Source organism: Serinus canaria, chromosome 1A (assembly GCF_022539315.1).
Source record: "Serinus canaria isolate serCan28SL12 chromosome 1A, serCan2020, whole genome shotgun sequence".
In the NCBI taxonomy this organism is placed as follows: Eukaryota; Metazoa; Chordata; class Aves; order Passeriformes; family Fringillidae; genus Serinus; species Serinus canaria.
This window is the reverse complement of record NC_066314.1, coordinates 62,610,828-62,753,879: the sequence shown is the minus strand read 5'-3', so window position 1 is coordinate 62,753,879 and position 143,052 is coordinate 62,610,828. Positions and strand designations below refer to the sequence as shown.

At 42.4% G+C, this 143,052-nt stretch overlaps 2 protein-coding genes across 2 annotated transcripts; one reads left to right on the top strand and one right to left on the bottom strand.

Annotated features, from left to right (window-relative positions):
* The first annotated feature begins 32,622 nt into the window (after positions 1-32,622).
* On the top strand, positions 32,623-51,679 carry NT5DC3 (5'-nucleotidase domain containing 3). Its single transcript, XM_050987525.1, has 14 exons — positions 32,623-32,872; positions 35,757-35,941; positions 37,753-37,827; positions 38,300-38,355; positions 40,531-40,621; positions 42,258-42,395; positions 43,696-43,756; positions 43,999-44,101; positions 44,242-44,343; positions 45,343-45,424; positions 45,763-45,849; positions 47,048-47,188; positions 47,547-47,611; positions 48,707-51,679. The coding sequence occupies exons 1-14, from the start codon at positions 32,680-32,682 to the stop codon at positions 48,966-48,968; spliced, it is 1,641 nt and encodes a 546-aa protein (XP_050843482.1). The 5' UTR covers positions 32,623-32,679; the 3' UTR covers positions 48,969-51,679.
* A 1,395-nt stretch (positions 51,680-53,074) lies between these two features.
* On the bottom strand, positions 53,075-134,277 carry STAB2 (stabilin 2). The gene is made up of 67 exons (XM_018918733.3): positions 133,944-134,277; positions 131,642-131,775; positions 130,602-130,717; positions 125,955-126,040; positions 125,093-125,162; positions 123,229-123,324; positions 122,369-122,494; positions 120,719-120,915; positions 119,846-119,979; positions 115,046-115,179; positions 113,382-113,464; positions 112,594-112,743; positions 111,179-111,322; positions 110,344-110,406; positions 110,132-110,251; positions 109,456-109,509; positions 108,550-108,630; positions 107,434-107,583; positions 102,185-102,271; positions 101,546-101,657; positions 100,023-100,203; positions 98,934-99,027; positions 98,580-98,738; positions 98,104-98,199; positions 97,284-97,379; positions 96,226-96,273; positions 93,272-93,408; positions 92,794-92,908; positions 91,818-91,895; positions 91,579-91,671; positions 91,362-91,469; positions 88,773-88,904; positions 87,694-87,819; positions 87,070-87,126; positions 85,814-85,909; positions 84,492-84,687; positions 83,028-83,123; positions 81,617-81,662; positions 80,460-80,536; positions 78,242-78,367; positions 77,204-77,277; positions 75,806-75,877; positions 73,839-73,958; positions 73,380-73,427; positions 71,948-72,031; positions 71,716-71,862; positions 71,188-71,313; positions 70,842-70,901; positions 70,240-70,416; positions 70,066-70,155; positions 68,689-68,835; positions 67,480-67,536; positions 66,911-67,034; positions 65,743-65,892; positions 63,826-63,930; positions 63,364-63,471; positions 62,533-62,726; positions 61,424-61,565; positions 60,012-60,145; positions 59,126-59,291; positions 58,795-58,901; positions 57,705-57,824; positions 56,787-56,945; positions 55,826-55,933; positions 55,018-55,146; positions 53,838-53,957; positions 53,075-53,245 (listed from the first exon to the last, which is right to left on the bottom strand). Exons 1-67 carry the CDS (start codon positions 134,025-134,027, stop codon positions 53,195-53,197), a joined length of 7,497 nt encoding a protein of 2,498 aa, XP_018774278.3. The 5' UTR covers positions 134,028-134,277; the 3' UTR covers positions 53,075-53,194.
* Between the last annotated feature and the right edge of the window lie 8,775 nt (positions 134,278-143,052).

Below are 143,052 nucleotides of genomic sequence, written 5' to 3'. Positions count from 1 at the left end.
GGTGTGAATATCCCAAGAAATGGCAAAGATGGGCAGGCCTTGGGATCATGCTGTACCTGAACACTTTAAAGAGGAACTGGGGGACCATACACGTAGGTCTGTGGTCATTTGGGAGAAGCCCAGCCAAGAACCTTCTGTGTGATTAAAAACAAACTCCCATGAGCTGCAAGCAATCTGAAGGAAGCAGGTAATACTGTCCTTCAGCAGGAACATAGTTAGCAAGATTGGAAAAATAGTGCATAATGAGTTTTTTGTGTCTGGGTGGGTAATGAATGCTTTTTTAATGTCTACAGGGCTTTTACAGGTGAAATTTGAGCCAGCATTGTGCCAAACCCAGATCAGCTACCCTCTAAAATTGGCTGCAAGGCACAATCATATTCTATGTTCCTTCTCTCCCCTTTATCTCTTAAAAGGATAATTCCTGACAATTTACATTAACAGGCAGATGTGGGTAGGGGGGCTTGCTTGCTTGCTTGGAAAGTGCTTAAGGTGAGATCTTCTGTCTCCTCTAAGGAGACATTTACTTGCACAAAGGGAGGTGGGATACAAAAGATCCTAATATTCCGTACTCTTTAATCTTCCTCAACAGGCTTAGTGCAGAGCTCAGAGCTCAGCCCTTGCTGTGAGAGGCAGAGCTCTGTTTTGCAGACTCACTGCTGAGCAGATGACACCATGGGCAGAGCCAGGGGTGGAAGTGGTGATGTGGAGAAAGAGGTACAGTTCTTTCCAGTGTCCCAGTTCCAGCCAGGGACATTGTCAGTGCTCCTGGCTGATGTCACACAGGAGTGTGTGTTGGACATGAAGCCAGGAGAAGTTCCTCCCTGGGACAGCCTCAGAAGAGGCTGCAGGCACAGTCTAGGTGGGAGGACTGCACACCCATTAGTTAATGCATCCTTTCGGATATGTATGGCATTCTAGGCAGTACTCCTGGTGCTCCCAGGGACTTGCAGGCCCCTTAAAGAGCAGACTTGGCAAGTACATGTCTGGAGAAGGCACTGCTCTGTTCTTGGTTCCTCTGGGAGAGCATGTGTGAGGGTGTGAAGGAGGTATTTTCTCTTTGCCAGTGAGCAAAGAAGCCTCCTAGAAAACGACCCACTCACTGCCAGTGTTTCACAGTGAATGTTACCCACATTACACCTGGCACAGAGGCACAGCCAGCTTGGAAACAGACATTATGAAAGAAAAATAATGGCTCAGCATTTCAGCCCCAGTGGTACAATGGGTTTATTTTCACTGCGCCATGGAATGAGCAGCAGAGCTGAGGCTGCTGAGCTGTGCTTCTGGACCTGACCTAGTATCACAGAAAGGCTTTGTGCCATGTGGATATGCCAGCTTGACTGGAGCAACTTGGAACCTTCTGCCCTCTGCTGCTTTACCTGCTGCCGACATTAGCATTCACATTCAGTTTTACTCAGAGTGTCCTCTATACCCCTGCCCTTCCACTGTTTCATCAGAGCAGTAGCCTTTCATGGCATAACAGCAGATAAAAAAGGGGTGTCTAGGTCTGGATTCTTTCTTTTCTACTGGTAGTTTTTACTTTTGGAAGTCTCTGTCCCAAAATTCCACATTGATTCCTGTCTCATCTTTTACCAGAAGGTTTAAGAGCCTCGAAGACACATTTTATGTGATGGGTGGGTTCTTTTGTCTTTTTCTGGTTTGGGAATATCATTCTAAATGGGACACAGAAAATGGCTGCTTTGAGACTGTTTTATTACCAGGAAAATGAGCTAAACTTCTCCCTCATATCAAAGTGAATATAATTAGGTTACTTTCCTCTTAGCTCCTTGTAGGTTTCTGTTTGTCAAAGAAATTAAACACTTGGTAACCTCTGTGTAGGAAAGCTTCAGGCTTAAAAAAACAGGAGTTTTCTTATGCATTGGCAATATTGAGTGCATCTCCGCACACAAACTATCCCAGGACTTTAACTAACTGTTACTCCAACCACTAATCCTTCACTTTCCTGTCCTGACTCATAAAAATCAAGCAATCCTCATGCATGTCCACCTCTGGGAAGGATGCTGCCTTTGTGGTCTGAAAGACAGTCAATTTTCTGTCAATATGGAAGGCATTTTACATGGATGAAAACTCTATTTCTGATTTAATGTGCCTGGTTCAGGAAGATTTTTGAACCAGGTCCCCGAGACAACTTGAAGCACAGCTCAGAATTAATTACCTTCTGAAGTGTGTTATAAGAAATTTTTATTTAACCTCATTTGTCTTGGATCTCTGTGTCTCCCTACTTGCATAATATGTTTTGGGGGTTTCTTTTATTCTCAGGGTAACCAGGAGATACAGAGCAAGTAAAGGAGCCAGCAAAACAGACAAACAGAAGTGTCTGCTAACCTGTTGACTCACCATTTCCTGAATCCTACGGTGACTTTAGAGACCAGAGATGGAAAAGCTCCATCATATTATCTTATCCATCCCACTGCCAAAGAAGGTTCAAGCATGGGATGTTATTTGCCAAGCTACTTTTCAGTTTCCACTTCTAAGTGAGTTGACCATATCTACATCAGATGGTCTAATGCTGCAAAGCTAAAGCATTTGCTTGGTTCTGCAGAGCATTGTTTACTAAGTTCTGGGCAGAACTGAGCAGATGGTTGTGAATGATGAGCACTGCTCTTATAAATAGGTGGTGCCCTGGACAGTGATCATAAAATCATAGAATGGTTTGGATGAGATGGAAAATTTAAAGGTCAGCTACTCCTCCCTTCCCTGCAATGAGCAGGGACATCTTCAACCACATCAGGTTGCTTAGAGCTCCATCCAACCTGACCTTGAATTTTTCCAGGGATGAGGCATGGTCAACTTACTCCAGTGTTACCACCGTCATTGTAAAACATTTCGTTCTCGAATCTAATCTAAATTAACCTTCCTTCAGTTTAAAAACATCCTCCCTTGTCCTGTCACAAAACACCTTAATAAAAACTTTGCCTCTATCTTTGTTATAGGCCCTCTTTAAGTACTGAAAGGTACCCTGGAGCCTCTCCTTCTCCAGGCACAACAATCCCAATTTTCCCAGCCTTTCCTCACAGCAGAGCTGCTCCATCCCTCTGATCATCTTGGTGTCACTCCTCTGGACTTGCTCCACATCCTTCCTGTGCTGGGCTCTGAGGCTGGAGGCAGCTCTGTAGGATGCGGGGTTGTCTCACCTGAGCAGGGCAGAGGGGCAGAATCCCCCCCTCCCTTCTCCTCACATGCTGCCCACGCTGGGGGCTCAGTCCAGCACAGGGGGGCTCTGGCTTATAGTGCATGTGGCCGGGGCAGGGCCAGCTCTCAGCTAGCAGCAACCCTAGGTCCTTCTGCCTGGATTGCTCCATCTGCTCATACCCAGCCTGGACTGATCCCAGGGGTTGTCCTCACCCAGGTGCAGCACCTGTCCTTGTCCTTGTTAGACCTCATGGGATTCCCATGAGCCACTTCTCGAGCTTGTCCAGGTCCCTCCGGATGTCCTTCAGGCATGCCACTGCCCCCTCAGTTGGTGTCATCTGCAAACCTGCTGGGGGTGCACTTGATCCCTTTGTCTGTGCCATTAAGGAAGACATCAAACTGGTGCCAGTGTGACAGCTGCTACTGGTGAGTTTTACAGATAGCTGGCTGAGTATGAAAGCTGGAAATATTTTGAGAGAAGAAGTGAATAAGACACAAATACAATTTGATGATTGAGCAGAAGCCAAATATGATGCTATGAGGATGTGTTTATATTTCACCAACTAACCTTTGGGTTAAACCTGTCAGCAATACCATTCCCAGAAGCTTCAAGGCAGGGAAGATCACACTGAGAAAACAATTCTGACTCCAAGGTCTAGAGATATTCAACATAGCAGCTTTGTCTACATCATTCTCATCAGTTTAGTTCCACTTCTGGTGTTTGCCAGCAGGATTCAGTCTTTTCTGCTTGACATCATTTTATTTCACATGAATTTAGAGCTGTTGAAAAGTGCAGGCCTTTCTGTCTTAGATGCTGGCTTCTCTGTACACCTGTGAACTAGGCAGCAGCTTGGCAAGCTTTCCCTGGTTGTTCTGCCAGGACATCCTAGTCCTGAGAACAGAATTCATTGCCAATCTCATTCATACTCAAGCCTCCAAGTCAAAGATATTGTTTCACAGATCCTAGATGTAAGGCCCTGAAACAATCATCTGAACACTTATTTTTGCCACTTTCCACGCAGTGTTGTAGTGAAATTATAAATGGGATATGACAACTTCTACACTGGTAGGCAGTGTAGGCAGGATTTTTCTATCCCTTCCTCAACTCTCCTTTCCAGGCAGCAACAACAACAATTACAGTATAGTGCAGTGGTATAATATAAACACTACTTAGAAACTGGATATAAAATTGATTGGCCATTAAAGGAGATCACCACCAACTGTAGCCCAGTTTCATTCCAAGAGTGACAATAAGGCCATCATCAGGTGCACCAGGGATAGAGACCCGACCAGGTTTTAGTCCACTTAACACCTCCACGATGTGGAAAGCCTGTTGGGCATAGTCTGACAGCAAATGTACAGAGAATGTGTGAGAAGCCTTTGCAAGACCTGGTGCCTTTGCAATTCAGAGGCACCTCAGGGACACCTTTCCTCTGCACTGGCACTTCCAGAGGAGGATGGATGGTCCCCAAGAGAAACCTTAAAGGCTTAACTGATTACAGCAGATCATAATAAGGCAAAGCAAATGAGAAATAGGCACTCTTTGAACATCAGAGGTCATTCATAAACAGATCCTCATAAGCCTATTCAAGTCTTCTAAGCATCCCTGGGACGAAGTGTAGAAAGCTCTACACTCTCCCTATCTGAGTTTAAAAGGGTGGCCTTTTAAACTCAGATAGGGAGAGTAATTAACATAAGAAGGTCCCTTGGCAAAAAATAGAACCTTTAACCATCATGGGAACACCAGAAGGGTTGCTCTATAATTAGTTGCTTACCTGCCTGTATAGAGGTGCATGAATGTTCTGTGTTTCTTTCAAGACTTGTGTGATTTGCCATTCTAGCTTTTCTTACAGGCTTCACATGTACCTCTACTAACTTAAACAAAAAATTATTCCAGAACATTTCGATGTAGACATTAGAGCAGACATCCCAAGTCAGAAGCAGGCCTGGTTCTGATGGACACCCAGATGAGGCTGTAGCACAGAGTGTTAACACCTCTCTGAAATGAAAAAAAGTAGTCTTAATTCTAAGTGGCAAGGCAAAAACCCCCAAATATTATGAACTGACTCTGTAAATCCCAAAGACTTGTCTTGTTTATGGCAAGAAAAACTTATATCATCTACAGTGTTTCTTTGCCATTCATCTCAGTTCTTTTCACCCCTAGCCAGATATTACTTACATTTTTTTTCTTCCTCCTGTTGCATTTTTTCTTCTAGCAAGAAATAGTTGCCACCTGAAAATATAACAAGGCTTAAAATAAAAGTGCACTTAAATGAACAAACCCTTTAAATTCACAAATTTGAGTCAAAATATGTTGTGTTCACTAACTGTTGTCACAACCCAGGAATAAGAGAGTATCTGGGATGTAAGTGCCTCTCATGCACTGTTTCAAATTTTGCACCAAAGTGAGAAGCTATTTTCACTTCTTTGTTTCTGAGCCTGGTCCTGGGCAACAAACTCTGTATGATTTAGGCTTTTGTGTGATGTACTGTACACTTTGAATATGGCAAATTGCAGAGGACATCAGTCCCCCAATAGAAGCAGGTATATTAAACCCTAAGGAAGGATCTCCTAGTGAGCGAAGCATCTTCTGCATAGAATTACAGACTGATACTCTGCTGAGTGGATTTTATTATTAAAAGTACATGGTAAATCATAGGCCACATATGCTCCTGATTTCACTGATTTTAAAAATAGAAAGTGAAAGCTCCCAGCTGGGGACACAGCTGCTGCTGAACACTGGTAGAAATCATAGCCAGGAGTGTCACTTGCAAATGCAGCTTGAAACTGAAGCAGTGGGAGAGTTTGGTTTCTCCTCAGCCTGCAGCTGAATCTTGGAGGTGGGGTGGGCTTCCACAATGCTTGAAGGGTCAACTGCCTCTTCTCTAAGGCAGATGCAGACAAGTTTAGTTGTAAGATTCCCAAATTGTGACAGTGCTTAGCCAACACTGTACTTCCAAGAACCCAATGACATTGTTGTGATCAGTTTTTAAATATCATTTAAGTTTCAGCACTTAAAAAATGCATCCATATGGATTGTCAGGATAGAGCTGGGATACAGGCTTCATGACACCAGGTACTGGTGAGGAAGAAGGAGGACACCTATTGAGGACAGTTGATGGCAAATTTCATCATCTACAGAAACACTGAAGGGAAGAGAGGAACAGAAAGTGGCTGTGTTGTGCCTTTTGTGCGAGCACCTCCCTCAAGTAATATCCTGTTGCCTTTTAGATGGAAGGGTCTGCAGGAAGGAGGATATCATGTGCTGGTTGTTGGGCTGGACAGCTGCAGAAATCAAGAATCTCCTCTTCCAGCACTGAGTCATTGCTGCCCACGTGACAATAGAAAAACCTATCCAGTGCTTGATTGTACTTTATTTGGTTTGTTTAAAATGCACCTAGTTGTAAAGTCTTATAGATATCAGATGCAGCTTCTTTCCCATATTCAGTACAAAGTGGAAGGTTTTTTGTATAAACGGACTTTAAAATGCAAATGTAAACAGTCCTTTGGCTTCTTCCCTTTTAAAAGAAAGAAAGAATGAAACTGTGAAAAGTGGTTTTAGCCTGTTGGTGAGGCTCTGTGCAGGGTCTGTGTAATGAGAGACTCCAAGGAGAGCAGCTGCTGCCTCCTGATCTTTAATGTCTGCAGTGCTCTTGCCTCGTACAGCAGGGAAAATAAGTAATGCTATCTTGTTTAATCATGCTGTCTTCTACCTTGCTTAGCATTTACTAACTGGACTGGACCACCTAACTTGAAGACCTGATTTAAAGGCAACCCTTTGATGGAAGAAACCCCAGACTGGAAATTTTTGAAACAAGGGCACCCTCTAATGGAAATGGGAATGACAAAGCAACACAAGCATTTAGGGTAGGGAACATACATTTTCTCTTCTCTGGGTATTTATGCTAAACTTATGCAAGAATCAATCCCTCTCCTACTCTCAGAGGAATGGCTATATATTCTGCCTTTTAAATGTAAAATGAAAAAGTTTTGTTTTCTTTTCACTGCAGATCAAAGCTTACAAAAAAATAACCACCTTTTGCACAGAACCCAAAACCTCTTCACCAACCTGAAGACTAGAAAGCATCTTTGCAACTGGTAGTCCAAGCTGTAAATTAACACAGGAGCCAAAGACCACTTTGTTTAGATTGCTTCTGTTTGTGTTAACTATTTTTCCTGTTTCAAACTGCATCAGCAGCAAATGGGTTTTCCCTGAGCTGCTGCTGATATTATGAGAGAGCAATAATTGTTCCACAGCATGGAAGAACACAGCAATTGCTATTCTGTGAGCACTTGTGTCCTGGGGTGACTTTATGATGCTTGTATCCCCATTTGTTTGTTTAGCCCAGTAATAAGTTTTGCACCTTTTAGACTGGTTCTGAGAGGGAAGTGGGGAGAAGCGCACAGTTTGTTTTCAGGAATGCACTTGTTCCTCTGCATCCTTCTCCTGGACTGTGTGGTCTGCAGCACGGACAGACAGCAGGACAGGGCTCTCCTTTGATTTTTAGTTAGTTTTTAGCTATCTTAGGCAGAGAAGTTCCCTGGACTGTGTTTTTTCTTTTTCTTGGACCTGTTTAACCCTGCTCTGGACGGAACACCCAGCAGAGCACTGGCAGATCCACCTGTGGGCACTGGAGGGACTGATCAGAGACTGGATGAGCTGAGCTACAGCCCACCAAGGGACTTTCTGAGTTTGTCTTCTCTTCAGACTGGCAAGAGGTTTTATTGTTTAATATTGTTCAATTTTTTTGTGCTGGTGAATGCTTTGCCTGTTAAATAAACAGGTTTTTCCACTTTTCTCGAAGGAAAAAGAAATCTTTTCCTGAACCAGTTGGAAAGGGACCTCTTGAATCTGCTTTCTAGAGGAAGTCCTTTGGAGGTTTCCTCCCAGGTTTGCCCTAAATCAGGACAACTTGTCCTTGCACAATTAGGCTTCAGAGTTCTTCCATATGAAGCAGTGTGAACTGCAATCCAATGAAGAGGGCTGTGTTAGCAAACCCTCTCTTACCTATCAGCAGAGGTTTTTCACAGAGGGTGAAAAGCAAAATGGAAAGGCTACATCACATATCCAGGATGATTCCAAATGAATTTGCTGCCTGCCCCTACAAGCAAGTCCTCTCCTGATTCCCATACAGAAGATGAATGACAGTGTCCCTGGAGAGGATTAAATTCCATGAGTGCTTACCAAATTTCTTGCCTTAGATTTGCTCCTTCTCATCCTCTGCACCATCATGTAGTTTCAGGGAGTGAACTGAGAGATTAGTTTGTCACAAAGGCTCTGATTTGTATGTTCCAATAGTATCAGAGGATTTCTGAAGGGTGCCACTGTATTTTCTTGCCATTTAATCATCAGCCAGTTTCATTTTGCCCTGAGCACCCATGAGCCTGTGTAACACAAAGGACGTGCAAGCCCTAGGAAATACATCAAACAGGAGAGGGGTGCTCTGTCCAGGCTTGCCAGCTGTACCTACTGAATGAAACACGCTCAAGCATTTCCTAAGAAAGTCTGGTGAGTCAAATCAGGCCAGCAGCACAACCCAGCTGTGTGCATCTTCTGTTTTTCTTGTGTTACTGGTCCATAAAATAACTAACACTGATTGCCTCAGCTTCAAAACCTGTGTGTGTAAATCAATGCTATGTCTGTACCATGGCACCCACATGGCTGTTGACGTAGTATTGTACTAAAGGCTTCAAAACAGTTTTTATTCCAAGTGCAGTGTTTTCCCTTGCTCCTGAGTTTCTGAAAGGTTCTACTTTCTAGGCTGAAATTTTCCATCACTATGTTCAGCCAATGGCTTCTGGGAGAAAGTCTGAGGAAAATCCGTTTGACCATTCTGTGAAACTGGAAAATAAACCAAAACTTCTCTGGAAAATTATTCAGGAATATATTAACTTAAACATCCAGTGAGAAAAACATGAGCAGAAAAAACAGCTGGGCTTTGACAAGGAAGCTGATTAGAATTTTTTAAAGTTGTGATTCCCTGTAGATTTACTCTGATGCATCTCTCCTGATTTCACCCTTTGCTTGTACTGAGTTAGGTGACAATTTAGTTAGATAGCATTTTACCTCAGCACTAGAGTTATCTCTTGGAATGTGCTGAGAATGTGAGTGTGTTGTTACTCAGAGGAATGTGAGTGTCACCACTGCGTAAGCAACACGTACATTCCCTACCCTGTGGCCTGTGCCATGAGGGGCAGGAGCTGCCCCATGTCAGGACAGACACCACAGCTCTACTGAACAAACTGTCCTCTTGCAAATGACATTGAAAACCTGGAAATCCAGACACAAGGGGTCTGATTCAAGGGGAAAGAAAAAAATTAATTCACTTTGGGTGAATTATATTCACTGCAGTGTTCTCATACATGATTAAGTAAATCTCATTTGGTATGTACTCCCTCTGTTGACATTTCTTGTATGTGCTTTTATTATTTCTAGTAGTGTGGGATCTAAAATACAAAGAGATATTCCTACAGGATAATACTATTATCAACACATTTCTACAAATCTCAATAACAGGCATAGACACATCTCCCCTCCTTTTCATCTGTATCTGACTCCAAGCAAAAATTTAATCTTCACATGACCCTAAGCATGCAGAATGAGTTTCTCACACTTTTGTTTTGCACAAAGTGCCTCTCTGGTTACCCACAAAACAAGGCCAGCAAGTGGCCATGGATCAGGTCCTCAGTGAAACTTGTCAGGGTAATGCTGATGAATTGCATCAGCTGGAAGTCTGGCTTGCTGGTGTTTGGGAACTGTGGTGAGGGAGGTGACTAATGTGTTGCAGTGTTTCTTAAGCTTTGAGGCTGAACATCCTGAGGAAACTCTGATCTCAGAGCAAACCTTAAGGAAGTGCCTTGTGTATGTTGTGGGAGAGGAAGGCTAGGAGGATGGATGAGAAGGAAAGGATTTTTAGGGGATTTCTAATGCTCAAGACTTGGCAAAACCAGACTGTGGGACAAGCTCACATGAATAAATGGAGTTTGTTTTGCTGTGTCTAGAGAAAAACTGACTCAGTGAGAAAGAAATGGAAAAGATCTTGTGTTAGAAGTTTTAAGATGCGCTAGAAAATTTCATATAGAAAAAGAAGGAAAAAGAAAAGGTAGAAGTTCATATTTCCATATCTCTTTTTTTCTGCTCTTAATCTTCTAGCCATTTCCAAAGAAGGCATTTAGTGTTTGCATCTTTGGACAGGAAATTGTTTCATTAAACCAGTCTGGGGAGCTAAACCTTTCTGTGAGGATCCTGGGTCAGAGCCTTTGTCACAGCTGAGCTCTCTTACCCCATGGGCAAACTGAACAGACCAGTGGGTTTTAGCATTCCTGGAACTCCTTCCTGATTCATTCAGCTGCTTCAGAGAGATTCAGATATGTTAGTCCTATCTGATAAGAAGACCAGGAAGATAAAGCAATTGCATTTGGTTAAGCTGGAGCAAAGAAATTGCTTCAGCCAGTGAAAGTGAATTAGGCAAATTCATTTTACAGGCCTCCATCATGTGGTTCTTTAAAAATATCATCCAATTTACCACTCCAGGAGTTTAAGTTTGGAAATATAGGGAAATTATGAAGGCCGGGGGAACAGTGATATAATGGGACAGATATCGAGGGTGGCCTTCAGTGTAACATAACCTGGTCATAGCAGCCACTGTGAGTGGCTCAAAGTACAACTGTTTGTTCCCTGGGATGTGTGAGCCAGACCTCCCTAGTGCTGAAAGGAGGAGTGAAGGGAAATAATGCCCTTTGCATGCACTGCCAGTGTGCTCCTCTCTGGAAACTTTAAACACGGGAGCCCTCCTATGGCAGCTCTTCAGAAGTGTGGTTTTTGTCAGAATGAAAGTATCACCAGAAAAGTGCTGAAGTACAAGCAGAGAGAAACACTGCTGGAAGAGAAACCTGTACCCATGCATGGGGGTGGGTGTGACTGTGGGTGTACACAGCTACCAAATGTTAGTGGGCAAGCCAACCACATGCTACTTGTGTCAGGCAGATCACAAAACTTAACCTGACCAGCCCAATGACAGCCCAGAAAATTAAGCCCAGCCTTGAACACTGAAACTGCACCTGTGAGAGCCTGACAGGCTGCCTGCAAGCACAAAGCCCCTGCTCCTGTTGATTTGGGAGCTTTGATGGTAAGGGGTATCCTCTGTGCACCCAGAGTGCCAAGGTGAGCCAGCCTGCAGAAGAAGGCTGAATGCTTTACACAAAAATCCCTTCTCACAGCAGTGAGGCCTGGAGGTGATGGGTGACTTACAGGACTTATTTAAAGCCTCTAAGAGATACAGATGGCCTGGCTGGGCCTGAAGCCATCCCCCACTGCTTAAGATGAGGCTGTGCACCCAGGTCAAGATCCACCAGCAGTGCTCATCTGTCCAGCAGGTCCCTTCCACGGGGTGTCCATGAAGGGAGGCTCATGTGGTAACACATGACAAAGGATGGCAGAAGTCTCTCTGGGGTTCAGGGATCATCACCCACCCACACCCAGTTCACTCGGCATCCACCAGATTTACAGCTGGGATGAGCACCCAGCGGGTGCTCGTGGGAGTTTCATTCTCTGCTGACCCCACAGTGGCTGTTCCTGTCACAGGCCTTGGTGTTCTGAGCTGCCTTGGGGACTTACAGGCCAGTCCCAGTAGATTACATTTGTCCACAGAGGATGAGGAAAGAAATTCCAAAATAAGGACTCTTTTCTCAGTATTTGTGAGTAAAGGGAGGGCAGGGCTAACCCTTTTTGGAGCATCACGCCCTTAAAACCACATCAGCTGGTCACAAATTCTCTCTTAAAGGATGGTGGTTTCATGCCTGCCTTGGTATGCACTAATAGCTATAGTGGCTGTACCCTGTTAACAGAAATGCCCAAACTGAAAAAGACATTTATTAATTATTTGCTAAGAGGAAGACTTCACAAGCATTTCCCTGATGTAAGAAGACAGTAAATTTGCATAATTTTGTTCAAAAGTAAAAAACAATTGAGCCTTAATTGACAGAAAAAAAGCCTTTTGAACAGAAGTAACACATGTTGCCACATACTGCAAATTGTACCCCCTGGTTAACCAGCACCTACTCTTATGCAGGCTCCAGACCATGTTCTGAACCTCACTTGGTTAAACTAGCACTTGAACAAACTTCAGTTTGCTTATTCAAAGCAGCAGCATCCAAAGACTAAACCTCAGTGTAATTATTGTGTAAGAGGTGGTGTCCAGGAATTTTAATGCAAAGCACCTGCTTTTATCTTATGTGCTAGAATGTAATGCTGGTGTGTAGCACTAAAAGGTAATTAGGTTGAACAATTTCTCTCATCTTAGGAGCTGTTTTAAAGACTATACATTTTAATTCAGCCATAAAGAAATGTTTTTAGGATATACATTAATCTCTCTGCATTAATGAATTTTCATATTTGGTAATTGTGGAAGTCAGTGAAGTTAAGTAGGTAAGCTGTTGTTGGGGATGAACACATGCACAGATACGTTTGTACAGATACAGAAATAAAAATCTCTCTAAAAATCTTTTTTAAATTATATTTTAATTTCATTTCTTTACATGTCTCTTTGCTAACCGGTCTGGAAGAGAAGAACACATGGAAAAGGCCCAGGGATCGCCGGTGTCAGAGGCTCAGTGAGACCTAACTAACACTTGAGTGCCCACTGCTGGGGAATGACTGCCCCATACTGAACTAATATGGTAACTCTTGGTATTTTGAGACTGGCAAGTTAACAGCAACCTACTGTGCAAGCCCAGGACATTTTTTTTCCCAAGCAAAGTTTCACAGGGCTTCCTATTCTGAATTCACACATGCTAATAATGCAATCACTCGTCTTGTTTGTTGCTCCTGCCTAATTATCAAATATATTTTTTCCTCTCCTAACAGAAGAGGAAGTATAAATATTTTTATAAACATAAATCTTAATTATGGAGGTGGATATTTATAAAATTAAAGCTCATGCTGCCCTTGTGGAAGGACAATTTTCCATCACAAAACAAGCAGCAAACTAAAGTGGAAGATTGGGATGTGCTGTAACATTATAAAAGTTAAGGAAATCCTTTGAGGACACCACTGATTCTGAAAGGGTTTGGCACAAGTCTAACCAGGAATGGTCCTGATCCTCTGGTCCAGACAATTTTTTTTTTTTTTTTTGGGAAAGGATTTTTGTTGCACATGCTGGTTTTAAAATTCTTCTTAAACTGATCTTGGGTTCGGGGGGGTTTGTTTTGGTCAAGTTTTTTTTGTTTCAAAATTAAATCAAATTTAAAAATGAAAAGCACAGGTCTTTAAAAAGAGTCTAAGCCAGTTTTCCCTTTCACACTCTATGTTGTAGTAACTGACATTTGACAAATGCTCTTTCTTTGATGTTTATACAGCATCACCTTCTTCATTCTGTTCATGGATAATTGCAAAATGAAGTCTTGCCTTAAAATTTCATCAGGGAATAATTACTTTATTGCTCTGCTGTAACCAGGTGTGATCTTGTCAACTGCAGAATAAAACCAGAAAAAGTCATCTGGCTTCCAGAAGAAGAAGTTGTGTTACTCATGCAAGTATCTTTAATAATATTTACTCAGAAATGTACATACTGGCAAAGAAAAATGTAAAATGTTTTCCTTTCTGCATGTTTGTCCCAGCATGAAAATCCCTCTTTAATTTCTTGCTACAGCTGCCAGTAAATGGTGGGGACGGCAGGGGAGCAGGCACACAGGGAAGAGCTATTTTAAGAAGCAAGGAAAGGTGTTCAAGGCTCTTTCCCTATTATTGTTCTGCTGTGATTTTGCTCCTTGAGAGATTTTTAGGTTGAATGGGCTCTTTGCTGCTCTGTGTGAGTTTGGTTTGTACAGCAAGGAAGTCTCAGCCCAGCTTTAGCCCTCTGTTTCCTTCTCTTTCCTTGCTCCTGGAGACTTCAGAAACCTCTCTAGATCTTGCCAGGTCTTTCTCCTACAGCCTGTGCTAAATTACCAAGGCTGGGCAGATCCTGCAAAGTCCCTCAGTGCCACCAAAATTGCAGGATTGTGGGGCTCCTTGGATCTTTCAGAGTTTCAGTAACACTCTGTTCCTTTTAACGTGCCTTTGACAGGCTGTCACTTCTTTTTGCACAACCTGTACTTTTAGAAGTAGTTAGGTATTTGTGGGTGTCTGGTGAAGGGATCTCAAAATTCCAGCCAGAATGTAAACAAAATACAGCTCTTCCATAAAATTCAATAAATATTGGCCAAAATAAGCCTGCAAAAAAAAAAATCAGACTGTGCCACGCAACATTAAACCTTGCGAGCTGCTGAAATCCCTCACCATGAGCCTTTTTTCAAAAGCACCAGAAAAATTACAGTCTAATATACATAAATACACAGGGACCATGTTAGGATGGTATGTAGAGGCCAGTTTGTGCATTTACTCCATATTTTGGGAAGAAGCTTTTGAATGTCTCAGTGCATTCAGAAGATCCAGTCTGTAAACTCCAATTCTATTGTCAACAGTATTTTCTTTGGAAAATAAATTGCCTTGGCTAAATTTGGACCTGCTCCCAAATCCAGCTTAGTGCTCACTTCCTGATGAATGGCAGAGGAAAATTTAGACCAGCTAACATAAGCATTAGCATGTGTGTCCATAGAGAGGAGGTATGTATAATAATAGTGGGTGGGTGGACATCACTCAGTAATTCTGTAGGCCACTTAAATACTAGAATCCACTGTTCTTTATTTATACAGCTCTGAAATATGGCTCATATGAAAAATCCAGCTCGGCTATAGAGCTGTGCTGCTCCAGTGGTACTTGCCTAATTCCAAGCGTATTTTTTCCCATGGAAGCCTTACAAATGTGGTCCATCCAAAATTCCTGTGGGAAGGCCTGCACTTCTGGTGATTTTTTTTTTTTTTTTTTTTTTAAGGAGCAGCTTGTGGTGCACAGGTGGAGTCTCAGGCTGGGGGGAAGGTACAAAGATTCAGATAGAGGCACCAAGAAAGCTTTACCAGCAGCTACTGGATACTGAAAGGATTACCTACTAGATAGTGCTCCTCTGATGCTGAGAAGTTTGCTAGAGTAAAATATAGGCCAGAAAATCAGAGCTGGAGTTCAAGTCCCCAAACCAAATATAGCCATTCAATTCACATTGACTTCAAAATGGAATAATGAGGTGACTAAGTACCGCAGACCCATATCTGGGCTCTAATTTTTATTATTTGCATTTCTTAACCATTGTATCTTTTTTATACAGTTGAATTCTAAAAGAATGAAAAGAAAAAAGCAATTTCTTCTCTATTTCTTTTTCCTTTAAAATTTCCTGTTTATAACTAGGCAGACATTTTGTCTGTTTTGTTTTCTTAAGGAAGGGTCCGCACATAAAAATTACTTGGGCAGATATTCTTTTTATTTCTCTGCAGCCAGATTTTTCTTCCATTTCCCACAGCCTTCTCTACATTTAAAACAGCAGCTGTGATACAATGCAGGACTCTGCTAAACAAAGGTGAAAATAAAATACTGGTGTCTCTGCTCACTGTTCTCCCTCAATGGTGTTTGGATGTGCAAATCAAAGATGGCTTCATGCAAGTGTCTTGGAGATGGCTTCATTCCCTTGAAGTTTTATCATGGCCAACAGGAATTGGGTAAGTTGTGACATTTCCACACATCCTAGAAGTCAGTCAAAATTGTTCTAGGCAAACTAACAGCCATCAGGCATGTCCCATGTGTCAGGCAGATCATGCACACACAGAATTGGGGTCACCCTCACCAAGGCCAGCTGTGATACACCTTTTTATTTCCAGGGCACAAATGCCTTGAATGCCTTTTAGTGCCTCCAGAATGGAATAAAGGGCAAGGGGCCAGAGGAATGAGTGGACTCCCCATGGGAGCGATCGGCTGGCTCCAGTCTGAGGCAGTAAGTGAAATCAGGAGTCACCATCCACACCTTGTCCCCACTCAAATTTCTCCACACTGCACACTTGTGGGATTCCTTGAGCCTGCTGGCTGTTGTTGCCACAGTTTTAGTTTCTGGGGGAGGGAATGGCTGTTAGTTTGCTCTGTTCATTGTCTGGTTGATGTTCCTCTTTAGGACAGCAAACCTTTCCCAAGCCATCTTCCAGGCAGTGCACAAAGCACTGCTTCATGTTCGGAAAGGCCTTTAGAGATATAAGAAGCGAGTATCATATGTCAACATTTAGCTCTTCCTGCTTTGCACTCCAAAAACTCCAGGGATTTTACAAGTGAACAAGAATAAATGCAGTCTGGGAAAGGATTAAATGAGACTGAAACAAGCCAAAGCCTATTTCAGAGATCAAGGAAAATACTATACTGAAAAATTCCTGACCCTTCTTAACACAGCAAACACCAGCTTTCACAAGTTGTGATGAGGGGTCCAAAGTGTTACAGATGGATAAGGAGATGATTGGCTCTCACAATTAAAAGATAACTAATGTGTGAATATTAGGAAAAGCTTTAGTGATGTATAGTTATGTTATTGTAGTTTAGATGTCCTCTGTTCTCCCCACAGTTCCCTTTCTCCCCCTGTATGGCTGCTGGGCTGATACAGCCCAGGCTGTATCAGACAGCCTGGGCTGTCTAGGACAGGTAAAAAGAAGGCTGCACATGTGTACCTTCCATGGGGCAGTTGGGAATGGAAAAGCTTGGTGCTTAGGGGGTGCAGCATGGCAACACCTGATCTGCAATCCAGTCATAAGAAAGCAGTCTCCACTGAAAAACGGCAAAGAGCTGACTGACAGACTTTGGGAGGAGCCAGAGCTGGCTGATGCAACCCCCCAGGGGTATAAAAGACTGAGCACCCATCTTGAAAAGGTACTGGCCATGTGGTATTCATGAGGGCATGATATATTTGTCCTTATATTGTCCTTTTGTTATATTTTTGTTAAGGTTTAGTAAAACTATTTAAATTTTCAAAGGGAGCAATTATTTCTCACAAAAGCCACAGGCTGAATGCATCCTTTGGTGAGGTGGGACTGAGCTCTTGGATGGAATTGATGGAGGTGCAGCTGATCCCTGGCCCACCACTGAATGCGTCAAGGAAATCAAGTGACAAAGTAAGTTTCAGCAATACCTCACTAGCCAACATGCCAGTGATGAAAATTTTCAATCACAGAGCTCTTCCCTCATCAATCTAAACTGCTGTTATGTATTTTCCCCTTAAACTGCTCTGCACTGACATGACTGTGAGATGATTAAAGCTTTTTCTTTCACACAGAATCAAAAAAATTCCTTGAACCAACACTGCTCATGAAATGGACACAGACATTGTATTTATAATCCGTCAGAAGTTTTTCCAAAACTAATGGGTCTGGAAGTCTGAGGAAGTTACAGAGTTGCAAGACTTGGGGCAAACAACTCGGGATTAAATGTATCATTTTTGAGTAGGCTTCCTCATCTGTGGTAAAAGAAGCAGCAAGAGCAGTGGCTGAAGAAAACAAGGAAAAATCTTTCACCTTGCCATGAGAGCTGTGAGTGATCTAGTATGTGGTGGTTCTCTGCTGAGGAGCAGAAACTCACTAAAAATATTTTGTTAAGAAGAAGGAAAGCTGACTCCTCTTTCTGGAGAAAATTGCTGTTTGGAGGGGGATTGCAATCCAGGTGGAATTGCAGTTGGCAAAAGTCTTTCCTGTGTGGGCATCTTGTGGTAAATAACTGAGCCTCAGAAACTTATGGCGATGGTCTTTGAGGAAGTTTTGGTGGTTTTGGTTTAAAGGACCCCTTCAAACCAAACCATTCTACAGTTCCTTACTTCTAAGATTCCTGCTATCGTGGAAGGGGCTTGGCAACCAGCTGCCCACATGGCTTTGCTTCCAAGAAATCAGGGGGGAGTTTTAATAAGGCCCTGCTCAGTGAGATACATTTATTTATTATTTTTGCCACCTAGTTCTGGTTTTATTTGCTTTGCTTCCAAGGGTGTTTTTATTTTTTTAATTCTTTGTTTCAAAGTGAAGACAGACGAGCTGCTGAGTTTCAGCTAATTTACTAAAATGTTGAGTGGAGCTAAGAAGCTGTTTGGTGATGATTGCTACAATGAGCTCTTGATGGTACCACATAAGAATAGCTATAAATAAACTCCATCCTTGTTTATCTTACATAAACTTTGCTACCAGCAAGTAAACCTAAATAACATAATGAGAATACTATAATAAGGCTGAGTACCTCTGGAGATTGCCCAGTCCAAAGTCTTGCACAAAGTAGGGTCAGCCAGTCCAGGTTGCCAGGAAGATGTTGAATCCTGTTTCAAATATCCCCAAGGAAAGACACTCTATGACCTCTCTGGGAAAACTGTGCCTGTGCTCAATCATTCTTGGAGTAAAAGCACTTTTGTCTTCTGTTGAAATGCATTTTCTTTTTTTCTTGCAGTTTCTGCTGATTGTCTCCTGCCCATCACTGGACAGCCCTGAGAAGAGCCTGGTTCTCAGCTGCAAAACTCCCTGCTGACAAAACTCCTCCTAACACAGGCCAGGGAATCTTTGCCCTGCCTGGCTGCAAATGCCCATTGCTCTCATGCAAGTATCCTTCCAGGGATTTGTAGAGAGAGAGAAGGTCCTCCCTGAGTCTCCTTTCCTAGAGGCTGAGCCCCCATCTCCCTCAGCTGCTTCTCATCTGACTTGTGCTCCAGAGCCTGCCCCAGCTCAGTTCCTATCTCTAGACACATTCCAGCACCTCAAAGTCTTTCTTGTAGTGAGGAATCCAAAACTGACTTCAGGATTCAAGGTGGGGCCTCAGCCCAGAACAGGGGACTGGTCACTGCCCTGGCTGTGCTGGCCACATTATTGCTGATGCAGGCCAAGATGCCATTGGCCTTCTTGGCCACCGGGGCTCATGCTCGGCAGCTCTTGGCCAGCACCCCTAGGTCTTTTTCTGTGGGGCCATTGGAAATTGTACAGAATGGTCAGAGGAATGTACAGAGTTTAGTAATAGCCCCAGCGGTCCCAGTCTGACTGTGGGACTCTGGCCACTTTGGTAACAAGACAAGTTGGCCCAGTTCTGACTTGCCTTAAACAGGAGTTGAAGCCTTTGATCAGGACTGTCTGCACCCTCAGATCAGTGGACATCTATCAGGTAGGAAGGATCCCCGGTCCCTAATCCAGCAACTGCTCATTCTCGAGCACAGTCAGCTGTGTATGCTCTTGCTTCTTGAAAATGTAACCTGCAGCCGTGGGAGCTCATCTCTAACTTTCTTAAACGTTCATTGTGACAGGTTACTGCAGAACACAAAGTGTTCTTTCTCCAAACAGCTTTGGAAGAACACACAACACTCTGCTGCCTGGCACTGCCCTTCTCAGACAGAGGGACCATCCCATTTTTCACTCTCACCACTCTCCTGACATCTTTCAGCAGCTGCTCCCATAGCCAGAGGCTGTAGAAGTAAAAGCCAGCCATGGGCTGCACCTTTCCCCACGTAAACCACACCAAACTCACTGGTGCTCTCTCTACCACCCTTCTCTTCCGCAGCTGCCACAGAGTTCTCTGGATCTCGGAGCCTGAAGGGAAGCCCAAGAATTTCCACGGAGGGCTGAAGGAGGACTAGGTAGAAGCACAGGGAGGTTGTCCATGAACTTTTCCATACAAATGCTAATGTCAATTGAAGAGGCAGGCGAGTGGCAGCCACCCTCCCCTAGCAGTCTGAGCGCTGCACACACAGCCCGGTGCTTTGCGGCTTCGTTCTGCGCCTCTCGGAGCTGCCGCGCTCTCTCTCCCGGAGGCGAGGAAGCGGCTCCTTCTCTGCAGATCTGTGCGGCGGCAGCGCTGCGCTCCGGGGCGCTGCGTCTGCCCAAAGACGCCCGGGACCGACATTCACCTTCGGAGAACTCCGCAGCCCCGTGTTCTGCGTCTCTTATTACCTGCATCTTAGCAAAAAGTTTTTTGACTACGTCTCACAAGGAGAAACTGTGCCAGAACAGTATACTTGCCCGGAGCTCGCCCCTGAAACTTATGTTTGCTGCGCATTTAAGGGGCACTCCTCTTTCCTAGGCAACCTGCAAAATCGCCGTGCTCTCTGTCCGCTCCTCCCCAGCTGAAATACCAGCGGGCACATCACAGCCTCGCAAAGGCAAGAGATCCCGAGAGATGTCACAGATGCACAGTGTAGTACAGCTGCTGAAAAGCGGCAAAGCCGAATGTCTTCATTGAGCTTCAGTTCTGGGCATATCTGAGAGTCATCTCTGGTGTGCACTACGTCAAACCTCCCTGGTGAGGGACGACTTTAAGGACACCTTGTGTTCAGCAGAAATCTGCAGCAGTGAAGCTGTAATAAAAAGCTTCTCTCCATGTTTTGTGATGATGTCCCACAGCTGCAAGCATATTCACAGATGACTTGTGAACGAGCTGTTGCTGGATTTCTGCAATTGGGTACACTGCTCACTCAAGCTCTGTGCTCTCCTGCTGCATTCTTTGCCCTCTGTGATTCGGACAGCTGTGATGCCCAGCAAAGGAATTCAGATTTGCTGTTTTTAGTGCATGTACTGCATGCTTCAAGGTTTTTTCTCAGCTCGAAGTACAGTTGAGCCTTTTTCATTTTCCAGAGTCCAAACTGTCCTTGTAGCTCTGTTGGAGGGAAAGAAGCCAGAAAAGAAGCACTTTTGCTGGATTAGTCATTCTCTATTCAAGAGAGTTAGAGCACAACACTGCACCACAAGCTGGGTGATGAGAAGGGGACATTAGAACGTCTTTTGTATTGATGTGTGCTTTTCAGTTATCTATAGCTGCACAGCCTTTGCAGCAGTGAAGGTGTAAGAAAGTGCTTATCCCCACATTTTGTGAAGTTCCATGGCTACAAGTGTATTCTCACCTGACTCTGTGAATGAGCTCTTTCTCGACTTCTGCAATGAGGTACACTGCGCACAACATCCCGGTCCTCTGCCACTTCATTCTGTGATCTGCGCAGAACTGAAGCTCAGCAAAGGCATTCAGCTTTGCTGGTTTTCAGAGCCTGTGCTGCACCAATGCACTGTGACATCCCTCCAGATCTTCTGTCCTTGCAAGGCTGTAATGTGCTCACTGGTACTTCACGTTAAGAAGGAGTGGGCAGAGAGCACTGCGATCTGACGGCAGTTTGCAGGTTGTACAGGAAGGAGGACTGCCCCTTTGAATGTGGTGCAAATCCAAATTTCCACCAGTTTCAGGGGTACACTCCAGCCAAGCTTGTTTTCCTGGCACATTTTCTCTCTGTGAAATGCTTTCCAGTATGACTGAGATGATAAGAGATGCAGAATATGGGTCTGCATAGTGCTGAGAATGTAAGTGCCTGGCCTGAGTGTCTTTTTTCAGAAGCAGTGTGCTAGAGCCCTTTGCTGCTGCCACAATGATCTGTGTGAGGAGCAGATGCCTATTCCCCTCCCTGAGACTAAAAGCAGGACTGGTTACAAGAGTCAAAGAACGAAGCCACAGAGCACTGGGCTGGTGGCTGCAGCATACCGGCTGTAAAAGGAGCCTGGCTGTTACTGGCCTACCAACCGAACTCACAGTGGCAGTGGTAAGGATTAAAGTTCAGTGAGAGCTACTTGTGCTGCTACCTATGCCTCTTCCAACCCTTCTGTGGAAACAACTGTGCCTCCCTTTAGGCTCTGAGATCCAGAGAACACAATGGTAGGTGCAGCGGAAAAGGGAAGGACAGAGTGCACTGGTGAGTTTGTGGGGCACACAGAAGGTGCAGCCCAAGGCTTTCTTTTATTTCTAGAGCCTTTTTCCATGCAAACAGCTGCTGGACATTTGCAACAAAGATGTGAGAGGGAAAAAGTGACGGCAGGTCTATCTGGGAAAGAAGATACAGAGCATTGTGTGCAGTTTAAAAGCTGTTAAGAAAAGGAGGTAGTTTGAGAACATCTTCTGTCTTGACACTTCCACCTGCATGACCTCTAGCTGCTTGGACACTGAACAATGAAAGAATGTGAAAATATTTGCACTGCGAATGTCAGTGTGCACAGGAAAGATGGTAAGTTGGCAAATGCCTTCTGTCCTGGCACATCTGTCAGTGAGAACTGCAGCTGAAAACGTTTTGCTGTAACAATAGTCTCTGCCACTTTGAGAGAATGTGCTGATGTCATATATATATAATTGAGAAGGAACATGCAAATCACTGTGTGTTTCATTTAGTTTACAGATTGCAAAGGGACTATTATGGCCAGCACAGACTTTTTGTAGCACTTTTTCTTTGAGAGCAGCTGCTGGACATTTTGAAGCAGTTTGGGGTCTTCTAGAGTTAGACTGCAAGATGGTACACAGATCTTGGGGAAAAGTGCATATCTCCAGGGAGCTGGATGCGAGTTACCTGTTGAGCAGCTGATGGCACAGAAAATGTTCTAGAAGGAAGAGGCCGTGCTGCAATTGTTTTTTATTTTGAAGCTATAAACTGCACAGCCAACAATTAAATTATTCCTCTTCTACAGGATCACATTCTGTCAGTTCTCAAGAGCCAGAATCCACAGCGGAGCTCTTGCCCCCACGCTGCTTCCACCCACACGAACGGGGCTGGGCTAGAAAAGCCCTTGTCTTTTTTCTGGGCACTGTCAGCGCTCATCGAAATAACCACACCAGGGCGCTGTCGACTCACAAAACAAGGACACGCACCGAAGTTTCGAGCCGCATCGAGTCCGGCTCGAAACCACCCCCAGGACACAGCCTAGTCAGAAATGTCCCTGCCCTACAACAACTGTGTCAGGACAAAAAGATTTCGCCCATCCAAGTGGGTACTCTTCTTTGCACCACACTCAAAGGTCAACACGACCTCCTCTGCCCTAACAAACTTTTTCACTCTTGTAGAGTCTGGTAACAAACTTGAAAACAGGGCTTGCAAAACTGTAGGAGAAAGCTCTCTGCTGCCTACAGTTTCAGTTGCACCCATCAAACTACAAACACACACCCTGCTATCGCCACTTTCCTTCTCAGCTCTAAGTAACACCATAAGCCTTCTGTCTCACAGAGTCAGGATGCAAATGGGATGGCACCAGGGACTGCTCACACATTAAAGCTACAAGGGACAAAAACCTGTCCTGCAGAGGCCTGGCCTCTGCATTCCCACTGGCAGTTCAACAACTCTAACCCAAAGAACTGCCTATTGGGAAAAGCCTTTAAATTCACTGAGACCACCCTAAGTGCCCATCCAAACTTGCCTTTGCCAAAGAGAGGAACAAGAAGCCCATCTCAAAAGAAATGGCATCCCCTCCTCCAAAATCCAAAATATCCAGGGACTGATCCTACACAAAAGTGTCAGAACACTAGTACTGGGCATTACCTGCACGGGGCACTAGATCTGCTGCACACCAAGACCCAGCACAGCTGCTTACCTTATTATCCCAAAGAAGTGTGCTGGCAGAATTTCAAAAAGGCTGCCTTGAGGTAGTGGAAAGCACATGCCAAATTGATTTTTTCAGGAGGGAGACTGCCGTCCAAAGATGGATACCGACTCCATGATTGTACAAATTGAGTCAGTGCTTCCAAACCAAATATGCCAGGATAGAAAGTTGCTGTCACCCTTAAGCTGCACAACACAGCTTCTTATCTGCACCTCCACCCCTGGGGCTAAGTTCTTTCCTTCCCATGAGAAAGCATTGCTGTTCTCCTTCAGGAACTTACCAAGCAAATGTTGCAAACCACATCCGGTACTGACTATGTCCAACAATGGCTCCTAAAAAGATACAAAAAGAAAAGAATGCCTCCAAAGAAATAATAAAAGATTGTTGATTAGAAAAGAAAATTCTAATTATTTTCGTGAAATTCATTTTTATATCAATGAAAAACCCGAGTGCTTGTTGTATGTCCAAATTTATTTAAAAAGAAGGACAAACCTTATTTTGGGGTTGTGAAATTAATATTAAGGATAACACCACCATTTTTTTCCTTACTAGACTAGTCTATATTGACCAGGTGCAGATGAGTCTAGCCAGGATGTCACCTTGACCAAGCCAGGTATACCTAGAGCAGAGCCTAGAAGGAAACTAAGGCCCAATCCTGAGCTTAACTGCAGCTCAGGAGCCAAAGAGTGGGAGGTGTATGGGTGAAGCACAGACAAGCCTCTCCCAGCTTTTCTCTGCTCCAGGTTACACAGCTGTGCTGCACCAGAGCATGGCTTGAGCACTGGCAGCTGAGACCTCAGAGGAAGGAGGGTGGATAATGACAAAGGTTTTGTAGGGAATAAAAGGTTGCAGGCTCCCCAAAGTAGTTACAGCCTTTTTGTGGGCCTGGGATTTTGGTTCTGAAATATTTCCTTTTTTAAGTTAGGGGATAGTGAGTTACACTGGCTGAGGTGCTCCAGCTATGCAGACAAGTATGAAATCTCTCTTCTTACTGCTACTATGGGGTGAGTTCAGAAAACTCCAGTGAATCCATGTACTTTTTATCATATAAGCACCAGGTAAGTGAGTTACTGATTAATATATTGAACAAGAAAGGAAATATTTATTGATCAGGACAAAACTATTTTTTCTCTAGGATGTATTACTCTTCTCCAGTGGTCTTGGTTTCCTGGTTCTAGAGTACACTAGCTGCAAAACTCCTTTTCAGGTCTTCTCTGTGTCATTAGACCATCCTTTCTGTTCCTGGACCAAATGATTTTGTGAAATCACATGAATATTCACTATTGCACCTGAAGTGGAGCAGCTTTAATGGGGATGAGTGACAATATCTGTTTTAGAACACTCAGGACTTCCTGCCCAGCTACTTTTCTCATGTGCTTTTAGCTTGGCATTTCTTAGTCATTGTAAGAGCTGATTGGTCTGACTCTGTTCTATCTCTTGGAGTACCAGTGTTTAATCCATATCTGCTTTGCTATCCTCATGTATTGGGTGTTTTCTCATCTATGTTGTGTATTCTGAATTACAATATGGATTTGGAGGGTTGAATATAAAAAAGTAGTTTTGAGAATTTTTTTGAGAATTCATTTTGTTTTCAGCGAAAAGGTTATGAAAATGCCTGTAGGAATGATTATATAATAAAAGCAGCCAATAATAAAATTTAAGATAGAGAAATAGACTTTGGATGTGACAAGATGCTGTGTCACATGAAATGCTGTCATGCCTGGCTCATTAAATCTACAGGGGAAGGAGGGGGAGAAAATCTCCTGCATTCTCCCAAAAGACAGAAACGAGCAAAAGAGACAGGCTGAAATCTGCTGTAATAGTTTTGTAACAAGTGAATCACAAGTTCTTCAGCTGCAAGACCTAGACACTTTTAAGGAAACAAATGCTTCTTGCTGTGAGTTTTTATTAATACTATGCTAATGTACATTCTTTTAAAGAAGCAGCAGAATGCAGTGGATGGTGTGGTGAAAATATCAATCTGAAGAAACTAATGAAGTCTTTCAAAGGATTTGCAAAAGATTTTTAAGAAAAGCATCTATGGTTTCAGATTTTCTGAGTAAATTGTTTTTTCAGAATGATGTGTTACTAGGTTTTATTATCTGAATTTAGATCTATCACTAGGTATCCATACTTTTAAAATATATAAGAGCTCAATAGGACATCAGAGTCAAATCTTAATCAAGACTTCAAACTCAGTCTGTACCCAACAATTCCTTGTTATTGGTATTACATGAGAGCTGCTTAGCACTTAACAGTTCTGGAAACATTGCCTGTAGTAATTAATTCTTGGTTCAGTCCCAAGGAAACAGAGGCAAAGCTTCTGTTGGATTCAGATGTGCATGATCAAGTCTTATTTGATAATGCAGCCACTTAACCATGTGTGTTACACTGCAATGAGGGATATCTCATAATTTAATGTGCTATTGTGTTATCATATTGATACTGAGTTTTTCTGAACTCTCAAGTGCATGACAAATTTTCTTTATCTTCCAATTTTTTTAAGGTTGAGCTAGAGAATACACGAAGATTATTTGCCAGTTATTTGCCAAAAATGGATTTCTGTAAGAACTTCTTGAATTGTATACACTAGAAATGGAGGGTGGATTAGAAAGTAAGGTTCTTCATGCGGGATGAATTATCACTGATTTAAGAATGATGATGTTTCCTTAGAGGCTAATTAAAAATGTTTGTAGTGTTTAATTCATGCAAGATAGACACCAGGAACTTGCCAGTTGGCATAGTGCCACACTGGATGGCTACAATGTTATATTTCTTCTGTGTACAATTCTTATCAGTCAGAAGTTTCCAGAATAAACAGGATGATTAGCTTTATGGTGCTCAGTTCTTTAGGATGTTGATACTTCTTGGATGGGTATCTGCTGCTTAAAATACCAAAAATAAAGGACAAAAGCAAACACATATTTAATTTTATATCAAAATGTAGAGAACATGAAAACCACTATAAGTTATCTGTCTATTTATTCTGTATGAAATGAAATAGTCTGAGCTTTTCTTCTGATAAAACTAATTACAGGGTTCAGAAATTACTCAAGACTGCAGACTGAAGCTGTACCAATTTTATCTGAGACATCACTGTAATTGCAGCAGTCAAGTGCCTGCAAATTCGTGTTGCTTAGTAACATTATGGACAAAGTTATGGGGATGGAGTCATCCTTTTACTGGCTTCTCTGTTGGAATGTCATTCACAACTTACTTATCACTATTTTAGCATTATGCCCTGGCAAGACACAGTTTGTGAGTCCTGTGTTTTTGGAGCTTGTGCCCATGAAGACCCCCCTCAGGGAATGACTTTGTGCAGTGAGGAGTTAAAACTTCAAAGAGATTCCTAAGTCAAGTGCATCCATAAATATTTACAGGCTCCAGACATGGTATAATTATGCTAAACTTGGTTACAACCATGGTGCAATAGAATGGAATGGATTTTTAGTAATTTTCTAGTAATTAATTTCTTGCCATATTTGTATTTTTTTAATTACTTCATTTTATCTTCAGCTTTTTGGGTGAAGGTTATTCCCCTTTTTGCTTTTATGCAAGCTACATTTTGCATAGCAGGATGAATCCTTGATTTGGAGGTCAAGTACAGCTGGCAGACTTTTCAAGTCATCTCAAGAAAAGTCAGGGCTATATATAAAATGTTGAGTAATAAGTGACATATTATATGATCAGGTCACCTAAATTTGTCTGTAAAGAAAATGATGGGTTTTGATGCATTTGACACCCTGATCTGTGACCTGGTGTAAGTGCTGAATTCCATAAGTTTTTTGGTTTTTTTTTCCATTCTGCCACATTGGGGATGAATTGCTGGACACATACTGAATCTGGGGATAGAAAACCCTCTGTTCTGGTGTGAGGCATGATGAAATTGTGTCCTGACTCCTATGAATGTGCTACCTACATTTGGAGACTGCCTTGGCTAAGTCAGGGGTATACCTACATTTTTTTGGCCTGGTGCTTGATGTGTTAACACAAATTTAAATTACATGTAGTTAACAGTGCCTGGTGGACTTGGTTTAATCCAGAATATTTTTGGGAGGGTTCAACAAGCTTGTCCAAGAGCTAATGGGAGTGGCTGAGGATGGTGACAGGTGTTTAGGATACGCTCCATCTTCCAGACAGTGTGATGGTCTCTGTAGTCTGCTTCTTTGCATTTCCTGTCCACTGTGACTTTAAGTAAAGACACACTTGGCTGTGCCTGCTTTGCCAGCATTTTGTTTTGAGATTTGGTATAAAATAATTCAGAGTTGCTTATTTTTTTACCTTGCAGACTCAGACTCTCCTTTGATGCTAGGTAAGTGCTCACCTGTCACATAACAGGTAGCCTGTGCTGTAATTCTCTGTATTAACAGAGAATAATGATGGGCTTCTAACTCCTTTGCTAAGTTTGCTTCTGAGTGAATCTATAGTTTAAAGTATATCTCATGTGAAAAGAAAAGTGGTGTGTTGTTGTTTTTTGGTTTTCTTTTTTTTTAATTGCCATTTAATCTTCTCAATACACTCTCAGACTGCAAAGCTGGGAAGTTGGGCAAAAGCAGTTACAAAACTTGCATCCCTGTTTAGGATTGCTTGATATTGGTGCCTGGATGTGCTGGATTTGATGATCCTTTTTAGTACCTTTCAATTCTTTAAAGTCTGTACAAACTGTGTGCTATTTGAAATTGTGTTAAAACATATTGAGAGTTTTGGCAAGTTTTTAGGATGTGTGATGTAGTGGATAGAATAATGTACAAGAATTCACACTCTAGGGTGCCTGGCTAGTAAAATTGTGCCACTTCAGTTACCAGGAAACCTCATAACTTGTTTGGATTATGCATTTTCTTCTGGGAGGAGGGACAGCTGACAAATGCTCAGCAGGCAGAACTAAATAGTCAGAATCTTCTCTACCCAGCTGTGTTGTGGAATTGTAACACTGAAAGTATTCAGAGCTGCTTTATATTGAAGTTTGTGAGGAACAGTGCAGGCACTAATATTTCTGATTTCAGTTGCTTTATTTCTCTGCTCTCATTTTAACCATGTATTAAAATGCTTGGCTGGTGTGCACTTACAGTCTCTCTTTTCCACATCAGATGTGGCAAATTAATTTCAAATGATGTCTTATTATTATTGGAATAGAAGCAAAGAAAACAAGTAAGTAGCTCAGGCAAAAAAGAGTTAGATACTTTTACCAAATAAATGTGCATGAACACAATTCCACTTATTTTTAAGTGTCAATATCGAAAGGAAAAGCATCTCAGGATAAAAACAGAGGCAAAATTTTTCATATGAAAACATTTGTTAATGGGAGAGGTACTCTGGCTATAAAAGGGTATGGTTTCCAAGAAGACTTGGGTCAATAGCATCTGATGGTCCTGTAAAATAATTTTTGGAAACACATTGAGGAAAGTTTACATTAGCAGAAAATATAATAAAGATAAGGAAAATAACATTCCTCAGATTCTTTTAAGGTGGTAAGAGACTGTTCTTTCTTTCTTTCTTCTTTCACAGGAGGTTGTTTCTGTGCTGCCTTTGCCCATTCTCTGTCAGTCCAAGGTCATTCACCTCTGTGATAAACAACTGTCTGACAGAATCTGACAAATGGTTCCATTGCTTACGAAACTGTTCTGTTTGGATAGCTGCACACAGGAGCTGCAGTAAGACATTGTCAGCTTTCCTAGCACTGCATTTTAATTTCATTTAATGGTGCTTTAATGAATTGCAATATCTCTTAGCCTAGTCAGAAGCTTTAGTTGAAGGCTGTACAAGCTGATTAGAAATACATCCCTCAGTGACTTAAGTGCAGGAGTGTCTTTATTGGCCAAGCGGTTTGAGGTGTTGAGTGCTCTTAGTGATCTCAGATGTGGGAAGGAGATGGCAGGGCTGAGCAGGCTGCAGGGAGGTTTGTGTGTTTTCCCTGTGTCAACAAAACTTTCAAACCCAAGAAATTAGATGTGGTGTCTGAGCTGTCATCTGAAATACACATGAAACACTTAACAGGTTCTTAGAGGTGTTTTATGTATGTGGGTGCAGAGATCGATCACATGACATCTGCGCCCTGAGCCTTCACAAGTGCTACAAGAGCTGGTGTTGGTGAATGAGGATACTGTCTAGCCTCTCTCTGAATTACTCCTGGCCACAAAATTCAGTCAAAAGTGAAACAGTTCCAAAGTATTCTTTTTAGCCTGAAAGAAATAACGTTAATTATCCCACCGAAGTCCTAATTCCACAGGCTATGAACAGTAGTGGGATGCCAGATATAAATCAGCTTATGTGGTATGTACATAACAAAACTCATGCCACTTTCATTTTAGGCCTATGCTCTTTCTTGTTCTGTAAGACAGCCCTCTGAGGTTCTTCTTTGGGGGTAATTCTTCTGTGAAACTCTTTGTGCTGGGTATGAGGTTTTCTTTCTTTCTTTTTATTTTTTTAATTGTCAGACATACCTAAACACTTTTCAGTTTGCACCAAGTATCACAGGTGTGGTCAATGCTGGCAATAAAAGGAAGGAAAGTCTGGGTTCTCTTGTGCATTGTGTCATCACAATCACCTCTAGGATCACTCAGGCGGATCTGATTAAGAGGTATTTAATGTAATATTAGCCTGCAGGATCGTATTTCATGTCAAGTGCCATTTTAGAAAAGTTCTTGAAGTTGACATCCTTTACTTCTGCATGTTCTCTACTGGTTAAATAAAAGCTGATTGAAGTATTGGAAGAAGTGATGTGGACCCCAAATAAAGACAAATTAATTTCCACGTGTGCTCCTTCATACCAGTTTACATTATCACATATTTTCCAGTACTTGAGTCATTACTTGGAGACCAGCAGACACAGGAAAGAACAGAGTTGTCTGAAGTTGAGTTGTTTAACAACTTATTTTTAAACACCATTACTTCATGTTTTAGTTCTGTCTCTAGTCTCACTGCTAACACACAGAGATTAGTTTGATTTGTGAGAATACCTTGCTGGCAAAACATCCCATGGAAGTTGTCTAAGCTAACAGAATCACATATAGAAAACAACTTTTCTTTCTATTTGCATTGCATACATCAAGCCTTAGAAAATACATCTTGTCTGATATTTGGGAGAACGATTTTTTAATTGGTTAGTCCTGGTTATCTGGGGACCTTAACCTGCAGCCAAGATGGGATTTCTACCACCAATAACAGTTTGCACATCTAAGGTTCTGTCTTGCACGTGCTTGCAGATGAAACAGAAGTATTACATTCTAGTCTGATAATATAAAAAAGAAATTAATGTGAAGATTTAAAGCCTTGAGGTTTCGAGGGATGACTGAGTGCTACAGAACACTGTACTGTCTTTTTCCAGATTTCTATTAGACTTTTCTAACCTTAATGCTGGTATCACAGTGAGGGAACATAAATCCCTCTCTCTGCAGTATCCTCTTGCTGCTTATGGCACAACAACCAACACCTGTGTCAACATATTGATTTCTGGAAATATCTTCTTCATTACTACTCCTTCTTGTATTATTCAGAGGAGTTCTTGTAATTCTTCCTTGAGAATGCCTCACCTACCAAAGTGGTTATTGTTCACAGTGTTTATAATCTTGGGACTTAGAGAACAGGCTAAGCTGTGCTCAGGAGAAGAACAATGAGACTTTTTCTATTTATTTCAACTGAATTGCATGTGGGATGAATTAACGCATAGACTGGATTTAAAAAGCTGTTATATACACCAGTAATAAAAAGCAGTTATTATCCATTTTTGTTTTGTTGAAGGTGATGAAGAGTTGGGCTGACAAGAATACCTACAATACTCTAGAACTATGCTGTATATTCATAATTCTTTACTAAGTCTTGTAATTTCATGGACAACTTAATTTTTTTTTTGTAGTTGCACATGGAAAATCTGATGCTGAAAGTTAAATGGGAGTTTTCATTTTGTTTGCTACAAAAATATTCTCACACTAGGAACATCAAAGAAGGTAAGTACCAGATTAGTAATTCTCTAGGACGTTGTTTTTCATTTCACCTTCTCTGTTCTCTAAATATTGATGATCTTGTTCTCTCTTTGTTACCAGATTTTATTGGGATGGATTTGTAGTGATGCTTACCAGAATCACATAGTGAAATGACAATGCAATTAACATAAAGGATAATGGAGGAACTTTGAAAGCTGTGTCTGGTCTCCACCAATAACCAAGCCTGGGAAGTCCTAATAAGACTTTTGGCAATCTCCATTGTAATAATTTTACTGTCAGTCAAGAACTCAGCCATGGTTGGAAGTACAGAATACATAGCTACTGACAGACACTTTCAAATCCAAAGTTGATTATTTTTTCTTTTAGTTTGTTGTGGTTATGCCTGTAAAAACAAGATAACAGTCATTCTTTGTGAAAAAAAAAAAAAAAAGTAGGATTTTGTCTGAAATCCTTCAGTTTTGTATAGGATTGTTTTTTGGGTTTTTTTTTGAGATGGATGGAGAAGAACGGCTGAGTAACTTCCAGACATAAGTGACAATGGGCTATCTAGATCTTCTTGAAATAAGAACAACTTGTATTCAATGTCTACTGTACTGGAAAAAGAATATGTTCCTTTTGTTGTAAAAAGTTTCTGAGCACACCAGGAATTCTGCATGTGGAGTTGTAACCAGTTCACTGTGGCAGTGGACTGGTCTGGTTCTTCTTCATCCATGCATCATCTAATTTTTATTTTTTCTCCAAGTATAGTAGATATGGCTCAAATTCTTAGACTGCCAGGGTCTACAGCGATGAGTGGCCAGTGCTTCACAGGGACATGAGGGCCTCAAAACAGCAACAGAACGTCTGTATTTTACTTGCAGCTTGTGTTATGAGCTTGTTATGTTCAGATGTAAGAAGGTGTACATAGTACTTCGGAAGTGCAAGCGGGCTGGAGAAGTAAACACTTGCTGTTGATGCGGGGCTTGTGGTGAAAGAATCCCAGACAGCTCCGAGCACAGCAGAGCCACGAGGTCGGGGTTTGCTCCCCTTGGCCTGGCTCAGCAGCACAGATTAAACGCTGCCCATGCCGGTGGGGGGGGGGGACGCTGCTTTCCCTCTTCGGGACGGCAGATGGGAGACGCGGGGCCCAGCCACCCTGGCTGAGCCCGCGGGGCCGCACCGGCCGCGCTCCGCTCTTCAGACACCGCTTCTGGGCACCGAGGCCCGGCTAAGCCCAGCCTCCCGCCGCTACCTGAGGGGCCGGGCCCGCCTCCAGCCCGGGGCGGGGCCCAAGGAAGTGACTTCAGCCGGCGGCGGCGGTGGCGGAGCGGCTCGGTGAGGCTGAGCGCGGAGCATGGCAGCGGTGGCGGCGCGGGCACTGCTGGCGGCGGGCAGGGCGGGCGCGGGCGGGCGGCGGGGCCGCGTCCTGCCCGCCGCGGGCGCCGCTCCCCTCTGCACCGTGGCCCCGCAGCAGCAGCAGCAGCCGTCGCCCGACATGAAGAGCTACCTGTGGTCGCGCTACAAGGAGGCCAAGAGGGTCACCAAGGGTGAGCAGCGCCCGCGGGCGGCAGCGGCGCGGCTCCCCCTCCGCGGGCCGGAGCGGAGCTGTGGTGGCGGCTGGGAGCGGAGCAAGGGCGAAGCCTGTGGGGGAGTGGGAAGGGTCCGGGGGCCGAGGCGCGGGTCCGTCCCGCTGCGGCTCCGCTGCCGTGCTGTGCCCAGGGCCGGAGCGGCAGCGCGGGGAGAGCCTTCGCCGGTGGGTCCTGGGGGCCGGCCAGCGGGGACCCGGGCTGTGGAGGCGGCAGCCCCTTCGTCCTCCCCTCGGAGGGAGCGCTCAGCCCCTCACGCCATCGGCCGTGCGGGGCCGCGGCTCTCGCAGCGCCGTTGGGACAGCGCGTCTTGGGCCGGGAATAGCGGCAGGTTTGGAGGTGTGTGGAGTGTAGGAAACCAAACGTAGAAGGAAATTCAAGAAGCTGGTCATCTCATTGATGGCTGTTATATATATACACAAAGTAACTATTCTTAAATAGACTGCTTTTCCAAAAAGTTAAAATTCTCTGAAGTTTTGGATGAGTCTTATTTTTGCATATGTTTCCATTCTAACGCTGTGTGAGGCATTGTGAAATGTACAGAAAACTTACAAGACTGGGAAGCCCTGGTCTGCAGCCCATCCAGGCAAAAAGCTAAGGGAAAAAGCAACCAAAATAGTTGCTTCTGCCCTTTCTCCGATGGGAAGAGAATTACCAAGATAATACTTGCTTGAAAGTGTGGTCTTTTCTGAGAGCTGGAAGAAAAAGAGGCCAAGTGTCTTCTATAATGCCATGGGGAAGAGCGTGTCCTGTAGTGGCATTGGATAATGCTTTAGCTTGCTTCTTTTGCCTATAAAGAAAGAAATTATTGTGTTTTCGTGCACTTAGGAGTCTTGAATGTGAACTGGGACTTCACAGCACTGGGTGCAAGCAAAGCATTTATGAATGTAGAATAGCGTCAGCATTTCAGAAGTGAAATTAAAAGCTATGTTAGCGATCTCAAGAGAGGTCTGTGGGCTTTGGAGGGTGAGATAAGGGATATGAAGAAGGGACGTCCATTTTATTTTGAATCTATTTTTTATTTTCCTGTTTTTGGAATTAACTTTCTCTTGTTCTAAACCACACCCAAATAATACTTAGGAGCTGAGGTAGGGTAATGTTGTGAGAAAATAAGTTGGCCAGTGGGTGTGAGCTGGCAAAAGATGAGGCAACTGCTTCTAGAATATTTCAGGCTATTATATTACAAGTAAGTCACCCGATGGCTTCAAGTATATGATATTTCAGTTAGTTATGATGTCGAGATGACAAGGCTGGAAGGCTCTCCTGTTTTTTGACCCAAGGCTTATAGCACTTGTGATGCTGTCTGCTGGCCAGAATGTCTAATAGCTGCCAACTGTTCATACTGTCTGTTTTCAGACAGCCACCAGTCAAGCTAGTTTTGAGCTGAAGTATCTTTTTTTCTATATATGGCTTCATAAATATCTTTATTTTTAAAACAAGTGTTGACTCACCAAGCTGCACAATTGGCATTTGAAAAACTACTTTCTAATACAGAAATGGGTGTTGTAATGTGATTTTGGAAGTTGATTAAAAACTGTGCTTATGACTTCAAGTTAGTTGAATGCTCCATGGCCCTTTCTGTAGAGGAATAGGAATATAGTAGGACTATTTGCCTTAATCGTAGCACGTCAAATTGTATTTGATTTGATTGTTGGGCTTTATTTGAAGTTTGGAATTAAACTCAGTGAATTTGGGTTTTTTCCCCTCTTAAAAGACTTGGGTGTCTGCCTCTGAAGTCCCCACACCTACCTGCCTTGTTGAGATGTTTTCAGTGTTGGAGGGTGTAGGGATCTGTCAGAGCTGAGGGTTTTTAGAGAATCTTGGTCAATTCCGTTTAAACCTATATGGAAAGTAACCAAACAAAGCATATTCCCTTTAAAACTTGCCTTTCCAAGCACAGATTTAAGATGAACGTTCCCCTTTTTTTTCCACTGGTAGGGAAGTCTGGAGTATAAAGACAGTATATGGAAAGGAAGGAAGGAAAACATGCTCATGTTTTATGCTGCCAGGAGACTAGAGTTTAACCTCCTAATGTTGCTCTCTCAAGTTTTGTAAACAAGAAATATAAACACTCTCAATGCTTAGTACTGACATTGGTGTTGGACTTATTATATCACAGTTTTAATTTCTCAGTCAGTATACTTTTTAAATCAAATATCAACAGAAACATACTCTTAAAAATGGAAGTGATTTGCACACTCTGTGTGTTTGTGTAGAAAATAAGCAGAATATTTTTGGTTTTCTGATTCTCTGGGAGGTTAATAAGCATAATGTGTATGTAATAGTTGCTATGTACACAGTCACGTATAGTTTATTCATGTGAGCTGAAACTGATTAATGTGATAACCCTGAAATGGTGAAGCAAAAATTAAAGCAATATCAAATTAGAACAATATCAGTTCTTCTTCAGTGGCAGGAGCTGGACCAAGTAATGGGAGCAGAAGACAAGGCTCCTAGACTAGTAGTAGTAATAATATAATAATATTCTTCAACTCCAAATTCCTATTCAAAAACAATAATAAATGGAGTAGCAAAAATTTGCTACTGGAGTAGCAAAAACTTATGTCTGGTGTTCTCTGATAAGCAAGATGCCAAAATGCATCTTCTCTTCAAACTTGGACTACAGAGAAAAGCTTACTTGGAATAAAACCTGTGGATCACCAAGACCAGTTAGGGACAGTATGTTCAACAGCATCATATTGTTAACAACTAGGTTAGTGTGAATTAGTTTGATAGTTTCTATCATCATTTCTCTATAGTTAGCAATTGCTAATGGATTTCTGTGTCTTCATTTAAATTAAGGTACAAGGCTGGTATAACTTTTTTTCCTCTCCCCTGTTCACAGAATTGGTTCCCTCAATTATGAGCAACATGCTGAATCCAGATGCTATTTTTTCAAACAATGAAATGAGCCTGTCAGACATTGAAATTTATGGGTTTGATTATGACTACACCCTGGTCTTTTATTCTAAACATCTGCACACGCTCATATTCAATGCTGCTCGAGATCTTCTTATTAATGAGCATCGGGTAAGTAAAATTATTGGAATAACAATACACTTATGAATAAAGGGTATTATAAATGGTTTTTGACTGAGAGGCATGAATCATCTTTTCATGCCTCAGTCCTAGCTTGGCTCCCTTATAGCACATTCTGTACAACAGCTAGATATTCACAACAGAAGCCCTGTTTTATTCTCAGCTGCAGTTTTGAGTAGAGAGCAGTCTGTTAAGGATATTTGTCTTATCTTTCAATGTGGGTGCGCAGTTTGTTGTTTGTTCCTGATTGTCATTTATTGGAGTCACGTTAATAAATAAGAAACTTAGAAGTTACCATTACTGTGTTTCATCCCTTGCTGTGAGTGCAGTGATTAATTTCCCTGTGAAATATTTTTAGCTGGACTACACAGCAGGGTTTTGATTGCACTGAGGGCTTGTGCCTTGGCTGAAGGGGCAGCGTGTGCAGTGATCAGAGCCTGGATACAGGGAAGTGTTCAGGTCAGAGCACTGCCCTCCTGCCTCTCCATGCAGTGTTCTTGCATTGGTGACAGCTTGACATCCAGGCAGTTTGGAGCTGCTTCTTGTCTAGTTTGGGGATGGGAAAAGCTCCCACGTCTCGGGAAGTGGAGGGGGAGATGGGGGGCTGAGGAAACTGAAGGTATTTCTGGGATAAAGACTGAAAAAAATCTGTGGACTAAAAGAAGCAAAATTAATTAAACAGTAGGACTTGCAGGAAAGGAAAAGACAGAAAGTCCATGGAGTATGTTAATTAAGCTGCTTGTGTATTTTTATACAACCTAAATCTGAATGCGTGGTGTTATTCTACTTTCGTATTTGAATCTAAAGGTTAGGAGCTATTTATAAACACCTATAAATATCCTTGGAAGACCAATCAAAACTTCATGGGTGCTACAAGCACACACAGCTTTACCCCCTTGCAATTTTGGCATGTCTTGATAGCAGTTTCTGTGGGATGTGTAAATATACTTTTTTAAAGCTACATGGTTCATGGGAAAAACCCATGGGGGGAAATTACAGTTTATTTCTTATAAAGTAGCTAGAGGCTCTCTTGAAGCTGCCTAATGCACTTTTCCCCTGAAGGCTTGTAAATTAGCCTTATATGTATGGAGACTCTTGTAGAGAGGGTGAAAAACAATGTCTGGTTCCAAGGCTGCTGTAACTTGTGGGAGGAGAATGAAGGACTGCCTTTCAGTGTCTTAATCAAAGAAATAATAGTTTTCTCAGGCCTTGTTGAAACTACTGAAGTATTTCACCCTTTAAAAACAGGTGAACAAAGCCCTTAGCCCAAGACATGCACCTGACATTTCTTTTCCTGCAACCTGTGTTTACAGCAGGACAAAATTACAGTTGTCTGATAATGGGCTTGTACTGAAAAATGTTAGACTACAGCTCACACCATATAATGGAGTGAGCTACCTAACTATATATAAAGACCTGAGGGAAGAGTACAGACATCAGTTCATGCATGCCTCTAAATGAATTTTTTAATGTATGAAGAATGTATTGAATGTAAAAATATATTAAATTAACTTTTTTGAACAAGAGGCTAATGTTCAAAGGTAATTACTACAGACTACCTGAATGTCCAACTTCAGATACCAGGATGGCCTTAGATTTAAAGCAATGACTTTGGATTTTGAAAAAATGTTTGACTTGTCTTGCACACATATGTTCCTGCAAATCTCACCAGCCTATGACAAATTCTCCTAAATGATTACAGCAAATAAGAAGCATAGAAAACTTAGACTTTTAAAAATCTGCAGAAAAAAAATTATTGTTTTGATTATAGTTTTAAAATCAAATCATTGCTCTTTTCTTAGTATCCTGCAGAAATAAGAAAATACGATTATGATCCCAATTTTGCCATCAGAGGGCTTCATTATGATGTGCACCGGGTATGTATAAATAACTTTGTGGTGAGTTATGTAGTGCTGAGAACATATCCAGAAAAATAGAGAGCTCTTAAGCCTTTCAACTTTTTACTCTGCATTGATGTGTAAGGATTTTTTTTCATGTTTTTCATAGCAGTCTTTATTCTTTATTATTACTATTATTGTTATTATGCTATTATTATTAACATCATCAATAAGAATAATTCTATTTTTTTAAATGGCGCTTAAGTAGATAATGTTTTGGGCATTTTGTCCTTATGGTGGGTGGGGAAAGACAACTTAGGGTGCAACAGGATAAAACTAGGTAAAAGTCATTGATAAAAGTATTTCGGAAGCTGTGAAGGAAGTTGCAAGGAGAGTGCTCAGGTGTTCTTGAGGCAGAAAAGTTATAGGTAAAATTGCTTTGACTTTTGTAATTTCGTGTCAAATAGTTGAAGCAATAAAAATTACTTTCTTTTTTCTTTTTACTTGCTAGGCATTATTAATGAAGATTGATGCTTTTCATTATATTCAGCTGGGAACAGTTTACAGGTGGGTAAAGTTATTTTTTCTTTATAATAACAATGAGTGCTTTTACTTTTTGTTTCTTTTAACTGCGTTTATTAGTGTACAGCTTGGATTCTTACCAGGACCCATGCCCTGATGACCCCACACATGAATGAGCATCCTGGCCTTGCTGGAAGGGGTTTTCTTTGCATCTCTGTGTGTACACACAGATGTGTACACATGGACTGCCTGATCCAGCCCAGCTGATTCCCCAGATCAGCCCTGGCAGAATTGGCAAGCTGGTTGGTCACATAGTGCTGACTCACTTTGTTTCCGGCTGTGAAATTGTGTTGAAAGACATCTAAAAATACCCTGATGACTTCTCTGCTGTTGCTTTCTATGTAAATAATTGTTACAGGGTACCTGATAGCATGACTTTGGTGTGGTTGTGGAGACACTTGAGAGGTCCTGCTGTGCTTGCATAGAGCTTTTAAGTTTGGCACATCAACCAAATCAACTTGCACCACACTTGGTACCAGACTTTAAAGTAGACAAGAAGCCAGGCCACCTTCCTTAAAGTCATTGGACAAAAAGACTTTTACCCAAGTTTAATCTGTTGCCCTCTTAGTTGTGTTCTCCCACCTACCATGAGAACAGAACACCCAAATTTGGGTCCAGAAGGGGATGTGCTCTGGAAATGATGGTTTGCATCTGACCTTCGTGCTGTTTCCTCAAACACCTGTGCAGGGATGAGGGAAGATAAAAAGAGGCTGAGGGCCATGAGAGCTGATGTCAGGATGATGTGTGGTTATACAGCTGCACTGGGAACTGTGTCAGGACTGTGAGACTAGTGGTAGAAGTAATCTACAGCTTTGCCTAGGCAGTCATCTCTACACTGTGGCTTTCACTGTCCTCTGTTGATTTGTGCTTAAGTAGCTGCTGATTCACAAGTGTTTTCTCTAGCAGTATTCAAATAGCACTTAGCATAGCTGTCTGTAGACCAGAAGGGACCTCCTCAGTTCTGGTGCTGTTACTTGGTATCTGGTTTATATTTTGGTTGCATTTCTTTGTGCTTGCTGCTGTGGAAGGGGGGATGCTGAACTATTGATGTTACAAACCCCAAGTATTATTTGCTCTGTTGGTGCACAAGACCAGCTTGAATGCTGGAGTTCTGCCAGCAGCAGCTCAGAGTTGAGTCCCAATTGGTGCATGGAGACAAGTGCAGTAAAAGAACTGGTTAATGCAGGATTCTGCCACCACAAAATCCCCAAGGAAGTTCATGGATCATGCCTTTCCACTGCAAAGCTGGTGTGGACTCTAAGCACTGAAAGCACTAGGCTTGTGAATTAATTTATTTTTATTTTAATGCTGGCAACTCTTCTTGGTCAGACCAAGAAAGGGAGGCACAGAAATAATTGTCTGTTTTACAAGACAATCATTAAGTAAGTTTGGAAAAAGGAGTCCAGCTGATCTGGTTTGCATTACTGGTTGTTTTTTTCAATCCTGAGTAAAATATCAACACTTCTGTGGCCTCTGATGAGGATATTTGCATGCCTGCAGTCTTTTAGATGCTTTAGTGCAAGATGCTTGATGCTGTAAACATTCAAAACCAAACTAAAGCCTGTACTCTCTTAATAGTTTATAAACTCTGGGGAAATGTTATCTCCTTCTTCCCCATTTGTTGTTTTATTTGAATGTTTTAATTAACAACCATCCTTCAAGTAGTTTTAAATTTTGGGAAGCTGAACTGTTCATACCTTTAAAAAGAAATTCTTATTTAGGTAAAGGTTGTGTATATTTTTCACTCCCTTAAATCTTCAAGGACATGGTGCAGAATAATCTGATTTAAGCACGATCATATCATCAGTGCCATATAAGAAAAAAAGGCAGCGTGAGGAATTACTTTGTGTTAAGAAACTGGAAGTTCCAACTACTTCTAAAAAAAACCCTTAAGGCATAGCTTTAATGGGCACTAATAAGTTGTTTTCCCATAAGAAAGTAGAAGGGACTTAAAATTGGAATGTGTTTTGTGTGCATGAGCCTGTTAAAATGTTACAGGTTTGGTAAGGAAAGGTGCTGTTTTAACTTAAAACACAAACGTTCATGTGACATTATTAGGGTTTTAATAAGATCCAGATCTAAGTGTTAATCTATCAGGGTTTGGTGATTACTTGAAAATTTTAATCTGACTTTTGAACTAAAGCTAGTGTTTCTTTCCAGAGGCCTCAGTGTTGTCCCAGATGAAGAAGTCATTGCAATGTATGATGGTTCCCATGTCCCTTTAGAGCAAATGAGTGACTTTTATGGAAAGGTAAAACCACAAAAGGGTCTTTAAATTGATTGAAGTTTTTTGGCATGAGGGTGGTGGTGTTTAAATTTTGTTCTCATTATATAAGTAGCAGTTATATTTTCTCAATATATGATTGAGTTTAATGCTATATGGGAAATTTGCCATCAAAGTGACAAATTGCTTTTCTCTCTCCTTCTTGCTGTAGTTTATTCTCTGACTGTTCCCTTACCAAGTCATACAGACAGAGTGGTGGAACACAGAAAATCAAGTGACTTGCTCAGTGTTGCACACAGATTCTGATAAAGGCTGGCAAATGAACCATATCTGGTTCATGTACTTTACTTTTTCCTGGTGGTCTGATGGCTTAGCTGGTATAGCAGCAAGTAAATGTGTGGAGACAGCTCCTGCATGCAACCTGGCAGAGTCAAAGTAAGAGGATTTGACAAAAGATGAGTGATAAAAGATGAAACTTCTATGTTAAATACTAAACTTTGCCAATAAAGTTCCTTTTGTTTTTTTCCTCTGGTGGGTTGCTTCCTCTTTCTCAAATGAAGGGTGAAGATGACTTTTTGCTAAAAAGCCAAGTTTCTTTCACCCCTTTTAATGTCCAGATGTTAATTTCATGTTGACATGAAAAGCCCTTCTTTATGATGAGGAACATTTTATTATTCTTGTTCTTATTTTAAGGAGCTGAATCTAGAATTCCTTAATCTAGTCTCTGCATCAGTTGTGAATATCACTCTGGCATTCCCAGTGGGATGCCTTGGTCTGTTTAGATCTATACTTTCTTTGATCTTAGGACAGTGGCAGGATGAGAGGCAAAGGACACAACTTGAAACACAGGAGGTTTCCTCTGACCATTAGGAAATGCTTCCTTTGCTGTGAGGCTGACCTAGCAGTGCCACAGGCTGCTTGCCCAGGGGACTGTGGAGTCTCTGTTGTTGGATACTCAGGAGCCATTTGGACAAGGTCCTGGGCACTTGACTCCAGGTGGCCCTGCTTGAGCAGGGGGCTTGGACAAGATCTCCAGCAGCCCCTTGCAACCTCTGCTCTTTGTTATTCTGATGCTGAGCTTCTTGCTTCTCCCTTCTTACTGAGAGGTATTTGGGCTGTGTTTGCTGTTATATAATGGGATTTTCTACTTCTGTGAAACATAGCTATTGTTATAATTACAACAGCTTTTGCAGACTAGAAATCTCTTCCTCTATTACTATTGTAGAACCTTCCATCTTTTTATTATCTCATTTCGAGGAGGTAAATTGGTTTGCAATCCTAATTAGTATTCCACTTACTACAAAACCCCTCAAACTAAGAAAACCTCCACCCCTCATCCCTCAGTGCTTCTTGTTTGCAGAAGTGCAGACTTCTCAAGTGAAGGCTTTTAGCTGAGCACTATCTTGTTTTATGAATTAAAATACCATTCTTAAGAGTAATGATTTGGATTTATTTGAAGAATTATTCACAACACTTTTGTTGGAGATAACTTTATCGAAGGTCTTAGTTGAAAAGCAGTCTTTTAGCCATGTGAAGAGGGATGGCAAAAGCTGAATAGTGCAACTAAGCTGAAATTATACTGTTATACTGAACAAACAAAAGTGTTCTAATCTGGGAAATACCTGACTTTGTTTTTTCTTTCCTTTTCTTCCCATTACTGTAGAGCTCACAAGGAAATACAATGAAGCAATTCATGGATATATTTTCCTTGCCAGAAATGACACTCCTTTCTTGTGTGAATGAATATTTTCTGAAAAACAACATAGACTATGAACCTGTTCATCTGTACAAAGATGTCAAGGTAGATGTCAAGCTTTGAAGATTTGGATAAACTTGTATATTTATGTGTCTTCTCTGTGAGCACTTCAGGAAGCTTTTACCTGTTGTGCTAGCCTCAGTGAAATACCTTGCTTTAGGTTTAGTATGGAGCAATTATGGGTATGCAACCATAAAAATATAAGTAGAATTAAGGTAGAGTTTGGAAAAGAATAGACTGAAATTGATTTGACAGTTGGCATTCTAGGAATTTTGCTCTTTTTGTAGGTTTGAAGGTGAATAGGGGAAAGTGAAGATCTTGTAAGGTGATAAAAGTTCTTTTGAATGTTGTTCAGCATATCTTTTTTTCTCACTATCAGGGAATTACTAGGTTATACAGAATGTAAGAGGCTATAGGGAATTCCAGTTTGGAGCTTTCATTTTGGCTAGTGTACAATCATTTGCTATCTCTTTTCCCTATTTACCTCTTTCTCCTCCAGATAAGCTCTAGTACTAGTCTAGAGTAATTTGACCCTCTTGATTCCTGCATGTGTCCTGCAGAGGAGATAATCTTATGTCATGGTTATGTTACATGGAGAAGGCCATTTCTTGTGGTTTCTCTGAAGCATGTAGAGAAATTTCTGTACTATTCAGCATTACAAGCATTTTGGAAACCCTATAGTGATATTTTTTGAGGATTTTGAGGACATACCCTGAGTGAGCATCAAAATGGCAGTACCACTGTTCTAAACAAAGGTGTCTGGTGCAGAGCTGGCTCAGGAGAGCTGTTAAATGCCTCCAGAGTGCCTTCTAAGTACTTTGTTCAAACATTTAACTTCTTTAATCTGTTCATAAATTTCTTATGTAAATAATCAGGGCATTTGTGAGTGATTATAATCTAAAATCTGTCAGATGTACAAATATTTTTTTTTTTTGGAAGGGGAAAGGAATGTGTTTGCTCCAAAGGTCACTGGAAATCTGTGATGACTCTGCTTCTGCAGAGGGCTTTCACTTAACCCTCCTGAGTAACCTTTCACAGTTATGTAAAAGTGCCCCTCTGCTATATCGTTTTGTACTTCCCAAAATTATGAAGTTAATTTCTCAGAAGAGAAACAGTCTTTGTCTAGTGGTAGCATCATATATATGGATATACACACGTACACATATTATATAAATTATATATATATATATATATAATATATATATATATATAATTATATTGAACATGGCATTTCTGTAAAGTTGGAAGTGTTTGGAAGTGAGTTGTTTTAAAAACAAATTACTATTGCTATTTGGTGAACACTTGAAAAGATGAAGTTCTTTACTGATTGTTGCTTTCCTCACAGGATTCAATCAGGGATGTTCATATCAAAGGAATAATGTACAGAGCAATTGAAGCAGATATTGGTAAGTATTAATGGTATAATCTATCAAAGCTTCTCTTACTGATAGTACATGATTTTTCTGGCTTCCATATTTAAAGATTACAATTCTAAATTTCTAAAATTTGAACGACTTATTCCCACTTGTCAAAGGTGTGTTTAAGTGTAAACACACTGTTAAGCTGTTCGGAGCTCTTGGTTGAATGCATACAAAGTTTTTCACAAGAGTTTTCTCAATTAATGCTGTGTTTTCCCCAATTCTCACAGAGAAATACATCTGCTATGCTGAACAAACTCGTGCAGTATTAGCAAAGCTGGCTGATCATGGCAAGAAGATGTTTCTCATCACAAACAGTCCCAGCAGCTTTGTGTACGTGAGCAGTTGTTTACTCTTTAACTATGCATTTGTAAAGGATGGGGAAGATGAGGTTTTCTAGTATAATTCATTTTATTGTACAGGCAACTGCACCTTGCTACAGTTAATTGTTAATATTCCTCTGTCCTTTTTAGGGACAAAGGCATGAAGTTCATCGTTGGCAAGGACTGGAGGGATCTCTTTGATGTGGTCATTGTCCAGGCTGAAAAACCAAACTTTTTCAATGATAAGCGGAGGTGGGTGTTTAATCAGTAAAGACTGATTCAAGCATCTCTTCCATATAAGGATGTAGAGTGTGTTAGGAAGTATTTTCCTTTGGCTGCAATGTAAAATGAAATCATATTTTATGAAATCCTGGGTAAAGTCATTACAAAATGCAGCAACACCCAATGCTGAAGTCTAAATATTTACCCTTTTTTGCCTAAGAAAGTTCTAGGAGCTGTCCCAATTGTACTGGAGTGACTTAGGGCCACAGAAGCCATTTTTAACTTCTTATTTGCATGTTGAAGTGTGCTTCTTTCCTAATAAACCTGAGAAGTCTTGATGCCTTTCAAATTAGACCCTTATCTGGAAATGTCTTCCATTGCTTCTGGGTTTGTTTTTTTTTTTTCATCACACATGATATTTAAAAGACATCTGGCTCGCTGACAGACTGGAATATTTGGACTAGTTGTGATTAAGTAAACACATCTCTAGTGTGTATGCCCTACTTTAACCCTTGAAAAAAACCTTTTCCTTTATGTGTGCTTATGATTTGAAAGTAAGATAGAGGGAGATGGGATTATTTTCCCTTTACTTTTTGCATTTGATTTTAAAAAGATCTTTGCTATATGTCTTGTCTCCAGTCCTGTGCTCTCTCACTCTCTCATCTTCAGTTGTCCAGGTTTGCAAGCTGAGGGATTGGGCAAGAGTCGTACACATCTATTTTTTTGTGTTCTCTCCTCCTTAGTGGCAGACAACTCATGCTGTTTCTTCTCTTCTGCCTGGGGTCCCTTTCTTCCTTCTCAGCAGTTTTTCTCAAACTGTGTTTATAATGTCATAGGTATACTGGAAAGTTACATTGCTTTTCACTGGTTAAAGTGGAAGTTTTGGAGTTTTGCTTTTTCTCTTACAAAATTCAGATGCTAGAGATTTTTTTTCCTTTTGAGAAATGAATAATTTTAATGCTAGTACTTTAATTTCCTAAGAAGTGTCAGGATTCTTACAGCAGCATAACAATTGCATGTTTATTTTAGACCATTTCGGAAGGTGAATGAAAGGGGAGTCTTGCTCTGGGACAAGATTCACAAGCTGCAGAAAGGCCAGATATACAAACAGGTATGCTTTCAATAGACTCTTCATGTTGAAATTTCATACCTATTTCCTAGAATCCCCAGCTTCTTTGGATATAAAGGTTTCTAAAATGCAGGTGCATTGTTTAAGAGAGTTGTTTTAACATCTGAAGTTGTACAAATTCATTGTTGGTATCGTGTGTCATTGTCTCTTGAAGTGCTGCTGTCACTGAAATCACCTGTAAAATTTGGGATTCTTAGTGTATAAACTGAAGACAAGATTTGTGCTATGAAATATTAGTAGTGGTGTACTAAGTTCCTTTTTCATGCCTGTGAAGGTGCAAGTCACATGCTGCTCCAATGTCTGTGTCATTATTTCTGCAGGGTAACTTGTATGAATTTTTGAAGCTTACTGGCTGGAGGGGCTCTAAGGTTCTCTACTTTGGTGACCACATATACAGTGACTTGGCAGTAAGTAGTTTGCTTTCCCAAAATCAGAGAAAAAACGAGGCTTTCTGTTAGTTTTCCTCTCTTCCTCTGCAGTTATTCAATGTAACACACTTTCATATGATATTTTAAAATACAAAAAAAATTGGTTGTTAAGTCATATTGCCTTTTTTTTTTTCAGCAAGGAACCTTGGTGCTGTAAAATGCCAACCATATTTTCCACCTGACTTGTAACATTTAAGTTGTTTACTAACTGTGGTCAGGAATGCATGAGGTTGTATTCCTGATCCAGATACTGATTATGTCAGATGTACTAGAGAGTAAACACAGATATCCAAATGTACAGGATATGCCTGACTTGGATGACAGCTGAATGAACTGCTGTTTTGAATGTTGGAGTTAATCTTCCTGTCACTAATTGTGAATGTTCTTCCCAAGATCTTGCTCTGATTTGTATCCCCACTCTCCAGGCTTTTTTTTTTTTTTTTTTTTTTTTTTTTTTTTTTTTTTTTTTTTTTGCCACCTTATGAACAAATGCTCTGTTAATTGTTACTTCAGGGTAAGTGAGCACCACTTGGCTCTTTTGTAATTGATTCCTTTTGAATGCCTGGATGTGACTTTTCCACTCCAAGCTTTTGTAATGTGTTTCAGCAGCAGCAGATGTTTACATTTTTCCCTCAGTCTGCTTTTAAAAAGAACAGTAACATTGGGTGCTTCAGAAGACTGAGGGCCAAGAAGGAGGATGCAGTTCTGTTCCACTCTGGCACAATGGAGAGGAGAGCACTGGTGGCAGCTGCCTTGTGTTGTACCTGTCAGGAGCAGCTTGAATAGCTCCTGGTTGTAGTCCTCTGTCAGCTGGGTGTGTGGGTAACCAGCACAAACCCAGCACACAGTTCTTGCAGGTACTGCTGGCAGCAGCAGAGCTTTCATCTACAGAGGCATTTTCTGGTGTTTGTTTTAAACCTAATGAATTGGTGTTTATTTGCAAGTTCTTGTGTGTTCTTCATTTCTCTCTCTTCAAAAATGTGGGATTTGATGCTTAATCTGAAATTAAATTCTATTGTCCATTGGCACAGTTAAGTCCCACTGTTTCATACTTCTGTTTGTACATAAAAACCAATTAAATTACTGCTGCTTTGGGATAAACAATAGTCAGATTCTGTTCTTTTTAAGTAGTTCTTTTTAAGACTAATATCTGTATTTTGTAATTCTTGGTAAATAGGACTTGACCCTGAAGCATGGCTGGCGCACTGGTGCGATTATTCCAGAGTTACGATCGGAGATTAAAATCATGAACACAGAGAAGTACATTCAAACCATGACCTGGCTGCAAACCTTGACAGGATTACTGGAACACATGCAGGTTTGTGCTCTGTGTGTGTAATCAGCTCTGGAGAGCCAGAGGGATCCAGTCAGCTTTCTAAATGCTGGACATTGATGTTTGCAAGTGCTTTCAGTCTTGCTGAAGAGTTGGACTGTAGATAAATGGAGTTATTTGTGTGTTTAGTTAATAGGAGTTGTCTCAACATCTTGTCCTCTTTCTCCACTGGTCAGCCTGGATCAATTCCTGCTTTTGTTTCTTTAAAATGCACATGGATAAGTTCTGTATACTGATCTCTGAATTATTGCTCATATCCTGTTAGCTGATAAGGGTTTATTAATAGAAAGGTTTACTTACAGAGTTATCTTTAGTTACAGGTTATCCATACTTAACATTTCAGGTTCACCGTGATCCTGATTCCCAAATGATCTTAGAAGAATGGAAGAAGGAAAGAAAGGAAATGAGGTAAGACACAGGGGATGAAGAATTTGTAGTGTGCTTTGGTAGCCAAGGGTTCTATGCAATATCTTCCACAGGTTTCTTTGCAATTTCTTTCCATCCCTGGTTTATATTCCCTGTTAGTTACAGATATTATAAAATTTTTTTGAAGTAATATTCTGCCTGTCACTTGTGCAGCTCTTCTCCCCTCTGACACTTTGTATATATGGACCCTTTTTTCCCCTGTCTTTAGAACAGATGTAACTTTTCTGTGTGTAAAGGTAATATCTCATTAAATCCCTTTCCCTCTCACTTTGTGATTCTTCTGTGTCCCTCTGTGTTCAGCTGTCATTGCTGATTACACAGCTTCTGCATGAATGAAAATTGTATTTCTTTGTCAAGGCTTAGGTCACCTCATCAGGTTTTTTTATGTGATTTCTGCAGATTGCTTGTAATACGTCTTAAAATATAGAAGCTGAGCTCTGCTCTAGGTTGGATTTAGTGTGGATTTATCACAAAGTTAGGTAATAGGGCTAGGAGTCCTAATAATCTATTATCATGAAGAAGAAATCCCTAAATGCAGGGGGTGTGAAGTGCACAGTTTTCAAGGCCAGCTGCACCACCACCAGCAGCCTTCCCCAGAAATGTGGGAATAAATGAAATGGGAATGATACTTGGCAGTGACTAACGCCCAAAACTTAATTCCAAGATGTGTTTAAGCTTTTTGTGTGCATTAAGCCAAATCTTTGCCTTTGCTTAAGAAGTCTTATATCTTTGGAACATTGAATGACCTTCATATTTAGATAAAGGCAAAAATCTTCTTTCACAATTCCTAGAAAGGAAGGCTTGAGATGTAATGTTTCTGATGTCAGAAGCGACTTATCTCTAGTGGGAGGTGTGTGAAGCTCTTCACAACTGTGGTTTCTAGACCTGGATTGTATATCTGCAGGAGGTGAAAAACTTCTGTGGCACATTTTAGTGTTTTGAAGAGCAATGGGAAGAGAATAATGCATAGAACAGGTTTCAGGATCTCTTTGCTTCAGGTTATGGATGCCAGATGGTGAAGAGATGTGTGCAGGTCTATTCACTTCTCTGTCTTTGTTTTCTCTTTCTGGGGGACAGGGAGATGAACAGGAACTTCTTCAATGCACACTTTGGAAGCATATTCAGGACTGATGAGAATCCAACTTACTTCCTGAGACGTCTCTCTAGGTTTGCAGATATCTACATGGCATCACTGAGCTGTCTCTTGAACTATGAACCTGATTACACCTTTTATCCAAGAAGGACTCCTTTGCAGCATGAACTTCCTGGCTGGTCAGACCAGCTGTGCACTGGTACATTCAGAATACCTTTCCTACAAGAGACAGTTCAGATCAAATAAACTCCTGGTAGCTGTTCTCTAAAATGGACAAATATCTGTTGGTTTTCTTGAATGTACTTGTATTTTATTTAAGTCACTTACGTCTGTTACTTTGGTTTATATGTAGTTCATACTTATTCTCATGAGCTTTGTACCTGGTTTTCTCCTCTCCTGCTCAGACATGTGAAAACTCCTCTTACATACAGAAGAGATGATGGACTGCCAAGCTAGTAGTGGGCCATTGGAGGAGAGGACTGCTGCTGTTCTGGGGTGGTTGTTTTAGCTTGTTCATTGAAAACCTTGATCTGCAGCCTTGTGGTTTACAAAGAAATACCAGGACTCTCTCTTCTGCTGCTTTTCAGCACTCCAGCTGGAGCATGCAATGGATTGTGGCATGGAAGAGTTTAAATGCAGTATTAGTAATTCAGTGATACAAGTTAGTAACCAGCTTAGGGGGAGACTGAGAAGGATGGTCACACTTTTTACCTTTCCTTGCTGCTACAGACGGAGCCTTACCTTTGAGGGGCCACGGGCTGGAGTGCCCTGGCTCTGCTGCACTGGGCTCAGGCTCCTGGGCTCTTTCTCCTGTCTGTACAGTTTCTGTTCTTGCCATGTCTGTGCTTGGCTGCAGGTGGACCTGAGCCTAAAGTGGAAACTTGCAGTAGCTTGGGCTGCTTCAGCTTCCTTCTCTTAACTTTTAGGTACTTTTTTTTTTGAGTTTCAGAACACTTCAAGTATCCACTCTCCAATAATAGTAGTTTCAAGAGCTTTTGCATTTCAAAGTGCAGACAGATCTCTTTATCAAGCTTCAATTTGATCCTAAATGCTGCTTTTAAAGATTTTAAACAGTGTCTTATTCCAGTGGTATGCAATGTGGCTTTGCTGTTCCCTAGGAGAGAATGTATTTCATATAGCCTTCAGTAATGGACTTCTAGAGTCAAAAGTAAACACGCACAATGGGAAAAGGACTCAGAGGAAGAATTAAGAAATGAGAAACCCTGAGTTTTCTGATGACATGTTTTTAGCTCAGGCCCTGAAAGCTAAATTAGGAGTGGTTCACATTTTGAATAAAGAAAAATAGTTTTGGTATAGATTAGAAGTTTTATTGAATTACTGATAGTGAAGGTAATGCATGAACACAAACTCTGGGTAGCATATGTGTTTCAAAGATTTGAGCTGAAAAATGTCTATTTTGCACAAGGAAAACATCTGTTGATGTATTTCCTCAAAGAGGCACTTTATAGAACTGCTATATAGTTGTTTTCAGATAAGAATTATTTCCTTTCTCTGAATCCAAAGGAAATGTTTGTTTTTTCAAGTGGTGCTTCCCACCCCAGCCACTTTAGAAGGCATAATATAATTAATATTTTCAAATTTTAGTTATTAAAGGCTTGGTTTTTAAAAGCATGTGATTAACAAAACATAGAGCATTTGGTATTCATTTTGGGATATCACTTGCTTTCTATCATGATTGCAGGCAAACAAACTTTTGTTGACCAAAAGTTTTCTGGTTTGGTTTGTTTGTTTGTTTTTTAACCTGTCTGAATGTGCAAGTACCTAGATTGAATTTCATATACAGTATATTTCATGTTTTTAAAAGCATGTTTGCCAAGAATGTACTGTAAATTAGCCTGCACAATTTTGTAAGTAGTTTTCCTGTATGCTTGAAATCAGTACAAAGTTCTCAGAGGTGGTTTAGATTTTATGATTTTTCCTATACTCCTATTTCAAACTTGACTGAAGTGTGTGATTTAAACACCCCTGTGTTTAAAGAGATGAATATACTTGAAATGAGTAAGTTCATCTGACTGTCCTGATGTTTTGCTGGAATAAAAAGATAACATGTTGCAGGAAGTCAGTTTGACTGCATCAGGAGTTGACTTGGTGGGGCTGTGCAAGAAATATATAGCATAACTTGATAATGAAATATGAAGATGGAAATATCCTGATTTGCCTTCAGTTCTTTATCCTAATGCTCAGCTTCAGGTGAACTTGGTGTTACGTGTATGGGGCATCTCTCATGCTCCAGAGATTTCAATGCACTGTTAAAAAAAAAGACCCACCCAAACCACGGTACATTCATCCTGTGTTAAGCAGGAACAGTTTAATTGGCTTGAATGGTTATATTATGCACATAATGCATGTTTTTTTTTAAGATTTTCTTCTCTCACCCTTCCTTTCTCTTAAGTTAAAATCAAACCTCTCTACCAAGCTATGTTGCAACAGCCAGCTGAAGTAAAATATTGTTTATATTGCATGACTTGTTGAAATAAACAATGTTGCATGAAAAAAGTTAATTTAAAAAGTTAGTTATTGAAGGGTTATGTTTCTTTAAAATAACCCAACTATATATAATATAAATTTAAGTGAGAATATTCAAATGTATTATTTATTTTTCAGTGCTAAAGTGCTGCTTTGTAACTTATAAAAATGCCTTGCATTTTTTTAGTGATTTCACTTTGACACTTTCTGCATTGCTCTATTTAACCTTATGCTACTGATTTCAAAGAGATTTTTTAGGCATGTTTAATGGGCAGTGTCTCTGTACTAATTTTGGGAGTATGGTTCATTTGAACACCAAAGCAAGAAAAAGTTTTTGTTCTGGTCTATAAAGAACACAGAGATGAATAGCCTGTCAGTAAAAAAAGAGATTAATGAATTGTGAAGCTTTTTTTTTTTTTGGTGATAAAAATATTTAATGATTATTACAAAAAATAAATGCTTGGACTTTATCTTCTGGTCTCTGTGAGCCTTAATATTTTGATTGACTGGGAAGAAGGAAAGAACATGAGTTGTATCAATTGCAAAATTCTGTGGGGAAAACTCTCCTAGATGTGTGTGTTTAAGTTTGTGTTCTAAATTTTCTAAAGTCTCTGAAAACTAGCAGGCTTGTGTAGGGGGACAGGGGAAGGAGTTGAGGAAATTGACTGTATGTTTGTTTCATCCAGATGAATGTGTATTTACATGTTATATTTCCTTCCTTGTGCTTAATAGCTGCATCAACAACACTGGGTTTGCCAAACCCTGCCTTGTTCTGAGGGAATGTCTGCTGGGGTAGTTCCCAGAGATAACTAAAGCTTTCCTGGGCTTCCCTCCTGCCCCTACAGACTGGGGGGATGTTACTGCTGCCAGAAAGAACCTTTCTTTTCTTGCTGTTTTGTGGGTTTTTTTTCATGTTCTCATTATGATATTTAATATTTTGATGCAAGGAGGTGACACTGAATCAAACTCAAGTTTGATCCCTCTCTGATGATGTGTGGTGACAGTGGCAGCTGTTACTGCAGTGCTGGTAAAAACACAGTGTGTGAAGAGCCTTCAGGCCTGAAGAACTGAATGTAGGCATTGCATGGCAAGGGGATGTTCATCTTCACAGTCCATTTTTCACAACAATGGTTCATTTGGACATAGTCACTGTCATCCAGTGTCATTGGAAGTCCAGTTTAATTCAGATGTCTTTGAAGATGGCCTTGAGATGCAGCTTTTGACCACAGCTTCAATTTTACTACAGGTGAGGCAACCCAATTTCAAGTAGGGATGAGACAGGAAAGCCAGAAGCTCCAATGCTGGTTTCTTGAATTTATTTTTCTGTTCCAACTAGACATCACCTGCATTTCTTACTAAAAACTGCCTCAGTCACTGCTTCCCTTTGGACAGTGAGGTGAGATGTAAAGCAAACACCAAGCCAAGGTTGAAAAAAGAGAAGCTGGAGGTGGCAAGGAGGACACTCATGATGACTGTTTCCTGCTGCTGACTATCTCACAGGAAAGTATACCAGCCAGTTCAAAAATAGAAGTTTACCACATGTTCTGTTTCACACTTGCCTGTTCTAATTGTAACTGAGCCAAAATGAGAGCACAGGCCAGGAGTACTCGAAAATTTAGGATATTGGCCAAGTTAGCAGCCCTGTGTGCTTGTAACCATTTTAAAGTCAGTATAGAAAAAGAAAAGCAGTTAAATAGCAGGTGAGTGAAAATCAGCTGCTTTTCCCAGAGAGGTGTCTGCTTCTGGGTAGGTTAGTTGAGACTCAGTTTTGCTTTTAGCACTCATAATTTGTGCTGCTCGGATTCAGCCAACACTTCTGAAGTTGGTATTTCTGTGAGCTATATAGGAGGCATCTTAAACAAAGCTCTGCTCTTTTGGGTTTTAATTTGTAACAAGATTTTATTCCTTGTAATGTAGGTGTTCTTTTCTCACAGTAAGTGTAAATAAAAATGTGTTTATTAGATGACTAATGCTAAATTCAGTTTCTAATTCTGATCATACGGACTACTCATCACAAGCTGTTGGTCATCTGAATCCTATAAAATAGAATAAAAAGAAATCAGACTTGAACACTGCATTAAGAAACAAAAGTAACATTTTGGCAACTTTGTCCATACAGATGGCAGAGTTGGCACCTGACATTTCTTACCAAACAAGTCCTTTTACTGGATGCCAAATGGTGCATTTTGATTTTAGACTCTGCATGTACTTGAAGGTGCAATCCTTCCTTCCCTGAATTCCCAGCCCCTTTCCTGCTGGGTTTCAGATTCTTTTGAGTGCTAGTGTGGCTCTCAGCTACATTTGTAGCAAGGAGACATGAAGACAAAATTAGAAGGCTTTTTAAGTTTTTATAGATGTGTCACTGTCATCCAGTGTGATTGGAAGTCCAGTTTAATTCAGCTGTCTTTGAAGATGGCCTTGAGATACAGCTTTTGACCACAGCTTCAATTTTACTACAGGTGAGACAACCCAATTTCAAGAAGGGGGGAGTCAGGAAAGCCAGAAGCTTCAATGCTGGTTTCTTGAATTTATTTTTCTGTTCTGACTAGACATTTCTCTTTTATAAAATCATTCCCTCTTACCATTATATTAGTAGTGTCTCAATCTCAAATCAAAATGAATACTTACTGAGAAAAGATCATAAGTAGGTTCTGGTGAGGTCAGTGTTGCAGAACTTTCATATGAGGGGTTGGTGATATTTGAAGGCTGTGACTTGTCCAGTGGCGTTGTGTCAGTGTCATCTTTGCACTACACAAAAGCACACAAACTTAAATTTCATCCTCTTCCCCCAGTGCATTAAGTGGGGCACTTGAGCCTCTCTACCAGCTGCTGCACTGTTGTGATTCAACTGGCTTTATTGTCTAAATCTGTCTCTGGGCATGAACTGTGGTTTTGGTTGTTGTTTTATCTCAAGTCACTTAACACTGGTATCTCTTTTCCTCTCCCTTCTTGTTTTTAAGCCTCAGCAAAAAATGAGAGAGGAAGTGTGGCCTTGGAATGGTGCTTGGGGTAGAAAGTGCTTGGATAGTCCTGAGGACTCTCTTTGAAATTATTTAAAAATCTAAGTGTTTCCTCTGGCTCTTGGCTACTGGGTTTTGTTTCTACAAGATGATTCATATTACCTGCAGGGACTAGAACAGGAGGGACTTCTGTTCACTTCTAGGTAGACTTTCTTTCAGGTATGTTCTTGTATATTTTGTAACATTTTTTCCTCATCCCTCGTCTCTGTAGCTTAGTTGTTGCTGACTGTTTTTGCCTCATCTGTTGCTATCAAAATTAGTTAAGAGAAATCAAACATGAAAGTGCATCATTATAAAAACTTGCACTTTTCAATCTTACAGGCATTTCACCTTGTTTGTCTTTTGGATCTGGCCTTTTTCCTATGAAATGTTTCAACCTCCAGAACAACAAAATTGATAGTAATGGAGGAGGAGAACAGGTTCCCTTCAGTGGTTGTAATTCCTCACTTCCCTAGGGCTGAGCTTTCTGGGGAGGCAAGGGCCTCTGCACTGCTGTGGTGCAGTTAAATCAGCTTTGGGCCAGTCCTCGGTGTTGGAAGTGCCTGTGTGAGCAGAGATTTGGGTGGAGGGGTCTGGGGCAAATGTGAACTCATGTCCAGGGCGAGCCTGTGAGCCTTCCCCCCTTTCTCTGTGTCTGTCTGAACAGCTCAGGTGTGAAGCGTTCAGGAATGTTTCTAGCTTAACCAAACGTATGGAAAAACTGAAAGTTATGAATTTGAGAAGTGCAGTTGTCCCCTTCCACCCCCGTCTCGTCCTCCCCCCCCCCCCAGCTTTGTGCTTTCACCTACCTTGAAGTGCTGGAAGCTGATGTTTTTCTTCCTGAACCTGAGGTAAGAATATCCAATCAGAGCCACAATTCCAGTAACTAGACAGATGCCAAAGAATATTCCTGTCCCAGCACTGGTATGGAGAGGAGCCTGGAAGCAAGGGAAGAGGGTGAGTGAGCTCTGGGTGGGCACTGGTCAGCTTACAGCACCCAAGCACAGGCAGTGTCCCTTTGAGATATGCTCTGGTCCTGAGCTGTTCTTGTGCTTGGGTTTCCTGGTGGGTGTTCCCTAGAGACATTTGAATGTGGCCTTTGGATGGAATCACAGAAAAGTTTATGTGGAAATAGATGATGGAATCCAGATGTTCCCCCCAGCCCTGCCAAGCCCATCACTACACCTTGTGGACCAAGGAGGCAGCTGGGTAACTGGGAAAATTTGCAGAAAGTCATAGAGGTGAAAAATATCAATTTTCAAAACATTGTTTTGGATAGGAATGAATGCCAAGGCAAGAACAAACAAGGTGCCTTAAAAGCCTGAAAGTGGAAGAACTGAAATGGAACTTTTAAAAATCTCTGTTACATACATAAGCTCCATTATTTTACATACAGAAAACAAATTTATAACTGTGGGAAGAAATTGTCCAGGCAAATTTTTGGTGTCACTGGTACCTTGTTTTCAACTTGTAATTCTCTTTGAAAGTAACCTTTTAAGCTGAAAGCTGACATATGTCAGGGAAACTGGGAATATACGAATGTCAGCAATGAGTTTAGGGTAAAATAAGCCAGTGACCTCTCACCACCCCAAAAAACCTGAATCACTACGCACTTACAGCTTCTGATGGAGCCTTTAAAGGCTCTGAAATGATGTGGATTATCCCATTGGAAGCAATTATATCCCACTCAACAATAGCACTTCTGTCCACATACCGCATCTTGCTCTGCCAGAAAAGAAGCAATGAGAACTAAGCTTTGACCCTTCTCTCCTTGATACTGAAATTGACATTAAGATGGTTTCCCCACCTCAGCTGCTGAGAGTTCAGTTCTCCAGAGAGAAACAACATGTGGAAAAAAAATGGAAAGTTACTCTGCTGCCTCCCTGGACATCAGCCTGGGATGGGCCCTGGCTGGTCACAGCTCTCCTGTGCCTGGAGTAGCCATCATCTTTACCTGCATGTTGCCTTCATGTTGCTCTTTTTCTTTTTTTTTTTTTTTTTCTTTCTTTCTAACTAAAGGGTTTTGTGATCTTTGTGAAGTTTCAAAGCTCTGCCTAGAAGTGCAGTTATTCCTGGGTGCCAGGCAGCCACTTTCAGGGCAGAGGATGCCACTTGACACTCGAGTTTGCTGGCTGGAGTTTGTTTGGTGTGAGCAAGGCTCTGTTGGTGCCTCTGCCTCTCCCAGAAAGTTACCAAGAAACTTTACAAATGCCAACATCTTTTTTTAATGACAAGCTGCTGTTTTCATCTCTTTGCCTATCACACAGCTATCTCCCATAATCCTACCAAGCTGAGAGGAGAGCAAAATGAAGCCCATATCCCCATTTTTCTGTTCCTGAAAGCAAATTCAACAGCTTCCTTTGAGTTTTTCAGGTAAGAGATGTATATCTGCAAGCTAGTAAATTTGCAGTCTGCCAGCTGCTATCCTGCAGTCTCTGGAAAGAGCCTTCTGAACTCAGTCTCACATTGCTGCCCACTCTAACCTTATCCAAGTGCTCTCCAGATCAGTGGAGAGCACCTGATTACAGGGTATAAGAGGAGGAAAAGCACAAAGATGGGAAATTTATTACAGAGGTACCTGGTCAGCTGTGGGGACTTGATGTTCCTGGCCCCCTGTGCTTGTAATGAGAAGTTTTTTCCCCAGACGAGTGAGAAGTGTGGTTCCATTGGTCAAGTCCTCATAAAACATTATGTTGGCATTAGATAAATGATACTCAATGTCTCTCCCAGAAAGGGTCTGCAAATGAGGGCAAAATACAAGGAGTGTTAATGGGTCTCATTAATCCTTTGGATTTACTAGCAAGCTGTGTGCCTGTGACCTTTTCCCCCTTCTCCTATTAATGCTGCAGCAGCATTAGAGGTTATTGGGAAATATGCATGGGAACAGTGGGACATTCTGTCCCTGCTGGCCTCTGATGGCAGGACCTTAATTCCAGCAGGACAAAGGATTTTACTCCTCTGTAGGATGACCTGAAGTGATGGGACTCAGAGATATTCCAAACAGCTTGAAGATATGAACCAGTTAATAAACCCTTATGAATTGTTTGAAACAGGGTTTGATTGAAGGAAGGAAAGAAAGAATAAAAAGGGAAAGCATAGAAATGAAGTTAGGAATGGATGCTTTTAATGTATTGGTAGGAAATAGCAAAGCTGTATGCTGCTTTCTTCAAATAACTGTGCCCCATGCTAATGAGCCAGAACAGACTTCATCTCAGGCAGACTCCTTCATAGCAGGGTAACAAAAATCCCTGATGGAAAAGTCTCTGTAGTGATTGAACACTCAATAACCTTGCACCCGTAACCATGGAAGGCAAATAGAAACAATGAATTCGTGTCTTTTGTGAGCACTGTTTAAATTCTCTAGGGTTAAGCAGGAGTCACATCATACTAAGATTATTTTTCTAAGCTTAAATTTCAATGGGATGCAGAAACCCATGATAGCTGTTTAAGATGTGTTATTAAAACAAGGAAGGGAAAAAAGGAGAAAACCCCTGACCTCATTTTCCTTTAAGCCACTGTCATTGGGAGCAAAAAGGGTGGCCTGCACTGACAGGTCTGTGAGGTACTGCAGGAACTCTCTCCCCTTCCTGGAGGTGTTGGAGTAAGCCATGATGTCCTAAGCAGAAAGAAAATGCAGCTTCACTAGAGAGCAATTGTGTACTCCTGTGTGGAGAGCAGAGAAGATGACACTGGACAAAGGACAACAAAGGAACTCTGTTATTAGCCATGAAGCAGCTCTGGAGTGACTTTCCAAAGGAAGGTTTTACCCAAAACCCAGCTCCAGCTGCTAATTTGATGAGTACATATTAAAATGATTTGCAGACATTGGGCCTCTGTTGTCTTTGAGGCTGCTGATACATGTAGTGCCTTTCTGAGCAGTGACAAGAAAAGAACTCCTAATATTTTGTCTTTTCCCAGTAGCAGTTCAATGAAATTCCGAAGCACAGTGCCTCTTGTGATGCTTACAATGTTGTGCAGAGAGTCTCCTTTAAGCTAAAGCTGCACCAGGCTTTTAATTCCAACTGAATTGTAGAACCCAGAAACCTCTTTGGAGCAAGTGGTTAAAAAATTAGTAACTAAATTCTGGTTTGGATTTAGACCAAACAGGTGCAGATTTAGACTACTCTGCCTTGCTGCACTGGTGTGTTTGGTGGGTGTGGGATTCACATTTGCTGAATCTGAGAGAAGCAGTGAAAAGAATGATCAAAACAATTCTTATCTCATTTGCTGCTCCTGTTTTTTTCAACAAGTAGAATGTGTTGGAAGATTATTTACCTGAAGGAATTTGATTGGATTCTGGTGCAAGTGTTTTGATTTCTTGACCAGTCTCTGAAAGCTGTGTCCTGATGGTCGGTCAGGAGACAGTCACGAGATTTTGTTGAGTTCTTGTTCAGTTTCCAATTTAGATGTAGTGTAATATAACATAATAAAATAATTAATTAGCCTTCTGAATCAATGGAATCAGATGCATCATTCTTGCCAGACAATGGGGTTGCCTGATTTACTATAGGTGGGCTAGCAAAGCAAACCCTGGGTACAATACAGGGCCTGCTTTGCTCCACTCCTGCCCCAGCCTTTGTTCCTACCGAGAGGAAGTTTGTCAGCGTTGGGAAGGACATCAGCACTTGCAGCAGGTTCCCACTACAGGAGATGCCATCCCCCACGTAGCCTGGCTTGCAGGTGCAGTTCACCTCTGAAAGGTACAAGTAGAGAGAGCTGCATGGGCAAACACCTTTCCAAGAAAGCTTTAGGCTGCCCTGTGCCTGAAAAACTGCCTGTAAGCAGCAGGTTAGGTTTTCTTAAAGTTAAAAAAGAGGCAGAGTCTCTTGCAGTGTTATCCACCAGCCTGTGGCTGATGGAAGGAACCAAAATGCTGCTCTCATTTTCACAGAGGGATGAGGCAAAGGACCTTCTTACCTTTCTCCCTGTAGCAGAAAACATCCCAGGTTTCGCTCAGGTTGGCTCTTCTGCCGTAGTCCACGATGCCGACGTATCCGGAGCCGCAGTTTGGGGAGGAGAAGGCGGTGGGGTATCCCACCCTCCCACCAGCCAGCCAGCCAGCAGAGCACAGGTGGTACCTTGCCTGCAGTCAGCACAGCCAGAAGGGAAAACTCAGGGGAAAAGCCGGGTGGTGGGGCTGGGGAACTGCACATGGAATGAACAGAGCCCCCAGGGCACACAGGCAGCACCTGCCCTGCCAGCACTGGTCCAGCCTCACATTTTGCTAAAGGTGCCTCCAAATAGTCAGTGTCTTTCTTCCTTCCAGAGTTGGAAGAAGCCAGAAGGAGACAGTCAGTCTGACCCACTCTTCTAAAGCAAGTTTTGCAAACCCAAGTTGGGATGCTCATCACACTGACATCAGCCATGTGCTATCTACAAGGTGCTCAAGGCAGGCAGTATGGAAATGGGTCTGTTAACAGCGTTTGAGGAAAAAGAGTCCTGGAGACTTACTTTAAAGGCATAAATCAAGCATAACTCTGAAGTGCACATTTCTTTAAGAAGTGTTATTAATTAAAATCCCCTTGAAAATATTCTGAAAGTTCTTGTTTCTAGTGATGCTCACCCCAGCATCACTAGAAACAAGAACTTGGCAAATGATTTCAGTGCTGTGCAAGCATGCGTGGAACCAATAAAAAGTCTGAAAATTGCTCCCAGCCAAACATACCCTGGGGCATGGGCAAAGGAAAGGAGGGAAAGTGATGCTTATTAGCACAGAGCAGCCCCTTTGCTCCTCCCTCTCCATTTACTCTCTCTGAGTCTCGGTCCTGTTTGGGGATGCCCTCCCTGGGAGAGGGCTCCTCACCTTCTGTGCATACAGCAGCTGCTCGTAGGTGGCCACGGTGGCTGACTCATTGGCACAGGCCTCCCTGGCCTGCTGGTAGCTCATTCTGTACTGCCCCACGGGGGCCCGCAGGTGGAACACCCCCACCGTGGTGTCTGCAAAGAGAGACAAGGACCAGCTCCTCCTGAAGGGCCCTCCCTGGTGCACAGGCAGCTGTGCCAGACAAACACCCCTGGATTTTGTGAATTAGAGCAGATTGATTCCTCAGGGGTAGCATTCATACCTGGACTGCCTTCACGATAAATTCATGTTTACACATAACTGTTATCAAACATAACTTTTATAACCATTTGTTGCTGGCTGGGGGCTATGTACAAATTGCAAATGGGATGGGACTGCTACGAATTTGTATTTTGAGCTGCTTTATTCTTTAGCATCAGTCTCATTACATGGTTATGACAATGGGAAAATGCCACCAGCTCACATCTCAGGCAGCAGACTAAGAATTTAATGTTACAGCTTACTTTAAAAGTTTTTTGACCAATCACACAAAACAAAATTACATTGACAGTGGTTCCATCCAACCACTATAAGCACAAGTACCTTTGGTTAAAACAATGCTTGCTTATTTCAAATACAATACCTGCTTGTAAGCCTTAAAACACAATGCACAGAGCTCCCTTATTAAGCTTAAAACTTCCTAATATCTTGCTAGATAAACTTTTCTGCAGCTTAGGGAGTTATTCTAGACAAGCATTAATACACAGACCATTGTTCTATTTCTCCTTACTTTTCTACTTCTTACATAATTTTTCTGCTGACCATTTTTCTCATGGATACTGCTGAGCTCTAATCACAGTTCTGCTACCTCTGAGGCCTGCCTTTTGCAGCTTTCCCAAAACCCTCTGATTTTAAGCATTCCCACAACGTTCCAATTGTAATCTCATTGTTTCATGGGGACATTAATTAGAGGCCTGAGTGAGCTTGCAGCTCCTGGTCACTGGCCTCAGGACACAGGGCTGGTGGTGTGCAGGGCGTGTCCTCCTTGTCACAGACATATTTTCTGAAAAATACCTTTTGCTAGGATTTTTCTCCTGAGAAGCTGAGAAGCCTCAGAAACTAAATGTAAACAATAATTATCCGCTGCTGGGGAAGGTGGCAGGTGCATCTCTGATTGGTCTCATGTGGTTGTTTTTACTTGATGACCAATCACAGGCCCAGCTGTGTCAGGACTCTGGTCAGTCACAAGATTTCATTATCATTCTTTGCTAGCTTTCTCTTTCTCCTTTCTCTTTCTTTTGTAAAGTTTTAGTATATAATTTTAATAAAACAAAATATCATAAAATAATAAATCAGCCTTCTGAAACATGAAGTCAAGATTCTCATCTCCTCCCTCATCCTGTGGACCCACAGACACCCCCACCCCTGCTCACCTTGGAAGTGCAGGTCAGCACAGGTGGCATCGGGGTGGCACTGCCCATTGTCCTGCAGGCAGCGGTCCAGGGGCAGCTGCAGCACCGAGCAGTTCAGCCCATCACCAATGAAGCTGCTTTTGCATTCACACCTACGTCTGCCCTGCTCAGAGAGAGGAGGAGAAAGGCCAAGACAAGCATTTAACTGACACGACTCTGGTGTTTCAGGCAGCGTTCTGAGCTGCTGGGGAAATGTCACTTGATATGAGCAGGAATGGACAAACAGAAGAGTTGCTGCTAGCAAGTCAGCCAAATATTTACAGATGTACTTGGGTGCTTTGCTGAATTAACACCAAAGCATAATTTCATCCACAAAGTTAATACCATGCACTGGAGGGTTACATGACACGTAATTCACAAAAACTGATGGCAAACATATCAAAATGATCTTTAAATGACTGAGCATGGAAGGAAGCATGGAATTTAACAGCCCACTGGTAGTAACAAATGCGAGCTATAAACCAAGCAGGAATTGGTGACATCCAGGGATTGCAATGGTTGACAGCTGGAATGGATTGTCAGCAAGACTTTTCTAGATCAGTCTAGATCAGGAAGGCAAGACACCAAAATGGAATGGGGAAGTGATCCTGCAAGCACCAGGACAAATGCTGCATCAAGTCACCTGCACAGTTTTCTGTAACCACACTGACTATGTGGATCATGGAATTTGTATAATGTGGCTGCAGAGCTTTTCAAGTTGAGTTCAAGCCATCAACCAGTGACACTATTCTCCCAGCTGTCCCTTTGTTGGGCTTCCAAAATGTATTTAATTTTAATCCAAAGTATTTATGTTGCAAATAAGGATAGACAGTTAGAGAGAGCTAAGATTGGGACAGAAAGACTACGTATGCAAAACATCCCAGCTTCTGTGTTACCCCATTCCCCAGAGCAAAGATGTTAAAATGTTTCTCAGCCTTCAGCTGAGGCATACCAAACTGATGTGGAAAGTGGGTTGGAGCTAAGTAAGGGTCGTTTTGGAAAACAGAGATTTAGAGAGGAAGAGGGTGTGATCCAGCCAGAGGAGAAACTCCTCAGACTTCCCTGCTGGGCACTGAAATCATTCAACTTACAGGTCCTGTGACAATGCAGATGGCATGCTCGTGGCAGCCTCCATTGAACCCATCAGCACAAGGGTTTATTGGAAGGCAGGCAAAGCCATCTCCCTTGTAGCCCTTCTGGCAGCTGCAGAAGACTTTCACCCCGTGCTGTGTGCATTCTGCTGCCTTGTGGCACCCACCATTGTTCTGCTTGCAAAGTTCTGCAGCTGCAGGGGGAAATAAACCAAATGAGTAAAGTCTGCTTTTAAAGAGGATGTTCTTCATAAAGACAAACCATCACCAGTCCTTTCACACTAAAAATACTAGAATACTTGTTGGGGAAAATAAAACCCTGTTTCTATTTCCTGAGGCATTACTGAATTTCTGTAAGTCTATCCCTTAGGGCTCTGACAGCCTTGTCAGGATGTTCTTGATTCAGGAGATGTGGTACCAACCCTCAGATTTCTGGCCAGGTTGACTTTGGAAGGTGTAAGTCACCTGTCTGACAAAGAAGAACTGTTTCTGTAGCAGTGCTACCAGGGAACTGCCTTGCCTATGGGCATAAAAAGAAATCATAGGATCCTTTTTGTTGGAAAAGCCCTTTGATATCTTTGTGTCCCACAGTAAGTCCTCTGAGGGAAACCCTGCTGCCTTCAAAACTTGACTGAAGTGCACATGCTGCTCATGCTCCTGCTTGGTAAAGTCTGGAGACATCTGATTTAGAAAAACCCGAACTCCCTATATCCTAAATTTGTTTCACCTACTGCAAAGTGCAAGTTTTTAGGGTGGGCAGTAACTGCAGTGCTGTGTGTGTGCAAGAGGGAAGAACCTGCCTTTTGGCCCTGGGTGGGGGTGGGAGCTCACCTGTGCACGTGATCCCGTCCCCGTCGTACAAGGGCTTGCACTGGCACGTGCTGTTCTCCGTGCAGACGGCGTTGGCCGAGCAGCTCGGGGAGCACACTGGGGGCAGAGCTGCAGGGAAGGCAGGACAGCTGGAATCAAACAGCTCTGGCAGCACCATGCCCTCGTCTCATGCAGAAGGAGAACCCTTAGTACCAGTCTGGCTAACTGGAAAACTTGTAAGAATTTTGTTTTTTGACTGCCACAGCCCAAAGCGTCTCTGCAGGGGAGGTAGGAACTCATATTGCCATATCACAAAAGAGGAGACAGTGGGGTGTAGGGCTTTGTCCTCAGTCCAGAGCAGAGTCCCTAAGTGATCCTGACATTTATTAACCCTTTCTGTCTTATCTATAGAAACCTTCTGTTGAACTGCCAGTAGTTTCCACCCCTAGCTCCATGGACAGAGTGGTGAGAGCAGGCAGAGACCTAGCTTGGTTTCACACAGCCGGCCAGTCCATCCTGTTTCACAGAAACATCGTCCTGTGCCCGAGTATCCTTCATCACACTGCCCATTGTTCTTGCATTCACAAGCTGGAAAAGAAACACAGAGATCACGTGCAGAGGGGGAAAATCTTTCTCTAGAGAAACATCATCATCTCAGTTTAGATACAGTATTGCCTAGAAAAAATTTAGATGAGTCTACCTTCATGGTATTTCACCAACAAGCCAGTCAAGCAGAGGACTAGACTTTCCAGGATGGCTGAGCAATTGTCATCCTTGGAGGTTTTCAAGTCCTGATAGGAAAAGTCCTGAACAACATGAGCTCAGAACTGACCCTGTTGTGAGAAGGAGTTGGGCTAGAGACCTTCTGAAACCCCTTCCAATCTGAGTTAACCTGTGGGCCTGTGATTTTATAATTGGCATTTGTTCAATGTGCCTCTGAAAATGAAAATGAGTACATTGCAGTGGAGTAGGAAGCTGCATGGAGAGCTGTGGCAGGAAAGAGTTAACAGCTGAACTGAAGACCCAGGCAAATGAGTCCTAATGAACAGCAGCTGATAATTGTGGGGAGGCCAGAGAAAACCAAGGTGTGTTGAAGGACAGTGTTTGGCTGCTCTGTGGGAGAAGGTCCAGCTGAGTAAGGAAGCCAGCTATGAGGTTAGTAAGGTTTTCTGTAAAATGGAGACAAGTTACCTGTAATTTCTTTTTCTAGAGTTTCAGATATTTTTGTGATGAAAAGCTTTTGGATTCCTTTAATTCCTTTTATAGGTGATGCTTTGCTGCTTCTGCCCTCCAGCCTGAGGTGTAGTGGTCTGTTTAATCTATAGGTGATGGTGATGTTTTTACTTATCCTTTTTGGGCCCTGCAATAACTTATGTGCTGAATCCTTCCTAAAGAACGATTCATGGCTCTCTCTTTTATAATGTTGTGCTGCAGCATAACATTGACCATCCTTTATGGTATTATCCTTCTTCTTGAAATATTGTTGTTGTTTAGAGAAGAAAATCATGTGGCATTTGTGGAACTGATTTTTTGCATACATGTCCTGCTGAAAAGGAGCTTCACTTGATGGCTTTCTTCATTTCATTTGATTAGTTAACTTTTGTTTGTCTTAAATCTACATCAACAGGAAGGGGCTATAAACTTTTTTTCTCTTAAATTTCATAATCTGATTTCATGGTAATGGCTCATATGTTAAATGCTATGGTGTGCTATGAAGTGGATGAACTATAGGTAGTTGTAATCCTGAGAATCTGTGTCCAAGCCTGCTGTCTTGGGAGCCTATAACCTCCCATCCTACGTGCCTCAGGAGCAGCTCAGGTGCACAGGGTTAGGATGGAAGCATTAATGTTGTAACTTCTTTCCTGAAAGTCTTTATGTCAGGAAAACATTTAAGTTTAAAGGGAGATAGTGATCCTGCTCCCACCTAGTTTACACTTGAAGCCACAGAGAGGTGGATTTTGTGAGCAGTTGCTTGGCTGTCCCCCTTCACAAAGGGGGAAGAAGTTGCTTGGCTGTCCTTTTTCCTCTCTGTGGAAGCAGCACATGGCCTCAGCCTCCTGCATTCCTTGAGGAGCCACGTTACTAAAATCCTCTCTTAAGTTTTATAGGGATGGAGGAGAAAGCTGTGCTGTAGCTAAAACCACTTGTTGCTGGAGGCCCTGCTTCTGTTCTCTCACTGATGTACTGTGTAAGAGTAGGAGGTCCTGTGCAGTCACAGCCCTGCAACCTCTGCATGCCCTCTTCTCCTCCTCCCTTCCGAGACCTCGTGCCGTGCCCTGATGTGAGGAGGCACTCAGGAAAAATATTGACGTTAAGAGGGAAGCTTTCCTTGGCTTACTCAGAACCTCCTTGCTGACAGAACAGTTTGGGCTTGGGTGTGGGAAGGGAGCTCGGACGTACGCCTGCAGGTGAAGCCGTATCTGCCCGGCAGGCACAGCTCGCACGCGGTCCCGTCGAAGCCGCCGCTGCAGCGGCACTCTCCGGTCCCCGTGTACCCATCGTCACAGGAGCCGTGGCCATTGCATGGGGTCTCTGGGCCCCCTGGGCAAGCTGAAAGGTTGGAAAGGAAAAGTGGTTCTTTAGCTCAGGGGCATGTTTGTTCACGGTCACTGCTGGTTCTCTAGCGTTCTGTCAAAGTCATGGAGTGGGGAGTGCCTGTAAATGCGTCTCTCCCGAGGTGTGTAAAAGTGGCTGTGGCACTAGGACTGCTGTCAGCCCCTGCTCTAAATTCCCTGACACACTTCCACAGCTCCTATCAGAAAGGTGCTGAGGATCCTTCCAGCCCTGACTTGTGGATGCTGTTACCTGGCTGCTTGCTCGTTCAGACCTGTCTGTGAATGGCACTTCCCAAATGGAGCCTTTCTTGAGTGTCTCTGTGGTCTCTGTGCTGTCAGGGTGACCCCAAAGGCCAGCTCAGTTTGAGCTGGCCAAAACTACATGGGATCTGCATGTGTCTCTCTGTGAAACCAGGACAGAGAAAGCTGGCAGGGCTGTGTGTGGCTGGACCTATCTGCCAGCAGAGGTCCTGACCTGGATTGTGACAAGGTGTGCCCCGGTGGAGGCCACAGTCCTGCTCCCCTGCAGGGCTGGCAGGTGAAGGAGAACAGTCTGGAAGTTTCTGCTAACAAACTGCTGAGATGGAGCCTCCCAAATCGTCTCCACCTGTTCAGAACTACAACTTCTGAGCTTACTCTGCTGATGAGTGCCTGGGGCTGAGCAATTTTGCACTGGTTCTCAGGTGTGTGCTGCTGCTGCTGTGTGAACCTGAGCCTGTGTTTAAAAGACTTTTAGCTGGTGACCTGCTCAGCAGGACAGCCTTTACTCTCTGTAGACTCACCTGCTCTCATTGTGGAGTTTAAAACTTGCTCTAAATATGACGAGATAATCTGAATTGAAGAAGCACTTAACGCCTTATGTTGTTCAGCTCTCCCAACCAAATTCCCTTATTTTGCAGCTGCTCTCTCCTCGTGCCCTTTATCCCAATTCTCCCGGTTTTGCCTGCTGGGTGCTACACAGCTGTCCTGGGGAAGGGCAGGGCACAGGATGGCCGTGTGGGTGGGAATCCTACCTTGGCAGTCTGGCCCGAAGTAGCCCTTGCAGCACTTGGCGACGTGGATGACCATGGAGCAGTTCCTGCGGCACCCGTCCCTCAGCAGCCCGTAGGACTCGTAGGTGCACCACTGGATTCCTTTCTGCGCGTCAGAGTGGCAGCACAGAGCGAGGAGGGGGAGAACACAGCAGGATGAGTGATGCTGCGTGGAGTTTGGCTTTTTCCTCTTTAAATTGTAATTTCTGATGTGCATTGAATCACAATGGGATGTGTGAAGAGGGCAGGTGGGAGACCCCCACTCTCTCTGATTCCTGCCAAGCTAAGCAGCATTCCTGAGAGTGCAGGAGCTGCTCTGAGTCAGCTGAAGCACTTTTACACTGGGTGGTGTGAGACCAACAAGCATCCCCCACCACCACCAGCACCCACGTATTTACCCAGGGACAGCTTTGTCACTTAATAGTGTGGTAGCACTGTCAAAGGTTCTCTTTGAAACTTTTGAAAGTTTAAGAAACTTTTTCTGGTTTCCTGTTGTGAAATATAGAGAAGAACGTGTTAGTCTGCTTACATATGAGATTTGAATGTTTTACCTTTGGTTTTGTCCCTGGAGGGCATTTAGAGTTAATGAAACAGCTAGCACAATGCCCCTGGAAAAGGGAAAAAAAAAAATTGTATTAAAATAGTGGCTCCAAAAGGCTACTTGACTTGGACAAAAAGTCTGTTTTATCAGAGCAGAAAAGGTAAAGCTTTTATTGCAGTTACAAAATTAATAGAAAACTGTGGAGGAGCAAGAGAGGAGAGTGACAACAAAATAGTTGCAATAATTTAATGCCACAAAAATGCAAGAAAATAATTAAATAGTTTTGATACTGGAATATAAGTTCTGGAAGAGGAAACTGGTCTGGGTTTAAAGAAGGAAGGGAAGAGATGATGAATGTTCTTCAAACAAGTATTGATGTCATCTGTATTAGACCTGGGTGTCTAATTTAGACTACAGAAAAATGTTTGCCTCTAAGGAGCTGCTTATGAAATTTTAGGAAATGGTATCTGTTTAATTTCATTTAATGGCATCATAAACAAAAGGCAACTTGAGCAGATGGGATATACAGGATTGTTGGTTTCATAATTGAAATACGTGTTCCGAGAAGGTTTTTAAAAGACTGACTACCTGAAAGTTCTTTTACTTCTAGGAATTTTTTTCATACTTTCAAATTTTACTGAAGTAAACTTGATCTTGAAGCTGTTTGAAGATGACTTTCAAAATTTCCCATTTGTGGGACCCATCAAAGTTCAGGGAGGAAATTTCCTCCATGCTAACAGTGCCTGTTCAGGTGTGTTAAAAACAAGAACTGTCAGAGACTGAGACAGAGCAGGCAGTTCTCTATCTTGTGTCCTTCATGCCCTGTGCTGCTGGGCAGCAGTGCTGTTCTTTTCTAATAGGGAGCTTTGCAAACGTGATCTCTATGGGCAAATCTGTAGTGTGAACTTCCACTCATTTAAGAGCACGACAGAAAGATTTATCCTTGCTCCAGTTTTTGCTTGCAAGTCTTTTTTATGCTCTTCAGTGGAACCACTTGTCCTGTGTGCTGCTTCGTGTGGATAAAGGATTTGTGTTGTGCTCCTGTGAGGCATTGTGCTGCACTTGTGAATCTCTCTGTAACCAGTGCAGCAGATGCAGCCAGCCTGCAGCAGAGGGGCTTTACTGGGAGCGGTGCCGGAGCTGCAGGGAGTGTTACCCCAGGTGCACATTGGTGCCTGGGCTGTGTCCCTGCCAGGCTGGGGGACCCCAGGGCACTGACCATGAGCTCCGTGGTGAGGAAGCTGTCGCAGCGGCCCCCCAGGCTGGGCTCTGTCAGCAGGCAGTTGATCCCGTAGGCGATGCCCCCGTCGAACTCCAGCTGCCGCTGCACCACCTTGCACTGCCCGTCGTTCAGGAAAAGGGAGCCCTGGGAGAGGGGGACAGGGCAAGTCATGAGCTGCTCCTCCTCCTTGGGGTCCTGCTCTCTGTGGGAATGCTCTCGGGACAAGGTGGGATGTCAAACTATCCTGTTTGAGCCCCTATAGCCAAACTGATGGCTACAGGGGCTCAAACCCAGTTTTGGGGCCTTTCTTCCTATGGGCAGATGTGTGTCTGGAGTACTGTGTCCAGCTCTGGAGTTTCCAACACAGGAAGGATATGGACATGTTGGAGCGAGTCCAGAGGAGGGTCATGAAGATACTCAGAGGGCTGGAACACCTCTCCTGTGAGTCTGTTCAGCTGGGAGAAGAGAAGGCTTCAGGGAGACCCTAGAGCACCTTCCAGTCCCTAAGTGGGGGATATGTGAGAACTGGAAAAGGATTTTTAACAAGGGCATGTAATGATAATACAAGGTATAATGGCTTTAAACTGAGAGAAGGTGGGTTTAGACTGGATTTTGGGAGGAAATCCTTTACTGTGACGTTGGTGAGGCACTGGAAGAAGTTGCCCAGAGAACTGTGGATGCCCCATCCCTGGAAGTGTTCATGGCCAGATTGAATGGGACTTTGAGCAACCTGGTCTAGTGTAAAGTGTCACTGTTCTTAACAAGGAGGCTGGAACAAGATGACCTTCAAGGATCCTTCCAACCCAAATCATTCTATGATATCTTTCTTTTCTGAAGAGGATACAATATGCCAGTCCTATATTCACAGGTTTATCTTATGAGTATTTAGACATAGATGCTTGTCAAGCATGACCTGATACATTTGCAAAGAAAAATGTGACATTGTTCTGGTTTACCAAGCTATGTGTGTGCCTGCAGCCTTAGCATGGGAGTGCTTACACAGCAGAGTTTGCATGCAGATGCTGCATTCATGGGGGGTTTAAAACCAGGCTGATCTTAGTGGTTTTGCACTAAAAAACTTCTACTACTGTAGAAGTTAAAGTGTGCTGGTATTTCAGTTTCAAGGTGACTGAGAGCAGCTTTGAACAAATAGTATCTCACAGCAGAGCAAACAGCAGCTCCAAAAAGTCCTACAAACCATACAGTTTGCTGAATCTGTTGCTGTAGTGGCTCTTGGCATGTAGTGGTGATGACCAACAAAGTTTTGGTGCCGCTGACCCTGCCTGGGGGCTGTGCAGAGGCAGAGTTTGGTGTGCAGGAGCCGATCCTGCAGCAGGAGGGAGGAATAAGCGCGCCAGCAGAGCGAGCACTTACGATCTCCCCGTTATCCCCGCAGCTCACGCTGAGGTTGGAGCCCTGCAGGGTCTTCAGTGAGGTGGAGCTGGGGAGCTGGTAGGCCAGCACCTGGGAAAGAAAAGGGGAGCTGCTCATGTCTGGGCTTGCAGCGTGTTTTGCCTGTGGCAAGGCTCCCAAAAGGCAAGGGCTTACCGCAGCATCGCGGACAATGTGGAATTTGAGGTACTGCACCAGCTTGTTGGTGTTGGACTTCTTGAAGAGGAAGTCCTGCTGCTCCTGGGGCAGGCCACGGATGGCTGTGTCAGTGGGCCAGAAGAGGGTGACTGGTTTGTGAATGGGATCGTTGATCAGCCCCAGCAGGTTGTTCTTCTGCAACACAGCAATGGTTGGGGCAGAAGATCAATGCTCTGTCCAAAGTGACACTGACCCTGTGGGTGACTGCCAGGGGGAACTGGGGTGTGGTGCTCTGTGGGCTGCCTGCTCACCAGCCTGCAAATACCCTGACTTTAAAAAGCAGATGTGAGTTGAACTTGATACACAGTAGGACAGAGCTGAGTGGGGAAGGGAAAGTGGCTGTGGGTCTGCTTAACATCCCCAAGCTCTGAGGGAGTGTGACTGGTGCTGAGCAGGGTTCTTGTGTACTCTGTGGTGAGCCCTTTGGTTCTCCTGAACAAAATCCTGCCTGTGATGACATGCTCTCTGTGTGGTTTTGTCTTAAAAAAAAAATAATAATAATTTACAACCTTTTCCCAATGGACCATTTTCCCAATGGGTTCTTTCTCTTGTCTCCTTACCTCCAGCAAAGTGTTGAACAGGATATACCCATGCTTGGCTGCAACCATTTTAAGACTTTCCTACAAAGAAAGAAAAGTGAGTAATTTACCTAAGAAATACATTCTTTGGATATTAAAAAAGCAGGTTAGAGCTTGCTTTTCCTGTAGTCAGTTTTTGTTATAAAATCAAAGCTGCTGTAAAAACCCTCTGCAGAAATCCTCTTATACTGTCTTTATCTGTAATTCTGGTGAATTTAAAATTTAAAATTTTTAGTGTCACTTTTTTTTGTTGACTTATATGATTTATATATCTGAGAGTAACTGTGGAAAATCCCCTGGGCTGGCAATGGTGATAAGCTGCACATACCTTCTTGAGGGGGAAATCCTGCATCTGTGAAGGGACTAGGAATTGGTTTATGATATGGATCACACCATTTGTGCCAACAGTATCACTGAGTACAATTTCAGCTTTGTTGTTCAAAACCAGCGAGTTCTGGAAAGGCAACAAAAATATTTTTGTCTGTGAAACCTTGTGGGAAGGTGAGGCTGATGCTGAGTTGCTTTGATATCATGAGCCCAGGCCACCTTTTCTTTGCAGCAAACAGTACTTTCAGCTTTATTAAATTGCTCTTTGCTTTTTCAAACTCTCCTCATGCTCATAAAGCCAGAGTCTGAGGATTAAATAGCTTGTGTCAAAGCAAGGGTTGTAGAAATCTACTCTTGGAATACCAAACAATGCTGAACTCTTCAGCTGAACAGACAATCTTAGCTGAAAGTAATTTATTTATTTTTGTGCATCAGAGGAGGAAAGGGAGCCACTGAAGTTTTTGAGAAGGTGAATGAGAGTGGGCTGTTTCCCCTGTGTTCTGCTCCCTGTCTCTCCGTGTTTGCTCACCTGGGAGTAGCTGATGTGTATGAGGTCACCCTGGAGAGAGGTGATGTTGGTGATGGTTGCCAGGTCCTTGTACAGCAGGCTGGCACAAGCCACCATGTGGTACCGGAGCACTTGGGCCATCACTCCTTTGTCAATCCAGTCCTTGACCTGCAGTGGGGAATGGAGGGGCTGAGGAGCAGCTGGGCAAGGCACCTGAAGAGAAAGCTCACCTGAACTGAGCCCTTTTACTCACTCGTGGGTCGCTGTAGAGTACGTCTGTGCGAGGGACAAACAGGGTGAAAGGGCCAGGGCCTGAGAGATCCCTGATGGACAAGGTCTGCCAAATGGAAGAGGAAAATGCAGCAGTGAGTTAATGCATGTGATGCCACACAGTGACAGGGCAAGGTGCTGCCTGCAGCTCCACTGCTGCCACACACTGAGTTCCCTTCCCTGCAACACAAGGGTGAGAGAAATTCCTCCTGTGGGCTTTGGCTCCAAGCTTTGTCTGCCACCTTTGCTCACAGGTATTAGATAGAAGATTTCTGTCTTATAGACATGTCTTTATCTCCTCTGCAAAAACAAACAGGAGTTGAGGGAATTAAATTAATTATTCTTAGGAGCACAAATGGACCTGGGCTATTGCAGGCACTTTGCAATGACCACTGATAAGCTGTCCTGGGGTGGCTTTGTGATGCTGTATCCCTGTTTGAGAGGGATTGAGAGGTCTCTAAAAGCAAGAGGAAGCCACCTGTCTACCATGGTAGCAAAACTCAAACTAGAATATAGGTCTTTAGGTTAGTAAGCCAATGCACAGGTCTGTGCTGCCCTGAGGCTTCTGGCAAATTGCTGCCTCCAGTCTCCAAAAATCAGTGAGAGCTGGCTGCACACTGGCTGTCTTGCAAGACACAGAGCACCCTGTGACATTTCAGGGAGGCAACTGAAATTGCTGCCATTTGGAGATGCAGAAGGGGTAGCAAATGAGGGGAATATTCTTGCTTCAGAATTGACAAGAGATGTGCTGGCAGATCAGACTGTGAATGGGTGAAAGCTTCAGCTTTATGCCCAGTCTGGATGTAGCCACAGCTCTGTCCATGGAGAGCAGCAGGCAGGGCCTTCCCAGAGCTTTTCCTGGGGAAGGCTGTGAGAAGGTCAGAGGAAAGAATGAGAAACAATTCTTATCTCCACTTGCTGCATCTGTTGTGCACATGTGGAATGCATTATGGAGACTTGCTTACCAAAGGGTGATTTCTTAATTGGCCTCTGCTGATGGTGTTTGGATTGGTTGACCAATTGGATCTGTCAGGGTGATGAACTTCTTAAATAAGTATAGTGTAAGATAGAATAATAAAGCAATTGATCAGCCTTCTGCAATCATGGAGTCAATGCTAATTATTACCTGGCTGGGGGCCTGTGATGACATCTGGAGGCCTTACCTTTCCCTGGGACTTTGGTCTTGATCATTAATAGGTCATTAATACTGTTTTAGTGACAGTTAATAGCTTACATTAGAGCATCTCAAGTGTTAGTGACTGATAATCCAAATCCAGTCCCAATTATATTGAAGGAAGTTGGTGCACACCAGATTCTTGTCTGTTTCTCTCTGCTCTACACTCCTGGAGGAAAAAAAGGGACAAGAACTCCCCCATGAAAACCCAACAAACCCCAACCACTCAACCTTTTCTTACCTCTAAGAGAAAATAAAACTTAGATGTGTTGGAGTTCCTGAGAAGTTCCTGCAATTAAGAACAAGACTCTGTAACAATGCTGCAAATGTGAGGCAACATCTGTGGAGTGCAAGCAAATGCAGCACTCAGACAAGAAAGGGAACTTGAGGTTTGGAGTAAGTGCTGCATGTCTGTATTTCTTCTGCTCTGTTCTTACCCTACTCTACCAAACAGCAGGCTTCCTTGAAACCTAAAACTCCCTAAAACTGCAGTCACAATGATTGTCCATTAGGGTTTTTGTTTGCTTTGGCAGTTAAAGTTATCTTGCAGCATCCTGTTCCTATTCCTGGTTTCTTGGTTTGGGATAACTTCAAATTCTGGGGTACAACTTTGTCCAAGAATAAAGTGATGTGTTTCAACCATTGTATTAAGTAACTATGGGAAGAAAATAGGGGACAGCAAACATGTGAAGCACTTTACCTGGAAGATGTTGCCTCGGCAATTAAATCCATCCCCAATGTAGTTAGGTTTGCAGGTGCAGGTCCTCTCTGTCAGCTCCGTGTCATTACAGATGGCAAATTCACTGCAGCCTCCATTATTCTTGTAAGGGCAAAGTTTAAAATATAAAATTCCTTCATTGCCAGGTGTATAAAACAATTCTAATTCACTCTCCCCCCAATTTATATAATTTAGAAAGGTTTAATGGCAAGATTTTTCTGAAACCACATCTTGCTGGAACATCTGATGGCATATATTTGCTTCCAAACGCTAAAAAGCATTTAGATTTATAAAAAATAAGTCTCCTTTTATGCAGAGGATTTAGTTTTGATTCCCTCCTTAATGTATTTAGTTCATGGTGCTGTGAGGAAGCAAAATATTTGCAAGTCTCACTCTGCACCTTAGGGATGTGTCTTAGCTTGTCTGCCAATGCAGCACTGACTTATCTTAAGGGGAACTATTTACACACTGTAAATCACTGGGATGGTGCCAGGAGCCTGAATTTATGGAGGAGCATAGCACAGGACTGTCTGATGGCCCAGGTCAGCTGTAACAGGGACTTGCCTTGTCCTTGTCTCTAAAACCTCTCCTGTCTACACCTGAGTCCAGCATGGGCTTGGAGCAGTGGATGGAGCTCACCCAGCTGTCTGCCTCCAGAGAGATCCCTGTACTAAACCAAGACATTCCTCATCAGGAGCAGCATGTGGGGGCTCAGAGCTCTGCTCAGGCACAAGTAGGGGCTCCCCTGTTACCACCTTGGCTTGGAAAGGAGTTTTTATCCTGGGCTTGAGATCAAATTGGGAAAAATTGAAAAGCTTTCTTGTTTTATTTTTCTTCTTGTGGTTGTTTCATGGTGTCCTTTCTGTTGCTGATCATCTCAGGGATCCTTTCTCATGGGCCATGAGAGGGAGCAGAAACTCCTTTGAGAGATGCCAGAGGGCCCTGACTTGACAGGTCAGAGAGACACCTGGATGTAAGGAGTGGGTTTGGGTGGGTTTGCTGTGGATTTGGCTGGGCTTAGGCAGACTGTTGGCAGCATTGGCCACCTGTGAAGCTTTGCTGCACAGAGGTTTGATCATTGTTGGAGCCAGGTTGGCCTCTGGTATGACACTGATGCTCCTCAAGATGATCTTTATTTTTAACACCTAGTTAGCCTGGCAAAATTAGTCAAGTGGAAGCAAAGCTGCTGGAACACAGCACGGGAAAAAAGCAAGAGAGTTCAGAATCATAGGGAGCAATGGCTCATAACCTTAAGCTCCCCTTTCTCCAGGTGGTGTTTTTGCCCTTGCTCTTTCATCTCTGCAACCTTTCCAGGTCAGAGAAAGCCAGCTGAGAGGCCAGGCTGGGAGGGTGAGAATTGCTGTGCTCAGGGCACAGAGGATTAATGTACACAGGAGAGTGGATATGTCCCTGCTGCAGCTTGCCAAGAGGCAGAGCAGTACAGCTGGTGCAGAGAACCACACTGGCTGCCAATATGTGGCTTGCAGTGTGTGAGCTAGCTTGTGCTGAACAAATGATTTTCAGCCTGCAGTGACAAGTGAGGCACAGAATGGGCTGTGCCATGGCATGTCCAGTGCTGGGGGTTGTGGAAGGAAATGGTTTTGTTGGCTTTTGGTAGGAGCTCTATATGACAAATAATTTGCTGACTTAGGTTTTGGCACCACAGACCAGGGTCTGTTTCCCTGTGTTGGATTTGAACTGAGTTGTTTAAGAGCCAATGATGAGTCCAGGCCCTCACTTATGTTATGTCCAGGAAAGCCCTTCCTGCATCTTTATTTCTCCCATAGTGACAGCACTAAAGCATGTACTCAACCAAGAATACTTAAAGATTAGCCAAGTTAATGTAAATAGATTCTTAGCACACCTAACTTAGTTTAGAATGCATACAACCCCCAAAAGTGTAATGATTATAATGAGACCTGAAATTGTCTCCTTAAATGGATACTCACTTGTGAACACAGACTGATATAGGTGCAGGTTTTGCCATCTCCAGAGTATCCCCTCAGGCAATTACATACTGCCTACAAAGCAAAATCAGAAAACAAGCATTGATTGAAAAATGCTTGCATTTTTTTCAGCACACAAATATACAGTTTTCTTTTTTTCCAGGTAATTTCATTGTGATATGATGTGGAATTTATTAAGCTAAAAGTACATTATGTCTCCCAGAGCAGTTTCTTGGCCTGTATGAGTAACCATAGACTGAGATTGGGAAGTTGGTTTTTTCATTAGGTTCTATCTGCCTTTTTCCTTCCTATCCATCTCTGGTCTCCTCTCTGCTGTCCTATTAATTTGAAATGACCCCTCTGACATCTGCATGTTATTGTCTTGCTGACAAAACAGGCTAAACCCTTAATTTATTTCCCTCATGTTTTTCCCATAGGTTGGCATTCCCCTCTCATCCCTTTCCTTCCCCTGTGGGTTTTCTTTAAGTGATGAAAAGTAGTTTCAAAACACACCTGGAATTGTGTGTTACTGGCAACTTCCCATGCAGTGGACATACAGCTGATACTTTGTCCTGGTAACTATATTTTACATTTGCAATTACCACAAAGATGAAAAATAGTTGCAAAGAAATGAATATAGTCTCCAGTTCACTGATAATTGTTCTGAAATTAGAATGTACATTTAATATGTAGGAATTTGGAAATTCAGTGATATTTCTGCAGCAGAAATAAAACTGGTAGTCTAACAGTAGTGTTTATGTACCTTCTGGATGAATGAGAGCCCTGGAGAAAGTAGATGCATTTCTACCTTATAAATTTGCCTTTGCAGTGCTGGGGTTTTGTAGTGGAGGTTGTTATTGCTCTGATGTTAATTACATTCTCACAGGTAAGGAAGAATAAATAAACAGGTTGTAGCTACTACTTCTAGAGATCAGCAGAAAAGTGAGTGGGCTCCAGAATGTTGCAACCCCTATGCAAGAGCTATGGTTTGGGCCATTTTGTTTCCTTGTGGATACATTTGAACAGTGCAAGGAGAAGGGCTAGTCTAAAATGGATTTTTTTCCATGGACAGTTTCTATAAAAATAAAAGAAACATCATTTAGCAATAGTTTCAAACTTACAGCTTTACACATCAAAACCCCCCAAAGGAGAAAAACAACCACCTGAAATAGCAAAACACTGCTTTCCTCTGCAGTTTTGGATTTCCTTCACTGAAATAGATTTTCTTCATGTTTATCTGCACTCCCCCTCAAATGCCTTTTTGAGGGAAGCATATGCTTTTCAGAATTGTTATGAAATTTGGTTTTTTACTTAAAAACAAAGTTGACATGGGGAAATCTTTCTTTGCCCAGCAATAAACACTTGACTAGACCTATTTTTCTTCACTAACAAAGTACTCACTTGATTGGGTCCAGTCTGTGTGCATTCTGCATTTTTATCACATCCACCATTGTTCACCAGGCAAGGGTTGATTTCTTTATAAAAGAGAAACAGTGTAATAAAGAGAGAGTAGTTCTGAAAACCCAAGGAGAATAAATTTTAAGTAGAGCATACTAGGAATGCAGATTTATGACAAAATTAATTCCTTGGGTCTTTTAGTCTGGGTCTTTTAGTCTGGGTCTTTTAGTCTGGGTCTTTTAGTCTGGGTCTTTTAGTCTGGGTCTTTTAGTCTGGGTCTTTTAGTCTGGGTCTTTTAGTCTGGGTCTTTTAGTCTGGGTCTTTTAGTCTGGGTCTTTTAGTCTGGGTCTTTTAGTCTGGGTCTTTTAGTCTGGGTCTTTTAGTCTGGGTCTTTTAGTCTGGGTCTTTTAGTCTGGGTCTTTTAGTCTGGGTCTTTTAGTCTGGGTCTTTTAGTCTGGGTCTTTTAGTCTGGGTCTTTTAGTCTGGGTCTTTTAGTCTGGGTCTTTTAGTCTGGGTCTTTTAGTCTGGGTCTTTTAGTCTGGGTCTTTTAGTCTGGGTCTTTTAGTCTGGGTCTTTCTTTTAGTCTGGGTCTTTCTTTTAGTCTGGGTCTTTTAGTCTGGGTCTTTTAGTCTGGGTCTTTTAGTCTGGGTCTTTTAGTCTGGGTCTTTTAGTCTGGGTCTTGGTGGAGGCCAAAGCACTGCCAGCATCATTTCTGAAACCAAACCTGGGGAGGTGTGGTACAGTATCTACAAGTCTGTCTGTGATGGTCAGAGGAGTGTGTGTATATCAAGCTGCTGGAGATGGGGTTATCCTTGCTAGGGGCAGATGTTGTTTGATAAGATTTGGTGCCACAGCACACTGCTGCAGGTGCGTGGTTTGCCGTGGTACCAACCCTGTGGCAGGAAAAGATGCCTTTGGCATCAGGGGTGTGGTATCAGCAAGCTGCACTGGTGGGTCAGAGTGGGAGGAGGAGCATCTCTCCTAGAGACAACCTCTCTCCTGTGGTTCCCTGTGAGATGCAGGGGCAGGGTGTGTGCTTACCCAGGCAGACGATCCCATCCCCCGTGTAGCCGGCGCTGCAGACACAGGCTCTGTTTCCCGGGGTTGTTCTCCTGCACTCTGCCTTGGAGGAGCAGCCCCCGTTGTTGCTCTCACAAGCATCAATGGCTGAACAGGGACAGCAGCAGAGATTAGACCAATGTGCTGGACTGGCTTCTTGCTTCTCATGATTATCTGTCGTCACTTTTAAAGGGATTTATGTGGAAACCCAGGGCACTGGGAATATTTCTCTGTCTGTTTTGGGGTGCCCTGACCCCCAGGGGAGCACTGACTTTGATCCTCATTCATGGAGAAAGTTTCCTAAACTTCAAGATAGAATAGAATCCACAGAATTGTGAAATAAATTATAGAGAGCAGTGTAGGTGTATCACTTGGTGAGACATTTAGAGTTGGGATTTTTAGTATGGTGTGGATGGAAGCAGGATGGAGAGCACAGGGTGTCGTCCTGGGTTTTTTCTTCATGCTTCTTCTTCCTTCTTCTCCATGGGTTTGGCTGGCATTTTGCAATTGGGCAGAAAACTCTGCTTTGCAGCTCTTTGGGATCAGTTATTGGGTTAAAAGGGAAAATAATCTAGGTGTCAAGTCTTAATTGGATTGTTTATTCTTAAAAGACCTTGGAACAAGAGACTGTTGGCCTTCTAATGAAAAGCTGCCCAACTCACAGTAGTGAGACTGTTTTACTGGTAAGAAATGATAAACATCTGAGTCCAAACACAAATCACTGTCTCAAGTGCCTTCAATCCAGACCCAGAAAAACTGACAACTGGTACCCCCACAGATGTACTAACATTTTTTGAATGAGTCTTTCTGAATTAGGAGGCCACAGATTTCATTAGTGCCAGTTATTTAATATTGTTTCCAGAGGGAAAGCTGAAATGGTGTTTCTAGTCTGGAATGTTAGAATTGATCCAGGACTGGCTTTCAATAACTTTCCATCTTCTAATTCTGCCCATTTCAACAAACCAAAAAAAAAAAAAAAAAAAAAAGGAGGAATGTTTGTATTCATCTCTTGTTTAAATAGCCATTTAAGTGTTCCCTGAACTTGACATTTTCTGCACACAGATCATGTAACTTCTCCTGCAGGAGGTCTAGAGTAAAACACCACCTAGCCCTCCTGTGACAGCAAGTCTGGGTTCTTATTCAGATGGATACTCCTACTGTTTCTCCAACTCTGGATGAGCTGGATGCTCACAACTTGAGAGCAGGAAGGGAGCCTTGTTTGATCTTCAGTGTGGCTCAAATCAGCCTGAAAATTGCCTTAAATTTTGCTTCAAATGACCCTAAATTGCTGTTTCATCAATTTCAGATGAGGGAGTTGACTTTATTTCTGCGAGTAGTTTTGCCCAGGAATCCTGTATATGGGAGCAAGGAGAGTGCAGAGTCACTATGGGTGACCTGTGTCACCCAGCTCTTCCTGCACGTGGGGAATTGCCCCCCAGCAAATTAAAATGGATTTGTCTGTTTTGTGCCAGAAGGGAAAATGAAAACAGGCAGAGTAAGAATGGCAAAATCTGGGATTAGGACACTGCCAGCCATTGTGAATAAGTAGAAAAATAGGCTTCTGTCTGAAAAACATGAGTATTTTAATCAGCTAAGAATTGAGAAAAAATATAATTAATTATGATTATTGTAGCTGGAAGCAGTCTGTTTTGGATAACCCAGATGTTTGGAGGAACATCTAGGATATGGTGCTACTACCCCTTTCTGAGGGTCTCTTAAATCTCTCTAGTCTAAAGAAATGGATTTTGCCACACCAGAAATCTCAGCAAGTTCAGAAAGCTGAGGAAATGTTTGAGCTACACAGCTCCCAATAGCTGGAAGTGTTATTGTGCTCTGAATTGGCCTCTCTTTGCTGGGCTTTGTTGGGAAAGGGAGTAAAAGTCACAAAGCAGGTTTCATTACTCTGCAAACAATGGGGCTGGGGTTGTGCACAGCATGTTCCCTTTTCCCTGCTCTCCCTGAGCACAATGCCTCACAACTTGGAGATTTGGAGCCCTTTGTTTGCTGTGGATCTGCACCTGTTGGGCTGCTGTTTGTTTTGAGGGAGCTGGCAACAATTCCTGGTTTTTAACTGGTGCATAGGGAACTGCTCATCTCTCACCAGCTCTGCTGTGACCAGAGAGTGCTTCAGGCATTCTTCTTTGCTTTCTTTTTTTAATTTTTTTTTATTTTTCAAAGGGAAGAAACAAAGTTCACTTGCCTGTGCAGAATGTCCCGTTCCCCTCAAAGCCAGCTGCACACTTGCAATAGGCAGTGCCATTTGATAGGAGGAGGCAGCTAATGAAATAAAAAAAAGAGAGGGGCATCATTTACAGAGAGGAAAAAAACCACATTGATCAGGTCTTTTGTACAGCCCTTGTTTTTGTGAGTGTTTCTGAAGGCAATGTTACATAGAAATAACAAGGCATTTAACCATACAGTAAGAGGTAGCTAAAACCATAAAAATGGACCTAGCTGGACCAAGATTTTCACATGGGTTTTGGTTGTATTATTTTAGGCATTAGAACTCCATGCTTTGGTGTTTGAATATCTTTTTTTTTAATTTTTTTTTTTATTTTTTGTGCAGAACTACAGAATTTATGTGTCTACTCACCCAAAAAGTTGTGCACAATTTTTGTCTGTGTGCACCCAATTTATGGAGGGGTGCAGCCAGCACAATTCATCATTTCCCCCTACTCCTGCCATGCCTGCACCTATCCTACAGGTGCATGTCAGTGGATGAAAAATGCACAAGAGAGGAACAATCTGCTTCTGTCAGAAACACAGTCTTGATTCCAGACCGTGTGGGATCCCCATGAGCAAATCTGAGAGTGTAGTTTTGCCAAGAAAGCCTGGTAAAATATTGCTACTGTGAACTGAAAATCACAAACACACAGGGGAGTGAATGATCTACATCTAGGAAAAAGGGGATTTGCCCCTCTGGCTTCTCAGCTCCTACAGAAGAGCTGTGGCTGAAAATGAGAGCCTCCCCAGCCAGTTTTCTTTTTTTTTTTTTTTTTTTTTTTTTGAGATGTCTTGACTAGTGTAAATCTTGCTGCCTGGTCAGTGGTGAGGGGACAGATGCACTTCAGTAAATGGCTCAATGGGGCTCACTTGCTCTTCTGAAAACTAGTTAGTGTCCCAATATTGGTGCTGGACTGGTGAGAGCTTTTTGTTGTTGTTGTTTGTATATTTTGATATGAAGAGAGGAGAGGTTTGAACTTTCTGGCCTCATCACCACATATATTAGATTTACATTGCTCCTTATCTCTGTGAGATGTGCTGCTGAGCAGTCATGAATAAGGTGAACTTGATTTCTGCCTTGCAAGAGGAGCCCTTTCTCTCCCCTCTCTCCAAACGAGTACATTTCATACGTACTTGGCACTGGTGTGGCACGAGGCGTTACATGCGTCATCTTTGATTTCTGCAAGTGGAAGAAAAAATGAAGTAGGGATCAGAACCTTTTGGGTCAACATCCTTCTAGATTTAGAGTCTTTTGTTCCCACCATGTGGAGCTGGAGGCTGAGTTCTGTGCCAGACAACTCTGCTCTGAGTCTCAATAGAGATTCTGTGGCATTCACGGTTTTGGGAAAATTCTTTTGCTTAGGATTTTTCTCTTGGGAAGCTGAGAAGCTTCAGAAAAAAAGAAAACCATCTTTATTTCATTTGTTTTTCTTGTGTTTTGCTTTTTTAGAATGTGTTTAAAGATTGTTTACTCACAAGTAATTGTTTTATTATATTTTTGTGTGAGTTTGTTTTAACTCTTTAGCCAAGCTGTGTCAAGGCTCTAGAAAGAGTCATGAGGTCTTATTAATATCTTTTTAGCATTTAGTAAGTATTCTTTCTGTATTCTTTAGCATAATATAGTATTTTTAATATAGTATAACATCATAAAGTAATAAATCAGCCTTCTGAAAACATGGAGTGAGAGGCATCATTCCTGCCTTTGTCAGAGCTTCCCAACAAATACAATAAGACTCCACCTGTAGAGTCTGTGTAGACCAGTGGATACCACTTATATTAATTTGAAAGGAAGAGTTGTCATATTGTCAGGAAAACATTTCACCTGTTGTCATTTGCCTGTGTTCAGCCTGGTGAGTCTTGTATAATATCAGAATTATATAAGGGTAGATTTTCTAAAGGAGCTGAAAGTATTTATAGCATTTATAGCAATCCTCTTACAAAACTGTGCTTATTACTAATTTTTTCCTTGGGAAAATTTAAAACTGATCTTGAATGCTATTATGAATGTACTTGTAACATTTTTAAATTTCATACTATTATAGCTAGAGTTTTGAATATTTACTGAGTGCATTTTAATTATGTATAAATAGAATATGATTTGTTTGGATACAGAAGCTGTATTAAGCCAGCACAAAATGATTTATTTGCTAATTATTTTTTATTGCATTAACAAGAACATATTTTAATATCTGGTGTTGTGTAGCTAAATCAACTTCTAGAAGCTCTTGAGAGGCTTTTGATCTGAGAGTCAAAATGTTCTGGGTAATCCTGCTCTGGAAAACATAGAGTTTTAATAAAAGAGATATTCTTTTGGGGCAGGTAGAGGGTGACACAGGGAGAGAATTAGCTAAGTAGGTGTTTCAGTGTCATGAGTGGTGTCTCAACCAGCTCTCTAATAATGCAGGAATTAATTGCCATAGCACAGGAATGTGACCCATATCTCACTGACGTGGGAAGCTGCACTGGGATCTGATTGTAGCTGTAGTTCTGTCATTTTCTGAGATGCTCACCTTTTACCTCAGAAGAAAAGAGGCAGGACACTCACCAGTCTCACACCTCACTCCTCTCCAGCCAACGTCACATTCACAGGAGCCATCCCCGTCGATCCCGCTGCTGCATTTCCCATGGACACAAGGGCACACTGTGGGAGAGATGGGGCAAGACACTGTCCCTGGCAGTGTGCCAATGTGGGCAGCAAGGACAGCAGGGGTGGCCCAGACATCTCCTGCTGATGGCCCTTTCTGCTCTAGGCTATTTGAAGAAAGGCTCTGTCTTGTGCCCTTTGGCTTCTAATTACACAACAACTCTAAATTCAAGCTATGCTTACATTGCCTCTATTCCCAAATGCAGGGTCTGAAACTGTATTTTAATGGGAAAGAATTGGTGAAAAATCGCAGTGCTACAGAGGATGGCTCTTGCTGGATTCTTTTATGTGGTGTGACAGAGTAGAAAGCCCTGCCTCCAGCCTAGAGAATAGAAAGAAAACACCGTAATGGGGAAAGAAAAGGGGTTAATGATGTTTTTAAGACTGGCCTATTAGGAAGTGCTGTACCTTTCTGGAACCTGGACTGAACATGGGTAGAAGATAAAAGGGGAAGGTTTGGACCCCTGGAGGGTTCTTGCTGGATTCTAAATCTGCGGTGTGACAGAGTAGAAAGTCCTGTCTCCAGCCCAGAGGAAAGAAAGAAAATCCCACCATGGGGAAAGAAAAAGGATTGATGATGTTTTTAAGCTTGGTTTATTAGGAAGGGCTGTACCTTTCTGGAACCTGGCCTGAACATGGTTAGAAGATAAGAGGGGGAGCCACTGTTCCTGGCAGTGTGGCAATGTGGGTAGCAAGGGGCAGGAAGGATGGGGGTGGCCCATCCCTCTGTTCTATGTCTGTGGTGTGACAGAGCAGAAAGCCCTGCCTCCAAACTCTAGGGATTAGGAAGAAAACACCATAATGGGGAAAGAAAAGGGGTTAATGATGTTTTTAAGCCTGGCCTATTAGTATGGGCTGCACTTTTCTGGAATCTGGACTGAACATGGTTAGAAGATAGAAGGGGAAGGTTTGGACCCCTGGAGGGTTCTTGCTGGATTCTAAATCTGTGGTGTGACAGAGTAGAAAGCCCTGTCTCCACCCCAGAGAATAGAAAGAAAATCCCATCATGGGGAAAGAAAAAGGATTGATGATGTTTTAAGCTTGGTTTATTAGGAAGGGCTGTACCTTTCTGGAACCTGACCGAACTGTTAAACATAAGGGGAACCACCGGTGTCAATGTGGGTAGCAAGGGGCAGGAAGGATGGGGGTGGCCATCCTCTGTTTACGTTGTGTGACAGAGTAGGAAGCCCTGCCTCCAAACTCTAAGGATTAGGAAGAAAACACCATAATGGGGAAAGAAAAGGGGTTAATGATGTTTTTAAGCCTGGCCTATTAGTATGGGCTGCACTTTTCTGGAACCTGGAGTGAACGTGGTTAGAAGACAAAAGGGGAAGGTTTGGGGCGTGGTTTGGGGGTGCTGGGTACCTTGGTCACAGCCGCGGCCGTATCTGCCCTGGCTGCAGCTCTCGCAGGCCGTGCCCACGAAGCCCTCCTGGCACTGGCAGGTGCCGGTGCCATTGATGCCATCCAGGCACACGCCGTTCCCGAAGCAGGCGCTCCCGGCTTTCCCTGGGCACGGCTGGCACTGCGGGCCGAAGAAACCCGCGCAGCACTCCCTGCTCTGCAAAGGCAGAAATGCTGTGCTGAGGGGCAGGGGGCAAGCAAGGGGAATGAGGGAGCTGGATTTTCACAAGGGCTTTTAGAGCTAGGGAAAGAGGGTGTGTAAGATTCCGTGCCTGGATGGGCTGTTGGGGTCCAGTCCGGCTGGCTGTGCAGCTCAGCCCACATGATCTTACATGGATGAAAGGCAAAGGGTGAGAAGTGCTCTTGTCCACGTGGGGACAAATGTCCTCAGTGGACAAATGTCTTAAGTTTATTTCCAGGAGACCCACCAGGTGGAAAAGAGGCCGTCCTCTCCTCGCAGGGGACTTTTCCGCCATCCCCCATTCCCCCAGCTTTAAGAGGCCAACAGCCAAGGGGATATGAGTGAGGAGGGGTGAGGGAAGGGAGAGACCCCCAGGGCTGGCACTTGCCAGGGAAAAGGGGAAGACCATGTGATGATAGGATACAAATCATGTGGACAGTGCAAATTACCAAACACCCAGTGCAAACAACTAAATAACTGTTTAGGGCAATGCAACAAGGGTGGGTTTATATTGGATATTAGGAAGAAATTATTCACTGTGGTGAGGCACTGGAACAAGTTTCCCAGAGAAGCCATGGGTGGACCCATGCCTGGAAGTTCGAGGCAAGGTTGTGGGGGGCTGTGAGAAACCTGCTCAAGGGGAGGAAGTTCCTGCCCATGGCAGGGTGGTTAGACTGGATGAATTTTAAGGTCCCTTCCATCCCAAACTAGTCTTTGGTTCTGTGATTTTTAGCAGCACAACAGCTCTGCTGGTCTGTGACCACACTCCTCAATGTGCCAGGGCACTGGCTGCCAGTCCTTGATGGGACCCAGGTGCCCTTCACCACTTCAGGGAGAGGTGGAGAATTGCTAGGGACAAGCATGGGTTTACCCTTCCCAAACCTGTGCTCCCTCTGCACCACTGGACATGCAGAACTTTGTGTGCTGCAGCTATCACCAGTCTTTAACCTTCCAGTGTCTGCTGGACCCAGAGTAAAGGCCAATAAATGAACAGTCAGGAGCTGCCTTGACAAGCTGTGTGTGCTTAGTGGGGATGAGGAGGAGGATGAAGGTTGGGGAAGGGGGTTCCTGGTTTTTACCACAACAGAAGCAGTGAACTCACAATGATGGTTTTGGCACACTTGGGCTTGCAGCCAATCTGGATGGTGTACTGTCTCATGTGGTTTTCTGTGAGGACACAGTATTTCTTCACCCCTGCCTGAGCAAATATTGGAGAAACAGATGCACTTCTGAATAATGTTGATCAGCTACATTCAAATGTGTTAATAAATGGGACATTACCTTTATGCACTGACTCACACATACACAATTAAAATTAAGGAAATACTTTTAGAAATAAAAATGAACATATTACACAGTTTAACTCAATGTCTTGTGGTGTTTTAAAGGTGTCTAAAAATGCCTTTGCTCATAACTGAACAGATTCTATTCAAAAGTTTTATAAACATATTTTTTTTCATTTTTCACATTTTCTGATCTCTCTGATTCTTCTTGGAAAACCAAGTTATGAAGTAGTGCAAAAACTGCTGTTGAAAAATTATCTTCTAGGTCTGAACAAAACAGGGGAGAGATTGTTTGCTGGAGAAAGATTTTGATCTCAATATACACTTGTGAGGAGATTGAGACAAGAATCCACCCAGCTGTTCTTTGTAAAGGAAATGTTAATTGATTTTTACCCATGAGGAGTTAAAATTGGTTTTGCCAGTCAAGTACTTTGATGAAGCAGATGGAACTTAAGCTGCTTTGGAATACCACTACTGGCATAACTTATTAAAAAAAATAATAATAAAGGAAAATATGTAATCCCAATGGAGAGGCTTTCACAAATAAGTTAGATACCAAGAAACTCTAAATATCTGCAGTTCTCATGTGTTGGACCTGGGCATCCAAAGTCTCTCTAACCTCCAAGTTTTCTTGTGACCATAGCTTACAGCATACTGCTGGGGATGGATTGACTTTGCCCTTCTGTACATCTCTTTGAAGGGCTCAAAGCTGGTGCTGTAATTCCTTCTGGAGCAGGCATACTCCAGACCACATTTAACTCCCCTAATTTTGCATGGTAGAGGTAAACTTTAGAGTTTAAGGAGTCTTAGTTGTCCCAGTGCATGAGAAACTGTCCATGAAAGATATTTTTATCTTTAAGCTGCCCTTCTGCTGCCTTAATCCCAGAAAAAGAATCTCTGAGGTCAGGGTGGATTGAGTCTCTTGACTATTAGCTATGTATGTAGAAGGCTGAGACAACTACTACATATTTTGGTGAAACTGAGACAATTGTATTAAAAATAGGATTGAATGCATATACAGCCAGTTTTGATATGGAGAAACAAATGACCCTAGCATTAATGAAAATATACTTACAATTTCTTTTGTTCCTGGGGGACAACTTGATGGTTGTGAACAAATTCTGCACTTCTCCTTATGCAACACAAATGAGAGGTAGTTAACAGACTGTGCAGAGCTGCAGGCAGGTTGTTTCATAGAAAAAGAATGATTTCCAGCCACATTTCTAAATCTAGTGCTTGAGGAACATTATCAGGATAACCTCTTTGGTAAAGAGAGTGAGGGAAGCTGTCCTGCTCAGCAAGGAAGAATATCCTTGTGAATGGCCCTGTGGGGACACCCTTCCCTCAAGGGGAAGAAGGAAAGAACATTTGGTTGTTTTCTATTTGTTCTTCTAAAGTGATGTTTCCCACTTCATAACCAAGTGGTCTGGTTATGAAGATGTATTAGAATAATGCATTACTAATATTATCTGGATATTAGAGCTCAGGAATTTCTTATTATTGAGCTACTCTGACTACATTTTATCCAGGCTGTTAGAACACTGATTTCAGGACAAAGATTGTCTTAAGAGATGCTAAAAACTCTGGTAGGAATGTCCTTGGTGGAAAATAGTGTCACATATCCTACACTTTTGAGCTTTGTTTGGCTGTAGGTCTCCTTGAGGGGATTTAAGGTTCTAGATGAACTTCTGTCACTTACAATGATCACGGTATTATTGATATCACATCTGTTCTTCTGGATTTCCAGCACCTTTCCCAGTCCATGAATAATTCCTCTGTCTGTGGCAACATTTGCATAGCTTATGGGAGCATCATTTATGTATAGCTGCAGGAGACATGCAGTCAGTTAGAGAGCAGCAGAGGTGTTCCATGGCTGTGCTAGCCTGAGCAGTAGGAGGTGGAAGAAGGAGGGAAAACCACAGGGGTCACGTAAGGAAAACCAACAAAGGGAGTTAGCCTCAGGTGCTCACTCATATTCCAGCTGCTGCATTTGACTGCTTCATTGCCCTGGGGGGCATGGGGGCACTTGCAGCCTGTTAAAACTTCTGAGCAACAGCATTTGGCAGAGCAGCTTTTTCCAAGGGATGTAAGCTCTTTCAAGGAGGGCTTCCACAATCTCAGTGCTACCCCACACTCCCACCATGCAAGTCCCACTGCAGGTGCTTTTTCAAAGCTCAGCTGTGGGCAGAGCCAACAGCAGGGCTGAAATATCTGTGGGTGAGAAGCTTTCTGTCTTCCTTTGCCTATGCCCACAGGGACTTCTGGGACAGAGAAGGAGGCCAAGCTCCCTTCCTGGCCCTGTTCCTTAATCTTGCTGTGCCTGTTTTTCTCATGAGTGGTATTGAAAGGCAGTTCATATTTGTTGCACAGTGCTTTGAGTTCTTAGGATTGAAAGTGGAGTGAATCCACAGAAAATATAAATAATGTCTCATAATTGAGGACAGGTTTCTAATGGCCCTTGGAAGTTCAGATTATTGACTGCTCTGGAATTCTGGCTTCAAGTTGCTAGAGACAGATACCTAAAATTCAATTTTAAATGTGAACAGCACAACTGAAATAAAATTCAATCACAGATACCTTCAAGGGTGACTTTGAATTAAGCAGGTCTGAGACAGGCCTTGCATTTGAGTGACAGCTTTTGTGCTGCTGAGTCACAGAAGCTACTGAGGGATGCATTAGGGAGGGAGTTCCTTCTGACAGGAATGTCAGTTTAAAGCTGAAGCTGGATTTGTAAAAAGCAGGAAACCAGTTTCTCCCAGCAAGTGCAGACAGCAGTACCTGGTTGTTGTGGAGGAAGAACCCAACCTGGTAGGAGAAGCCCAGCATGGTCTCCCTGTGCATGCCATTGTGCAGGTTGTTCTTCAGGAGCTTCTCATCCAGCACAACGTGATAGCGGATTTGGCCTTCATCCTGCAGCACACAATTACATTCAGAGTTACCTAGCAAAGAATGAGAAATTCCTAGGGGATAGCCTCTTCCAAAGGGCTTAAGCCAAACAGAGATTGCCTGAATTTAAAGAGAAAATTCTCTAGTGGGTAGGTTGTTTCACATTTCCTCCTGCAGTCAGCCTGCATTCTTGCCACAATGAAAGTGTTACTGACCATGGAGGATGAAAGGCTTTTGAACTGGGAGGAGCAAAGTCTGCTTGAGCCTGTAGTGTGTTTCTGTGCATAGGGCTGGCTGCTGAATTCAGGGGAAAGTCAGGTGATTTTTAGGACTCTGAACTTCCTGGGTTCATTTGATAGGAAGGTTTGCATATTGATGAGTGTTTTTATGGTCTTTCCCTACCTATTCCTTTGAGAATCCCTGAATAACCTACAGGGGAATAAACTGTGGTGAGTGTTTGGAGTATTTTTTATATCTGGCTATCTATATTTTTATATCTATATGTATAATCTTTAAGGGCATCTTCAGTCAATAAAGACTGCTTTTAGCTGTCTTTAATTGAAAAGTTTTCTGTGCCTGGTTGGTAGACCATATTCATATTTCACTGCAAAGTGATGAAGTTTCTCTCTATATACCAAAATTTTGTGTGGGTTTCCCAAGGCTTCTACATCTTGTTCTGAACCAGGAGACTCCCAGAGCTCTCCCTGACTGGGATGAGGAAGCAGAAGCAGGATGTGTAGGTGAGAGATTGGTCAGTGTGAGAGAAGCTGGGGTGTTTGGGGAGTTCAGGAGCTGCCTAGCCACAGACAGTGGCTGTAGCTGCCTACAGACAGTGCTGCTGCAAGGTTGTCTTTGCAATAAAAATGTGCTTGTGGGAAATCCTCTTGCTCACTGTCCCCTTATTCTGAATGTCCATGCTGCTCCTGCTCTTCTGCTCCTTCAAAAGTATGTGAAAGCATGAAGCATCTTCAGGATGTGAGATTTGTGATGGTGCCTGGCTGTGCTTACAGAGTAAAAGAGTAGCTTTATCTCTTAGGGCTGGCCTTGTTCCACAGATCTGGCAAAAAATATTTGGAGATGAGAAAGTGGTTCCATCAGTGCTAATTTCCATCAGTGTCCAGGCCTCTTTAATCTCCTGACTTAGATGAACTGGAGGAAAAGCTAACACTGATTTCTTGATTACTGTCTTTAATCACCAGGAGAGTTAGGACATCTTGTCCCATCAGGGCCAAGAAATGGGATCTTCTCCCCATGCCAAACTCTTCACTCTGCAGCAGAGTTCTCCCAAGTGTTTCACAAAGAGGTTAAGCCTCTGGCAGACTTAACTTTATGGGGTTTTTTTGATTTTTTTTTCCTCAGATTGCCATATCAGGCAAGGCTGGGAGGATGGAAGAAAGACTGAAGAAACATTGGTGAGTAGTGGAAATGCAAATGATTTCTCTGCATGTGTGTGTAATCCAGATTTACTGGAATTTTAAATCCAGTAATCCAGATTTACTGGAATTGATGTCCTATGTGTCTCTCAAAGTTTAATGTAAATTCTTCTTGCTGGCATGTGGAAATGATGATGTGTCACATCTAACATAGTGTTCAAAAGCCATTTGAGCAGATGGAGCTCGATCAGTTGTGAACGTGGGACATTTGCCATGGGCCTGCTGTTGTTGGTAAAGGTTTGGAAAGAGTCATTTGAGCCCTGCAGCTTCCTGGCTGTAAATGGAGACCATGCAAGGAGGGATAGAGTGTGGATAAATAATTTTGGATGAAACATGGAAGAATTAAAGCTTCTGGGCAAATTATGGGTGAAGCTTCCTCTGCAAGGTGTGTGGCTCTTGATATGTGCAATCTATAAAGCTGTTTCAAATTGGAGAAAATATGGAGAAAGATGCTGGGATAAGGCAGAAAAAGGACAGCTTATCTTGGGAGGAAACAACAAGGCTGAGAAAGGGGTTTGAACTTGTAAATATGTCAGGGTACAAGTGCCAGAGAGAGTGTTTCTGCAGCATTCCTGCAGGAGTGACAAGGCCAGCATCTGGATAGTTTTAAGAAAGACTCACAATATTTCATGTCATTATTAATGATGGGGTATTAGTGATGTTGGGGGACTGGAGTTTGTTCACCTAAAAAGCTAATTTCAGTGTTTTTTCTGGTCTCTCCTGTACTGACCTTCTTTACATAAAAAAAAACTCTCTCAAAATCCTAAACAACAAAAAAATAAGTTTACTGACAAGAAATCTTGGAAATTGTCACCATGCTTTTAATCTAGAGAAGGCCAAAACACAGAACAAATAGCTGGGCTCTTCCAGCAACTCAGGAAAATATTGTAGGCCCATCCCATTTCAATTTCTTGGGTGTTACAGACAAAACCTAACTTACTGGATTTTGGGAAACAAATCTCCCTATATCTGTGTCCTCACAACCCATCCACTTGAAACAAAGATGAAATACTGAGCTGTTAGGACAAGTCTTGTGAGTAATACATACCAGAGCAGCAGATTTCTTATCCTTTAGGTAATTTTCTATGGCATCATTACTTGGGGCAAAGATTGTGTATGTGTTTGCTGCTTCTATTTCATTAGCCAGGCCGTATTGCTGTTGTGAAACACATTAAAAAAAAAAAAAAAATCAGAATGACCACTGCTGGTCTGAAATGCAAACAAAGCAGAGAGCTTCCTCTGCTCTGCATGGTGTGAAAGCTTACAATAATGTAGCCCCTGAACAGGGAGTAGTCGGGCATTTGCTCCAGGCGTGCCAGCAGCCTCGGCAGGACGGCGCTGCGCAGCGGGGTCAGCACCTGCAGGGGAGCAGATACCCCACATCACCTGCAAGCATCACCTGCAGGGCACAGAGCTGCTCTGAGCACAGTGCTCTGCACAGGGGGTTCGTGGTTTGGCACTGCTTGTGGAGCACAGGAGCCAATCCTGTCCAGTGCATTTGTACCTTGTCGATGACGTGAATGACCCCGTTTGTGGATGCGATGTCGCTGGCCACGAACTGAGCGCCCTCGAGGGTCGGGTTCTGCACAAGGGAGAGGGAGAGGAGAGGGAGAGGAGCTTTGCCTTCTCCTTGTTGGGGTGGTGCTTCCCAGCAGCTCATCCTCTGGATTTCCACACCTTCCCAAATGCTCGCCTAGGGCTGTACCGTGGCACCACTAACTCACACCAGAGGCTGGGGGACCCTCAGGGAGTCAGGCACAGGGGAAGGGACTTGGGGACCCTTGGCTGTTCCCTGGGGGCAGACTGGCAGAGCTCTTGGCTGGCAGCACAGGGTAGGCTGAGCTCTGAGCTGATTCACACCCTCCCAGCTCTGGGCAGCTTTGAAGGATCCTGTTTGTAGCTTTTCCTTTGGAGTGCGGAGGTAGGGGAACTTCCCTCTCCCTTAATGGGGGTGAAGTGCTTAAATGTGACTTGCCAGGTATTTCCAGGAAATTACCTGATAAAAAGGCTAAAGGGGAAGGGTTGTAACATTTTTACCATTAAAAATACCCTCAGGTGGTTTAGGATTATCAAGTTGCATATGTGAAGATGTGTGTTATCGCTGCTTCCTCCTATCTGCCCCGTTCCCTAAATTAAGTTATTTGGTTTCCTGGATGCTCTTTGTATTAATTTGGCTCACACAGGCTGCTCCAGGCAAGGGCTGCCATTCTGCTTGGTTACAGCTGTCCAGTGTTTGCAGCAGCTACTGGGACATTAGAAAAAATTAATATTGTGGACAAATTTCAGTGATGTAAAGTGGTGGAGAAAAACAAGCAAATGTTTCTCCCAGAAGGCCTCATGTAATTGAACTAAGCCTTTAATTTTATGGAACGTATTTTTAAAAAATACATGTATGTGTGGTTTTGTAGTACAAAATATTCAGTGGCAGTGATGGCCAGGGTTTGGTGTACAATACCACAGTGGTTTGCAGGTCATCTCACCCCATTTTCTTTAGACAAGTGTAGGAATTTGCTCTGTAGAAATGTTGGCAGCATGTCAGAGGACGATAAATTCTGGAAATCAGCAAAGCTGTAAGCTCCTGTCAGTACATGATACCTAAAGGAAATTAACTGGATTTGAAGGTTTTGTATTTTCTCTCTTTTCTTCATCTTATTTCAGATAAACAGCTTAGTGTGTCTCAAATGGTAGTTATAGCAGGAATTGCTTCTACAACACCCTGTTCAGCAATGTTTTTATCTTAGTTCAACCTTTAAACATTTCTTTCATATTATAAACAATGCCTTTTTTTCCAGTGGCCTTGCTACAGAGATTTATATGCCACTGGAACTAGAAGAGGAATCCTATGCCCTTCCTTTAAAATCAAAATACCTGTCTTGCTCTAGTGGCTTCAAACCAAAGGCTTGTTTAGCATAAAAACCAGTTAATTTAAAAAGCCAAACCCCCAAACCATGAACGTACTTAAGGAGAGTTGGAATGTTACTTTTTGACATCCAAAAGGCTTTCTCATCTTCATCCATGTTCTCAACTGCTTGCAGAGAAGGCACAAGGACAGTTAGGTTTGAGGTGGTGGACAACACTGAGTTTATCTTGGCCTCCTGCATGGAAGTAAAGAGGGTAAAACAATTAATTCCAAGGATGGTCTATAAATAGTAGCTGGTGACATTTTAAGCAAGGTGGAGTATGTGACGTGCTTAGTGACCAGCCTGGAAAGGGACAAATTATTACACTGAGCAATGACTTGAACAACAGCACTTAGAGCTGTACAGAAATGGTAAATGAGTGTCTGTTTTTTGCAGAATAGATTGCCAGCATGGAAAGGGCAGAAATAATGTACAGGTCAGAACTGGTTTTTGTGATGACATACATAACTTGACTCCCACAAAAGCTAGCCTGTCTCATAGGTTTTGTATTATGCACTTGAATTTAAAAAAAAAAAATACTGGTGATAAATGGAGGTGATAAATGCTAGTGGTTACTGATAAATTCAAGTAATTTGTTCTTCCAGAGCACTCCATGCTGTTCAATAGATAGAAGCACTATGAGCCATGATATAAGAAACTCTCATGACACAGTGTTCTCATTTGGAAGAAGACTATTTAACATGGCTGGGAATTTTCAAGATGTCCAAGAGTTATCTGTGCCCACTAGCACTGCAGTGGGGCTTGCTGCTGACAGCTCTAATTTTAGATGATGGGGATTGTGAGATCTGCAGCATGCATGAATTAATTTAGCTTCCATGTTTTTATCTGCCTTAAGGATGGAAAGAATTTCCACTGGAGAGGATTTTTCCAGTTGTGTGGAATTTTTTTTTTTTTTTTGGAGTGAAAAATGGAAAGATAAATATTTACATGTGATCTTGCTGAAGATGGGACTCTCCAAGCTTTTCACAGGCTCCACAGCTTGCCATTTTTGATACTGCAAAACTTGAGGGAGCAATATGAACTTGGGGTCTACCTTTTTGCAGCTGGTATGCTGCCTGGAAGCTGTTTTGGATAGTCCTTCATTACCCATATTGGGTTTGGGATCAAGGGAATCACCTCCCTTAAATAGGCGGGGATTTTGTCTCTGTTAAGATCATCTTTGTTCCTAGCCATCATCCCTATCACCTTCCAAATATTTAAATATAGAAAGAGCAACAAACTTCCCCTTCTCATCCTTCCTGAGCAGCAAGAAAAGAATTTGGTTATGAAAAGTGGTAAACACCACATTCCTGCTCAAGTACAAAGTTAAAAACCCACAGATGGCTATGCCTCCCTATTTTGCTCATGTTTGTAGTTACCAGTGTTTATTCTAAGTGATAGCATTTCTCTGAAGTGTAGCAGAAATTTCCACATCAGTTTCATTAGATTATACAGAATCTTCCCTCTGATTTGTTCCCTCATTATCTAAAGAGTGTAATAGCAGGAGAACAGCATTTCTTGTGGTGCCCATTTCTTTAAATTCTTTAGTTTCTCTATAGAGTTTGCAGTGCCACAATCTGAGCTCAGGGCCAGGCAGACACCTGGCCTGAATTAGCCACATGGAGCTCTCCTAAGAAGCTCCCTGAGGTGTTGCTTGCAATTAAGTACTTTAATGATCCCCAAGGCAGCTACCTTTGAAAAGCCTTAAAGCAACCAATGTGCTGTGACTTCTGCTTCTGATGCTATTCCTTAACACATCACTGTCCTTTCTTGTTCACCATGGATTTGATGAACACTCCTTACATTTGGGCTTTAAGTTCTTGTGGGAGCAGCCAGGTTTGATCTTTATTCATACAGTTCCAATCATGGTGGGGTAGGACCTTAATGTTACTGCTGCTCCTAATAAATGATAGCATGTGAAAATAGGGAGTAGATTTTGACCACCAGCATATCCAGAACTTTGGGGTTTGAAACCTACTTTGGTGCTTCTTCCATAACCTGGAGCCAGAAAAGTTAATCTTTGCTCACTGAGGTTGTTCAGCCTGGAGAAAAGATGATTTCAGGGAGACCTTTTGTGGCCTTTCAGTACTGGCAGGGAGATTGTAAGAAAGGTGGGGCAGACTTTTTAGTGGGACCTTTTGCAAAAAAATAAGGGACAATGGTTCTAAACTGAAAAAAGGTGGATTTAGGTTTGATCTTAGAAAGATTTTTTTTTTTTTTAAGAATGAGGGTGATGAAACACTGGAGGAGGTTGCTCAGGGGTCTGTGCTTTATTTCAGTCCTTTATTTATAACCAAGTGTGATGGGATGACCCATCCCTGGAGATATTCAGGATCAGGCTGGGCAGGACTCTGAGCAACCTGACTTGGTTGAAGATGTCCCTGCTTATGGCAGGGAGATTGGACAAGATGGACTTTAAAGGTCCTTTTCCACTCAAACCATTTTATGATTCCATTTCCTGCCCCTCAGCCAGGCCTGCACAGACTGAGTTTTCCCTGCTCTCTTGCTGTGGCACCAGCACACTGTCCAGCCACACACTTGCATTTTCCTGCCATGGGGAATGTGGAAATGGGGGGTGGGGCATTGCCTTTCCTTCCCACTTGTCATTTTATTGAAAGAGAGAAGTTGAAAGGAGACACCTGGGGTCCAGTCCAGTCTCTGCTCACTCCCTGCTGCTGCTCATCTGGGCTGCAGATTGTTTTCATGCCAAACTAGTCATGGCTTATGTAGCTCCTGCCTCAGAGAGCAGGCTTGGAACTAGCTCTGCTGCTTGTGGAGCTTCCTTACTCACTGAATTTGGGTTCAGAAGCTGGTTTTTAGGCAGAAATAGGGATGTAGATGGTGAACCTCCCTACAACAGGTGGGAAAGGCACCCTGAAGTCTCTCCACACTTTCAGATTCCCCTCTCTGATGGAAATATTGCTGTGAGGCTCCCATTTCTAAACTCTACAAGGCTCATGTATTTCTGCAAACTTGAACATGCTACAGAAATTACCCATGAAGTGTACTTACATTAACCCACTGGTTAAAAGCAGCTGCTTCTGACAGAGTGGATAGCTCCTGATGAGGAAGAAGAGAGCTCAATGAGTTTGTAAGCCATAATTAGCTGTACCAAAGTGCTCTTGTCTGTGGGGCAACCCACCATGTCTGGCCTGGCTGATGTGAAATGGAGGAGGAGGAGAATTTCAGTGTGTGTGAAAAGGGATGGCATTAATGTTTTGGTTTTTTAAAAATACTTTTTGGTAGTCGGAAAGGTGAATTATCAATTCTTGAAAATCAGGCCATGGGTTGCTTAGATGTGTACCCGACCTTGGTATGTATTATGTACTCACCCCAGGCTAAGCATTAATTTCCTGTGACTTTAAACCTAATTCTTCTCTTAACTCCATGCAAAATTGATTGAAATATATGTTGTTTTAGCTGATATTTGTACAGCATCTTACACATCACCCAGCCCTTATTCTGCCAGAGTACTTAGAACAGAGATAGATGATAGTATAAGCAGGAGTGGCAGATAGTGCCCAGAGCCATGTAAGATTATTGCCAGGAGCTGAGACTGAGGACACTTTTGGTTTTCCTGTGCTGTTAAATGCATATTTATTTCACCAATTGACTTGCTTTGGTTTTATCTGCCTGTGGGTCAGCACAGTTTGCTTCAACATGAAAAATTGATCATTTCCACTGAGAGACTGCAGGGCAAAACTTCACAAGAGTTGACTGCTTGGTGCTCTCAGCTGGGAGGTGAGTGCTTAGCACTTCAGTAGCTCTGGACTCTGGTGTTTTCCAATCTGTTTTCAATTTCAAATTTTCAATTTCAAATTTTCAATTTGTTTGAAGCCAGAAATATGCTCTGCTCCCTTAGGCTCCTTCCCAAGCCACGTTTTTAAACACAATTTATGAATCAGGTGAATGTTCCCACTGGAACATCCTTTGCAGAGATCACTGGTGGGGATCATAGCTACACATTTTTCTGATTGTTTGTGAAGGCTTTGCTGCTCTCTCTGGTTAAGATGCAGGGTGAGACCTGTGCAGCAGGTGCTGTGCCCAGAGGAAGTGTTCCCAGCACTTACATCTGCAGCGTTTCCATAGCAGGTCCTGCCATCCCCCTCGTAGCCCTTTGGGCACACACACTCCCAGCCACCAGAAGAATCAAAGTGACAAGTTGCCTTTGAACCAGAAAGAGAGAGAATTTGTCAAATACTCGGGAGAGCACTCCAGCATGGATGGCCTGTGAAACCCCTTGGTAGGACTTGTTTATATATGAGCATAAGCTTACAAAGGAGCTTTGTACCACCTTCCATGGGTGTTCTCACCTTCCTGTAGGACACACTCCATCAGCCCAGGGCACTAACTCCCTCCCCATCCCACCATGCACTAAGTCTACAGGAATCTAAACCCTTGCTCCACCTTTTTGTTTCCTCCCTACACCTTTGAGGCCCTGTTCTTTCACCTGACTATGGCAGATCCATCCTCTGCTCCCCAGGGCTCCTCACCTCAGCTCTGTGCCCCACCTGAGGATGGAACTGCAGGGCACGTGCAGCTACTGAAAAAGCTGATAGATGCCTGGGTAGAGATTGACTTGGGTAAATATCCCAACAGGACAGTGGATCCAAGTTGTAATTGCTGGTAGAAAACCAGCATTTATTTATTCCAGGCTCGAGATAATCCTTCTGTACTGGCAGATTTGGGAGCAGACCTTGCAATCTGTCCTCAGCTCATGTACCATGCTGATGTGGTTCAAAGTTTTTGGTGCTTCTAGAACTGCTTGGAAAGTGCTTTCTCCAAAGGAAATTGCAGGCTTGAAATGGCAAATAAATTCTATGGTGTGCGCAGGAGGGGAGGTGTGATATGAATCTGAACACTTTGTTCAGGGAATGATTAATTACTCACCAGATGATGGCATTTTCCATTTTGTTCCAGGCACGAGTTTATGGGTGAGCATTCAATTCCATTCCCCTGAAATCCATCCTTACACTTACAGTCATTCTGTCATTTCAATAAAACACGGCAATTCATTAAAATGTTTAAAATAGTGTTCATATTCTAGACATGGTGAATTAGTTTCTCTGTGTTTCTGCAGCTTGGCATTGACTCCAGAGGAATGACTCTGACTAATATCTGCAGAAGACCTTCATACCTGACATCTACTAATGTACTTTTTAAAAATGTGTTTGCTGAAAGAGCGAGAGAAGGAGGGACTGGAATTTAGGGAGACCGTTTTGGATAGAGAGTACCATGTGGAAATAACATCAGGGCTGGGAGGGAGAGGAGGATTTGGGGAAGAAAAGAGGGTAGGGAACTCAAGCTCTGGCAGAGCAGAATGGCTGAGGACATGCAATGAAGGTGGATTGGCTGTGAGGACCTACCTGCCCTGGCCCGACGTATATGCAGGTGGCATTCTCGTGGCAGCCTGCCGTGCTGGGCAGCAGGCAGGGGTTGATGGCTGAGCAGTCCCTTCCATCACCTGTCCATCCTGCCTGGCAAACACACCTGTGCTCCTCTGGGCCTGTCTGAACACACTCAGCCTAGGGGGAGATGCAGAGGCAGCCACTCAGGACTCCTAGGGGACATCTGCCTTTAGCCATCAGGCTTGTCTGAGCTCTGCAGTGGGGTCTGGGGAAACAGCCTGGAACTCCAATGAAAACTGTGACTCTCATGTAGAAGTCTCTGGCCAAACCTTCCTCTTTGCTTGCCTTTCCGTGGGAAAAGCACGTACTTACGTTGACATTGCAGCCACCAGGGTTTAAAACAGCACAAGGATCAACTTTGCTGCAGCTGAAGCCATCTCCCTCATAGCCAGGTTTGCAAACACAGCTACAGAGACAAGAGGAGGAAGGAGGCGTTACACGTGACAGCTCTAAAGTGATTGTTTTCCCCTTCAACATGCTATTTATAGGCAGCTTAAAATTGGTAACCTTGGATGCAAGTAGCTCAAGTGTGTACATGATGGGTTGTTTTTTTTTTCCAAAATATTGACTGGGTGAATTGAGTCAAATCAGGGATCCATTCTCTGCATATGAGACAGGGAGTGGAACTGATTCTGAGCTGATGTTATCATTGCAAAGTTGAGCTAACAGCTATAAAATATTTATGGGCTGGCTATGCTCTCTCTCAGTTACACAGAAGATGGCTCTCTGCCTGAAATGTGTGTGAGACAATGAGCCCTCCTGTTTCCCTGGGTCCCTCCCCAGGATTACCCTAAATTGGAGGGAATTATTGAAGCACTCAGGTTCTGCAGCATCCCCCCTTGTGCTTGTCGTGACTCATTATGGATACACTGCAGCAAGAGGCAAACTTGCTGCAGGTGAGGGTGAGCTTGAGGCAAGTGCAGGGCAGCTGAAGCAGTTAACAGAGTTATGTGGCCAGTCCTGGCAGGACTGGGGAGCCTGTGCTGAAGTTTGTGGTGTGCAAAACTCACCTGACCTGACCAGAGTGAGATATCCATTCTCAAACTGAGAATTTTATTCTTTTCCAGCAAGGCTTAAACTCCTAAATCACTACGGGGTGGTTAGAGATAAGAGCTTCCTAAAACCTCTGTAGGTATTAGTAGGAAGGGAGGCTTCTAATCAAGGATCAGATCTGTATGCAACTATCAGTGTTAAATATACAAAGTACAGGGTATTGAGAACTTGTAATTATTACCTTGCAGCTCAAGGCTGATGTGGTGCATGGTTTTGCTTGTTTGCTGCAGTGCAGGATTGCAGTGGCTGCTGTGTGTGCACTGCTGCCAGGGACTGTTTTGGTCAGGCAAACAGGAAAGAGCTGCAGCACAGCTCTGAATATTAACAGGATGCAGGCTGCTGACTTACCTCACTGTGCCATCACTGAGCTGACAGTCTGCATGGGCATGGCAGAGCTGCAGGGAGGGCTCACAGGGAACAATCTCCTGCTCACAGAGCTTCCCTGTGTATCCAGCTCTGCAGGATCCAGGCAGGCAGGTCCCATCACTGTCTATTCTGTTATCACACTTCCCATTAATGCAGGGGCACTCTACCAGAAATAAACTGCAATGTGCACTTCCATAGTGGAAAAAGGCATTTCTACCCCCATTATGTATTTCTACCCCCATTATGTATTTCTACCCCCATTATGTATTTCTACCCCCATTATGTATTTCTACCCCCATTATGTATTTCTACCCCCATTATGTATTTCTACCCCCATTATTTACTTCTACCCCCATTATTTATTTCTACCCCCATTTCTTACAAATCAGTTCTTCCTTTTTTTTCCCAAGAATCTAAACTTTTGTATTTTTTTAACCTCACTCTGGTGGGGGACTTTTAATCATAGCCATGTCTTTTCAAGTGTGTTTTATGAGTAACTCTTTAAAACCTGTTGTATTTTTACACTGCTCTTATAGATGAATTTCAAAGTGCTTCAGAAAAGTAGGAGCAAAATTCTATGTCCTAGACTATTAAAGTTATTAATTGCATGACTTTTGCTGTGCTTTCAGTGACAGGGTAAGCCTTTAAACACTGAGCCCACAGACCCTCCAGGTTGCACAGAGCATCAGCCCAGACCTCCCGGCACATTGCTAGGACTGGGTGGGTTAGTGCTGCTGGAGGCACAGCAAGGTGCCCAAGGGACCCAGCAGGAAAGCTTTGTGCATTCCAAAACTTGGCAGTGACTAGTCAAGCAAACACTTATTGCTTTGGTGGGACTGGAGTTTAGGCACTATCACAATTCCTTATGGAATTTATGTCTTAGCTTTTGTCCGTGTACCTTTGAACCTTCATGAATGGCAAGCTATTTCATAACAACAAAGACTAAAAGTGGTTTTGTAGGTGAGGAATGTATGTATATTTGATGTTGTATCTGCTGTATACTCTCAAATGTATTATGGTTTGGTTCAGTAGAATTGAATCTGTCAGTGCAGAACTGTAAGCTATAAAACAGATCAGAAATTGTTAAGTAAGGGTAATTAAGTGGCCTAAACGCAACCTGTTTATAGATCGAGTTGTTCTAAGATTACAGATGTTTGTCATGGCAGGCAGAATCTGTTCTGTTGTGGGCAATAGCAGATGGGAACAGAATAGCAAAAATTTTCTTTTCAATTACTTGTGTGAGGGAGACAGAAATCAAAAGAACAATAAATTAGTATAAAACAAGATTTGACCCCTGCAAAACATCATTTAGAGTATTTACACAGACCCTGGCCTTATGATGTGTCCCTTTGAAATAGGAAATGAATACTCCAGGAATGTCTTGCTCATCTTCCACAGGGACTGTTTAGCAGCCAGTTAACTCCTGCCTGAACACCTCTAGGGTCCAAAAGACCCACTGGGCTTTTGCTCACACTCTTGTGCTGAGGCTGAAGAGCTGCACTCACCTTTGTCACACTGAGGTCCATATTTGCCAGGGTCTGAGCAGAACTGGCAGCTCAAGCCTTGAAATGCCTCAGAGCAAACACAAGTGCCATTTCCATCCAGGCCATCCATGCACTGTGATATGGAAGGGAAGTGATGGTTATGTATGAATTCAAACAAGTCTTTACCCAAGAAAAGAGACTACATGCCTGTCCATATTTTGTAACTCTGATAGACTCTCAGGAAGAACTCCAGCTTTGCTGAGACAGGTGTTTCAAAGAAAAACTTTCTTTATGCTTTTTCTTTGCTGCTATATATTTTATATTTCTTTGCAGTTTTTCTGTGACAATAATGAGCTGGGGGGTCATTACATTGTGATGTGCAAATTAAAAGCATGGGAATGGGTCACTCAGCCTTGCCTGTGTGCTGTGTGTTGGAACCCCAGAAATCTGCAATTTGGGCATCTGAGAGGTGACAGATCCCTTTCCCTCCTGGCTATAACTGAACCTGAAATCCACAGCCATCACTGGACACAGAGGAAGGGGGCAGCCCTTGTGGAGCCCAACACTCCTGTTGTGCAGAAATGCTCCAGGGGCTTTTTGGGACACAGCTCATCCTTCCCCCTCTGGAGTGCAGGGTGCTGCTGTGGATGCTCTGCTTACCTGCCCATTCCCTGAGCAGGGTTTGGAGAAACCTCCTGGGCATGGTCTGCAGTTAGGGCCAAAGAAGCCTTTGCAACACTTTGGGTCCTGCAAAAGAAAGGAAACATCCTGTTTTCCAATGCTTTAGGCAGAGGCAGTGCTTAAAGATCAAATCTTTGTTGTGTTTCAGCCCTCTGAGAAATGCCTGCATGGATAACAGTCTCTGAAAAGCCTTGTGTTGAACCAGAACCAGCTCTGCAATGTCCTGTTAAGAACCAGGAGAGGTGTTGACAGTTCACTAGGGGGATGCACAGACCACCAGATATTGCCCTTGTTCTCATCAGACTCAGTGTTAGCAATCCCCATCCTGTCCCCACTTATGAACATGCCAGTGGGTATCTGCCCATATTGTGTGCAGTCTCATATTTGCCAGTGGGAGTGCAGTGGAGTTAGGATGCAGTTTCCTTGGAATCTGAGATCAGGAACCTCAGGGAGATGCTGCTTTGATCATCCTCCCTCCCCTCTGCACCAGGGTGGGATTTGGTCACCATGCAGCTCTGAATGGCCTTTTCAGTTGTATGTTATTTGTGCAATGGCTTCTTGATCTGTTTGTTTATAAAGAGAAAGTGTATTAGAAAATACTGATTTGCATGTGGGATTTGAGAGAATCTCACTAGGAATTCCCACTAGGAATCAGCAAAAGGCTTACAAAGCTTACAGGTTTTAGACATATCTGTCTGTCACTAAGTGGTGCTCATGAAGTGCAGAAGCCTATTTAGGAGCCCCAGAAGGGTGTAAGGATCTCTCAGGGCTAATGACTTCTGCCAGAACTGGACTTCCCAAGCAGTAGCTGGGGTGTGGTTCTCCTGACTGTTCCCCACTCATTGTTATCCAGTATCATGGGAAGTCCTGGGACAGGAGGGCTGGGAGCAGGAGGGGATGAGTTGTCCTGTTCTTCGTGGGTGAAGCTGTAAGGGAAAATGAATACACTTGGGCTTGGAGCCTTATGTGAAAATTCCTGCAAGGCAGAGTGTGTGTGTGCTGTTGTCAATAACATATGACAGCTAATCTGGATTTTCCCTGCTATTTACCTCTGAGGTGTACACCAGCTCCTCTCAGCCTGGTGTTGAAGTGCATGGAAACTACATGGACATGTCCAAACATCTCTCAGCTCCAAAACGAAAGCTCTCCATGTACAAGAGAAAATTTTGGAAAGTTTTTGTATATATTTCACCTTAAGGAGCTGTAATTCTATAGCTTTGCTGTTATATTGCGGGCTCGAGCACAGCCAGTTTTTGAAAGGATGGGCATTAAATAATGCACCTCTGTTTTGAGAAAGGCTGGAACATGCACAAAAGAGAGGCATTAGTATTTCTAAGCTATGTAGTGTTCTGTGATACAGTCTTAATATCACAGCATCATTTACCTGGATAATTTAGAGAAAGCCCCTTGCTGGTATTTCATTTGAGAATTTTATCAAGTCATGTATTTTTCACTATATGAACTTTCTTTTGTTTCTGACCACTGACTTACAGGACTTCTATCAGTGGCTTTTTATAAAATGGGAATAACATTCCTGTGGTAGCTAGACTCGAATTTTGTATGAGGAGAAATATGCAGCTAAATTTGCATCTCTTAGATACAAAGCAGATGGGAGAGCTTCAATCCTTCCTGAACCTGTGTCTGCAGACTGTTACTTCAGGGAGGATGCTTAATCAAAAGGAAATTTGTAACAGATGTGAGGTCTATTTTAAACACACCCAGTTTATTAACTCTCAAAGCATTGTCATAGTGATTCTCATTCCTCACATCTCCCTTCTGCTGAAACAGGACCTGCTTCACCTGAGAAAAAAGAGCTCCTATGAAGGATACAGGGAATTTTGCAACAGCAAACAAAATAATGCTGGAATTGTCAGATGATTCAGTCATTGCCAAAAAGAGACGAAAGTACCATCTATATTTGAACTTTTTATGCATTCTCCTGTTTTCCTATGTGGTTCTTTTGCTCTCTATGTTGGCAGAGCAATAACCAAAATATGAGCATGCCTTCTCCCTGTGCCTTTTGTACAGCTGGTGAGTCTGCTGGGAAATGTCTCAGGATGGTCTTGGGATGGGCTGCACATCCTGGGGGCAGGGAGGCAGTGCATGCTGTAAACAGCCTGCACACACACCCTGGATGGAAACAAGAGAGACAGGGCTCTGAAAAGTGTTATACCACCTGCTGAGATGCATACCTTTGGATGGCATAGCCTGTAAATTTTAAGTGCCTCTGTTTTATGACTTCTAAGTGTTCCAGCATGAATCTGGAACCAAAGCACAGCACCAGGGCTGTGTCTGCTGGCTCTGATTTTTGAAGAATTGTTGTTCATTTCCACCTTCTCCTTTCTTTCCCCATTTTTCTTTCCCTCACTCCCTTCTTTTTAATGAACATGAAGCTTCCTCAACAGAAGAAAACAAGGACATGAATGCACTGGTGTCCTAGACCCAGCATAATGAGTTAACTAATATTGTCAGAGTCTAATGCAGTCTACACATGTAAGTTCTATGAGAAAATTTTATTTTTTCCTGGAAAAACACAGATTAATCGAGTCTAGAATGCAAGCACTGTGAACAGAAATTTTTCTTTTGTATAGGTGGCAAAGAGAAAAATATTCTTTGTTTCCACATGGTAGATCCAGTGGTACATAGATATTTTTTGTCTTTACCCTTTGGTTGCTTTTCCTGACTAGCTAATTCATCACCATGTAGTGGTGACAGAGTCTGGCAGTTACATAACTGAGGAGATATAAACTCCATTGGCAGATTTAAAGGTGAATTCTCTACAAGCTCTACATGCAATAACCTCAGAGAAGCTGAACCTTTCAGAGTGTGGATATGGGGTTTGTCAAAGCTATTGCCCTTGTGACTGTCAATGCCTTGTTTTTCAATCAAGTTAGCATAAATCCTAGAGCAGCATCCATTGTGTTATGTGACTGTTTTGTAGCCATTGAACAGGAGACCATAAACCTGAATTATGGCACTTCTCCCACAGATTTATCACTGGGGCTGTGGGGGAAGAATCAGGTACTGGTTTGGATTTAGTAATCCCTCATGTTGTACAGGACTTAAAGAAATAAATGATCAGAATTACAAAAGCATTTGTGCAGCAAATAGCTGAGGTACCAATACCACTACTGTGTTTTAAAGATCTGTGGCTCAGATATATGTATAAATATATTTTGGCAAATATATTTTGATATTATAAAAGTTCTTTTACAAGCTGCACAGTCTTGTCTGAGGCTGACATAGGGTCTTGCCTTTGTGCTTCTGAAAATTCCTGTAAGTGCGCCTTTACCCCTTTGGAACCTAAAACTCTGGCTGATTGCTGTGGGCATTGTTTCCCTCTGATGTTGCTGTCCTTGATGCTCAGTGCCACTTGGTGCCACCTACTCAGTCCCTTTGTCCCTATGGAATAGTCCCAGCCATGAGTACCTGCTCCCTCCTCTTCCTCCTCTTCCTGAGGGTGGGAATCTGGTCTCTCTCTTCTGGCATGCCCCAGCAGAGGACAGAGAAAAGTGCCCACACCTCCAGGCAAGGTCAGATCTGCCTGTTCTCAGTGGCACATTGATACTCTGCCTCCACACTGCAGTCATTGGAGCACAGAGATCTCCCATCAAATCTGCCACTGGGGTGATGATCTCTGGGGGAAGGTGGAGCTGGGGTCAGCTGCTCCTCCAGTGCTCTGAGCACTTGTCAGAGATCATCCAAACTGGCTGTGGTCCACACATCAGGCAGCACTGAGGACCTGTTGTCCCCTCTGTGCTCTTTGTGACATTAAGAACAAACCCTTCCTGTCCTTCAGGTAGGCTCAGGTGTAGCTTTCAGCATTTGGGAATGGTTACATGGATAAGCATGCATTAGCCCAAAGGTTTCATCTTTAGGGATGCAAAGTTCTTGTAAGTGTGTAGATCTACCAGTTCCTACAAGGTCTTTTAACTCTTTAAAGTCAAGTAGGGTTTATTAGGTGCTGTAGAAAACTCCTGCTTTCTGAGAGTGATGGGAATGCTTGGTGCAGAGTAAAAGTTGCAAAAGCCATTGCTCCTTTGTGTTTTCCTGGCTAGCACTGCTCTGCTTAAATCTTGGAATATATAACTACATTTTTAATTATGCATGAAGCTTTCAAGGCTGACAGAAGTTTCTAACTTAAATTTGGGGGGTAATTTTTGTGACCAACAGCTTTTGTTTTGTCTTGAGATAATTTTTTGTCTATGGCTTTAGGATAGATTGATGTTGGACATAATTTTTAGGTAGGTTTTTGGTAAGGAATTCAGATCAGTGGAGTGTTTTGGGTGGGGATTGCTTTTTCCATCAGAGATTGCTGCTTGGAGCTCTGCCTGGTTTATGATTCTATTGCACATACAGCACTTTGTAGTTACTGCCAGAGGTAACAGATCTTTACTGCCAGTGTTTTACATCAGGATCAGAGACTATTACATTTTGATGCTGTCCAGCTCTGCTGGGAGCCCCTTTGCAGGCTGTGGCTCTGGACTGTTGTAAGCTAAGACATTAAATGTTTTCCTTTGGTACCGGAACTGTCACTGGCCCAGATGTGGGCTTGGACACGGTCCAGCTGCAGCTCACTGGGGCTGTGCTTATTCCAAGGCAAAGTTTGGGCTGACATTCAGCCCTCTTACCAGAAATAGCATCTGCATGTTACCAAGTACAGGCCTGTACTGTGTCACCTAAGTGAGCCAGGTTTGTCAGCATTCACCCTTTTAAATGGGAGAAGTTTTGTTTCTGGAGGAAAGCAGAGCTAGGGGAAATTGTGGCTGCTGAAAATGACATATTGCTAATATATAAATATAAAAATATTATGCTAATATTTTAACTTGCTGTTTCCTTTCCCTGCATATTTAGTAGAAATTAAAATATTGGTCTGGAGTAGTTTCCCTGAGAAACAAGGAGTAGTTTTCCCTGAGAACATGGCACTTGTAAACTCCCATGTACTTGTATGCACAGATGGGGTTAAGGAACTGGAGGAAAGAGTTGGACTGGAGAGACAAAGGGTATTTCAAAGGGTTAATGAAGCAGCTAGATTTTTTAAGCTGGTAGAGGATGTGTTCATATGAGCTCCCTGTTTGCAGTATTGCTAGGCTGGTGGCCATTGATTTATTTATTTATTTCCAAATATACCTCTTTCAAATGGATGATATCAGAGCAAGTAAAGTGAAGAGGAAGCTGGAATGCCTTCTTTGGAAGAGTTGGAGACAGATTCATTGTGATTCTCTTACCTTTGTGACCTGACTTGTGTCCTCACACCAATGTGGTAGGATTGGAACAATTGTGGGTGGGATGAGAACACCCTCAAGGATATAAATGCGACCATTTTTTGCAACAATATCTGCTTCTTCCATTTTTTCTCCACTCACCAAGACTTGTCCCTATGAAACAATAAGTTATTATTAATAATAAAGTGTCTTTAGTTCCTCAGTTTCTGATGATTTAATTTTAAATGTTTAAAATTACTTTCTAGTCATACTTCTTTTGAATTTGCTATCTAATTTTTATTTTTTATTTATTTTTTTTGCTTGTTTATGCAAGAAGCTCACATATATTGTGTGTTTTCTTGCATATTGGTCTTCAGCAGAGGTATCTATAGTTTTCCTCTGAATCTGCCCTGACAGCCTGTGTAACTGGGGAATAAGAGACTGGCCAAAATGGGAAAACTACTGATGACTTCAGGCACTGATTTCAGTGGGTTTAAACATGCCTTGGTGTTCCCTCTGTCAGAAGAGGGGGAAAGTGAGAGGGAGTCTGGGATCTATCCAAATTCACAGAAGAGATGAAAAAAAAAGTATTTTTTTCTGCATTTACTCCTGAAGCTGCTCAGCCCTTACAAGAATTTTTATAGGTGCATCTCTGCTCCAGAAGAGAAGGAAGCTAACCTAACAGATCAGCTTGGTTTTGCACAAGTGCTGATCAATTAACACTTTTAAAACTGTGTTCACTAGGTACATCAGGATCAGAGGCTATAATATTACAGAGAGAAAAAGAATATTTTTGTGTGCACTGATAAGTGTTTAAAAATACTAAAATATGTAACAGAAGAATTTTAAATATTTCAAATAGATTATTTTTTTAAATAAGGCAGAACATCAAGGAGAATCATTCCTGGACTGTGGATAAGCATAAGGACCTCTGTAGGCTGTTCCTGTATACCAATCATTTGCTCTGCATCCTTTCTAATATTAATGTTAACAGTAGGTGGGAATGAGAAGTTGAAAATTCCTGCCTCACCATAGCAAGAAATTCCTCTGCTAATGCCTCCCCTATCCCTTTTTATTGCCCCTGCTTGCAAAGTTGCCCTGGTGAGAGCGAGCTGCTCCCAGGGGAGGGCTGTGACTTACAGTGCTGGTTCTGTTAAAGTGAATGAACTGCTTTGCCATGGTCCTGATGTGCTCTATGGAGACAAGGCTGGCAATCTCTAGCTGAAATGAATATAAATGGGTTGAGACAAGTGTAATATCATTACTCTTTTCAAATCCAGAACAGATTTTGTAATAAAGACTTTCTTTGGGGTGAGAAAATTATTATCAATGTGACAATTATTACCAATTGACAAACCAGCTTGTGTAACAAAGTGAGTGCCATTAAATCATGAGTGAGCTTGCTGGCTCCTGCAGGCGAGGACCTTATTGCTCAAGTAAATATTAATTTTTCTTCCAATTACAACAGTCTAATTAAAGTTAATACTTTTCTCTAAAAATAGCCCTAGTTTGCATCCATAGACCATTGTGGTGGTGCTGGTACCACCACAAAAGAATAATAACTTTATTGCTCAAAAGAATATTAATTTTTCTTCCAATTATAATAATCAGTCTAATTAAAGTTAATACTTTTCTCTAAAAATAGCCCTGTTTGAATCCACAGGCCATTGTGGTGGTGCTGGTACCATGAAGGTACACGTGGTTCTCATGTCCCCTCTGTTCCCACTCTCTGTGCTGGGAGTGACCACAGATTACAGATTACACAAACTGAGCCTTTCACTAAGGATACAGGCACTTCTTTCCTTCCTTCCCCACAACAGAGACTGGGGTGGGGGTGAACATCCCCCCAGGAAAAACAGGGGGCTTGCTTAGAGGATGGAAAAACCATCTCTTTCTGAAAAACAGAAGACTGATTTTATCAGAGTAGGCTCAGAGGTAGCTCTGTTTCAAGGGCAGAAAGTCCTTTTCCATGCCTGCAGCCCTGACAATACCCCTGCCAGTGGCTCTTGTCCCTGCACCCTGGGCTGGCAAAGCAGCTGTGCTCACCTCAGTGTTGGAGACAATGTGATACCGGACCAGCTCCAGCAGCTTCCAGGAACCCTGCCAGGGCACAACAGAGGCTCTTTTAGCCCAAAATGAGCCTCAGAAACCCAGTCTGGCTTGTTGAGTGGACATGGGCATGAGAACAGCATCACTGGCTGGTGCACCAGAAACCTCTGGGTCAGTGGTGGTGTTCAGCTCGTGGCAGGCATTCCATGCCCTCATCCCTACACCACATTTTATTTTGACATGGGCCTTCAATGGCATGGATCTGTTTTGGGACAGGCAGGAGGTGTCCAGGGGACAGGGTACCAATATCCACCTCCTGGGACCCCACCAGCAGTGACTCCCATCCACCCTGGTGGCAGCTGCTTCCCTTGACTGTTCCCACCAAGGGGGGTGCATTCCAGGAGAGGTTTGGGGGCTGTGCCTTGTGTCTGTCCAGGCTGTGATGTCTGGGCAAAAGCAGAGGACTGGGGGCCTGGTGGGGAGGAACATCATCCCCATATGTGATGGGAGACTCCAGATCCTCTTCCTCTCTAGGAGTTTTGATCTTTAATTGTTAGAGATGGCTTTCAGCCTTGATCATAGGAGCTAATTGAGATGAACATTGGAGAATGCCTGTATGAATCTCCTACCCACCTGCTGTCTGAGAAGGATTTGCCTTATGGAAAGACTGTACCTCTGCAGAAAGCAGGTAATCCAGAACCTCAGCTTTCATATTACTCAGAGCCTCATTACTTGGAACAAAGACTGTGTAAGCCTGGTTGTCCTGCTGCAAATCCATTCCTAGGCCAGTTTTCTGTTTTGGTTTAAAGATAAAAGTGAAATTACATTTTAATGTTGAAGAACATCTGAGAGTAGCCTTATGTAACTGCTTTAATGGATCCTTACCTCTAGCAAAGATGTAAATTGGCTGTATCTTCCATTAGCCTGAAGTAATGACATTATAGTTTTCTGAAATAGGATAAAAGTAAGATTTGTTTTAGTTGGGGATATGAAATAAGTGCCAGTTCTTATGAGACATTACTTGACTTATCGTGTGAGTCTCCATTGTTACAGATTGAATAAATCTGATTTCGGGGGCTGGTGGTGCTTGGAAATTACTGAGATGGCAGCACCTTTTTCCTGCTGCCATGCTGGTTTATAGTTAGATTTTTTCATTTTCCTGAAATACTGGGTGGTCACAGGAAACACGGCTGAGTGTGTATGGGGAAAGGGTTTTTATCTCTTCATCCCAAATAAAAAACAGGTAGAGGAGTAAAATACTTGAAAAATGCAACATAAGAGAAAGAAGAGGACTTTTAAGAAAGCATGATAAGCTGGGCACCAAAACCTTAAAGCATTTAAAATCTTTTTTTTTTTTAATATTAGCCTTTTGGGGGAGGAATTGAAACTCTGAATACAAGTCTTGTCTGGTATCTTTTAGTGTGTGATTCTGGCATTCAGTGAAAGTCACTGATCATCACTGCTAATTTTCCAAGGAACCAATCAGATGCAGTGAGAACATCCAAACCCTCCATGGTCCAGCTTGGCAGAAGGGTGAATGTCTGTTTTCTGTGGAAACTGTGCCATTACCTTTCACTTTGAATATTGCTTCTCTGGGCTGATGTGCAATGGCTCAGTAGAGTTTGTTTAGCTTCTGTCAGTCACCCTCCTTCACATTCACCTCATGTGAAGCTGTTTTAAGAGGAGGTTTGACATTTCATTTCTGTAACTCATGGCTCACCTCTTTGCTGCTCTCAAATGTTGGCTCCACGTTGTCCATGGCTCTGTCAATAATGTGCAAAATTCCATTGGAAGCAACAATATCTCCCTGCAAAATTTTTCCTTTCCCCCTTCCTCCTTGGATTCTAATCCTTAATTGATTATCCTGAAAGAAACCAGGCAATGGATAGTGAATTCTTTATTATGAAATGGCAGCAGAGAGTGTACACAGGTGGAATGTACTCTAAGCCCCCTTCTTGTTGCCAACACCTAAACAATTTCAATCTGGGGAGGCTAAAGATTGCTTCCAATGCTTATCAAGGAAATGGAAAAAAATCCCTTTGGATCAGGACCATGTTCTTTTGCTTCAGGACAGTAAAATTCAGAAGAGAAACAGAGACAGGCCCTGAGGGGAATTCTGTGTACCTGACAGTGTTGTGGTGACTGCTAGTAATAAAAATCTGCCAGGAAATGATTGAAAATGTTGCTGTGCTGGAAAGGTCCACTCCTATAATCATTTCCTAATATTTGATGTATATATAAAACAACCAAATGTTGCTGATTCTGCACTGTACTGAAGCTCAGGAAACAAACAGGGCTCAGACAGCAAGGATATTTTCCTGTTACAAATGGAGGGTGTACTCACTGAACACACAAAATAGATATCTCTGCTCAGGTGCCACTGCTCTACTGCAAAACATAAGAAGTACTTGATTCCAGCCTCCACATAGTCCCAGTACATCAAGAGACACATAATGGAACAAGAATAATAATTCCAGATTATAAAATCTAGTGTATCATCCACAGAGAACAAGTTTTGGGTTTTTTTTTTAACTGGGACCAGACTGCCCAGGTGATTACTGACATTGGGTAATCTGGGCTAATGCTGAATTCTGCTCTACATTTCCCAGGGTTAATTGCCCTGTGCTCTCTCTCTGCTGGGACTTCCATCTGCTGCTCACTGGGAGGTGGGATCTGGCAGCTCAGCCAGTGCCTGCTCCATGGGAGCAGTGCTCACAGGTTTCCAGCATAAACTCTGTGGTTTTTTTCTCCCCCTGCCACCTCTTACTGCACCTGGGCTCTCTTAACACCCCTCCCCTGCCCTCCCCCCAGCTCTGTTGGACATACCTGCAGATTCAAGGTAACATCATTTTAGCAAACATTTTAGACCAGTCTGTGTCAGTCTGCCCAGTCACTCGGTGCTGATACATGACTAAAGGTAACTTTTTTATTTTTTTCTAGTTTTAGTGGGAGCTTTGATGCCAGGAGGTTTCAAGTTTGGCTTGAACTCCTTGTAGTACATGGCCATGGCTGTGGTTTTTCCCAACCTAAGAGTTATCTTCACCCTGATATCTCCCTGCAGAAAGAGCTTTCCTGCTCCTCATGGAGGGAACAGGGAGCACTGTCCTTGCTGTGGGAGGCTGAAAGGCCACTTACCTTTTCTCCCTTTGACATCTCTCCTGACTTGCCAGTCAAAGTATATATTACATTAGCACTATTCAAGCTACTGGTGTTCAGCTGACCTGCAATAATATGGAGTTTAATGAAGTACTGGGCTTTCTGTTTATTTTTCAGAAGATCCTTTACCTAGAAAAGCAGAGGAACAGAGATTTATTTCAATGCAGGCTTTATCTAAAAATAAAATCATGGTGAATACTTTTTTTGCTCTATTCAGTTGTAACATTCTGAAATTCATATTTTACCCTGAAGTGAGGTGATGGAGTCTGTAAAAAGTGGAGACCTCTCTTGGTTTTGGTTCAGCTCACATTCTACCCTTATGTCCCTGCATGAGCAGCAGGTGCCTCCAGAATTGTCCTGATGTCAGTGGAAGGTGTTATTAGGTGTCAGTCTCTTTTGTGTTTTTTTCACTAAAGCCATTATTTTTATGCCCCTTATGTAAAAGGTGACCTGCAGGCCTTGCTGCTGACAATTCAGATCTCTGTTCAACCCCTGGCTCAACTGAGTGAAAAGACTTTAGCATAGTCATGTAAAACCATCCAAAACTTAGCTTGGGGTGTGACAGTCTTCCACCTTAACTCCCAAAATTATTTTGTTTTTCTTTAAAGTGGGAAAAAATGCAGGCTGTGGCCCTAGATTTAAATGGGACTGGAAGTGTACTAGAGCAAATTATTTGTATCTGCTGAATCACAACACTTACAGCACAGATGAGATTTCTGCAGAAGCCAAATCCCCCAAATGTGAAACCTTTTCTCTTGTGTACTTACATTTGTGCCTTTGAGTCCCTTGTTTGTTGGTACAAGCACGGTAAATGGTCCCAGAGTGCTCAGCTGCCATTCATAGGTATTTTCTTATGAGAAGAGGGAATAAAAAAAAGTTTAAATGCCTATTGAAAACCTCATTTGCCAAAGGGACTGTGCAAAGCTGTGAAGGGAGAATAAGCAATAGAATCTGATTATTAAATATTAATTTAAGGTTCAAAAGTACAAGCCATTAAAAGATGAGAGACAGATGGGATGTGAAATCCAGGTGCTGCTCCATATTTGACACAAAATGAGGCAAAAATTCAGGATGCTTCTGGCAGCCTGGATTCTGTGGCATGCAGGCCAGAGCAAGGACACAAAACCAGCAGCTTCTTTGGGGATGTGTCCTTACAGGAAGACAGACAGCCTTCTGATTTAAATCAATTCAGTCTCTATGGGGTGAGAAACATGCAGCTGATAACCTGCTGGTCCTGCAAATGTCAGTTAATCAAAACTGATGCACTGAAAGTCAATTAGAATTCATTTACTACCCAAAGGCTGTTTCTGTATCCAAGACAGAAGCATGAGAGACCACTGGTTCTGCAGCTGAAGGCATTAAATATTTCTGATGTTCAGCTCTTTTTCTAGAGGTATAAAAATCAAAACTGAAAAAAATCTTTGCAGTTGTTACAGGTGTATTGTACAGAGAATATATCTCAAAATTCATGTGCTGTCCTACGAAGCATCTATAAATTCTTAGCTTTTGAAAGACATCAGTGTGGAGTGAACATATTTTAAGTTAACCTGGTTAGTGGTTATTGTGTCTTTGTAGCTTCTGGCAGGTAGATTATATGGCACATTTACATCCAAAACTTAACCAAAGCACATGAAATTTGAGTTGAGGTTGACTCAGCATGCTGGGCACTTTTCAGACACGTGAGGAGCAATGCACAGAGAAACTGCAACTGAGCTCTCACTGCTGAGGCAATGGATAGTGATCCTCAGCACTGAGGATGGCAGGCTCTGCCAGGTTTTGACCTTGGCCAGCTATGGGGGATTCTTATTTCTTCTGTTCAGGAATCCATGGTCTTTATTTTAATTGCTGGGCTCTTTGGGACTGAGCAAATTATATTAAAGAGGAGTTTTTCTCCCACATTTACAAGTTTAAGTCAAAGATCCAGCTCAATTCTAGCAGTGTTTGTTCATTCCTCAAATTTTTGGCCATAGAGAAGATGGTGAAGGCTGTTAGGTTGCTCAGTTCACCAGGTAACTGAGAATGCCAGTGTTTTTGATGGGCTAGTGTGTGTCATTCTAGGCCAAATCTCATTTGTCCAAAACAGTGGGGGCAGGGAGAAGAAGTGGGGCAACCCCACTTGTTACACTGTGGGGCAAAATCCCCTGGTGGTGTTAAATGATGTGTGAGTGGTTGTGGAACATGTTTGGCACTTCTGCAATATTCCTGCAGTCTGCATTCATGGTGTGAGGAGCAGAGCAGCCTCAGGTGGGCTGAGGGGCTTTGCAGTGGGCAGCATGTGAGCTGGCATGTGGGGGGCACTTCCCTGTCGCAGGGGCTGTGGGTGGCAGACAGGGCAGGATCAGCCCCCTGGGCTCTGCTTGTGCTCAGTTAACCCACTGAACCTCCACAGCCTCCCAAAAATATCCCTTCTTCATCAAACCAGGCCACTCACCCATGAGCAGGAGGCTGGATGTCAGCTTGCCCTGCCACTGTCCTCCCACTTGTGCGTTCAGCTCCCGGAGGCGCTCCACGATGTTCCCGTGGCACACGAACCCGTTCCCCACAGAGCCCCCCTGGCACGTGCACCTGGGGAGGGATTGGCATTTCAGATGGGCCTCTCAACAAACTGGCACCAGGTGTTACCTGCAGCTCCTCTGAAGGCATTTCCAGGAAACACTGGTGCAGTGTAGATGATTCTCTGCTTCTGCACGCTGTGAAGTGTGTCAGTGTGTGGGGCAGCCTGGTGGCTGCTTGCCCCAGATGGTGGCCTCTTGTTAGGTGGGCCAGGAGACAGCATGTCTGTCTTGCAGGACCTTTGAGTAGAGGCAGCAGTGTCTGTCTGGCAGGACCTTTGAATAGAGGCTTTAAATGTGCAGCCTCTGGTCCCAAAAGTGTTGTGGCTGCTGGAACCCGGGAATCTACTGAACCTACCTGGGGGGGGATAGAATGTAAGGAAATAGTGCAGAAGGCAATCTCACCCCTGAGGAGTTGCAGCTGTACTGATCACAAAGATTAGGAACAGGCCTGCCCTTAACAAGCCACAGCTGTGTCCAGTGAGGATGAATGCTATAAAAGTGGGTTAGCTGGGTGAGGAGAGAGCTGGAGTTTGTTGGCTGTGCTGTGAAGAAGGAGTCAGTGCTGCGAGGAGCTGCCCATGAGAAATCACCAAGAAGGTATGGAACCTTTGTAATAAGATGAGAACACCTACCCTGTTTGTGGGTGAGGAGAGAGGACAGCATAAATGTGTCAGTGTGACTCTTGCAGTAGGGAGTCTGTTTTGTAAAGAGCTCACTCAGGACATGGGATTTGGCAGGTTTAATGGTAGTTAAGGGAGGTGATAGTGTAGCCACGTTTCTCTTCAAAGGCAAAAACAAGACACAATTCTTCTTAAGAATTATTCTGAGATTCATATTCTCTGAACCTCAGAGAAAGGAAAAACAATTCTTATCTCATTTACTGTGCCAGTGTTTGTGCAAAAGGAGAATGCAATATGGAGATTGTTTACCCAAAGTGATGGTGTTTTGTTTCCTTGGCCTGTCAGGGCTAAGTGTGTGTGTGTGTGTTGGGACTGTGGGCTGACAGTCATGAGATTCAGTGCTGTTGTGTGCAGAGTTGAGTGCTTGGCAGATTCAGTTTAGATGTAATGTAATATAGTATAATAAAGTAATTAATTAGCCTTCTGATAAGATGGATGCATCATTCTCTCCCCCTTGTCAGGGGCAAAAGTATCCACTATAAGATAGCAGCTCATCAGTCCTTGGAAGAGCTGCATTGGTTTTGTAGAAAAAGGTTTTTTTCTTTTCAACAAAGCAAATTGGTGGTTTGTTACTCTGCCCTTTACATAATGCCACCATTTTGAGCATTAATACTTTTTTTTTTTTTTTTTTTTTTTGCTGCAGCACAAAAACTTGTGCTTTTTTAGATGTATGTGTTGCTGTCTCTCTTCTGGAAGTAGCATCTCATTTGTAAGACAGACAGACACCCTGTCTGTCTCCTGGGGACTCCAGCCTGTGGGGGTGCCAGTGGGCTCTGCCTGACCCAGTACTCTGGGTGTCTAAAGCAGACTCAGGTCACAGAGCCCATGAGATGGACAGACAGACACTGGATTAATAGTATCCTTCCCAATTAAGTCTGCAGCATGTTCAACATTTATATAAGCCCTAACCCCAATGGTTCATCTCTCTGGATATTTTTTTCCTAATGGCATTGCTGGGGAAGGAACATAATGTCAGCAAAAGATGCCTTTTCTATAATTACTCATTTGCATGTGCTGATTGTTAAAAACACACCCCTGCCACCAACACCCCACAGCAGTACCAGCCTGATGCCAGACCCTCTCCTTTTTCCCATCTATGGTCTCTGCTGCAGCTGTTTCTCTAATGGGAGCAATGCTATTGGAAAGTCCCCACAAGTCCCTGCAGAGCTGCATAGAGGCTCAGAGGAGTGTTGAGATTTTGGCCAAAAGTCTCAAGCTTTGACTCTGATCCTGGGTAAAAATGGCAATCTGAAAGCAACCTAAATTTTTAGGATGCTATTCTGAGTGTGAATCCACTTCTTTCTAAGGGGATCTCTTGAGCAGAGAGAGCATGACTGTGGAGCCTGGATGAAGGGTTTACAGCTGGGAGAGAGGAGCAGCTGCTCCTTGGGAGCAGATCCATTTTTTCTGGTGGGGCAAAAATTGCTGAATTGCTGTAGGTAGCTCCCTTCCACTTCTGAACAGAGAAGAAAACTGAGGCTTCAAATGAGCTGAGAAATAGCAAAGTAGAAAAAAGGAGCTCCTCTTGAAATATGGCACAAATCAGATCCAGGTTTCAAAATAAAGCTCTCCTCTCTTTTTCATCCAATGTTCATAAAGAAGTAGGTGTTTAAACATAATAACTTTTTTGGCAATCATTTCTGGGGGCACAGTGAACTGCAGAAAAGCCTGCATGGTTTGAAACCTCTCCTGAGGACAGTATTGCTCGTGACTGAGTGGGCATCCAAGTGACATAGTTTGGATTTGTGTGCCAAAGGAAAGCATTGAGCAATTAAAGATTTGCACCTATTACATGGGATTAAACCCCTCAACCTGTGTGCTTCCTCCCTCCTCCTGATGGAGGAATTGACTTTCTGTGGCTGGACATGGGGAAGACCAGCATGACTGGAAAAGATGGGCACTGTCACCACTTCAGCTTATTCAGGGAAAAAACCCTCTATTTCTCTGGAAGGGGAAAGCTCAGCTTTCTGTCTCCATTTTACCAAAACCCTCTGTAATAGAGTTTTGGTTTATGAAAATACTAATTTCTACATTAAAGACATAGAGGAAAAATAAGAGTGGCATTAAGAGAAAATAAAGGAGTTTAACTGACAGTAGGGCAGCTCTCCTTGGAAACCAGAGAGGTTAGGATCTAATATGCAGTGTAATTCTGCACTGGTTGGAGCTTCATAACTCCTGGACAAGGCTGAACATGATTACTGTGCTGCAGCTACACCTGAGAAAGTGTCAGCACTCATTCAGGAAAAATCTACATGGCAACATAAGACAAAGGCAATTGTGATTTTTGGGGAGGTTGCTGTGTGATATTCACAAATCAAATGTCTGGGTTTTTTACATCTTTGCCTGTGTGAGAGATTTATTCCTGTACAAATATATTTGGTTCTGGAGGAAGTAGAACAGTCTATGTGAGGAAAGCTAATAGCACAGCTGTATCCTCAAAAAAAAACCCAAAACAAAAATAGAACGGAGACAATGCAATTTTGTGGCCTCTGTTATAGCTCTGTGTTTTAGAAAACAAACAAAAACAACCAAAAAAGCCCTCCTAAAATACATTTATAGTCTGAGATGCAGCCAAAATAGTCTGTCATTTATCAGAACCTATTTTTCGTGCCCACGTTTACAAATTAATACTTTTCTTTTTAAAGTTCCTCTTTCATAAAAGGACTTTTCTTAGCTCAAGTCCTATTTCAATCCCACTCTATTCTTCTGTACTTTTTTGCCATTAAATATCTTTAAATGAATGATGTGCAGAGAATTTTATTGTTCTTTTCCATCCCCAATAATAAATTTTAATTTTCTCATTCTAAGATTCTCAAAACTTTCTCATCTCTCAACAATTGTTTTACAATGGTGAAACAGCAACTAATTAGAGAAAAAAATCTCCTGATTTGGAACTTTATTTCAGAATTTCAGCTGCTGTTGGGCAGTATGGTAGTACTCTATACCAAGTGTTGCATGAGTCTGTAGTGAGCAGTTTGAGTAGCACACTATGCTGTAGAAGAGAGCCAGGGGAGATATTCTAGATAAATTTGAAATGCACTTTAGCTGATGAAGAAGTGACACTGGTGTTACCCTGCCAGGGAAAGCTGCATGATGACACAAGGACTGGCAATGAGAATACTCTCCTGAGTGAATGCTTTCTGTCCATGGATCTAGATGATAATTTTTTCCTAACTTACAATAAAAGACCTGTATTGTCCTTCATATTCAAGCTCTCAGCTCCCAAAAACTGCTATTGCAGGCACAGCTCTTTAACCCAGTGCCTGCTATCACTGGGCTATAGAAACACATAAATCAAATTTTGGTTTTTAAGAGAGCTTTGTAGAGTTTAGTGCCATCTGTGCCTTTTTCCTAACATCCATGCAGCATATTTCTGTACATGAAAAGCCAAGTCTGCCAGAGGTTTTGCAGTCTCCAACTTGCTTGACTTGAGGTTTTAAGGAATCTTCTGGAGTTGGTGTTGCCTTCACATCTTGGGAGGCAGATCCCCTGGTTGTGTCTGAATTAGTATGCTCAGAAGAGGCAGGGCTCCAGTGCTATCCCATAATTAATACTGATTAATTTTCAGCATGCTGCCTGGCGTGCTTCTGGCCCACACCAAGGAACACTTTCCCTGGCAGTGCCCAGGCACAGCTGAAGGGAGAGCGTGTGCCAGGGACTGCTGCCAAGAGAGTTACTCTGTTTTGGATGAGACTTTAGCTGTGAGACAGACAATGCTGCTTGCCCTGAGGAAAAGAGGTTTTGGCCTCTTTTATTTACTAGTGTAGAAATGACCTCTGAGAGCTTGAAAAATAAAACTTAAAAGGTATTAGCAAATAGCCTGCTGAAATCTATCACTGTGTTAATGACCCTACCCCATTAAATCTTGTGATTTGTCCTTGATAAAGAAGCCATTAAAGATAACTTCAGGAGGTGTCAATCTACAGGATTTGTTTTAGCAGCCTTTTTACTAGGGAAGGAAGGAGAAACTGTGGGGAAAACTTCAAAAATACTCACGTAATCTGTCCTGGTGCAACTGTTAAGCATTTGGCTTTTTTGTGGCAGGTGTTGTTTGTTTCACAGCTATCCATCATGCTGCAGCCTTTCCCAGGTACAAAGTTGGTGTAATGCTCCTTGCATTCACAGTGAGACTAAATCAGAAGGATGTGAGAGGGGAGAGAAAATCAGCTGTGCACAAATTGTGGATTTCAGCATAATTTCTGAAACTAGGGCTTGAACACAGTGTCTTAGTTAATCACCTGGTGAGTTCTGACACAAATATAAAACTCATATTTGTACACACTAGCCTGTGTTTTAGCCATGTGCACTTCACTGAGACATGACCATGAACTGCAAAAGAACCTGAATAATCAAGTCCTTCTTTGGCTCTTCAGGGTGTCCAAGCAAACCAGGCCTTTTGAAGCCTTGCTTTTTTGATGGTTCGAGTTCTACACACAGAAATTGGAGCCAGCTCCCAACACCATGAAAAATATGTAGTCTTTGAAAAGTGCTGTTCACTAATTGTTTTCAAAGACTCAGATTGCTTCTTTCCTAAATAAACCAAATTTAGAGATGATTGTGTGGTACCAGTATAAGGACCCAGCTGGTTCTACAAGTCCTCTGTGTCAGAGAGAAAAAAATTTAACTGGGAGATTTATTTCAGTTGCCTCCATTTCGGGGAGGCAAATCAGAGCCAAAATAGTCCCATAAGAAACAATTCTATTGCCATTCCTATTTTCAGAGAGGAGCTAAAAGGACTCCCTCCTATTCAACAGCAGGGCTTATGGTAAAGCTAGGAATAGCATTTGATTTCCTTGGGAGGTGTTTCCATACCCCCGTGGCCTCTTTTTGGAGAGGAAGCATTATTTGTTCTTGGGCAGTTACACTGACCTTTCCTGGACTATCGTAGATGCAGATGCTGGAGTTTGCAGGGCAGCCCCCATGTGCTGCCTGGCAGGGGTCTATGGGCAGGCAGATTTGACCATCCCCTGTGTAACCTTCTCCACAGGTGCATTTGTGCTGGTTTGGCCCGAGGTAAGCGCAGTCGGCGTTAGGATCGCAGACCTTGTCGGAGCACGGGTTGATAGCTTGTGAGAGAAGGAGTGCAGTAAATGAATTGTTGCCCACAGCTCTAAAATTGAAGACAAGGATTTACCAGAGCACCTCCATTGCAAACAAAGCCTGGGCAGACTAAACTTGTCATACCAGCCAAGTCTGAAGTATTGTGGCCGTGTGGAGATGGAAGGGAAGAATGTGTTTATGCTAACATAGCAACCAACTGTTTGCTTTTGAGCAGAAATGATCTCTTAGCTTGGCAAATGGAGTTATAAACAGATTAAAGCATGAAATGTGCTCATTAAAATATAACAACTATTTCCTTGTTCTCTGGTGGATTTCAACTAGAGAAGGTCAGGTGGGAGGTACGAGGTCTGTGCAAGCTTCAAGCACATGTTAGATCAGTTGGAAAATATTTCTCAGCACAATAGGCCTTCACTGTTTTCTTTCCGGTAGTTAAACAATATAATGTCATTGGATCAGCTGTGTGGAAAACTGTCCAGCAAGTACTTTAGTCTTCCACACTCTTCTGCTTTCAGGATGGCACTAGAAGCTCACTAGTTATTTCCATGAACATTTTTTTTTCTTTTTTTTTTTTTGAGGCAATAGCATTGCTTGCTCTTTTTTAAGATCAAGCAGTGTTTGGAGAGCATCTTCTCACACCTTTGTGTCCATGTTTGGTTATGGTTAAGCAAATGCTGTATCTAGAAGATGGCATGCCCTGGAGACACCTAAGTGGTGCTTCCACTGTTTTCGCCTCTTTTCTCCCTTGGTTTCCCCTCAGCTGAGACTGATCTGAGCCAACCTCTTCTAAACTGTGCTTCCAGCATCAGATTAAACAATATTCTTTGTTGCAATTAGTCTAAGAAGAAGAACTGGTACCATAAGACAAAGTGAGTAGGGAAAAGAAAATTTGGACTCTTAAGCAGTTAATTTGGGCATTGAATGGCAAGTTGAGTCTATAAAGACACGTTTAAGGTAGAGTTTACCTGTAGCTGAGATGATATCAGCTTTGTTTCATGAAAAACAGGAAAGTTAAAATGAACTTTACTTGCCTGTAGACTTTGTGCTTGCTGATGGAGCTGAGCTGTCACATGATGGATGCTGAATAAATATAAGCCCTTGGTTGCTGTCGTTATGGAAGTAAGCTTTGAGGCTGAACTCTACCAAGCAGAGGGATATGTAAGCACTGGTGACCCAGTACCCACCTTATGTGTTTCAAGGGAGTTGACTAGGTTTAGTCTGATTGGACTGTATGTATTTAGTCTGCATGGACTGTAACTTGTTAGCAATTGGATGGATGGGTTCCTGAAGCACATTTTAGGATTTTGTTTGTTCCTGAAGGAATCTAGTTTGTGCTCTGGGATACGAACGCAAAAGAAAAATTAGATGGTGAGATGTGGCTCAAAAGCACATTCCACATCTGAGCTGTAACACTAATGGTGGTGTATTTAAAGAACTGGGGCAGACATGGGAATTACTCACGTTCACATCTGGCACTGTCCCCGTGGAAGCCGGGCAGGCACCTGCACTGCAGCTGTCTTCCATCCTCCCCTGAGGCAGCACACCTGGAGTGGGCAGGGCACCGCAGCGCCTCGCACTCGGCCACGGCTGAGGGACACAGGGGACAGGTTAAGCTGTGTCTGCACGCTCTCAGGCTTTGGGGTTCTGTGGAAGCCCAGGGCACCAGGAATATTTCTCTGCTCTGGGGTACCCTGACCCTCAGGGGAGCACTGACTTTGACCCTCATTCATGGAGAAAGTTTCCTAGACTTCAAGATAGACTGGAATCCACAAAAGTGTGAAATAGGTTATAGAGAGCAGTGTAGGTGTGTCACTTGGTGAGACATTTAGGTGTTGGGATTTTTAGTATGCTGTGGATGGAAGCAAGATGGAGGGCACAGGGTGTCATCCTGGGTTTCTTCTTCATGCTTCTTCTTCCTTCTTCTTCTTGGGTTTGGGTGGCATTTGGTAATTGGGCAGAAAAGTCTGCATTGCAGGTTTTTGGGATCAGTTATTGGGTTGAAAGGGAAAATAATCTAGGTGTTAGTTCTTAGTTGGATAGTTTAGTCTTAAAAGACCTTGTAGCAAGAGATTGTTGGCCATTTTGTGCCTTGCTGCTGAACTCATGATAGTGAGGCTGCTTTACTGATAAGAAATGATAAATAGCTGAGTCCGAACGTGAAACTCCCATCTCAAATTCCTTCAATCCAGACCCAGAGAAACTGATAAGGTTCAGCTTATGTTTGGTTGCTCTTGCATGGCTAACCTGAGACCACTTCATCCTCACCAATTCCACCTGTATCACAGCTGTTGAACACCTCTCCTGTGGAAAATGCTACTTACCCTGGTCACAGTGGATCCCTTTGTATCCAGACAAGCAAGTGCAGCTTCCATCCCCTGCAATCCCGCTGTTGCACACGCCGTGAACGCAGCCACAAACTACAGGGAGAAATAGATTTGCTTTGCTGAACAAGGATGGTGCTGGGAAAGCCACCCTTACTCATGGCAAGGTGTGTCCTAGGCAGCAGCTTTGGCCAAGCCAAGCTCTGACCTGAGGGCCTGAATTTTTAGGTGAGTTGATCAGTACTTGCAGTTGAGCACGTCATAGCACGCGAATTTTTGGAGGCTGTTAACAGCCCCAAGTCTGAAAATCTGCAGAACACACAGTGTACACACCAAACTGACTTGTTGCTAATGTCATAAAACTTGCAAAATTTGACAAAAAATCTGAAGCCAAAATTGGATATAATGTGTAACATAGACCTCTTTAGTATCAGTTCACCTATTGCTTGGTTTTGCTTCAACTCTGTATCTCTCACGAACCTCAAGAAGAGATGAGATTTAAGACCTTTTTTTTCTCCTCCCTAAACAGGATTTATTTAGTCAAAAGCATAATTAGAAGTCTCAGATTTCTCTCTTCCTACAGTCTCTCATTTCTGGTTATATTCTGGTTATAAGCCCAGTGACAATATGCACACAAGATGATGCATTCACAGTCCAGGCAACTAAGAGACCCTTAAAAAATAATTTTTGAAGCCTTAAGTATTCTGAAAAAGCTTTATAGTTATAACTGTTTGAATTATGGCAGTGATGCTTTTTAAAAAGGACATTTAGAGTTACACTTGGAAAAGTCCAAAAGAGGTACAGAATTGAATTGCTGGCTTCGTGTTTAAGCTGCAGTGATGTAGCATATCCTCGTCCCCTTAAAAACAAAGCTTGTGTTCATGCAAATCACCTGCACTAATTAATTAACAACTTCTTACCTATGTTAATAGTCATAATATAAAAACCAGGAATGTCTAAGATATTACTGAAAAGCAGCCACAAATGAACATTGTTTATGTTTTATTAATTTTAGAACACTTGGAGGAGCTCAAATATCTGACAGCTGAAGTGTAAAATACTGCCTAAATTAATATGTAATTGAATCCTCCAGTAACTTTTTGGAAAATAATTGCATTTCTGATGTTAAATGCATTCAAGTACCCTATTTTCATGAAAATGCTGGCTCAGTTACATTTCTATGTATCAACACTGGCATCCAGTGGACAGCTGGTAGAAAAAGAGCCTTTGAGCCAGCAGTGGTGTAGGATCAGTGTGGAAAGGCTGACACAGGTTATTTAAATTGAGACCATTTGAGACTCCTCAAAACTAACTTGATGTAGGTCTTGAGGGAAGAAAAGGAGTTTTACTTTGAGGTAAGCAATGATTACCACTTAAGAATAAGACGATTTTAAGTTGTTTTTTTTTCTGGCAGTTTTCTGGTCTTTCAGTGTGATTTTCAGCAAGGGTCAGAAAGGTAAAATAGCAGAGATCATTAAGAAGCAGGCAAAAGTGGAAAATTTTATATGCATAAATATACTTGTGATACATAAACATTTTAGAAAGTGTACATGACTTTAATTGCTCCTTCAGACTTTCACTTCTGATTGATTTCACTGATTAGCCATACATCTTCAACCACCCAAACCCCACAACTAAAGTAAACACATCCTTTATCACACTTTTGACAGAACTGTGGCTCTCCCTGGAACAAAATGGAGCAAAGAGCTCTCTTTCCATTCTCCATTGTGTTCTCTGAGGCAGAGAGCAGCTCTTACTGAGAACTCTTTGGGCCCTCCACCCATTTCACTGTGATTTCTTAGAGTCTGAATACAGCTTTCACTCCCTTCTTCTCCCTAATCAAATAAAGCAAGTTCAAATTTACCTGATGTACAGTCAGGGCCAAATAAATTGTCTTCAGCACATTTTTCACAGGCTGTCCCACCAAATCCTTTCTGTGAATTACACAATGGAAATCAGAACTTAATTTTTTCATCTCTCTCTATACAGACAGATATATGCTTAGCAGGCTGAAAACAGCATTTTTACTGCCAAAAGAAAATAACATGACAGTTTCAATCCCATATCTTTTTAAAAAGTAACCTTTAGATCTTCAAATCAGATGTTCTAAATATCAAGGTAACAATGAAGTACAATAATCAAGCCTAATGTCCAAATCAGGCTTACAATTGTTGGGTTGTATTTTCTGGCTGCTTCTACCTCTGTCTCTATTTCATATGTCCCCAGAAGAGTATTTTTGATGTAAACTAAGGAAGAACCAGTAGAGGGGGAGGTAAAAAAGATTAATTTGAATTTTTTATTAAAAATCTTTTTGCCTGAGGTTTAGCACTACACCTTGCACTCTCAGCAAAGGAGCAATGTATGGAGAGTACCATCCCATGTACAAGTTCTTTCTCTTTAGGGCAGAAAAGTCACAAGTTTAAAATTTAAAATTTAAAAATCAGGAACAGAGCACAATTTAAAAACCAGAGGAACTCAAAACACCTGTTTCAGGGAGGCAAGGTGAAAGAACTTCTTAATAATTCCACCTGAACATGCTTAAGTCTGGAGAAATAATAGTGTAAAGATTAATGCAATCCAAGAAAAAAAATGAATCTAAGCTGATCAGCACTGCTATTTCTGGGATATTTCCCTTTAATGTATTTATAGAGTAGAACATACATTGCTCCTTAGGACAGCTTACATGCTATTGTTGATTTGTTTTTCTTTTAAAAGAGACGACTTACCTGACAAGTGCATGTTCCATTCCCAGCTATGCCCTGTGAGCAGAGTCCTCTCCCGCTGCAAGGTGATGCAGCTCCCCCTGGACATGCTGGAAGTGACAATGTCAGAGCCATCAGTCACTTTGCTCTGACCCTTGTGCTCCCCTTGCACACAGGTGGCCACCTTGGCACATCTGGGGTTTGGGCCAGACAGGGACTCTGGGGACAGCTGCTGTTTTGCAGCTGCCTGACTCTCCTTGCTGGAATTTTAGCATCAGCAGAGAACACCACCCTCTCCTGTCTGGGAACTTAGGCTAGTGACTGTGTGTGGAAGCCCAGGGCACTGGGAATATTTCTCTGTCTGCTCTGGGGTGCCCTGACCCCCAGGGGAGCACTGACTTTGACCCTCATTCATGGAGAAAGTTTCCTAGACTTCAAGATAGACTGGAATCCACAAAAGTGTGAAATAGATTATAGAGAGCAGTGTAGGTGTGTCACTTGGTGAGACATTTAGGTGTTGGGATTTTTAGTGTGTTGTGGATGGAAGCAAGATGAAGGGCACAGGGTGCTGTCCTGGGTTTCTTCTTCATGCTTTTTATTCCTTCTTCTCCATGGGTTTGGGTGGCATTTTGTAATTGGGCAGAAATGCCTGCATTGGGGGCTCTTTGGGATCAGTTATTGGGTTGTAAGGGAAAATAATCTAGGTGTCAGTTCTTAATTAGATAGTTTAGTCTTAAAAGACCTTGTAACAAGAGACTGTTGGCCATTTTGTGCCTTGCTGTTGAACTCACAGTAGTGAGACTGTTTTACTGATAAGAAATAATAAATACCTGAGTCCAAACATTAATTACTGTCTGAAGTGCCTTAAATCCAGACCCAGAGAAACCAATGACTGGAACCCTCACAACTGTGGTCAAAAGTTTGAACAAAAAATAATTCTCTTATTCTAAAGTACCATATGGCTTTTTTCCTGCTGATCCACCTCTGTCTGCCACACCCTAAGCTGTTGGCTTTTTTGGGACCAGTGGAGCTTGCCTGAACACTCCCGTGTGTTGATGTAACCCTGATGGATTGATAATTTGCTCTCAGGATTTTATTTGATGCTAAGTTAGGGTTTAATAAGCTTTTTATTTCCCTCCACCAAAATTGCATTTGCTTTACATGGGAATTTTTCCTTTTCCCTGCTACCTTTGTAAGACTGTGAAAATTGATTCAAACGATCTTGGAAACTGAAATAACTAGATATCTCACAAGCAAATCCTTTCCAAGGGGCTGCAGTCACTAATCAAACTTGTGTGCCAAAGGTGTGTTGTGCTCTTCAGTACCTCTGGTGCTTAAACAATGGTTACAGGCAGCAGTACAGATGGTGAGACAGTCTGAACAAAATCCCCAGCCAGCAGGATGAGATAGGAAAAAATAACCATATTTATAATAAAAATAGTCTAAATGTTTTGTCTGAAAGGTTTCAAGATTGAAATCTCTACTGAAAGATTGCCTACAGGAAATGTGTATTACAGTGGTTTTTAGTCAGATCATTCTGTCATTTTTTCTCTCCTCTAGGGATACCCTTATTTTTCACAGTTGTCCTGCCCCTCCTTGGAAATGATGTATTAACTCTCTTCCATAAGCCTTTCCTTCCCGTATTTAGAATTCCCATTAAGTACCATAATTTTGTTGCAGGTGGTATCTAAATGTATCAAACTCTTACTGGCATCCCAGGTACTCTGCTGTACCTTGCTAGTGGATTTATTACTTATAAAGAGTCTCAGAGTTTGTTCTGTGTGGGTGGGGATGGGCAGCACTGGATTCATGCTCCCCCTGCCGAAGTTAATCCTGATTTAGAGTATTTAGGTAATGTGGAAGTTTTAGTAAGAATGAATTTGATTTGGACAGAGTGATGAACAAATAAGTAGATGTGCATGTGTGTACACTTAATTCCACTGAAAGCTTGGGCTTTATATCAGTTGTTAATATCTCTTAATTTATTCCTTAATGTAGCCTCAGGTCTACTGCATCTGCCTAAGCTCCTTTTGAAAAACCAATAAATTTAAAGATGAAAATTTAAGTGCTGTTTATCTTATACATGCTGAAATAATGAGATGTTTTAAGAATTTAGGTTAGATAACTACAAATGAGGGAAAGTAATAAATAAACATCCTTTAATCTTTAAAGTGGCTTTTAGTGAATGTTTTTTTCTGGCTACTGTATGACAACTAAATCTTAAAGATTCATGGCAGTTGTACAGAATAGAAAAAATATATTTGCATTGATGCTTTTATTGAATGTGCAAGGATAGAGAAAACTCAGAGTTCATGGTATAATTCCTACCATTCCAAAAAAAGTTACTTTAAAATTGTTGACAAAGCAGGTTTTATTTTTGCCCTTGGCATTCATTACACTCCTTGTCTTCACTGCATCTTGTCTCTTGTTTTGATACCAGCACCAAGGGACAGCTTTGTCAGCAGTGAGGTAAATTACCAGATTGCTGAACAAGTTTGGCCAGGCAGATAAAGGGCTTCCTGCAACCCCCAGGGCCACAGGAGGCAGTGCTGGGACACTGGAGCAGGGCTGGCACAGTCCCCTGCTGCCACCCTGGGGACAGCCAGACCTTTTCTTTTATTGAGGATGCTTTTTGAAAAGCAGTAAGAAAGAGATGCTCTTGCTTATCTCTTAACAGCTGTCAGTGTGAAGGCCAAATCTTTGAATCTAGGCCAAAAGAACCTAAATCTATCAGCATTTGTTCCCCTTCATGAACTTAAATTCAGCACTTTCCAAGTATTATCAAATAGAGCCTCTTAAAGTACTTCTCTTCACCTGACTCCCTGTGAGGCTGAAGCCGTGAGTAGTACTTGAAAAGAAGTATTTTGAACCCTATAATTTGATAGCATTAAATTTATTATCTTTCCTCTTGGCCTTTTTTTTCTTTGAACATTTCCCCCCCACCCTTTATTCTTACAGCCCTTTCTGCTCAGTTGGTCATGCACCTTTCAGTTGGTACCCAGGCTTTTCTTAGGAGCCATGGAAATATTTGCCCAGAATGGGACCCTGTGCTGGGGTAGGGAGCAGCTCCTGCTGCACCCGAGCTCCACCAGCTGTAGTACCTGTGGCTGGCTGATCCTGGTAGTGTTGGAAGGCTGTGCTCTTTCCCCCTGGACCTTTTCTGATCCTGTGCTTTTCTCTTTTTGACTTTAGGACTTTTTGCAGGGGGATTGGTGTGCAGCTGGATGGCTTGGTGTGCTGCATGGGGATGGGACAAAAGATCTTTCATTCACACTGTGTGTTTCAGCACGTGCTATCATTTAAGGAAGTCAGAGTGCTATTTAAGACCTAATTTTGTCCTTGCCATCAGATGATAAATGTAAAGCAAACCCCTAGTCAGGGATTTTTGCCCAGCCTCAGGAAGGACCGTCTTTCCTCCAAATATTTCAACATGGGCCATATTCTATTACAGAGGTTGTGATAATGTAGAGATAACTTTTTCCCCCCTCCAAACGAAAGAAGAAACAATGCTGAGACCTTGATTCTTTGCTTTTTGGGGTCAGAAGTTTGTCCAAAGGAAGAGAGGGTTTTCCTTGCCTTGGCAGCCTCCTTGACACAGTGGTGCAGGCAGGGCTCTGACTCTGGGGCAGGGGGCTCTGCCCCTCTCCAGACAGACTGATGCCCCTTGTTTGGCTGCCCAGAGCACCCTGATCATGGCAGGATGAGCTCTTGGGCTGCATTTGGAGGTGGGGAAGTTAAACCACCCCACAGGTGACTCTCTTCAGAAGGCATGACCACACACTGCACACTCAGCTCTTTGCCTGGCTTTTCTCTTGCACTTGCAGTGAGCTGCAGTCTGACTGCTTTCCTCTAGTGATAAATCACTGGTGTGACTTATCCATTTATCTACTATTTGCCTTTAGTAGATAAATCACTGGTGTTTAAATAATACCTTGGGCTAAAATTATAATTTTTTAAAAAAATCTTTTTTGTGGACAAGGAACTTCACAGACAGAAACAGACCATGAAGCCATTAACTAAAGGAGGAAACACTGGCTGGGCAGGGAAACTTCCTCTGCAGGTCTGGATGCCCATCTTGGTAGCCTGAGACTTGATGCATTTGTGGAGATGCTGACAAGCTTTTCCTGAAAAAAGGGGCAGCAGGAGGGGAGGCACTCCTGATTCCCTTCCTTCAGTAAAAACCTTCAGCATTCACAGGCAGTTAAAGAAATGGTTTCTAGTTGAGCTACAAGAAAAGATCCTCTCTGCATCACAAAATCAAGAATTAAAGAGATTTAGAAAAATTTCAGATGCAGATGAAGGTGGTTTTGACCTAAAATGAAACATTTAATTTGTGGTTTGAAAATCTTAATTTTTCAAATCCATTTTGGTGGTCCTCCTGAATGAAATAATTTTGCAGGCATTGACTGCAATGATTTGTTTTGAAAATCTCAAAATCTAGGAGGTTTTCTGAGGCTCTTCACATTTTTCTATGAATTTTGCTTTGTAAATGAAAACTTAAATATCTATTTTTCATATCCTCTGAATTTTAGCTGAAAACTGCTATTTATTTCTACTTTAACAAGATTGGAGGAACAAACTTTTCACAGCAATAGTCTGTGAAAAGAAGAAAAGTTGCTGCTTTATTTCTGTTCAAATTCTACATGAAACTAAAACCCCAAAACAACTCACCCATGCAGTCTGGGCCCCAGTGTCCCTGGCAGCACTCAGGTTGTTCAAATTCCTTCACACAACGGTGCCGACAGCCCGGGAAAGAAAGTGTGTGTGTTTTCATTTCCAGGTAATACCTGTGGGGAAAAAAGTTACAGCTGCTTTAAAAGCCTCCTGTGGGGGAAAATGAAATTCTTAAGTTCTTCTCCTTTCAGTGGCAGACAAGAAAAATTTCAGCTTGGTTGCATTGATCTACTTTTTTTTTTCTTATTCATTAAAACATGCATTGAATGTCAAGTTCTAAAAAGATCCTTGGAGCTGTTTCTTTTGAGGAGTGTATTTATCTTCCCATCCCAGACTAAATACAGCACATTTCTCTAATTTTTGATTTGAAACAGTATTTTAAAAATTGTTTAATATCAAGGTTCTTCAAATTCTAAGTAAAATCAAAATAGTGACATTTTCTTTTAAGTAGTTATATTTTTTCTAAAATACTGCTTTTTTTTTACCCCCCAGTTGGAACGGCAAGATGTCAAATTGGTTTTGAGATCTCTCTTCTTGCCCTTTACCCCTACAACTCCCTGATCTAGAAGTGTGAAAAATACTTTATTTATATGATATATAAGATTAACACTGAAATATAGTATATACATTTATAATATATTTTTGTATCATTCATATCAAGTATGCAGAATAAATATAGAAGAGACTATGATTCTATTCAAGAGAAAATCTGTTAGATCATCAATAGCAATGCTTATTTTCTTCTTATATCACTTGCTGTTTATCTTCAAGCATTAAACACCCTGAATGCAGCTTGAGTTCTGGAGTTGGTGAAGACAATGCTAAATGTTCTATAAGAAAATTGCATAGACTAGAGAATTTTTTATGTGTATTAATATTTTATAATTACTATTAGACACAATATTCTTAATAATTAATATTAGAAAACTACTATAAATATAATATCAGTATTTCTAATAGTGAAATATTAGAAACAATGAATATTAAATAATATTAGAAAACAATATTAATGAGAAAAGCTCTGACAGAGGAGGTACCTGCAGTCTGGTGTCCCAGTCCCATTGGTAATTTTGGTGTACCCAGCAGGGCACTGGGTGTCAAGGTTTAAAGGGCAAGGCACACATTTGGTTTTCATTCTAATGAGCAGTTTTTGATCACATTGCTTCTTCACCTGCAACAGGAGCAGAATAATTAACAAGGAAAAACACTACCCCAAGTGACATTGCTCAAAAATGACAACTTTAACTCAGCTTTGTGCTCACTCACAGCTCTCTTCTGTTCAGCAGGAGCTCCTTGTTTTGGAGCTAAACTAGGATATAGACCACGTATCAGTGCTGTGCAGGAGCTTTGTCTGCACAAAATCTGTCCAACCACTGCAGGATAGACCCTACTAAGTGTAATATTTTTCCTAACAGTGCTTTATCAACAAATGCTAAGTTTGTCAGACTTAAAAGCCAAGTTACAGAGACAGCCTCAGCCTACAGAGTGTTAGTTCCAAAGCTGCTGGCAAGTGCCTTCCCCACTCAAAGGCAAAATTAAACAAGGTGCGGAGGAAGCAAAACTAAATCAGCACCACCATACTCATCTAAAGGGCTATGGCTGGTATTTTCAGATTGGTGTCAAAGAATGGCATCTTGCTTTGCATTCCAGTCTGCTGGAGGTTTTGGGCCTGGCCCCACCACAGCACTCAGAAAAGAGCAGCCCATTTTTGGTTGGTTTTTTTTTTTGGTTTTTTTAACCTGTTTTTACGTGTCTATTGTAAAGCAGTAAGTCATTGCTGAGCTGCGTCTAATGTTGGCTTTATCTTCTTTCTTATTGGTGTTTGTAGAAGCTCCCCATTCACAAATGGTGAGAAATGACCTAATTCAGAGTATGGTTTTCAAAAACCAGCAACTTAACCCTGTGCAGCCCAGAGAGTGCTGGACCTTCTGGGCACTCGTGGGATGCTGCAGCCTCTGCAGAACCTCACAGCAAGTCTGGGTGGGTACCCTGGCACCTTGGGCAGGAATTCTACAAGCCCCATGGTGATCCTGGGTGCAGCCCTCACTCAGCAGTTTCTCAGCTTGAGAGCTGGGCATTTCAGCAGCAAAGTGTGTGAGGATGTCTCACAGACACTGATGAGGAGATTTAGCTCCATAACCTCTGAGCCACTCTCTGTGATTGCCACCTCCCCCATACAAGCACATTGCAGCATCTATTTAGTTGTCAAATTTTAGTTTTCATGAGTGCACTGTTGAAATCTGGTCTGGGTAACATTGAAATATTTGGGTAGTGAAACCCTTTTGTTGTGTAGGTGCTTTTCAGGTGTCTTTTGAAGTAAAAATGTGACTTTTCCCTGATGTGGATATAATGTGAATACAGCTAGAAAAGAAATTTGGTTTTTGTCAAAAAGGAACTCCACAAATTTTCATTTTTGGAGCAGTAAAATTGAGTGTTTTGAAAAGGAAAAATTTAAATAAAAATAACTTATGTCCTTTCTCTATCACCAGCGGTAAAATACTGTTTGTTTTGGAATATTATTTCTACTTTCTCCCAATTCCTCATTTTCCTTTTTTTTTTTTTTAGAGAAAATGGAAGAAAGTAGACTTTTTAGTGACTCTTCTTTTAGTTTTTTCTTTTTTTTAAGAAAAACATATTTCCCAGTACTTTTTGTACATTTCAATGTATGTTTCCATTTAAAAACTGCAACCAGCCAACAACAATAGCAACAAAACACCTGAGTGTCATCCTTTTCCCCCTTCCAATTCCTCTCTCTTTTTGTTTCCCCTTCTAAATCTGTTCTGCTTCTCTACAAGGGTGGTAAAAACAGATCTTGTGAAATTCCACAGATTCACAGTATTTGTACGTGACAAATACCCCACTTCCCCAAAGGTCTACAAACCCTTTAATTATGTTTATAACTTTGTGTTGTTGCTTTACAGAGCTCAATTCCTTTGATTTTTATCCCTTACCTGTCTAAAATAGCTTTTCCTCCTTTTAGTTAGTAGGAACAGATAGTTTTTGCTATAGAAAAGTTTCTTCTTTCATCTTCTGACTGACCAGAAATCCCAATCAATTTATTTTGATAAATGCATCATTTATAGTCTTTTAACACACATGCCAGTTTTAGACTTTTTCAGTGTACTCGTGCTATATCATTTGAGCCAGATTCTCATACAGAATAAACAGATGCATTTCTGTTATTTCAGAGGACTGAATTACAGAGCTCTCAGGTTATAATTCATTGTCTGTTAAAGTGGGTTTTTCTGCCATAAGATACAGCATCTGATAACTCTTCTCTCTATAACACAGAATAAAACAGACAAATTATAATCCATTATGTAAAAAGCTGCTTCTTACCTCATCTTGGACTTGTGATGTCAAACTTTGTTTCATTGTAACCAAAAAAGCAAAAAAGAACAAAAACCTTGGAGTTTTTTCCATTGTGAATTGGACTTTTTTCTTTCAGAGCCGTCCAAGCATGAAAACTCAAATTTTGATATGAAATGATTGTTAGAAGTGCTGTTTTTTCTGCATTCTCAGGCAAATACTTTTAACAGGGCTCTTGTCTTCCCCAAGGTAAATGAGTGAAGGATAAGGCATGCAGAGCTTGCCTAGGCAGGAGAGATTCCAAAATGCAGGGAATTTGCTGAAAGCTTTCACTGGAAAGCTGAATAAAGCCTCCCTCACTGAATGACAGGATATCCTGACAGGGCTTCCATCATTTATTCCTCTCCCTGGAGCTGCTGATAGTACAAACCCAAGGACACTGAACTGTTGTGACAGATGATTTTAGGTGAGCATGGATAGGGGGCTGGAATAGCTACTGGGCTTCTCATTATTCCAGTTATTTAACTGATCTAAGGGAGAGCAAAGGATCTCTGGAAGTTGGCTTATCAGCCCTAATAACACAAGGGTAGGTCGCCCCAATGTGGTTCTGGGAGAAATAATTTTATCTCAGAAGGCCAGAAGAACCTCTTCCAGATTTGGTTAGCTAGATAAAAAGGGACATATTTTTCTCCCTTTCTGCTATTTTTGTTAAAGAATTTTGACTGATTTTCTGGAGCTAAGCAGAGGAAAATTGACTCAGCTCTATTACTTGAGTATGGTTGGGAGAGATGAATATTCAGATTTGCCAAAAGTATTTTGATTTTGCCATTTTGATTTGCCAAAAGCAAGGCTTTTTCTTTCTTCTCAGAGTTTTTCAGTTCATTTCTAGTGCTGCTCTTTGCCACTGCTCTGGTCAGTCTTGTACAGGTTCTCTCATGTGTCAAATACACAGTAATGTGGCTCCCTCCACTTTTTTAGCTTTACTTAGAATTTTTTTCTGTCATTAGAAGGTGCTCCTTAAGGGTGCCTTAATACAAAGCTGTGCTTCATACCACCCTATCTTTAAATCTGTGTGGTTTTCCTAAAGAACTGAGTGGTGATAAACATCCAACAGAAGGTACAAATCCATCTACTTTTGTTACATGCTCTGAAAGAACTCTGCAAAATCGCTGGGATGGCAGGGCAAGGTGTTTCCTGTACAGTCATCAAATCCTGTTCCTTTCTCTATATGATGAGGAAAGCAAATCATTCCTTGTTTATGATAGCAGCCAGGGTTGTGATGGACATGGTGACAGTAGGTAGGTTCCTTAGAAGGGCTGTTTCTTCTTTCTGAGGTCAAGGTTTCACCTTGCTTTGGCTTTGCACACAATCTGGAGATATAAATAAAAAAAAGGTTTGGCAAGTTAAGTCTTTCCAGTCCCTCCCCTGGCAGAAGGGATGGCTCAGGTTTTACTCCAAAAGCAGAATCCTGGAGAATCTCCTCTTCAGGGCAGGGATAGCCCAAGGCCACATCCCATTCCTTGTGGGAAGTTTGGGAGTGCAATTCACCCTCCCACTTGTGCAGAGTGGCTGTCTGGGCAGGGTCAGTGGCACGTGGGCAGAGCACATCTGCCTGGTCCCTGTGTCCCTGTGTGGGTTCTGGCAGGAGCTGGCAGCTCCTTCAGCAGCTCAGGGTCAGCTGGGTCTCCTGCCTGTCACTGTGGTGCTGAAAGGAGCTGTAAATCAAGCACGTCCCTTTCCTGCCCTGTAGGCTGAGATAAAAAGTGTCAGCATCAGCTCTCTTGTTATCTGCTCTTGCCTCTTGTATAGGCATTTGTGTGAAGTAAACTCTTTTTCCCTTTCCTTCCTCTCCCTTCTCATCAGGCCATGGGCTCCTCACTAACTGCTATGGTGGCTGCTTTCCTTGCACCAGAGGGACCAGCCACCCTTTCCTCCTGTTGCTGACAGGCATTTTCCTTCTTCATGGAGGTTACAGACTTTTCCAGACCCTCCCTGGCTGGCTCCTGCCCCACTTGGGGCAGAAATTCAGACTAAGAGGTCACCTGGCACTCTGGGTGGGGCCCTGGGTGTGGGAAGGTGTAGGAGAGTTGGGGGTAGGATGGTGGGGACGGAAAGGGACAAGAGATCTCTGAAGCCAGGTCTTGGAATTTGTGGTTTATTGCAAAGATGTGGGTGCAGGGGCCCTGCTCGGAGCTGCCAGCCACAGCCCAGAGCAGGGCTGAGAGAAGTAAAGAAAGTGGGAAAGAGAAAGAAGGCAAAAGCATGGTAAAGAGGATGAGAGAGTAAAAGAGGTAAAAAGTAAAAGAGGATAAGAGAGTGAGGTTCCCATTACAATACACTAAATCTTCTTCTTTGTTGAATATTCTAATTCTCACTAACCAGTCTAATACACGACTCAAATCCTATAGCATTTACATTCACCCTATAAGAATTATTACATTACCATGCTGTGTCACATTTTAAACCCTAAAAACTGCTCTTTGGGCCCCTTCTGCCAAGCTAGTAGGGTCTGACCCTTGGACCTGCCTGCAAGCAGAGGTATTGTTTCACCAAAAGGGGATTACCTTCAGCTGGCCATACCATTGTTTTCCTTTTGTTCTCTAACTAAGGGATCTCAAAGCTTGCTTTCATTTCAATCTCATTTATAGTTTCCATATTCTCAAAATCTTTTGCCAGACAATCATATTTTAAGGCTTTCCTGTTTCATCTTCCCCAACAGGAAGGTGTCACCTCAGTGCTTGAAGCAGCCTGTGCAGGGTGCCAGGGTGTCTGCCAGCCTACCAGGGAGTGGCTTCCTGAAAGCCAGGATCAGTTTGGCATGGGGAGCCCAGCCAAGCCTCCCTCCTCAGATTGCCCTGTTTCTCAGCTTCTTGTACCTCTGAAAACTTTCAGGTAGCAAGCAGCCTGGTGAAAAAGATTATTAAGTTACTGTGTGTACTTTAATACTGCAAATACCACATGCTGGGGCATTCCCTTTTGTGTGTCACAGTTTTGCTCTGCTTAGCTATTGCATTCATGGACTGGATGCTCCTACTCTAGGTAATTATGAACTTGTCCTTTTACTTTCTTCATCCACCTACTGCCTCTCCTCAAGTTACTGCTTCGATTTCTGTGCTGTAAGTATCAACCAACCAGAGAAAAGGTGATGGCTCATTTATGTAGATGGTTTTGAAAAGAATGTTTGTGCTCATTTCAGCATCACCACGAGGTTGTTGTTCTTTTTCAGAGCCAGGTTCGTGAGGTCAGTTCAAAGTAAATCAAAATCAGCAGAGATACAGGCATGATGGTTGCAGTGCTTGCTTTGTTCTGCACAGTTTTGATAGATGCTCAACTTCCTGCATTTTAAAAAATTTTAATTGAATATTGACCACATAGCTTGCATTGTATTTTGTTCTCCTTAACTTTCAGAATGTGAAGCTCACTCAACCTGAGGTGACTGAGCTTCACATGATGAGGTCTCAGGGACTCATACAAAGCTCAATCATATTGCCAAAACACCATTTCAGAGAAAGAAATAAGAAAGTGATAAGACTACTTTGAAAGAAAACACTCATTGCAGCCTGAACATTTGTGATTTCCACGTGATAAAAGCTGGGATTCCTTTCCTGGTACATTCCACCCTCCCAGCAGCTCAGCTCCTCTGCCAGGGGTGCAGCCTATTTAGTGAGATCTTACAGAGTGCCAAGGGTGAGGGCAGTATTGAGCTAAATTTGATATTCTTACTTGGTAATTTGGAAGTAAACAGAAGAAAATCAATGAATTATTGTTTTTTACTGTATGTGGCTTCTGTTTTAGAGCCAGTCACAGCAGGAAAACTGTCACAGGGGTGTTTGAATACAGTTGGAGGCTCCACATGTCTGAGGGAAGTCACTTTGCTCTTTGTTTGGAAACTGGCTAGAGCACCTTGCAGAAGGGTAGGGAAATATAAAATGTGTTCATAAGAAGAAAGCTTCCTAGAGGGAGGGAGGCTTTGGCTCTGCTGAGAGAAACGTCTGAATGCTAATTGTAGGTGGGAGGAAGGGGGGTACAAACCCTCAAGTTGCCTAGGAGGAGGCTTGGGGAAAGGAGGGGGGAATATTTGGGAAATACTGCCTTTGATTAACACAGACTTAATTGGAACATAACAAAGAGATATAAAAAAAAAAAAAAGGGGGTTGGCAAGTTAAATCTTTCCAGTGCCATACATCTGAGGAAGCCCACGGTGGCCTACGGAGAGCCTGAATGGGCAATGTGGAAAATGCCAGGGGTGTGTAATTTTATCTGCAGGGTTATGACAGCCATCATTTTGAAGCACGGTGACTATCAGAACTAATTAATTCTCCAGGCCCAGAGGATGCCCTGGGATGGAGCTGCAGCTGGCATGCTGAGGAATGCTGCACACCCGGCACAGGCAGCGCCTTTATCCATGCTAATGAGGGAGAAGGCACCGACAGCTGATCTAAACCCCAATGTGCTCACCATGCATACAGCTGATGGCAATGCAGACTGCCAGGCAAGGGGTGGTCTCAGCCATAGATTAGATCCTCATAGTGGCCTCTTCAGCTTGCTTTCTTTCCCTTCTGGTTTTTTTTTGTGTGTGTTTTTTTTCTTTTTTTGTTGGTTTTTTTTTTTTTGGTGTTCTCAAAAGAGTCTTTCAGCTGGTGAAATTGTAAACAAAAGGCATTCTAGCTGAAGCTGTGGTGAGAGGGAGCCATGAGGAGAGCGGTGTGTGCGGTGCTAACTTGGACTTTGATATTTACCACAAATTTTTGGGGCTAGCTTGGGTTGGGGAGCTGTAATGCTGAGCTTAGAATCAGCATCATGCTCTGCAATTGAACTGCCACCAAATCAGGGGCTGCTCACAGGTACTCTGCTACCCTTTCATGTTATTTGTGATTGCAGGTTGCTTAAAAAGTGGAAGTCATTCTCAAGGAATGCCTAAAGTCCCAGGTCATGTAGGCTCTGTAGGATACAGGAGTTACTGATAAGTCCCCAATTTCTTGGAAGTATTCTCCACATACAGCTGTGAGACAGATGTACAAGGAGATGATTCTACAGGGTTCCCAGTGCCATGGGGCAGGGGAAAGGACTTAGTGACCTGGATCTGGACGTGCAGGTGGCTTACAGGAATGTTAAAGTCATCTTTGTGTCCCTGTCTCTACTTTCCATCTACTGCCTTGTCATTCTTGATAGACCAGGCACTGACTTTGATCCCATGTTGCTGCCAGCCAATGTTGTGGTCAATGAAGGAGGTACAACAATCTCAATTTTCTTTGAAAACTTTGCCTTTTCCTTGTGGCATTACACATTTCAGAATCATTAAATTTCATGCTTAATGGAGTTTAAATACAGCATGTATTCCTTGCAGAGATTTGAAATAAAATTAAGTGCAATTCTGAACTGCTGGATAAATACACTAAAATGAATTTGTAATTTGAGTTAACTTCTGGCTGTTTAATGCCAGCATGTAAGGAGCTTCAGATTTAAAATGTGATCAAGGAATATTGGAAGCTAGGAACCAATAATAGGCTTTCAAAGTTGGCTCAAATGGATCATTATGGCATTTCTCAAGCAAACATATTTTGCAGTTTATAAATATGCAGGAAGGATGGTGGAGTTTTTTTTTATGTCTTCTACTGCAGTTCTGCTAAGGTTCCAGTATGTAAAGGAAACATATCAGGAAAACTCTGAGATTCCAGGATTTGGGATGGGTAGAGGGATGTACAACATGGATTTCTGGTGCTGTAAATGTTACGTTGATTTTTCTAACCCTGTGGTAGAGAAGCAGGACAGAGAGTGGTGGCACCTACATTTCAGATCTTAGCAGGTAGCCATGGTAGGACTGGGGATGTTTGGGAAATCCAGGCACCATAAGTTAAGGGATTTTGTGGAGCTGAGGAAGGAGCAGAGACTGTGTTTTTACTGCAATGTAACAAATGTTTACTGCAATGTAAACCTGATGACTTCCTTCCTAGCACTAGATAATGCAGAGAGTTTGCTTTAATTTTGGCCTGTGTAGAACTTGTATGCTCTCACAGTAATATTTCTGTTTTGTGTAGTCAGACTTCAACAAAGCTAGATTAATATAGTTAATAATTCACTACAAAGGGAACTGAATTGCAGATACTGATATGGAGCAATCAACCCTTGCTCAGCTTTTTTTTTTTTTTCTTTCTTCCTTTTAAATGCAGCCTTTATAGCATTATCCAAATTTGCTTGGTTGTGGCTGTAGTGGATTGATTTCAGCCAATTATCTTGTCTAGGAAAAGCTATCCACAAATCTGATTGTGAAAAAAAACTGTGCCGAAAACATGACAGAAAATTGTGCAGAAAACATGAGACATTACTCCCACAAATACAATAATAACACAATGTTATTTTTCATTGTCTTCTTCCTCCTGATGTGTAAACTTGCCATGGCTTCCATTGAGTTACAGGGCTGTGTGATGTGATGTGATGTGCTGTGCTAGTTGGGTAGCTCAGTGTGGGGATGCAGAATGGGAATCCCTGAGCCAAGGCTGGCCACAGGGGCATCTGGCCTTGCTGGGAAGAGCCAAGTGTGGTGTTCCTGGCGTGGGGAAGAGCTGGACTGGGGAGAAGGAAGCTCAGGCTCTGGTTTTGGCTCTGTTATTTAAGATGAGGACAAGCCACTCTCCCTTTCTGCCTCTCGATAGTTTGTGTCAGTGCTTCCAAAGGTGACCCCCGAGGCGGGGATGGCTCCTGGCGAGCAAAACTCAAAAGTCCCTCCACCAGCATCCTCCGTCCCTCTCCAGATCGGTGCCCAGGACCATGGAGTGCTCTGGGCTGGAGGGGACCAGGAGCGCGCCCCGTTCCGCGCCCTCCGCGGGGCCACCGGAGGGCAGCAGAGCCCAAGGCACCGCTCCGAGCGCCGGGAAGCGGCTCCAAGGATCCCCCGAGCCCAGCCCAGCCGCGGGATCACAGTGAGAACGTGTCACTATAGGACACGAATAACATACACTGCTGTTCGTAAGGTGAAAAGGGAAGTTTATTGTTTGACTCTAACATTTATAGATTTTCAAAAGTGACAGTGGATTGCAGGGTGAAAGTGCCGCCTCTCCGATGGTGCTGGACAAACGAACAATTCATCAAATTTCACTTTTTTCATAAAAGAATGCAAAACAATAAGTTATTTACAGAAAGTGTGTGAGTTTGTTATAAGAGTGTAAACATCAGAAGGCTTAGAAAATCTTAAAAAATCAGGGCGACAGGAAGGCGCTTGCAAGACTGGGGTGGCCTTCCAAAATTGGTCTGAGAGCACGTGGGGTTAAAGAAATACAGAAAAGAAATAGGAATTAAATTATATGATGGGTAGTAAGCATGTAGAAAATAAATCCATGAAAGAAAAATATAAAAATATAAATATGTAAAACATAGATATTATTATAAAATATATAAAAACATAAGATAAAAATACATTAAATATATGAAACCAAATATTTAAAGGTATAAAATTAACATAAAATATAAATATTTTTAAAAATAGAAAAATATATAATACATCCATAAAATAAATAGGAATCATATAGAATAAAGATATAGAATTGCAATTATGTCAATATAAAAATGATGCCTGTTTTTTATATATATATTTGGAAACAGCCATCTGTTGCAAAGAGTACAAGTACCTGAGGTAGAAGAGAGAGGATATGGTCAGATACCTGCACAAACACATGCTGCATCTCAGAAAATGAGCACCCAGGGAACTGTTCACATTCCGTGACTCACACAAAGTTATATATACACTATGAGTAAGAAATTTGAATGATTTCAAATACATAGGAGCATCTGCTGAAGATTCACCCAAAAGATTCTGCTTTGTCAAAGAGGAAACTTTGTTACAAAGTTTACTGTTTGGTATGGGGTTTTTTTGTTTGTTTGTTTGCTTGGTTTTTTTATGGTGATGAAGTAAACACACAAGGATTCTTTCCAGTTGTACAAAAGCTATGGTAAAACAATTATACTTTGTGGTAAACACACTGAAAAGTCTAAATAAACAGAAAAATGTAAAGACAGTGTTACTTGCAATGAGATTAGGCTGGGAACATGCAGAAAACCTCTTCAAAGGCTCACCCATGAGTAGCAAGGCTCTTTACAGGAGGCACTTTGAAAGGGCTGTGCAAAGTTCCCACCTGCAAACAGATAAGTTTTGGATATGTCTAATGTAAAACAAAAGTGATAAAATTTTCAAAGCTTTGATGAAGGAGTCAAGTATTTAGAGCTAAGAACTGGAGTCCAGAATTAAATGTCCTCCCTAAGGCTGTGATTCACTTTAGCAGTTGGACAATATCATGAAGTAGTCCTCTAATAAGAAGAAAAAAGTGAAAAAGAAAAAGGTTATGTAGGGGTTATAAAATAGAAACTTTCTTCTTTGTTTTTGAGTGCTTGTCTTATTTTCAAATTTAAAAAATAGAATTTTTTTTTTTTAATTTCTGTGGCTTTGATGTGGTTCTTGTTTGGTTGGTTGGGGTTTCAAAAAAAGTTTTTGGAAATGTCATCAACTGAAATATTAAAAAAAAAAAAGAAAAAACCAAACCCACCTGAAAATAAAGTTTCAATGCAGTCATTTCAGATCCACTCAGGTTATTAGCTACAGAAACAAGATTGATCATCTTTGGGCCCAGTACCAACACAGGTATTTTCAAATGCATCTCTTCCTGGTCCTGCCAGATACTCTTCCAAGACTCTCATCCAGCAGTATCTCTCTCTTTCTGTGACTGCAGAAGGTATTTTACCATCATTAAACATGAGCAATGCTAAAGCAGTGTAAAGGCATATAATTTCACATTCACAAGCTTTTAGCATCCTCTTTTTGCCCATCGTCATCAATGACTCTGAACCAACCAGAACACTAAAGTCCCTGTATGTCTCCATACATGACAAATTCTGGCAGGCTGCCCACAGGTTTTTAGGGATAAGGAATGTCACTGTAGGACAGTGCAATTTAAATTTCAAGTTATAGTTTGTTTGGGTTTTTTTTCCCAATTTCGACCTGCAGGTGTGAAGTTATATAAACACTTCAGGAATCAGTTGGGAAAATTAATTGGTTGATGTCTTGGGGTGAAACAACTTCTACTTCCTAGAAAAAAATGAAACAAATAATTAAAAATATGGCCTGAGTGTTTTAATTACAGAGATTCTC

Excerpts from the sequence above, each read along its gene's own strand:
- STAB2 (XM_018918733.3), bottom strand. The coding sequence starts at position 134,027 with ATGGAAAAAACTCCAAGGTTTTTGTTCTTTTTTGCTTTTTTGGTTACA. Across the intron at positions 125,163-125,954 it reads ATGGAACATGCACTTGTCAG|AAAGGATTTGGTGGGACAGC; the intron begins GTAAGTCGTCTC and ends TGTAATTCACAG. Across the intron at positions 87,820-88,772 it reads TCTTCCTCCACAACAACCAG|CTATACATAAATGATGCTCC; the intron begins GTACTGCTGTCT and ends TGTCTCCTGCAG.
- NT5DC3 (XM_050987525.1), top strand. The coding sequence starts at position 32,680 with ATGGCAGCGGTGGCGGCGCGGGCACTGCTGGCGGCGGGCAGGGCGGGC. Across the intron at positions 35,942-37,752 it reads TTCTTATTAATGAGCATCGG|TATCCTGCAGAAATAAGAAA; the intron begins GTAAGTAAAATT and ends CTCTTTTCTTAG. Across the intron at positions 45,850-47,047 it reads ACATATACAGTGACTTGGCA|GACTTGACCCTGAAGCATGG; the intron begins GTAAGTAGTTTG and ends CTTGGTAAATAG.